General features: G+C 40.1%; 1 long non-coding RNA gene across 1 annotated transcript; it reads left to right on the forward strand.

The window, feature by feature from the left end:
- Positions 1–4,434: 4,434 nt before the first annotated feature.
- Positions 4,435–46,563, forward strand: LOC148147560 (uncharacterized). Its single transcript, XR_015759668.1, has 4 exons — positions 4,435–4,587; positions 8,593–8,654; positions 10,105–10,218; positions 46,466–46,563. It is a non-coding gene; the product is annotated as an uncharacterized LOC148147560 (long non-coding RNA).
- Positions 46,564–110,791: the final 64,228 nt, after the last annotated feature.

The raw sequence follows: 110,791 nt of genomic DNA on the forward strand, positions 1-110,791 counted from the left end.
TTACTTTTTGCCTGTCTACATTTTATAATGGCGAGCATGAGTGATTGTCCTGAGTGATGTTCGCCTCCAGGTACTGGCTGAGCTCCACTAGGGTCATCCAAGGAATACCAAAATGTAAACATTGGCAAGATGTTTTGTCTGGTTGCCAGGATTGGATGCTGACATAGTAGCAATGGTAGGGCAGTGTCCAGAGTGCCGACATGGACAGGAATTAGCACTAGCAACTCCCTGCCTTTGTGGAAATGGCTGGATAAACCCTGGTCTCTATTACATGTTGACAATGCCAGTCCTTTCATGGGCTCAATGTTCTTGGGCATTGAGGATTCCCACTCAAAGTTGATGGACGTACATAGAATTCATTCAGAAAACTCAGTGGTGATGATGAAAAGCTGTGAGCATCATTGGCAATACGTGGATTCCTGGAACTATCGGTCACAATGGAACATCATTTACCAGCAGAGATTTTGAGTGCTTCCTAAAGTCGAGAGCAACTACAGAGTTAACTCTAGTTGCTGATGGGGAGAAGGCTTCAACCAGGTTAAACCTGATATTCCTGACCCGGGGTTGGGGGGGCACTCAGCAGCAGGAACAGAAGTGCTGGTCTCTTCTAAGAAAGAGAGACTTTTTACTTCAAGGAATGATGCCTGGTATCAAAACCACAAAAATAGCTCTGCATAGATAAGAGACTCAGTTGACACGTGGCCAGGTCCCATGACATACAAAGCTCGGGTAGGTGAGGAGACAGTCCAGAACAAATATGTGGTTCATCTGAAAGTTGCTACCTCACAAATGGGGCAGGAGCAAAACATACCTTGTCCCTCAGAACAGACAGAAAGCTGTCAGAAACCGTGAGTTCTCCTCCACCAGTTAGCACCGAAGAAACCTCAGAGTCCGGGATGGATGGCACCTTGACATCAGATTTTCTACTGCCTATAGAAGAGGAATGATTTCTCCCAAGGTGCTCTGAGTGTAAGAGATGGGCTACAATCTGGTACATACCTCCTCACTCCGAGTCAGAGTCGGAGGAACCGGACCTGGGGTGAAAACTTCCCAGGAGAATCTACAAGAAGAAGAAGAGGGCTGCATCCCTGTACTTGGTATGGTAGGAATGTAGTAATTGTAATGAGGGCCAGGTGAATGTTATTGAGTAAAATACCCTTGATTGGGGCTGTTAACCTGGGGTAATTAGGCAGCCCCGGCTGATGGATTAAAAACAGGAGATTCAGAGTTTCCTCACTTTAGGGACTGGCTATGAGTTAGCTGGTCAGAGTCCATGCACTGTGCATGTGTAAATACAGGGTGATGGGATGCTGGACTCTGTGCAGTTATTTCAGAAACTTACCTTCATTATCTAGTCTACCTCCATAAGACTGCACAGTGGAGTTTACTCTTAATTGTAGCTCAAAGGAAACTTTGTAAGGGCATGAAATACTAGTCTGGCCAATTACACCCACAGTCCAGGAAAGAATAACAAAAACTTAAATGGACAACTTACTTTGTCCGTAAAGCTGGGAAAAGTAACTTGTACATACAGAATATTGAATAATCCATTTTAAATTATAAAAAGATTTCTTATTTTTTTTTTGCAAATTCCAATTTCAAACTAATGTTGCCAAACTAATGTAAAACCAAGACAAATGTCTGTATTTGCAAAGAGTACTCAGTAATTTATTCTTAGAAATACTGCTTGAGTTATTCAGTTGCTATTGCCATGAATGCAGAATGATAAAAGTGTGCTTTAAATTATATGGACATGGCACTTTAACTTTGTTGCACAGTTAAAATATTTTAAACCTGCACTTTAGTCTGTCATATACCATAACTTAGCAAAATGATTATAAATCAGACAGAGCTAACAAACATTGCATTAGTCGAAATTCTCAGATTCAGATTTAATAATATTAACAGCATGATGAAATTGGAAATCTATGCCAGAATTAAATCTATCAAAATGCATTTGTATTCAAGATTTTCTAAATTGCAATAATTTTTTAACACCAATATAAACCTTTGCACTAGCCTGTCTTTTGAATGAGGGAACAAAAAAAATGCTGTTTCTGAAGGTTCAGGTGAATGTATGGGATTCCATGGAATGATGCAAAAAAGAGCTGGTGCTCTTCTGGTATCTAACCAACATGTCGCTGCAATCTACATCACAGCAACAATAATTTGTATTAAACAGAACCTTTAATATTATGAAATGTCCCAGACTGTTTCTAAGGTAAAATTTGACACCAAGCAACATAAGCAGATGTTAGTGCAGATACTCAAAACTTTGATCAAAAATATATGTCTTAAAGTCATCCATTAAAGGAGAAAAGAAAGCGAAAAAGATAGAAAGATTTAGGCAAGTAATTCCAGACGTTCAGCCACAAGCATATGGAGGGACAGGTAGTGTTGAGGAAGCTGAGAGGCTGCAGAAGGACTTGGACAGGCTAGGAGAGTAGACAAACAAACAGCAGATGGAATACAATGTGGAAATTGTGAGCTTATGCACCTTGATAGGAGGAATAGAGGGATAAACTATTTTCTGCAGGTGGTAACATCAAGATCATAGCCATTGTCTCCCTGGTGGCACTGGCCAGTACACAAAAGCTGGCATCCTGTTATTAGTTATACCTTTCAGGAGGCAGGACTTCTGTCAAGGGGGTCTCTGATCCCAGGGAAAGACCTGCTATCAGCCTAACAAGTGCCTGAGAGACACATGCTTTGCCCCGAAAATGGGTGGCCCCAAGGTTCTCTCTGGTTGTCCAGCCAGCAGCCATGAACTCCATCAAATTCAGCCCAAAGTTCCAACATAGGTAGAAGACAGAGGGTGGTGGTGGAGGGTTGTTTTTCAGACTGGAGGCCTGTGACCAGTGGAGTGCCACAAGGATCGGTGCTGGGCCCTCTACTTTTTGTCATTTACATAAATGATTTGGATGCGAGCATAAGAGGTACAGTTAGTAAGTTTGCAGATGACACCAAAATTGGAGGTGTAGTGGACAGCGAAGAGGGTTACCTCAGATGACAACAGGATCTGGACCAGATGGGCCAATGGGCTGAAAAGTGGCAGACGGAGTTTAATTCAGATAAATACGAGGTGCTGCATTTTGGGAAAGCAAATTTTAGCAGGACTTATACACTTAATGGTAAGGTCCTAGGGAATGTTGCTGAACAAAGAGACCTTGGAGTGCAGGTTCATAGCTCCTTGAAAGTGGAGTCGCAGGTAGATAGTATAGTGAAGAAGGCATTTGGTATGCTTTCCTTTATTGGTCAGAGTATTGAGTACAGGTGTTGGGAGGTCATGTTGTGGCTGTACAGGAAATTTTCACGTAGAGGGTGGTATGTGTATGGAATGAGCTGCCAGAGGATGTGGTGGAGGCTGGTACAATTGCAACATTGTAAGAGGCATTTAGATGGGTATATGAATAGGAAGGGTTTGGAAGGATATGGGCCGGGTGCTGGCAGGTTGGACTAGATTGGGTTGGGATATCTGGTCGGCATGGACGGGTTGGACCCAAGGGTCTGTTTCTGTGCTGTACATCTCTATGACTCTATACAAAATCATTATTTTGATTACCCAGTAGTTCAGTTGTTTATTGCCTGTATTGTCTAACCTTAGAAACATTATCCAATTTGTGCACAATCATTTGTTCTCAGATAGTGTCCTCAGTAGTCTTGGGTGAGGGAAGGGAAAACAATAGACAGAATTCCCACACCTAGTTTCTATAGTAATCTCAGTGAAACTGCAATGTAAACATTGGATGAGGACATTATAATAGCTTGTTCTGTGACTCTCACTTCAGTAAACCTCAGCCAATATTCACCATCAGGATTCAGACATGATTAATTGCTACTTGGACAAGATATTAAGGGGTGATTGAAGCCCATACCTTATCTCAGTGTAGCATTGGTACTATCAGGAATAGAAGAGAGAAGGAAAGCAGTGTAGAAGTGTATATACAAATTCAAAAATCAACATAGAATATGACTGTTATACATCAACAAGCCTGGTAGGAATCCTACCAGCTATTTACCATAAATGCTTAATGAAGCCCTAACCAGGAAAACTGGACGGCATTGAGACATTAGACAGAACTCTAATGTCCTGTATCAGAAAAATACAGAGAAATCCAGGCCATAAGGCTGAATTGAACAATTACTCAGAACACACCAATTAAAATGTTACAAGGATATCCTGCCATGTCCCTGACCTCTCGTGCAAACTTTCATCATGATATTGCCAGATACTCATTAAGCAATTGCGGGATCATGAACTCTTAAATTGTTCAAATTTACAAATATTTTTTTCAGCACAAACTGTCTTTTTTCAGTAAGACAGATACAGCTGCTTGAAGTAAACATTGTTTATTACCAGCACATGATAAATTCAATCCCATTGTGGAGACAAACCAGGAGCTCAATCCTTTGTGGAATTGTCACATATTATATTCTGTGCATGGGTCGCAATTAGACAAATACAATCAAGAACTGGAATCTGTTCCTGGTTGCAAACTGGTGGAATTCATGAACCACACCGTCAGCATTGGCAGTGACGTGACAACTGGAATTCTGAGGTGCAGTACTGCCAATATACTTTGAGAGGTAAGTTGTAAATGCCAAGTGGATGCAGCATGCTCATTTTCAGTATGGAAGGTACTAGTCAGCTGGGATGCCAGCAGAAAGCTGTAGGCAAGGGGCAAGGGGGTTTGGCAGTTCATTTGAGGGGGAAATGTATTTGTGAACTGAGAATAACTGCAAATTCCAAGATGAAGGTATTTTTTCAAATTTGTCTTTGCTGTGTCTGATGTGACAACAGAGGAACAAAGCATGCCTGTCTCAAAACCAGCTATGTGTCCCTAAAAATTGCAATTATACTTCTGAAAGAGGCCGACTGCTCGTTTTAATTCTGGTCGCACATTTATAGGAAGGATATTATCAAGTTGGAGAGGGTTCAAAAGAGATTTACCAGGATGTCGCTGGGTATGGAAGGTTTGAGTTATAAAGATAGGCCCGATAGCTTTTCTAGTTGAGTGCAGGAGATTGTTAGGCAACCAGTTAGAATTTATAAAATAACAAGAGGTACAGATGGAGTTAATGGTAGCTGGCTTTTTCCCAGAATGGAGGGATTTCAAGACTATGAGGCTCATTTTTAAATGGGAGGAGAGAGATTTAAAAAAGACATGAGAGGCAAACGTTTCTACAGATGTAGAATGTAGAATGAACTTCCTGAGGAAGTGGTGGATGTGGGTACTAATTAAAAGACATTTGGATAGGTCCATGAATAGGAAAGGCTGGAGAGATATGGGCCAAGTGCAGGCAGTTGAGACTGGTTTAGTTTGGGATTATGTTTAGCATGGACCGGTTGGACTGAAGGGCCATTTCTGTGCTGTACAACTCTATTGGATGATCAGCATGTGCAAGCCTGATAAGGCCACCATCCTGATACCTAAGTCATTATATTTCCTATTAATGTCAACTTTCTAAAGTGAACATTGGCCTTACATTGGTTTATTGACCAGCACAGTACTGTTTCTACAATACAGATTTACATCAGTTCCCTGAATTCAGGTAGCACCAGCTGCCACTATCTGCTTGGTCTTGTATACATGACTGTTCAGGGAACAACCGACCTCATGTCTGCCCCAAGGGAATTGATGTAAGACTGTGTATCTCCATTAGAGGTGATGCTACGCAAACAAATTTCTGCTTTAAAGAGCCCAAATTTTTCTTATGACTTAAAAAAATTACAAAAATATAAATTAGTTGCAGGAAATATGCCTGCTTTGCTATTTGATAACTCCTGAAGAAGGGCTTATGCCCGAAACGTCGATTCTCCTGCTCCTCGGATGCTGCCTGACCTGCTGCACTTTTCCAGCATCACACTTTTCGACTCTGGTCTCCAGCATCTGCAGTCCTCACTTTCTCCTGTTTGATAACTCCTGCCTACCCCCAAACCCTTTGATTCCAGTGCAGATCAAAACTCTACCCCTGTCTTAAATGCCCTCATACCTTAAAAATATCCAGTGACTCTGTTTATTGTTCTCTGGAGAAGAGAGATGAACAGACTCATAACCCTTTCAGAGAAAATCGAATTCTCCTTACCGTTATCATAAAATGAAAATCTCTAATTTTTAAACTTTTTTCCTGAATCCCCCTACTAAAGAGAAATATGAAAAGCTTTAATGAACTTGGACTGAAAGAAGACTGAAAGATAATCTCCAGTTTATTTTTCTAAGAGTGTCAATTTATTCAATTCATGCATTACGTTCAGGACTGGCTATTCAAGTTATTATGTTATAATTTAACTTTACGTAGTGACTTAAAATCCACATTGAATATAATTCTATATTTTATAAATCTTAAGCACAAATGTCCTGAGTGCAGCTTAGCAACTACATTCGCATGAACTGTATTTTTCCGATGTATTCGTAAGGTTAAAGGTTTTTATTTGGTCTTCTGACATAATTTCATTTTTTAGTTTTATCAGACATGATAGCACATCACTTGTTTGCACTTAGATTTAAATATGACTTTAACAACGCAGATTCTATTGCCATTGAAATATATTGAGTCTAACTATAATCATATCCTTTTTAAAAGCAGTATTAAAATTCAAGCAATATAATATGGACTCAATAGTTTACTGGTTGTATTTGAACTAGAAATCAAATCAATCACAATAATTCTGTTGGGAAACTGAATTAAACAAATCACAACTTTAAGATTATTAATTGTCATTTTTTTTTTAGATTACTTACAGTGTTGAAACTTCGGTCCAACAAGTCCACACCGACCCGCAACCCACCCATTCCCCTACATTTACCCCTTTTACCTAACACTACGGGCAATTTAGCATGGCCAATTCACCTGACCTGCACATCTTTGGACTGTGGGAGGAAACCGGAGCACCCGGAGGAAACCCACGCAGACACGGGGAGAATGTGCAAACTCCACACAGTCAGTCGCCTGAGTCGGGAATTGAACCCAGGTCTCTGGCGCTGTGAGGCAGCAAGTGCTAACCACTGTGCCACCATGCCGCCCACGCGGGAGAAATTTCCAAACTTGTAACCTTGCTTTGTTTAGAAGTATCTTTTTCTTATGCTCCTGATAGATTTGGTTCTATTTTTGAGACTCTTGCTATTGGAAACAATTTGTCTTTGTCTGCTCTATGTCTTCCCTTAATACCTTAGAAACCAGTAACAAATCAACTCTCAACAATTTAAATACGAGAGGAATACAACCCTAGTTATTGTAATGTCGCCTCATAATTTAACCCTTGATGTCCAAATCTCATTCTGATGAATCTAGGGGCTGTGCTTCCTCTAAGATCAATGCATCCTTTATAAATATGGTGCTTAGAACTTTTCATAAAATTCTAGGTGTGGCATAACATCTAAACCTTATGTTGTAGTTTTTTTGATGTAAAGGCTAACATTGCACTAACATTTATCTACATTCTATACCTATTCATGGTGCTTTATTGATCTATGTACCTAAATCCACAAGTCTATATGGACCATCATTGTTTCCAGCTTTTAACCATTTGGAAAGCATGCTGTTCTGTCCTTTGTAACTCCAACATGAATAACCTTACATTTTCCTCCTTTGAAATCCATTTGCCAAAGTTTTGTCCATTTAGGTTATCTGTCAATGTTGCTTTATAATTGTATGATCCCATTTACAGTAATTACAATACCTGTATTGTTCCTGAAGGGCTTTTGCCTGAAACATTGATTTTCCTGCTCCTTGGATGCTGATGACCTGCTGTGCTTTTCCAGCGTCACTCAAATCTTGACTCTGATGTCCAGCATATGCAGCACCCATTTTCACATAATTACAATGTCCCCTATTCTTTATGTCACTGTAAAATTTTAATATGTGCCTTTTTAATCCATTATGTAAGGTCTTAATAAATAGTGAGTAATTCGGGCCTTAATGTTAATCTTTGAGGAACACCACCAGTCACATCAAGAGGAGGAATAGTCTGGTGCTTTTATTGCTAGTCTATTAATCCAGAAACTCAGCTAAAGATGTGAGGACCCAGGTTCAAATTTTGGCATGACACATTGTTGGAATTTGGTAGCAATGCATAATTAAATAAGGAATTAAGAATTTCCTGATAACCATGAAACTGTCGCCAATTGTTGGGAAAAAAAGACCCGTCGGCCTTACAAGTATTATTCAGGGAAGCAGATCTGCCATCCTCACCTGGTCTGGCTTACCTGTGAGTCCACAGCCATGTCGCTGATTCTCAACTGCCCCCTGAAATGGCATTGTAAGTCACTCAGTTCAAGGACAGCTAGGAATGGGCAATAAATGCTGGCCAGTCAGCGATGCCCATAACCCATGAGTCAATAATTTTTCAAAAATCCTGTAAGTTAGTGTATTTTCTAATCAACCTTTTCCGAGATGTTGTTAGACATGTCTGGAGCAGGTGGAATGTGAAGCCAGGTCTTCTGGTTTAGAGGTAGTGAAATTACCACTGCGCCACAAAAGCTTTCATCCTGTAATTTAAAGTATCTGCCCATTATGCCCTAGTTCTTCAACTAATTTCTTAATTAGTTCAATAACTTGCTTTAATTCCATTATTTCTCTCCATGATCACAGGTGTCACAAATCCCCTGTAGAAGACATCGCATTGGGTCACGTCCACAGAAAGTCAGTTGTTGGTGAGATGATTGTTAAGTGTCATTCCTTTTCTGCTGAGGACATAATCCAGGCCATTAAGGGGATCAGCAGACAGACTATCTAGAATTGAAGAATGCCTTAAGCCAGAGCTGAGAGGCAAACAAATATCACATTCGTACTTTCTGAAATTGTTTTCATGTCAATTCATTCTTGTGAGAGGGATGTTGCAACCAAATAGTAGTGTGTCATGACCATACAGTTCTGATATTGTAGATTTCTCAAAAAATGCTAAAAGAAAATTTTTACTTTAAAATCTTTAACTTGAAGAAAAACTTGTACAATTACATTTCAAAAGTTCTTTCAAGATGGAAGCTATAGTAGAAAACCATTTATTCCATTGGAAAATCAATCTATTAAACAGTGTACTTACAGTATAAATCACAAAGATGGGGGTGGGAGGGGAGACATTTTAAATTTGATTAACTTTTTGACAACATAAAGAATACTTCTAAAGGCATAAAAATACAAAGCTTCTGAGAGAATAGGAGATTTGAAGGACAACTTCTTTGTCCAGTCGAACAGTGGCTCATTTGAAATTAACATAGCAGCAATTTTGTTTTGGTTGTGATAAGACAGTTTGTGAGACACTATTCTGAGTAGAAATCCAAGAACAACTTTGCGAGAAACATTATCAGGGAGAAGGTGTGCTCAACAGGGAGATGAAGGAAGGCAAACCAGTTAGTTTGCTGCACTGAGCCAGATTACTGTAACATATGGTAAAGTAAGATGGCAAAGAACCTTCATTCAACCCAGAGCTTAGTTTGCTCATGTTTATTTAAGGGAGAAACTTTTAACTATTTAACTATTTGACTAATAAGCTATCATTGTTGCTGAATTCTAACTTCATGTTTTCAATCCCCTCACATAAAAAAAGTGAAAATTTCAAACAAACTTGACGTGCAGTGAAAATAAACTAATCATCTTCATAAGTATCTTTTATTCTAATTATGTTTAACATTTATTATCAAGTAATAAATTTATCAGTTTCGCTTGAATAATGAGTTACACAAATTTGCAGTTCATGGGCCATTCTATTGGCATGCTTGGTGTGAGTGTGGCAGCTGTGTCAGACTACTTTACAGGAAGTGTCATTGACTTGATGCTTGTTGAGTTCAAAGTGCTGGTGAATATACTCAGTATTGATCTAAGTTCTAAACCATAAACTTTTAATAAAAAAACATGAGTCTGAAATATTCAATCAGGCAATTCCAGCTAAATTTTCAACACAAACACAATATCCTAGTGTGCAGATGCCACAAACAAAATCCAAATTAATCAATGTAATGATGCATGTAAATTACTGGGATTCTCTTTGATGACTAACTTATTATGACTGTATTTTACCAATTTTGTCTCTGGTCACCTAATCATAATGTGAAATGTAATTGTTGAAATGTACTCTGCTATTATCTTTTATTTATTCATTCACAGGATGAGGCTGTCACTGGCTAGACTATCATTTATTGCCCATCACAAATTGCTCAGAGGGCAGTTAAGAGTCAACCATAGTGTTGGGGGTCTGGAGTCACATGAAGGACAGATCAGGTAAGGATGGAAGTTTCCTTCCCTAAAGGACATCAGTGAAGCAGATGGGCTTTTCCAACAATCAACAATGGATTCATGGTCATTATTGGACTCTTAATTCCAAATTTTTATTGAATTTCCACCATTTGCCATGATGGGCTTCAAACCTGAGTCCACAGAACATTAGCTGGGTTTGTGGATTAACAGTCCAGTGATAATATCTCTAGGCCACTGACTCCTTTCTTTACTGTTACATGATATCTAATGTAATTATAATTACTAAAATGATCATTTTGGAATTATAATTATATACTGGCAAGAAAGTTAAAATTAAGCTACTTATTAGCTTTTGAAGTTTAGGTTTCATTGCTGCTTTATTGCTACAGATACTAATTGGAGTGGAAATCTCAACATTTCATAGAATCACAAATTTATCCATCACAGTAAGTTTCATTGCTCTAATTCAGCTATTCAGTTAGTCTCATTCCCTTATTGCTTTTCATAAAACAATATGTCTTTAATGGTCATATTTAGATGCATTACTTTAAGACAATTATTTCCACTCCTTGGCATGGTATCTGTGCTTCAAGTGAAAAACAACATAGAGAATGGATCAACCTGATTACATTTTCTCATCACATTGCAGTAAATCTCATCTTGTTTTGCTAATAATGTGTTAAGCAGTACAAAGGTTAATAAATTCTACATCCATGCACCATCAGAACAATGACAGTGTCAATGATAAGATTTTCTCTTGCTTTTTCAAGTCCAACCAATTTCCTGCCGTAGACTAGTTTACCATTTTAAAGGTTAGATTTGACAGAAATGTCATAGCAGCAACTGAAATGCTATGGTTACTTGAGTTACCTCACAAAAGCTCTTTGAGTAGAGGAAAAATAAATCAATGTGGACCATTGTACAAGTTCATTCGGAAGCTCAGGTGTCACACAAATTGCTCTTGAAAATTCTATTTTCCAGCACAGATAATTGTTTTACTTGAGAAAAGTGCAATCAAACTGTTTATTTCCCATATTTGTCTATCCACTGGGATAGTTAGATATGGTAACAATGAACTGATTCAGTTGACAAAGCATTGTCTATAATCTGTCTAATAGGCAGCTGCATGTACTCTTTTATAACTTTACTGTATAACCTTGTTGGTATGGAGGTGATTTTTCTAAATTAGTTCTCAGTAAAGTTAAAAATCACACAATACCAGGTTATAGTCCAACAGGTTTAATTGGAAGCACACGCTCCGAAAGCTAGTGTGCTTCCAATTAAACCTGTTGGACTATAACCTGGTGTTGTGTGATTTTTAACTTTGTACACCCCAGTCCAACACCGGCATCTCCAAATCATGAGTTCTCAGTAAAGTCTTTGTTACAGCAAGTATTTCAATGGTGATACAGTAACAATGATTCAACATCAATATCTGTCTTTAGACATATTGCTGATAATGTCAAAATGCTGCTACCTCATCATGCTGGTCTCCCAGTAGTGGAAGAGTGGGCTGCTCTGGTGTTATTATTCTGCACAGTTAAGAAACTAGATCATGGTTTGCTTACAACTGATACGCTTTAATACAATTCCATGCCTCCCTTTCTACTCTGAACAGCTGATGGAGTGTTTTTACTTGGCAAACAGTCCAGAACCAAACAGTTTGCCTCTCATAGCGATCTCTTTTTCATGACATTCCCCATGTTAGATGGGATTACCACAATGGTGGTCATTTACTTTCATATCAACTAGTATGTTTACATTTGGCAAGTGATTTAAAGCTAGATGCCTTTCCTTCTGTTAACCTACATTTATCCCAGCTGAGAACCATTACACACCCAGTGTCTGGGTTTTCCTGTAGTTTAGAAACCTTGACATGGAGATTCTTCTAGTTCAGATGCAGGAATGCTCACGCGGGCTCTCTCAATCTCACCCATATCAACAGAACAAATTAACCACAATTTTGGGAACAATCATTTAATATTTGGTGGGATGGTCAAGTAGGCAACTTTTATTTCTCAATTAACAATATATAATTAACATATTTACTTAATTGATATTTATGTGGCTATGTTATGTACAAAATTGCCAAAAATGCATTTTCTTCCTTAGTGATCATACCACTGAAGTACTTCATTAGTCATAAAGTTCTTTGGAAGATAATGAGATTATATTTACAGACTCAAAGTTCAAGTTGTTTTATCTTTTGATTCACAATCTTTGTTACTTTTGGATATAGTACAAAAATATTCATCAATTTTTAAAATTTATTATATGCTCATTAAAATTAAATTGCCTTTTAGTAACTGATTTTTATAGTAAAACCATAAAATATCTATGTAGCTAATGAAATTAAGATTTAATTATTCTAACAACATAGGAAATTAATTCTTGATGAGGGGTCATTGTTGTTTAATCTTTCTTTCTCCATAGCAATCAGTGTTCCTGTGTTCAGCTCATACATATCATGAGCATTACCAAGGAGCAAACGTTTGGCACTAACTGACATTTATCATGCCATTAAGTATCATTTGTTAGTTTTACAGTGTCTAAATCAGCTTTACAGCTTATCTTTTTACATTCTATTCTTTGACACTCTTGGAACAAATTTGTACAGTGATCTCAAGAATGTGTTCCCAGCATGCTTCCAGTCCAAAAAACAACCCTCCATCACCACTGTCTCCTGCCATTAAGCTAATTTTTTTATTATCCAATTGGTAAGCTCACCCTGAATTCTATGTTGTCTAACTTTACTAGCTAGCCTACAATGCAGAACCTTGTCAATGGCTTGACTGTACAAAAATCCAAGTAACCAACGTCTACCACTCTGCCCTCATCAATCGTTTTTGTTACTTCCTCAAAAAAACTCAATCAAGTTTATGAGATGATTTCCCTTGCACAAAACTATGCTGACTATCCTTAATCATTCCTTGCCTCTCCAAATGCATATAAATCCTATCTCCCAACCATTTACCCACCACCCAAGTCAGGCTCACAATTCTACAGAACACAGGCTTTTCCATACATCCCTTTTTAAACGAAGTCTCAATAGTCACTGTCCAGTCATCTGGCACCTCCCCCATATTTATAGATTATGCAAATATTTCTGAAAGGGGCCCTGCAATTTTCTCCCTAACTTCCCACAACAACCTGGGATATACTAGATCAGGTCCTAGAGATTTATCCATCTTTATATTTTCTAAGACTTCCTCTTTTGTAATGAGCACTGTAAAACATAAATATTTATTTATTTATTTGTATTTACTCCCTCCTATAGTCTACCATATCCGTCGATGCCATTCTGTAAACCTTAAATACATTTTGAGTTTACTTAGATCTTGAAAATTGTCCATATTACAGAGGAGGTGGGGCTGGATGTCTTAAAATACATAAACATGGATAAATCCCTGGGACCCGATCAGGTGTACCCTAGAACTCTATTGGAAGCTAGGGAAGTGTTTGCTAGGCCCCTTGCTGAGATATTCATATCATCAATAGCCACAGATAAGGTTCTGAAAAACTGGAAGTTGGCTAATGTGATGCCACTATTTAAGAAAGGTGGTAAGCAAAAGCCAGGGAACTACTGACCAGTGTGCATGACATCGTTGATGGACAACTTGTTGGCGAGAAACCCAGGGGACTGGATTGACATGTATTTAGAAAGGTAAGGACTGAGTAGGTGTAGTAAACATGGCTTTGTGTGTGCGAAACCATATCTCACTAACTTAATTGAGTTTTTTGAAGAAGTAACAAAGAGGATTGATGAGAGCAGAGTGGTGGATATGATCTATACGGAACTCAGAAAGGCATTTGACAAGGTTCCTCATAGTAGACTGGTTAACAAGGTTAGATCACATGGAATACGAGGAGAGTTAACAATTTTGATACAGAACTGGCTCGAAGATAGAAGACAGCGGATGGTGGTAGAGAGCTGCTTTACAGACTGGAGGACTGTGACCAGCAGTCTGCCGCATGGATAGGTGCTGGGTCCACTGCTTTTAATCATTTGTATAAATGATTGGATGTGATCATAGGAGGTATGGTTAGTATGTTTGCAAATGACACCAAAATTGGATGTGTAATGGACAGCAAAGAAGTTTATTTCAGGAGAGGCAGATGGAGTTTAATTTAGATAAATGTGTGGTGTTTTATTTTGGAAATACAAATCAGGGCAGGACTTAAACACTTAATAGTAAGGTGCTGGGGAGTCTTGCTGAGCAAAGAGATCTTAGAGTTCATAGTTCCTTGAAAGCGGAGAGACAGGTAGATAGGATAGGATAGTGAAGGCGGCATTTGACATGATTGTCCTTATTGGTCAGAGCATTGAGTATAGGAGTTGGGAGGTCATGTTGCAGCTGTAAAGACATTGCTTAGACCACTTTTTGTATACAGCTTGCCATTCTAGTCTCCCTCCTATAGGAAGGATGTTCTGAAACCTGAAAGGGTTCAGAAATGATTTACAAAGACCTGGCCATAGTTGGAGGGTTTGAGCTATAGGGAGAGGTTGAATTGGCTGGGGCTGTTTTCCTTGGAGTGTCAGAGGCTGAGGGATGACCTTATAGAAGTTTATAAAATCATGAAGGGCATGGATATGGTAAACAGACAAGGTCTTTTTCCCAGGGTGGAGTAGAGGGCATAGGTTTAAGGTGAGACGGGAAATGTTCAAGAAGAGAGTGGGGCGAGTATGGAATTAGCTGCCAGAAGAAGTGATGGAGGCTTATATTTAAAAGGCATCTGGATGGCTATATGAATAGGAAGTGTTTAGAGGGATATGGGCAAGTATCTGTTCAGCATGGATGAGTTAGACTGAAGGGTCTGTTCCTGTGCAGCATATATTCCGACTTGATGTTTCTATGTCACTTTCCTTCTCTTCACTAGTATGAATGCTTCTGTTTTGCCCCAGCTTTGACTCCCCCATTTATTCTGGCACTGATCCTCCTATGAACCTTATAGATCCTCCCTTGAATCCTCCTGAAATGTCATAAGACACCTAGAACTGTATTCACCACAGAGCTCTTTGATACACAGTCATGACTGTCCAACCTGTGGACACTGTGTTTGCAGCTGCTCAACTGGCAATATTTGATCCTCCCAATTGCTAATGCTGGCCCTAGAGGACTGGCCACTTTCTGCTCTGGAGAAAGTGAGGACTGCAAATGCTGGAGATCAGGTCCACATTCCTGATGAAGAGCTTATGCTCGAGACATCAACTCTCCTGCTCTTCGGATGCCACTTTCTGTTCCATAGACTGTTATTACAGATCCCCTGAATGTGAGTGTCCTAAGCAGACAACTGAGTATGGCTAAGTTTCTGATCTGAGTGCAGACTGTGAGTGTGCTGACATTACTAGAAGTGCCTGACTAACATTGAGTGGACCGAGTTCCAGCCCCACCGTTGGAAATCAAGCAGTTCTCATAGTTATTCCTAAGAGAGCTATCTTCTCCAGATGGAAAATGGATCAGAAGAAGAGTGGGACGACCCAGTGAAAACCTCATTAACAGCTCGGCTAGAGAACAGGATGATGTCTTCACAGCTTTAATGGGATCAATATATTCCACACCAACAGTCTGTTCATCCTCTTGTCTCATGAGACATCTCAGTTGTCATGGTTTTATACTTAATGTATCCTATCTAAATTGCTGCTTCTTAACAAATTCAATAAACTATAATAAAATAGCTTCCAAATTGTTCATTTCTTGTATCAGGTAAATGTGATCATGAATCCATCCAAAATCAACATCATCCAATTTCTGATATAACCATTTAGTGAACACACGTGCAGTGTATTTTCTACACAGGCCGCTGGCACATTTTGTCGGTGTTGCATTGAAAGGTTTCAGTGTGCCATACATCACCATGTCCTTTCCTATCTAGATTGCTAGTGACAAGTATGACAAGCAGCCAGACTGTGTGTGTTTGCACTAAACAGCACCAGGAAGTAGCAGTAGTGAGAACCTGTGCCTCCTTCTCAAGTGCCAACATGCTAACAAGCATGGGATGGCAAGCTAATAAAAGGCATGGATGATGTGAGCATACAGGTAGGCACTAAACAAGTGAGTGCTTAAAAAATAAGCAAGCAGCCCTGAGATGCACTTTGTCCAATCTGCCTTTCAAAGTGTGAAAAATATTCCTGCTGCAGCCTTTCAATGATAATTAGTGGTGTACCCTGTAATCCATGTCTGTGTTTCCAGAGCCAGGGGATGGGTGGGAATTTCTTAAAACTTGAGAAGTCAATGTTAAGTCCTCTGGACTGTAGACTATCCAGGCAGAAGATGAGAAGTTGCTCCTACAATGTATGATCTGATTCACTGTGGCAATAGAGGAGGACGAGGATGGACATATTGAAGGTGGAGTGTGAGAGGGAATTGAAATGAGCTGTGATGGGAGGTCAGGATGGCCATTTTGGGCCTAACGAAGATGCTCGGTGAAATGGACACTATGTCCACGTTGGGTTTCACCGATGTCGAGAAGACCACATCAGAAGCACTGGATGCAGTCGACCAGGTTGGAGGAGATGCAGATGAACCTCTGTCTCACCTGGAAAGACTGGATGGAAGTGAGGGAAGTGGTTTATAGGCAGGTGTTGTATCTTTACAGCTTACAGGGGAAGGTACTGAGGGGTTGGAGAAGTTGGTGGGGAGTGTGGCGTGAACCAGGGAGTGGCAAAGAGAATGGTCCTTGTGTAAGGCAGAGAAGGATGAGGGGGTGGGGGGAGGATGTTTACATAAAGTTTGGCTCTCCCTTCAGATGACAGTTGTCTCTCTCCTGATTTTCAAAAATCATTTCCTTAAATTCTACCGATGATGTAACAAATCCTCATAAATGAGTATAAACATGTTGACTGAGCGGGAAGGATTTTAATAAAGCCACAAGTTGTCAAGGTCATCATCAAATACAAATGAAAGACCAACATTTGACACAGCTCAATACAGCCCCTTCACTCACTTCCCAATATTCATTATTAAGTGTAATAGATATTTTACATTCATCATTCAATTTACTTTCACACACTTAGAACTGATCTCAAAGTATGACACCATCAACAATAGAGTCATAGAGTCATACAGCACAGAAACAGACACTTTAATTCAACTCATCCTTGTTTCCCAAACTAAATGAGTCCCATTTGCTTTTGTTTGGCCCATTTCCTTTGCCATTCATGTATCAGTCCAAATGTCTTTAAAATGTTGTAATTATACCTGCCTCTACTACTTGCTCTGGCAATTAATTCCATATAAGCAGCATCCTCTGTGTGAAATAGTTGCCCCTCGAGTCCCTTTCAAATCTTTCCTGTCTCATCTTAAACCAATGCCTTCTAGTATTGGACTCCCCTACCCTAGGGAAAAGATGTTGGCTATTCACCCAATCTATGCATCTCATGCTTTTATAAACCTTTATAAGGTCACCTCTGAACCTCCTATCTTCAGGGAAAGAAGTCCCAACGTAACCAGCCCCTCCTTATAGCTCAAATCTCCAGTTCCAGTACCATGTTTGTAAACATTTTCTTTCAGTTTAATAACATGTTTCCTATAGCAGGGCAGCTCCAAAAGGTCTCTCCAATGTCCTGTACAGCTGCAACATGACATACTCAGTACTCATTTTGCATCTGAAACTTTGAAATGCCAAGCCTGTCAAAGTGCATACCTCAATTTTCAGTCTTGATATTGGATAATTAAACAGGACAACCTGTGAACAACGTTTGACCATTGGAGGAGGGAGCTCAGTTTCAAAGCAGGAAATTATACTTTAATATTTTTGACCTGTTTCATAGTTAACCAGGAATCAATGTTCATAATCACAAGAAATGTGATACTGTAAGCTCAGATGAAATCTATTTTTACACTGGTTATTTTTCCATGAATGGATCAAACAAATCAACTTCAATGTCTGATCCTGCAATAACCATATCCCTGACATTGCATGCCAGCTCAAAACCAGGCATTCCACACAACTTTACACAGACTACCTAACACAACTTTAGGCTAGTGTGTAGAATTAAAATGGAATGTGCAGCAAAAACAATGATTTTTACAAGGTCTCAATAATGTGTTTTGTGTCAATCTGACATATTCAAGAATTCGTCATTGCATTTGTTCAGCTTATTATAGCAGGAACATCTGTCTGTGTCACAGGAAACTAAAAAATAAAGGTGTGGCTGAAACAACATAGAAGCCTTCACTCATGCATGACTCATCTTTCCTAAACACACACATACACACACCACACACATACCACACACACACAAAAAATCATCAACTCTTTAAATGCCATTATCAGTCATCAGAAACATAAAAACATAATTGGTTTTGGGGACCAGCATAATTGAAAGTAATGCTCCAGGTGATCACAAAACAATGGGAGGTTTATGTAAGATCATTTTAGAAATAAGCTGATTTTTGGACAGAACTATTGAAATTTAGTCGAGGTGAGAATTGCTGACCAACATTGTTGTATAGGTTTATGGTTCTGATGTGATTAATGTTCAAGACATATTGCTTCAACCAATTCTACTAATGTCATACACAGGCTGTGTGTAGAGATGGGCAGTTCTACAAAACAGAGAGAGACATAAAGTCATACAGGCATACAGCATAAAAACACTCCCTTTGGCCCAACTTGTCCATGCTGACCAAGTTTTTCAACTAAACGAGTCTTACTTGCTTGTGTTTGGCCCTTTCCTATTCGTGTATTTGTCCAAATGGCTTTTAAATGTTGTAAGTGTACTTGCATCTATCACTTCCTCAGGTAATTCATTCCACAGACAAACCACCTTCTGTGTGATAAATTTTCCCTTCAGGTCCCTTTTAAATCTTTCTACTCTCACCTTAAAAAAATGGCCTCTAGTTTTAAATTCCCTTACCATCGAGAAAAGACTTTTGTTGTTCACCTCATGTATGCCCCTCATGTCCTAATTAGAGACAATTAGGTGCTCCCAATGTGGTCTTCTCTACATCGGGAAGACCGAATGTAAACTAAGGGAACACTTTGCTGAATATCTCAGTTGGGCCTGCAGGGGCCAACCTGATTTCCCAGTTATCACTCACTTTCCTTCCTCTTCCCATTCCCTTTCTGACCTGACCATCCTTGGCTTCCCCTATTGCCACAACGAATCCAACCACAAATAGGAGGAAAAACATCTCATCTTCTGCCTGGGCAGCTTACAGCCCAGGGGACTCAACACTGAGTTCTCCAATATCAATAACCTCCTCGCCCACCCCAACTCCTTCCTAGCCCATCCCCATTCCTGCCAGCCACCTAGCAGATACATTCCTCTTGTCAACCAATCAGGTTATGCCCTCTACCTGTCTTCACCTATCTGCACCTCACCACTCTGTCCATCTCACCCCCTTTACCTGCAGCTCCCCCTACACCTACCCTCAGTTCAGAAGAAGGGTTACACTCGAAATGTCAACTTCTCCACCTCCTGATGCTGTCTGGCTTGCTGTGTTCTTCCAGCCTCCTGTGTATCTACTTCATGTCTTAATTGCTATCATGCAATAAAGTTTCTTGTTATCTAAGATCAGTTACTCTTCTGTACATCTTTCAGAATGTTGATTCCTAATCACTACATATGACCAAGATGAAAATAGACAAAGGAAGATTCATGGAAGTGAACTATCTCAAACAACCCTTACCCAATACTACATAGTGGTAGAGGTGGCAAATGCCACAAGGTGCCAGCAATCGTCATTTGGGAAAATACCACATCCCACCTCACAGGTTAGGTTTGAGTTTTAGTTATTTGCACATCGCTACTATCTTAGGCCGTAAATAGCCCATCAAACACCATTCTCTACTGTATCTCTATATTCCTTCTCTCCTACATTATTTTCTCTTGCCCTCTACATTTTTCAATTTCCTTTCAATCATAGAATCAGATGGGTAGCTCTTTTGGGAAGCATACAAATGGGTTGGGATGGTCTCCTTCCTTTCTTTCTCTCTGCATCACATTTCTTATCTTTTCCTCCACCTTTTCTTCACCATACTCTCCTCTATGTCATGCTTCCTCCTCTCCTTCTCAACTCTTCTGCACCTGTCTTCACACCTTCCTTTATTTGATTCAATATCCTCCCTCTATTCTCAAATCTAGCTCTGTCCGGAGTCATACTTTAACACTATGCAGATTAATCCACATTTAAAAGTCTGGACATGCGCAGCTAGAAATGTGAGATTATGGGTGCAATTTTCCTCTCCTTAATATGGCAGGAATAATAGAGTGAGGTGACAAGATAGGGCAAGAGTGAAAAAAATCAGATTCTCAATGTTAAGAAAAACTCATGCAAATTTCCCCTCAAGCCTTAACTGGGCACTATGGAAACTCACTAGCTTATTTTGGTGCATTTGCACATTGTTAATAGCCCCAACTTGCCTTATTTGTATCACATTTCCAATTTTCCTCTCCTACATCAAGAAACTACACCAACGAGTAAGTCTGTTATGTAGGTGCTTCCTTTGGAACCAGGAATTGTACACCAAGTAAAGAAATCGTAACTCTGAATAGGAATACTCATTGATGATGTTCACACCTTCAAAGCTGGTTCTCGACTATCTCCAAGCTCCACCCCTCCAGGTCACTTGACCAGCTCTTTTAAAGAAATAGTACCCCCAACTACATACATAACAAAACCAGAGTATCTGGTCGCTGCAGATTGCCGAATACCTGTCTTAGATACCATGCAACTGCTTCGTCTGCACAATGTCCCTTTATGCTCAATGTCCAGCATCCCTCTCAACATTTCATTCATATAACTTGGAAGCAGCAAAGCACAGGCTTATTATATTATCCCACTTACTCTCAGACCAAATCAGACACCACTTTAGCCCTACAACAGATTAATTTGAAGCTGATAGACATCTATGGCTTGCATGTTTCTTGGTGCGTAGCAGACAGCAAAGCATTCATCTTTGCAAATTCTTTTTCATGGACGCAGGCATCTTTTGACTCTCAGCTTGTCTTTAGTGGTGCTCACTGACTTTAGCATTGAGTTACAGACTACCAGCCTCTGTGCGTGATATTATTTAATTAGCTTACAAGGTCCTAAGTGGTCAGTTACACGCTGCCAACCTCTATTGTTTAGTTTGCTTTTTAGCTAAGAGGGAAAATCAGCCAGTCGTGTCAGTGGGCAATACTGAACAGTAAATGCATCAGTTTTACAGTAGATGGGTGGCACTGTATCATCATGTCAATGTCACAGGTGTATCAGGAGCTGTACCAGAAAATGCCATCTGTGCAAGTCAAAGGGCAAGAGTCCTTAATGGGGTCAAGATGACTATAGTTAACTAGGGATACTGCTACAGTCAGGCCAGCATTTTGCACTATTCTGGTGATTGGCCACTGTCAGTCAAGCACTTGGTCCTACGTCAGTCTGGGAATTCATATCTTTGCAATCCAGCAATTGTGCTACAGTCAGTTTGACAGATCAAGTGCAAGTAATCCAGGGTTTTCAGGCAAGTCAGTCGGAGTGCTGTTGAGACATCAAACCATGGTATGGGCTGTGCTTAGTCATATCAGGTTGTTGTGCTAAGTCATGGATGATGGGGAGTGGACAATGGTCAGTCATGGGAGCTGGTCAGAAGTCCATAGAGATCCTGCAGAAGTGGTTACCTCAAGTTTGGGGATAGACTTCACTGTTGTGGGAATGGTGACAGTGATAGGGTAATTGTAGTTAGCAGGTTTGGACCAATGTAATGGCTATGCTGCATCTCAAGAGGATTTGTGAAGATTGATTGGCATGGAAACCCATTGATTTACAACTCCGGAAGCTACTACTATGTATGGACTGCAGAGATCCATGCAGCAGCAGTAAAAATAACACGAAATGTATGATGGCAACTCATAGTTAATGGGAGGAGCTGGGAACTCTCAAAGTGGGAATTCAGCGGGTTATGGTAACTCTAGCCTCGACATGAGGAGGATATCATCAACAAGATTAGATTAGATTACTTACAGTGTGGAAACAGGCCCTTTGGCCCAACAAATCCACACCGTCCCGCCGAAGCGCAACCCACCCATACCCCTACATTTACCCCTTACCTAACACGACGGGCAATCTAGCATGGCCAATTCACCTGACCTGCGTATCTTTGGACTGTGGGAGGAAACCGGAGCACCCGGAGGAAACCCACGCAGACACGGGGCGAATGTGCAAACTCCACACAGTCAGTCGCCTGAGGCGGAAATTGAACCCGGGTCTCTGGCGCTGTGAGGCAGCAGTGCTAACCACTGTGCCACCATGCCGGGCATGGGAATTTCCACTATCATAACTTTGGGAGTAAAAAGGACATTCTCATGGCCTCAATCTGACAGAAGGAGGCTGAAGGGTTATAGAGGCCACAGAGACAGCAGCTCAAAAGGAAGCATGATGAATGATGGGAAATTGTTGCACTTACAATCAGGAAATTGACTATGAGGGCCATTAAAAAGACCATGGGAGAACTGTGCATTGAGAACCTGGGAGGCCCAAGGAAACCCTATAGCTACCCAATTCCTGGATGACTGCACTGAATTCTGTTGTGTTTAAATTAACTTTAATTCAGCTACTTATTAAAAAATCTCACAGACAATAAAATACTGAAACAATAATTTAAACTTTATTGCATGTATCCACCAAAAAAGACTCCTAAAGTAAGCAAGTTAAGCTTCACAACTCAATTGGCTATTGCCGACTTCAGAATGAAATGTAACTAAAATTCTAACCAACAGTATCTGTGTCTGGATATCCAGGATCCTGCTAAAGAATCCTGGAGTAGAATTCTTATAATATTTTCTGTCCTTCAATTTTATGGTGTGACATTATTGATGATCCTTTAAATTCTTTTATCCATAATATTACACATTTATAGCTTGCCTTCTTATCAGAAGTAGCTTTCCTGTGCTTCGTTACTTTTGGCATTGTCTGTCTGTTTGAAAACACAACTTTTCTGCAATTATCTCCTTAAGTTCTTTTGTAGTGCAATCATTTGTCCTTGAAGCATAAGGCAGCCAGTTATCAAGCAGTTGCTAAAACAGTTTTGTTGATATAGTTTTGATTCTTTCTTTTCCCAAGCATAGCTAATTGCTTTCGATTCTTCTATAATAGTTTGTTCTTGTCTCCTAATAGCGTATTACAGACAGAGTTATTGCTGATTCTTCCTATCCATGAACAGTTATTAAAATTCTGAAGTTTACACTATTGCAGTTTGGGCTTTGTCGAAATTTTAATGATTCCGTTGCTAATTCGATAAACAGCCCCTGTTTAGAGTAAAGGATTCATAGACCCAGCTATTTTTGTAGTTTTTGACCATTTGTGATGCTGAATAAATGTCTCATTATCTATGGAATTGCACATATCACATCTTTGGAGGATCCCACTTTAAATTATCTTCACAAAACCAGCACTACATGACTGTTCTGGGAAAAAAACTGTGAGGCAGTGTAGTAAGATCACAGGGTGCTGACATTAGGTACCTCTTAAGGTATCTGTTAGCATATGACACCTGAATGATGTGTACATAGAATATGGAACATAGATGATTACAGCACGGTACAGGCCCTTTGGCCCTCGATTTTGCGCCGACCTGTGGAACCAATCTGAAGCTTATCTATCCGACACTATACCATTTTCATCCATATGCTTATCCAATGACCATTTAAATGCCCTCAAAGTTGGCAAATCTATTACTGCTGCAGATAGTGTGTTCCATGCTCTTACTGCTCTCTGAGTAAAGAAACTACTTTTGACATCTGTCTTATATCTATCCCCCCTCAATTTAAACCTATGTCCCGTCATGCTAGCCAACACCATCCGAGGAAAAAGGCTCTCACTGTCCACCCTATTTAACCCTCTGATTATCTTATATGTCTCAATTAAGTCACCTCTCAACCTTCTTCTCTCATGAAAGCATCCTCATGTCCCTCAGCCTTTCCTCATAAGACCTTCCCTCCATACCAAGCAACATCCTAGTAAATCTCCTCTGAACCCTTTCCAAAGTTTCCACATCCTTCATATAATGTGGTGAGCAGCACTATACTCCAAGTGTGGCTGCACCAGAGTTTTGTACAGCTGCAACATGACCTCGTGGCTCCGAAACTCAATCCCTCTACCAATAAAAGCTAACACATTGTATGCTTTCTTAACAACCCTATCAACCTGCGTGGCAATTTTCAGGAATCTATGTACATGGACACTGAGGTGTCTCTGCTCAACTACACTACCAAGAATCTTACCATTAGCCCAGTAATCTATATTTCTGTTGCTCCTTCCAAAGTGAATTACCTCACACTTTTCTGCATTGATATTAGGATAATTGTGGTTCCTCTGTATTTCCAGTCAATATTTGGCAAGTTAAAGTTCCCCGTAACAACCCTGCTACTCTTGCTCCAATCCAGAATCATCTTTGCTATCCTTTCCTCTAGATCTCTGGAACTATTTGGAGGCCTGTAGAAAACCCCCAACAGTGTGACTCTCTTTTCCTCTTTCTAACCTCAGCCCATACTTCCTCAGTAGACAAGTCCTTAAACATCCTTTCTGCCACTGTAATATTGTCCTTGACTAACAATGCCACACATCCTCCTCTTTTACCATCTTCTCTATTCTTACTGAAACATCTAAATCCCAGAACCTGCAACAACCATCCCTGTCCCTGCTCTATCCATGTCTTCGAAATGACTACGACATCGAAATCCTAGGTACCAACCCATGCTGCAAGTTGACCCACCTAATTCTGGATGCTTCTGGTGTTGAAGTAGATACACCGAGAACCACATTCCTGCTTGCCGATGAACTCTTGCAATCTTCAAACCTCATTTCTGACCTCGTTACTCTTAACCTCCGGGACACTGGAACTACAATTTAGGATCCCATCACCTGATGAATTAGTTTAAACCCTCCCAAAGAGTATTAGCAAATTCCAGCCCCCCAGAATATTGGTACCCCTCTGGTTCAGGTGTGCTGCAGTTCTTCATGATAGCCATCAGGTTGACTGGAATTCTGAAGAATCTCCTTTTGACTTTTGGATCATCAGTAACCCTTGAATGCTTCAGAATGTGCATGAATGGTGCCTTGAAATGCTTTAGCATCCTCTGTGATAACAGTGAACCTGCCAGAGGTAATGATTTGCAGTTTTTCTCTGCAGACCAATCAGCTATAAGAGACAGTGAATATGTGAACTGTCCATTTAACATTTCCCAGCCTTGAATGTCAGTGTGCTCTCTTGTATAGCTGATACAAATAATACTCTTTCCCTGCAGAGATGTGTGGAATCATCACTAATTCTGTAATCTCACTCACTAAGTAGATTTTACTATGGAATGACATGTGTAGGCCAAGACTTAGCACATCTCTTGCAGATTGTGTTCAGCCTCAGTATTGTCCATACATTGGCTGAGGTCATCAATTTCACTATTCAAGGATTCCTGAAGCTATCTATAGTCAAGGAATTGGTAGCTTGTAAAAAATGAGCAATGCTTGGCAATTACAATGCTTGTTCATCCTTGGGATGTCTGAAGAGGCTATTCATTCTCTCATGAGTATGTCTTTACCAAATCTGACAGTAAAAATTATACAACAGCAGACATTATAACAGTGCATATAAAACTATATTAATAAAAGTGAATGGTAATTTACAGTGATGTAGCACCTGTTGTAAACTTAAGTGCCTTCAATGTATTTTCTTCTTTCTCTCATGCTCCATGTCGAGGAACAACGCATTTTCCCCACCTGGGATGGAGGGAACCTTCTCTTTGGTTGGTCCTGTTGCCTTGGAAGACTTGGATAGTTGGCAAAGGCATCTTTGGACCTAGTAGGCTCAGGTCTGCTGACAATCTCTTGGCCAGATGCAGATTTGAAGATGTGGTTTGTGGCCCCGCAGAGGTGTCATGACCACAGGGGATGCCTAGTATGGAGGGGGAATCTTTTGACAGAAAAGTTCAAAAGCTTTCCCAATGTCCTTGTAGAACCCATGGTTTTCTTCATAGTGGAGAGTAAATAAATAGCCACAGGGTATTGACAGAGCAGTGGGGTTGCAGAGGGAAGATGAGAGGTGAAAAGGAGCACCGGCATTGGGAGGAGATATGTGGTGTATAAAGGGATCTGTGAAAATTGTGGGAAGATGGGGGATATGAGAGAGAAAGGGTGATATGAGGGAGATTGGTGAAATATGAGGGAGAATGGTGGGATATGAGGGTGAATGTTAGCATTTGAGGGAGGATAATGGGATGTAGAGTCATAGAGTCATAGAGTTGTACAGCACTGAAATACACCCTTCGGCCCAACTCGTCCATGCTGATCAGATATCCCAACCCAATCTAGCCCCACCTGCCAGCACCTGGGCCATATCCCTCAAAACCCTTCCTATTCATATACCCATCCAGTTGTCTTTTAAATTGTACTAGCATCCACCACTTCCTCTGGCTGCTCATTCCATACACGTATCGCCATCTGTGTGAAAAAGTTGCCCCTTAGGTCTCTTTTATATCTTTCCCCTTTCACCCAAACCTATGCCCTTAACTTCTGGACGCTCCCACCCCTGGGAAAAAGCTTTGTCTATTTATCCTATCTCTGCCCCTCATGATTTTATAAACCTCTATAAGGTCACCCATCAGCCTCTGATGCTCTAATGAAAATAGCCCCAGCCTGTTCAGCCTCTTCCTATAGCTTAAATCCTCCAAACCTGGCAACATCCTTGAAAATATTTTCTGAACCCTTTCAAGTTTCACAACATCTTTAGAGTTTATATGGATATAGAGGATGTCAGGAGTATGGGACAATGGAGGAAATGAAGGGCCATGGGAGCATGGAAGGGGAATTATAATACATTAAGTGATAGAGGGGGATATGGGGGAGCATGAAGAATGGGGTTATGGACAGGATATTGGGCTGGATGGGAGAGTGGCAGGGATAAGGGCTATGGTGTATGACACTCATTTACATGTCCCAGCTAATGGAGGCACAAATTGTAGACTGTCCAGTTCAGCATCCAGTTCACCAGTCCAGCCTGCCTTTGATACCTGCTTGGGCAGGTGCTGCCAGGTTGGAAGCTAGATTCCAATAGGATCTACCCAAATTGGGATTCCTGCCTCAAAGATAAAAACCCACTCTGAAGGATCTCCACTTTTCATGCAATCAGAGATCCAGGCCACCCAGAAGTTGCAATAGTTCACACAAACATTTCATTAGTTTTGAAACTCCCTTTTTTCTTCACTTTCTACTGAGAAATAATTATTTGTATAAATTTGAATGTAAAAGTCTAACAAAGTTCATCATTTGAACAGCATTTTTGAGGGTTTAATGGACTAATCACAAAAAAACCTTTTTATTTTGCCTTGTCCACCAATGCCTAGTCTACCAACTCTGAATAGACTGATCTTAAGTAACTGAAAATAACTGCAAAATCTATCCAAAATCTTTTAGTAGTAGCAGTGGTGTGAATTGACTAAGTGTGTCTTTGTTATCTTAAGCTTTGGTTTAAGAGCCTCTGTGAAGGCCCACAAACAGAGAGGATCATTAGAAACTTGTCAGAGATTATTCAATTGTGGGGGATGTGACTCCTCCTGAGGCAGGGTCACTCTCTACTGCAATATTTGTTAAGCAAATACAGATTGATTGTTTCTTGTCTGCTGAATGGAAGTTACACTTGTATTCCTTGATGCATTAGTCTGATTTGCCCAAATACTAAATGGTGAAAAAGTGCCACCAAGTGAGAACTCCTACCCAAAGTTTATCTTTTCAGTCCATAACAATCAAACTCTTATGTTGCAAATTCATCATTAGAATCTTACATTGTAATAGCCAGAACCACATATGATTGTTTAATATTTCTCCTCTTACGTAGTGGTTTATGAATCACAATGTCATTTGCAATTTAAAAAGTATTTGAAGTAATTTCTCCTTTTATGCCTCTTTCATTTTTCATTATTCCTGTCTTCATATTATCAAGGTACCTTCCCTGCTCTCTCTGTAGATCCTTTTTCAGAACTCATTATGTTGGTTTAAGAATGTGCTTGCTTGGCTGGAAAATTAGTTTCTTTTCAATCACAGAACAGCCTATTGAATTTTGCCTCTTTTAAATTCTGTGAAACATAGAGTGGAGTAAGCAGCCAATAGTTCAAATGTTTGTTAAGTTTTTCTTTAGGAAGCATTTAGGGACTTAAGAAATACAGGATATCATTTAGAATTTTATTTTATTTACCTTTTGCAATTTTCTGTTTTCCACCCAGTTCCTATTATCACTTTTAATGGGACACATCAGTCTGGGATCTTAATCACAGATTTGAATCAAAGTACATCATAAAAGGGTAAAGAGTGGTTTGGGAAGTGGCTAACAAAATATAATTAATTTTTTTTGAAAAGAACTACTAAAGGACCTTTTGAGAATTACATTTTAATGATTCATTTCCCAAAGTGTACAACATTTCCCTTGATTAAATAGTTACTGTCTGCTTCCTGACACAGCTCATTGTTCTTATTCCACCTTTGGGATAAGTTTCTAAATAACATTACGTTCTTAAGCTGTCTATCTGAACAGTAACTGTGGCCTACATGCTAAACATTTTCCCTTTATTTGGTTCCATTTTAGGTAATCTCTGAATAAAGCTAATTGACTGAGTCATGTAACATAAGCCAGGCATAATTGCTAAATGTAGCCACAATTGCAGTTTTCAATGAAAAACTTCTGACCTTTGGAATGTAATGATGACATTTTGTTGTGAAATGCTCGTTTTGTTTTAGTTGGATACGCATTAGAAAAGAGCACCTATTCCTGTTCACACACATGGTGATGATGTATTGAGATTAAAACCAATTGGTTTCTGTTTCATTTTGTTACATTAGGTACCAATTATGTTTTACATTCACTCAATCTAATTTCAGAGGAACAGCCTAAATTAAAATGAAAACATAAAAACTGAAAGGAGAACGTCTTGTCATCTGAGATTTCATTAAAACTTTCAGTTCGTAAAAGCTCCAATGTCTAGAATTACCAAAAACGTATCAAGACAACATTATGGGCAAATACTGCCAGTTATGCCTGACTCATGTTCCATGACTAAATGTTGAGATTAACATTGTGGATATCTGAGAAAGAAATAGTAGTTACTGTGAATACTCAACAGGTCCAGGAGCATCTGTGTAAAGAGAAACAAGGGTGGCAACATATGAAGGTGAGAGGTCATGGCCACTGGTTGCAGGGTCAGGAAAAACCCTTGTGTAGCCTCGTTTTAGGATTTTGCCTCATATTGTTTCACTCAGGCATTTGATGGGTTAGTGGCAGTTCTTGTCCTATGATCAAAGACACTGAGGTTGTACACATTCCTGATGAAGGGCTGATGCCCGAAATATTGACCTCCTGCTCCTCGGATGCTGCCTGCCCTGCTGTGCTTTTCCAGCGCCACAAATTTCAACATTGACTCTCCAGCATCTGCAGTCCTCACTTTCTCTCAGACTCTCCTGCTGATAACTGTCATCCAAGATGGACACTGTCTCTGGAACGCACCATAGAGATTGCTTTTGAATGATTTAGGCAGTGAAATTGTGTTATTTTGGAGACAACTAATTTACTCTATAGTTTTATGGGAGATAGAACATAGAAAAGTACGGCACAGAATAGGCCCTTTGGCCCACGATGTTGTGCCGAGGTTTAATCCTAATCTAAAGTATAGTAACTTAACCTACGCACCCCTCAACTCACTGCTATCCATGTGCATGACCACCAGTCACTTAAATGTCCCCAATGACTCTGCTTCCACCACCTCAGCTGGCAACGCATTCCATGCATTCACAACTCTCTGCGTAAAGAACCTACTTCTGAAGTCTCATTTATACCTTCCTCCTAGTATCTTCAAACTCTGACTCCTCGTACCAGTCAATCCTGACTCCTCGTACCAGTCTCTGGCTATTGACTCTATTTATTCCACTCATTATTTTGTACACCTCAAACAGGTCTCCTCTCTACCTCCATCTCTCCAGAGAGAAAGGTCCGAGCTTATTCAATCTTTCTTCATAAGGCAAGACCTCCAGTCTAGGCAGCATCCTGGTACACCTTCTTTGCACCCTCTCCAAAGCCTCTGTATCTTTCCAATAGTAGGGTGACCAGAGCTGGACACAATATTCCAAGTGTGCTCTCACCAGGGACTTGCAGAGCTGCAGCAAAACCTTGCAGCTCTTAAATGCGATCCCCCTGTTAATGAAAGCCAAAACACCATATGCTTTCTTAACAACCCTATCCACTTGGGTGGCAACTTTGAGGGATCTGTGTACTTGCACACCCAGATCCCTTTAGTCCTCCACGCTACCAGGAATCCTGTCTTTAATCCTATATTCAACATTCGAGTTCGACTTTCCAAAATGCATCACTTTGTCTTTATCCAGGTTGAACTCCATCTGCCATTTCTCAGCCCAGCCCAGATGCATTGTTATCATTGAAAGCCCATTGACCTTGCTGAATGGCAGAAAGGGATCATAAGAAATATCCTTGGTTATTGAGCAGTCAGCCTTGGTGTGTCATCAAAGCCTGAAGGTGATGGGCACTGATGACTGTTTAGTGATTAAAAAAAACCTGGGTGCACAATGGATTCTGGGTAGTTACCAAGCTGAACCTCTTGCGGGGGTCACATACAAATGACACTTTCAGAAAATGGTAACACTCACCATTGTGCTCTTTTTCGCTGTTCACATGGAGAGCCTGCAGAGTCACATGTTTGCAATAGGTGATTCCCTGAGCTACTGTCAATTCTACTATGCTGGCAAATCCCTTCATCTGGTCTTTCCTTCTTCAGAAGATAGGGATGAGGTTACACTGTCCTCATATACACTGATAGATCTGTACATGAACAATTTTGAGATGTTGCTGTTATTTCCTGGAAGAATCTACTGGCAACGAATGTGAGGACAACAGTGACCCTCCTGTCTACTAAGATGATTGTTCTCATTGTGCTTTGAGCCACTGATTCAACATCAAGGAGGTGACACAATGCCATGGTAACTATCTTAGTGAATACACTGCTTCTGGCCCATGACTAAAAAGGAGCTGTGCTCCTAGACCATCTTCTATCTGCCCCTTTTCATGAAGAGCCCTCCTTCTTTTCTCTTTACACAGAACTTCTCCTCTCTGCTAATTCCTCTCATGAACTGGCCATGGTGCAGAATAAGAGATACTTCAAAGAATTAATTCCATATCTGTGACCTTTTCTCCTTTGGGTATAGCAAATATCACAAAATAGCGATAGCAACTCACATCAGAACATCCATAAAGATTTACCTTTGTAACAATAAGTCAAAAAAACCCATCTGCAACTTGTTAAACAGTCCTTTAGTTATCATCAAAACAGGGCTAATCTTGCTTCACAATGCTTGTTGTTTCAGATGAAGGTGAGGCTTGCATGCGCATTGACCAAATGTAGGGTCCTAGCGTTGCATCAGCATGTTCAGGTAAGTTGTACCGTCGTGACTGTGATTCACTGCCCTCTCTGCAGTAACATCAACAGTATACCACACACTTGAAAATTGGTGGTAGGCATGCAAAAAGGGGCTATGCAACACAACATCAGGCTTGGACTTTATGTTGAAAATATATAGTTTATAGCAATTTACAGCAAGTGTAAGACTTCTACCTAACTATTGAAATCACTTATGATGTTTTATGTCAATAGAGATTCAAGCACTAATGTAGAAATGGGTTTAGGTTAGCAACACAAGATAGGCAGTATCGCATCTGCTGCCTGTTATACAACCTGCAGTCAATGGAATTAAATATCAGGTAGCATGTGTAAGTCCCTTTGATTCTTATCCATTTTGTGCTACCATGACAGTTTATTGGCAAGCAAATATCATGCAGTTTCCATTTTAAAATCATGAAATCACTCCTAACATTTCTTTCTTCCAATATAAATATTTATGTCCATGTATATAATGAAAACTGCCTATGTAAACTTGTCACCATATAATGGTCTTTGGTTAGTAGGTTTTTTTTTACATTAATAGGGAAGGGTGTGATTACAACCACGTATAATTGATATTGACAGCTTTCATTATAAATGTAGCTACGGGAAGTTACAACGGCAGAACTGACAGGAAATTAGTGCAGATGTAGGATTTTCAAGATCTTACTATAACAATTACCAGTCAGCTTCTTGTCGTAGTGCACTCTTTTTCATTCTTACCTTTATAAGCTGTCTTCATGTTATTATTTCTCTTTGTGGCAGTACTTCTTTGGCTTTGGCACTTTTGCTCATCCCTCTCCTTTCTACATTTTCTTCTTTTACTTCTTTCTTTTTCTCTTGTTCTTGGTGTTATGGAATAGCTGTATTTGGGTTTGATTTTGTGCTTCAAGTGTGGTCTCTGTGGTTTTCTGCTCAGCACTTTTCCAGTCATATATGGTTCTAGAAGCCTGCCACTGTTAGCTTATTCCCAAAACCCTTCACCTTCCTTCTACCCCTAATTCTCACTACTATCCCATTCCCTTTGAAAAAACAATTCACCTTTGCCCTCCTTTCTCTTTATCAGTATTGTTATCCAGTTAACCCTTAATCAACCATTCTATCTGATTCTACTCTCAATTTACCCCAAGGACATTTGGTACCCTCTAATCAATTTCCTCCTCACCGTCCACCCCAAAATTCTTCTATTTTCCCCAAAATACTTTTATATACTTGAAAAGGAATCAGCATTTAAAAAAAAAATCAAATTAAAATAAAGAGGTTGTTTTTCTTGCTTTGTCTGCCTCTCTCTCAATTTCTCTTTCTGTCTGAAGTGCATTAGAAATTATGTTATTACAGCTGTAATCCATTGAAATATGCTGTCATGAGAATATGTGTGCAATAGTTAGTTGTCTTCAGAATTTAACTGATTACTTTTTGAAAAAAAAAGCAAGATTAAAATAATGTATAAAATTTATATATAGAATATTTTAAAGGCGGAAATCGGCTGTTTCCTGTTAGGCAAGGGTATCAAAGGTTATATCAGAGTGATAGATGGGAACGTGGAATTTGGAGCACAAACAGACCAACCATAATCTTACTGAATGGCAGCAATAGGCTTGAAGGCCAAATGGTCCACTTTTGCTTCAATTCATCCATTCAAATGTAAAGCAAGACAAGTTTTGTTTTCATTTTTGATTCTCCCCCTTACCAGTCTCGTTTTCTCTTATCTCTAGAATATTTTGGGACCTTCTAAACATTTTTAAAACATAAAACGAAGGCTACAATAGATGCCGTAATCAGAATGAAGTTTTTTTAAAGTCAATGGCAGAATATATTTCAGTTTAATAATGCTTACAACATTTGCAAGGTAGAGGCTTTCATCAAGTAATTTTGAAAAACTCTTGACAACTCATAGCAACTGAAACTAGCAATGCAAAGACGCTGATATTCAGTGCAGCAAATTGAACAGAACTGGTGGATTTGAAAAACTCTGCACATAATCAGAATGAGGCAGTCACATTCACTTAAAATGTCACAGTGTTAGCGAAAAACATCATATCCAAACCCAAAAGTTTGGGCTTGGGCTTTAAGCTTTATTGTGAAGAAAAAGGCAATTTGTACAATATCATGCTAATGCAAAATATGTATGATGTCTTTAAAAATTGGATAAACCCCTTAACTAGACAATATCTTCAATTCCTGTAGAAAAGCATCAGGGAGCAGTAAAGGAGAGCGTTTGTAAATCCTACCGACAGATTTGGCAACCTAATGGTCAGATAGCACTATCATAATCATTTTCTGGTGACATTTTTTCCAAAACAACAGATTTTGTTATTGGGAGAAAGTGAAGACTGCAGATGCCAGAGATCAGAGTTGAGACTGTGGTGCTGGAAAAGCACAGCAGGTCAGGCAGCATCCAAAAAGCAGGAGAATCGATGTTTTGGGCATAAGCCCTCTTCATGTATGAGGCTTGTGGGCCAGGGGGCTGAGAGATAAATGGGATGGGGCAGAGCGGAGGGGAAGGTAGCTGGGAATGTGATAGGTAGATGAAAGTGGAGGGGGGCGGGGTGAAATTGATAGGTTGGAGAGGAGGGTGGAGTGGATAGGTGGGAAGGAAAACGGACAGGTCAAGAGGGCAGTGCCAAGTTGGAGGCTTTGGACTGTGATAAGGTGGGGGGAAGGGAAATGCAGAAACTGGTGAAATCTACGTTGATCCCATGTGGTTGCAGAAGATGAGGCATTCTTCTTCCAGGCATCAGGTGATTAGGATTTGGCGATGGAGGAGGCCCAGGACCTGCATGTCCTTGGTGGAGTGGGAGGGGGAGTTGAAGTATTCAGCAATGGGGCAGTGGGATTGGTTGTTGCTGATGTCCCAGAGATGTTCTCTGAAATGATCCACAAGTTGGCATGTTGTCTCCCCAATGTAGCAAAGACCACATTGAGTGCAATGGATACAGTAGATGACGTGTGTGGAAAAATAGATAAATTTCTATAAAATGTAGAAGGATCCTTTGGGGCCCTGGGCGGTGGTGAGGGGGAGGTGTGGATACAGGATGAGCCCTATTATAAGAGTAGACTTTACTCTGGTTCATTTGAAATTTTCAAGACTGATTTTTAAACTGGGTTTCAAGGGATAAAATCAAAAATGTGTCAATGGGGTTGAAGTTTAGATAAGCCACTGAATAAAACAGATTGAATTGCCTACTCCTGTATCTGCATATGGGAATTTGAGCATGAAAGTTTAAGAACTTTGACTGTAATACAATTATGGATATGTTGGGATAAAGATGAATTGTTTGTGCCAGTGTTGGACTGGAATGTACCAAGTTAAAAATCACACAACACCAGGTTATAGTCCAACAGGTTTATTCGGAAGCACTAGCTTTCGGATGCTGCTTCTTCAACCACCAGATGAAGGAGCAGCGTTCTGAAAGCTAGTGCTTCCGAATAAACCTGTTGGACTATCACCTGGTGTTGTGTGATTTTTAACTTTGGAATAAGAATGTTTCCTTTTACACTGAATGTTTTTCAGTATTTGAATCTTCATCATCTCTTAAATGTTTTTAGAATTTAACTTGTTCAAACTTTGCAAGACATTATTTTTCAATGATAGCACAATTGCAGAGTTCTGATTGGCAAAGGTACAGGATAGTAGGCTTCTACATGATGAATAAAATACTGGGATTTCTCTCTTTCTCTCTTTCCTGTTGAGATGGGAGCCTTTCTGATTAATCCTTCTCAGGCAATTCCTCAGGATTGAGGATTTCCTGCTATCCGACTTGCACAAATGGTTCTGAAATAGATTCATGCAACACAAAAAAGGCTTCTCAACCCATTGGGTCTGCACCAACATAACTATCACCAAAAGTGCTAATCCCAATTTACCGCACATGTCCCATTTCCTTGAATGTTATGATAGTTGAACTGCTCATCCAAATGTTTTTTTAAAGATTGTAAGGTTTCCGGCCTCCACTACCCTCCTAGGCAGTGCATTCCAGAATCCCACTACCTGCTGAATGAAAATGTTTTCTCTCAAATCCCCTCTGAATCTACTGGCTCTTACCCTGAAACTATGCCTGCTTGTGATGGCACTGACATGGCACTTAGCAACCTGTAATTTCCTGTTTGATCCCTACCAACCTTCTTGAAAAGTGGAACCACATTAGCCGTCCTCTGGTACATCCCCATAGCCAGACAGGAATTAAATGTTTGTGTCAAAGCCCTTGCATTTTCTTGCCTCACCTCCCACAACAGCCTGGACTGTAATTCATCTGGGCCATGGAATTTTAAGCCCGACAGAGCCTCCAATACCATTCCAATTTGTATGTCAAACTATGCAAGCTCCTCACAGTCCCTTTTCCTGAATTCCATACCCATATATTTCTTTTCCAGTGTGAAGACTGAAGAGAAGTATTCACTTAACACCTTTTCAAAATCCTGTGTCTTCACACACAGCCTGCCCCCTTTGGTATCTAATGGGCCTTACTCTTTCCCTAGTTAACCATTTCTCTTTAATGTATTTATAAGGTATCTTAGGATTCTCCTTAATCCTGTTCAGAAGTCTTATCTCATGCCCCCTTCTTACTCTTCTAATTATTTTCTTAAATTCCCTCCTGCACTACCTGTGTTTCTTCATGGCCGGAGCTGAATTGCTCCCTTTGGATTTGCTATAAGTCTTTCTCTTCTTCCTCATCCAATCCTGAACTGTCCTATACACCTAGGGTTCTCTGAACTTATTACTACTATATTTCAGTCTGAAGGGTACATGTTGGACATGTGCTCTCCACAATTCATTTTTGAATGCTCCCTATTGCTCCACTGTAGACTTACCCACAAGGAGCTGTTCCCAGTCAACTGTGACCAGATCCTGTTTTATTTTAATAAAAGCTGCTTTCCACCAATCCAAAGTAGATAAGCAGGAGGCTGCAAGAACACAGCAAGCCAGGCAGTATCAGGAGCTGGAGAAGATTGGAGAATGTTTTGGGTATAAACCTCATTCGTGAAGAAGGGTTATATCCGAAACTAATTTCTCCACTTCCTGATACTGCCTGGCTTGCTGTGTTCTTCCAGCCCTTGCTTGTCTACTTTGGATCCCAGAATCTGCAGTTTTTTTTGTCTCTTTCCTCCAATCCAAAGTCAACGTTTGCAGGCCCTTTTCTTTGTCCAGAACAAATTTGAACTGTATGGTGTTGTGGTTGTTATCGCTAAAATGTTTTCCATTGCTGCATAGAACACTTGTCCAACTTTTATCTCCAGTATGAGATCCAGCAATATGCCATCCCTTGTCGGGCCTTCTACATATTGATACAAAAATATCCCCTGGATACATTGCAAGAAATCCGCCCCTTGTAAACCCTTAACACGATGATTATCCCATATGATATTGAAAAATTTGAAATCCCCGAGTATAATTACCTGATCATTATACTTACACATCTCTGTGAATTGTTGACATATTTGATCCTCTATTTCCTGCTGACTCTTTGGGGCTGATAATACACTCCCAGTAAAGTGGCTTCCCCCTTAACATTCCTAAGTTCTACTCACAAAGCCTTGTTTGAGGAACATCTCTCCTTATTGCAATAATTGACTCCTTAATTAGGAGTGCTACACCACCACCATTTTTACACCCTCTTCTGTTTCGAGTAAAGATCCTATAACCTGGAATTTTGAGTTACCAGTTCCCTCAATCTTGTGATGACAACAACACCATATTTTCATTTGTCAATCCACACCATTAAATCATCAATCTTATGTATTATACTCCTAGCATTAAAGACCATCCAGCCTTTCCTTAATCTCTTGACACTCTATATAGCTGAACTCACTGTGACTTGGTTCCTTTTCTGTAGCATGGTGTGTCTGTGTTTCATTAATACTCTGTGTTGAAATAGCTGATACTTTGAATGATCTGCAAACTCTGCATTGGTCAGGTAGATGCTAAGTGATGTTAGAAGGGTTGTGCAGAAGGTGTTTTGGAGATTGTATGCTTAACTGTCCTCCTTAAATTTGCTTCTGACAATTCACCGCCATCTAGTTCTGGACTCCCCCCCACCCCAAAGAAAAGGCCTTACACAGAGATGTGTAAATATAATGATCAGGTAATTATACTCGGGGATTTCAAATTTTCCCAATATCATGTGGGATAATCATAGTGTTAAGGGTTTACAAGGGGCGGATTTCTTGCAATGTATCCAAGGGATGCTTATTTATCCTATCCATGCTGCTCATGATTTTATAAAATTCTCTAAGGTCACCCCTCAGACTCCGATGCTCCAGGAAAAACAGACGTGGCTTATTCAGCCTTTCCCTATAACTCAAATCCTCCAACTCTGGCAACATTCTTGTAAATCTTTTCTGAACTCTTTCAAGTTTTCCAACATCCTTCCAATAGAAAGGAGACTAGAATTGTATGCAATATTCCAAAAGTGGCCTGACCAATGTCCAATACAGTCGCAACATGAACGCCTAACTCCTATATTCAATGCTCTGACCAATAAAGAAAAGCATACCAAACGCCTTGTTCACTATCCTATCTAACTGCAAGTCTACTTTCAAGGAGCTATGAACCTGCACTCCAAGGTTGCTTTGTTCAGCAACACTCTCCAGGACCTTACCATTAAGTGTATAAGTCCTGCTCTTATTTATTTTTCCAAAATGCTGCACCTCGCATTTATCTAAATTAAACTCCATCTGCCACTCTTTAGTCCATTGGCCCATCTGATCAAGATCCTGTTGTACTCCCATTCTTTAATGTTCATTACACCTCCAATTTTGGTGTCATTTGAAACTTACTAACTATACCACCTATGTTCACATCCAATCATTTATATAAATGACGAAAAGTAGTGGACACAGCACTAATCCTTGTGCACTTCACTGGTCACAGGCCTCCAGTCTGAAAAACAACCCTCCACCACCACCCCCTGTCTTCTACCTTTGAGCCAGTTCTGTATCCAAATGGCTAGTTCTCCCTGTATTCCACATGATCTAACCTTGCTTAGCAGTCTCCCATGAGGAACCTTGTTGAACGCCTTATTGAAGTCCATATAGATCACGTCTACCGCATTGCTTTCATCAATCCTGTTTGTTGCTTCTTCAAAAAACTCAATCAAATATGTGAGACATGATTTCCCACACACAAAGCCATGTTCACTATCCCCAATCAGTCCTTGCCTTTCCAAATACATGTAAATCCTGTCCCTCAAGTTTCCCTCCAACAACTTGCCCACCACCGATGTCAGGCTCACTGGTCTATAGTTCCCTGGCTTTTCCTTACCATCTTTCTTAAACAGTGGCACCACATTAGACAACCTCCAGTCTTCTGGCACCTCACCTGTGACTATCAATGATACAAATATCTCAGCAAGGGGCCAATCAATCACTTCTCTAGCTTCCCACAGAGTTCTAGGGTACATCTGATCAGGTACTGGGGATTTATCCACTTTCATGCATTTCAAGGCATCCAGCACATCCTCCTATATAATATGGACATTTTTCAAGATGTCATCATCTATTTCCCCACATTCTATATCTTCCATGTCCTTCTCCACAGTACACATTGATGCAAAGTACTCATTTAGTATCTCCCCATCTCCTGTAGCTCCACACATTGGCTGCCTTGCTGATCTTGGAAGGGCCCCATTCTATCCCTAGTTACCCTCTTGTCCTTAATGTATTTATAAAACTCCTTTGGATTCTCCTTAACCCTACTTGACAAAGTTATCTCATGTCCCCTTTTTGCCCTCCTGATTTCCCTTTTAAGTATACTCCTACTACCTTTATAGTCTTTTAAGGATTCAATTGATCTCTCCTGTCTCTACCTGACATATGCTTCCTTCTTTTTCTTAAAACCTCAATTTCTTTAGTTATCCAGCATTCCCTATACCTATCAGCCTTTCCTTTCATCCTAACAGGAATATACTGCCTCTGGACTCTCGCTATGTCATTTTTGAAGGTTTCCCATTTTCCAGCCATCCCTTTATCTACAAACATCTGCTCCAAATCAGTTTTTGAAAGTTCTTGCCTAATACCATCAAAGTTAGCCTTCCTCCAATTTAGAACTTTAGCTTTTAGATCTGGTCTATCCTTTTCCATCACTATTTTAAAACTAATAGAATTATGGTCACTAGCCCCAACGTGTTCCCCCACTGACACCTAAGTCACTTGCCCTGCCTTATTTCCCAAGTTTAGGTTAAGTTTTACACCTTCTCTAGTAGGTACATCCATATACTGATTCAGAAAACTTTCTTGCACACAAATTCTTCTCCATCTAAATCCTTAATACTATGCCAGTCCCGGTCTATGCAAGTCTCTGTCAGTAGGTGGCTCAGGAAATGATATCATAGAACATAGAACATACAACAAAGAACAATACAGCGCAGAACAGGCCCTTCAGCCGTCAATGTTGCGCTGACCCATGAACTATTCTCAGCTTGTCCCCCTACACTATCCCATCATCATCCATGTGCTTATCTAAGGATTGTTTAAATCTCCCTAATGTGGCTGAGTTGACTACATTAGCAGATAGGGCATTCCACGCCCGTACCACTCTCTACATAAAGAATCTGCCTCTGACATCTGTCTTAAATCTATCACCTCTCAATTTGTAGTTATGCCCCCTCGTACACGCTGACGTCATCATCCTAGGAAAAAGACTTTGACTGTCTACCCTATCTAATCCTCTGGTCATCTTCTATGCCTCTATCAAATCCCCTCTTAGCTTTCTTCTTGCCAATGAGAACAGGTTCAAGTCTCAGCCTTTCCTCATAAGACCTTCCCTCCAGACCAGGCAACATCCTAGTAAATCGCCTCTGCACCTTTTCCAATGCTTCCACACCCTTCCCGAAATGTGGGGACCAGAACTGTACACGATATTCCAAGTGTGGCCACACCAGCGTTTTGTATAGTTGCAGCATGATATTGTCGCTCCGGAACTCAATCCCTCAATACAAATGAAACCTAACACACCAAATGCATTCTTAACAGCACTATCCACTTGGATGGCAACTTTCAAGGATCTATGCACATGGACTCCAAGATCCCTCTGCGCATCCACACTACCAAGAATCTTTCCATTGATCCAGTACTCTGCCTTCCTGTTATGCTTCCCAAAGTGCATCACCTCACACTTAGCTGCATTGAACTTCATTTGCCACCCCTCCACCTAATTCTGCAGTTTATCCAAGTCCCCCTGCAATTTGTAACATTCTTCCATACTGTCCACTACTCCACCGACTTTAGTGTCGTCTGCAAATTTACTTATCCATCCACCTTACATCCAAGTCATTTCTAAAAATGACAAACAGCAGTGATCCCAGAACAGATCCTTGTGGTACACCACTAGTAACCGGACTCCAGGCTGAATATTTTACATCAACCACCACTCGCTGCCTTCTTTCCAAAAGCCAGTTTCTAATCCAAACTGCTAAATCATCCTCAATTCCATGCCTCTGCATTTTCTCCAACAGCCTACCATGTGGAATCTTATCAAAGGCTTTACTGAAGTCCATGTATACCACGTCAACCTTCTCAAAAAACTCAATGATGTTTGTGAGACACGACCTGCCCTTGACGAAACCATGTTGACTATCTGAAATCAAATTGTTTGCTAGATGATTATAAATCTTATCTCTTATAATCCTTTCCAAAATCTTTCCTACAACGGAAGTAAGGCTCACTGGTCTATAATTACCTGGATCATCTCAACTGCCCTTCTTGAATAAGGGCACAACATTTGCAATCTTCCAGTCCTCTGGTACCAAACCTGTAGACAATGACAACTCAAATATCAAAGCCAAAGGCTCTGCTATCTCTTCCCTAGCTTCCCAGAGAATCCTTGGATAAATCCTATCCGGCCCAGGGGACTTGTCTACTTTCACTCCTTCTAGAATTGATAACACCTGTTCATAACTAACCTCGATCCTTTCTAGTCTAAAATCTTGTACCTCATTTTCTCCTCTACAATATTCTCCTTTTCCTGAGTGAAAACTGATGAGAAATATTCATTTAGCACCTCTCCAATCTCCACTCAACTTCCCACTTCTGTCTTTGATTGGCCCTATTCCTACCCTAATCATCCTTTTATTCCTCATATACCAATAGAAAATCTTAGGGCTCTCCTTTATTCTATTTGCTAAAGACTGCTTGTGTGTGTGGTGTGGAAGTGTTTGAGATAAAGTTGGGGAGTATTCCTGCTCCCTGCCGGCCTCCATTAGATTATATATGCTTTTTGAAGGGTCTTAACAGCAATATAACTGCAAGAATATATGAGGAAGTTTGGTTGTGTGGACTAGCGATCATGGGTCCAGAAGTGGATATTCTAAATTGACACACAGCAGGAGGTGCACTTTACACCTCCCCTACATGGCAACAATGAAGGGTGTTGGCACCATTGGATGATTTGAACTCTGCTCATGACCCCATTGGTTAAAGGCCATAGAAAGTTCTGGAAGGTCTGGGGTGAGAGGGAAAAAGACACACCTGGAAGCCACCCTCTCAGCGAAGACTCACAGCAGAACTCATGGCAGAAGACCATGTGGCAATCCAAGAAGACCCAGGAAAAGATCTGTCCTGACATGCAAGACTGATCCAGTCCTGTGTCAGAGAAGGAGGAGATTCTAACAGCCTAACTCAAGCACATGAATCGCTATGAGTAATATCTTTTCTGAGATGGATAGAGCCAACAGAGGGTAGGAGTTTAAAAATGCTCACATGGTGTTTTTAGTAGGAATATTTTGTTAATAAAATTGAGTTGAACCACAAACTGAATTTTATGTCCCTTTGCCTGCCTTACCAACAAGTGAGCTTGGGTGAATTGTTTTAACTATATAAACTGGTCAAAGTATCCAAAGTATGGACAATATTTGTTTCTTCTTCTCCATGTTTAACATCTGGATAGTGACATTTCTTTGAGAGAAAAAGACATGTTGTTCATCAATTAGTATTTGTCTCCCATATAAATAAAATTGTTTCATTGTAGCATTAACCTGTCCTTCCATATGGTCTAGAAAAGTGGTAAACCATTTTACATTCAATTTGGTGTCCGCCCCTGTTCAAAATCATAGGAATTGTGTTTTCACAATTTGCTGATTTGCTGATCTGTAAATAAATAACTTTAAGTACCTCTCAACAACCAGGCAATGCAGCAAAATTAATCAGTAAACTACCAGATCCATTTGACAGATTAGCAAATCAACAAATGTGGTAAACTATTTTACATTCAATTCCAGTACTGTTCAAAATCTTAGGAATTGTGTTTTCCACATTTGCCAATTTGCTGATTTGTCAAATGGATCTGATAACTTGAAATTCTCTGATGGAAAGATCAACACTGGTTAATTTTGCTGCATTGTCTGATTGTTGAGAGGCATTTGAAATTGTTGATTATTTTCTTGCTTTGGAAGATGGTTGTTAAAATTTTGATCTCCTTGTCCTGTATTTATTCTGTTACCTTGTTATATTATTTACTGAAAATTGTTGAAACTTCATGTTGTTAAGTTTGTTGCTGTAGAACTAAATCAGAAGTTGTTTAAGTTTCTACTGTTCTAAATTAAGTTTTTAATAATGATCATCTTCTTTTACCAGTGTGTTGTTCTCAAACAGGTGAATGAAGCTATTGCTTTTTTCAAGATCTTGAAAGATATCTAAAAAATCTGTATATGGAAATTTTCTCAAGATGGTGTCAATCAATAAGATTCAGTAACTTTTTGACTGTATCTAAGATGGCTGCTGTGATGTTGTTCTGCTTTTTTTATGTTTGAGGGTACTTTGCCCCAAATTCAATATATGTAATCTGATTCACATTTCCTTTTTGTCTCAGTAATTACTTTTAACAATTAAAATTGAGAAAACATCGTAATTACTGATAAAACTTGTATCTCTTGCTCAAAGTGTTGAAATAATAAAGATTTAACTAACATTACTCTTTGGGCTCTGAAATTTTGAATTCCTAGAAATAATTAATATTCCTAATTTTGATTTAACCCTTTTTCTGAAGAATTTACTTAACTTGCTTTTTGTTATATTTATCATTGATTAAATCTTCTAAAACTGCTCAAGCACTTGGGTCACTCAGTGGTTAGTCCTACTGCCTCATAGCGCCAGGAACCCTGTGTTTGATTCCAGCCTCAGGCAATTGTCTGTATGGAGTTTGCACATTCTCCCCGTGTCTGCGTGAGTTTCCTCCCACAATCCAGAGATGTGCAGGTTAAGTGAATTGGCTGTGCTAAATTGCCCATAGTTTTCAGGTATGTGTAGGTTAGGTGCCCTAGTCAGGGATAAATACTGGGTAGGGGAATGGGTCTGGGTGGGTTACTCTTCAGAGGGTTGGCATGGACTTGTTGGGCCGAAGGGTCTGTTTCCACACTGCAAGGATTCTATGATTCTAAGCATCATCTCTGCTTCCCAGACTAAATTTTCAGATTCTTTTTCTCTCAGGGATCAAATCTGCTTGTATGTCCAGCAATCAGATTCTATTTACAGATTCTCAGTTTGGATAGTGGACATTTTAACTGCCCTTACTACTTTTTTCATTTTCTCTTAAAAATTGTTTCCTCTATTACCAGTTGTAAAAGGTGTTTATTGGCTTACAGTTGATGTTTCTCTCTCAGTGATTTTTATTCAGCGATTTTTCTTTTCCTGCAATTGTTCAGTTCTATTGCTTTTCTGATAGCTAGCTGATGTTAAATTGTCCAATGATTTTTGAAAAAGTGACTTTTTGGAATCTACTCTTCTCTGTGATTTCAGATTTATTTATTGATCTTCAATGCTGCCACAACTTTTCAGGCATTAGATCCCATTGCTGTCACCAGCTTTTGTCCTTTGGTTTTATGGAGAAAATGAGGTCTGCAGATGCTGGAGATCAGAGCTGAAAATGTGTTGCTGGAAAAGCGCAGCAGGTCAGGCAGCATCCAGGGAACAGGAGAATCGACGTTTCGGGCATAAGCCCTTCTTCAGGAAGGAAAAAGGCTTATGCCCGAAATGTCGATTCTCCTGTTCCCTGGATGCTGCCTGACCTGCTGCGCTTTTCCAGCAACACATTTTCAGCTCCTTTGGTTTTATGCCTACCATAAAGACTTTAGGTTGAAGACAGACTGGTCAAAGAGAAGACAAGTGTAAGAACTGTCTGCTGGCTCAGCCTTCTTGAAAATACTGTTTTATCATATATTAAGACTAAATACATGGCAATCTGACATATACTAGACTCTAGTCTTATTATTACAATATCGAAAAACTTTTCCATAACTATCATTAATCTCATTGATCTACCCGATATGCTTCTCTGTACATGTTACTCTTTTCCTATCACATACACTAACTCAGTCACATTTTGCTATTTATACCCAGTGAGGAGCAGCTCCATGACAATGACACAACTTTTCTCTAGGGTCCTCAAGCTCTTAAACTTTAAGGAATAAAGCCCATGAATATTCTTTCATGCAGAACTGTTCAGAAAAACTGCTACTTTTAATTATATATGGCATTTGAGATAAACGCTTTTTAAATATGCTTTATTCAGACATTGAGGAGCCTAGGTGCTGCTATGACAGAAATAGAGTTTCCACAGACAGTGGATTGATGGAAATACCACAGGGAGCAATAGAAAGGAGTTTGAGGAATCAAAGGGACAGATCTAAATATAGTACAGAGAGTTGGATGGACATAATTAGAAAATTGCATGGGGAGTTGGAATGATAGCCCCAAGAGTGGGGCTGTTGTGGTCAAAAAAACTACTAATGCAGAATTAAGTCATTCAGTTCCTGTAGCCTGTTTCACTATTGTATATATCATTAGGTCTTTAACTTGCTTTTGTTATACACCCATGAAACCTATTTCAAACAAAAATCTACTTCTGGCTTGACAATTTCAACTGACCCAGCATTGTTAACAACTGGGAATGAATTACATCTTGCCTCTGCTCTTTGTTAAATGAAACACTTCCCAATTTTGCTCCTAAGTGGTCTAGAAATGTTTTTAAGATTACTACTCGGTTTTGGAATCCTGAACCAAAGAAAATAATGGCATTCTCTGAAATTCTAATAGAATCTTGAACTGAAGCTAATATTAGAGGAGTTCACCTGTATCTGGAATGCTTTTGACATTTGATTTTGTGTTACCACACATACACCGATACACACATACACATACACACATCCTTTCACCATGATCATGTCAAAAAAAAAAGCAATTAAATATATTTTAAAAAGAATTCTTCTCTCTTTTGAGGAATGACTAGCAGCAGATTTAGTGGCCAGATGGCTAAGGGCCCATTGGGAATAAAAGCATAATTTCCTCTGCAGTTTAATAACTAAACTTTCTACTGTACTGACATGAAAACATGCACGAATTATCTGTTTCATGAGGATTTACTCCATATCTACTGGAATTATTGTGATAGTTTGGTGATGACTAACTAGCAAAGTTACATCACATGGGATTCAGGGTTGGCTTGCCAATTGGATACATAATTGATTTAATGGTAGGAGACAGAGAGTGGTGGTGGAGAGTTGCTTTTCGGCCTGGAGGTGTTCCACAGGGATCGATTCTGGGTCCTCTTTTTTTTGACATTTATTTAAATGATTTGGATGAGAATTGAGAAGGCAAGGTTAGTAAGTTTGTGGACAACATCAAAATTGGTAGTATAGTAGACAGTGAAGAACGTTTTCTAAAATTAAAAAGGGATCTTAATCAAATGGGTCAATGGGTTGAAAAATGGCAGATGCAGTTCAATCTGACTAAAAGTGAGGTATTGAATTTTAGTACAACAGTTCTGAGCAAAAGTCACCAGATCCGAAACATTAACTTTGATTTCTCTTCACAGATTCGACCATACCTGCTGTTTCTTCTGCAACTTCTGTTTTTGTTTCTGATTTACAGCATCTGCAGTTCTTTTGAGTTTTATGAGGAATCTTGAGAACTTGTGGAAGTAATGCCAGTATAAAAGCAACACTCCAGACTAAAGCTTTCATCTCAGAGCTGGTGAGAGGCACAGAAATCACATTGTAGGCAAGTAAAAGAGTTAAAATACTACTTTTACATTACTACCTTTCACCCGATGTGGCCAGGAGCCCACATGGAGGCCACTAAATGGCTTAGTACTGTATTATTCCATAGGGTGGATTAACAGCAGCAGGACATAGCAAATCATTAACAGAAATCGCTGGAGAAATTCAACAGATCTGGCAGCATCCATGGAGAGAAAACAGAGGCAATGGCTTGAGTCCAGTGATACTTTGACAGAACTAACTCAGAATGTTAACTTTGCTTTCTCTTTTCACAGATGCTGTCAGACCTGCTGAGTTTCTTTAATAGCTGTTATTGTTTCAGACTTGCAGCTTCTGCAGTTCTTTATTTTATCTTATTGTTTGCCAAATCATTCACTTCCAAGTCATGGTCCTACCAATTGGCCCGTAACATCTAGCTTAATGCGTCAACAATTTTTCAACCCAAAGACAATTCCACAATGGAACATGCAGCCAAAGGATATAGATAAACTTTGATCACTTGAAATCTGTATGACCCAACTCTAAGATTATTTAAAATTTTTCATCACTAGAATTATCATCTTAGTAGGTTATGACTGATTTATCTAGAACATCTATATAAATGTTGGTGGAATATTGATATTAGTCTGTGATGAAGTCAGTTGCATAAAAATTCATGACCATGGACTCATCGATTCTTTGCCACTAGCCCTTCTTTGTGGCTGTGGTTGTGGCTGCTAAGGGTGCGAGAATTCAGTGAAAAATTCCTCACAGAAATTCACTTATCTCATATGTTGTTCCTTACAGAGGTTCAAGTCGGAGAATTGCTCCATGATTAGCTTGCACAGTTACAGCCTCTAATAAGAACCCTTTTTGCTTCTCTTCCAGTTATTTTTCTGCTCAGATTGATTTCTAATCACTCCCAATGCATGCTGTATTCAAAGGGAATTCTTTACTTGTACACCATGTTTGAGAGAAACTTATATGGGCCAAAGTCTTGAACTCAATGAAATGGCTTCAGCACTTTCCACTCCACTTCATACAGACATTTGCAATTTGCAACGGTTATAGAAACCACCTGCGCCTGCAGAATCAGAGGGTTGGGTTTTGCTTTTGCAGATGTGTGGGCATGCAAGAAGGCTGACAAAACAACTTCCCACTACCATGTCGTTTTGCAGAAAGTTGGTCTGTGTGAATTGAACCTAATCGATCCACTTCATTGTCCAAATAAATATTTCTTTCTTCCTCAGCTGGTATTTTGCCATCACTTGGGGCCCTTCATTCAGTGGAAAGATTTTCATGTAAACTCTCTTTATCTCTTAGCAGGCTATGGGAAAAGTTGCCCTTTGGGTTTCTTGATGATTCCCCCTTAAGTGACAATGATGTTACCTGCCTTGCTTCCTCAGCCAACTAATGACACACCCACATCTGCTGGTGCACTTCCTCAAGTGGATACCAGTCCTGCTGGTGCTTCTGAGACAACTGAGATGTTGGCCATCTGATTGGGCTGGCAGACCTTAGGATCAGTTGCCATCCTAAATAGCGACAATCTCAGAAACAGTAATTTAATTTGCACTCCTCTGTCCTGCTGTCCTCTGAACTGGGCCCACACAGCGCTCCACTCCCTGATTTACAGCCCTGGCAACAAGCCTATATAACATTCAGTGCATAATATCAGCTAGAAGAAATCAATCATCAAATAACCTGCAGGTAATTGAGGAGCCTTTTAACAGTATCATTGTCTGGGTTGTGGTAGCTATGTGGACGTTGTCCTGGATGCTTCTGATCACATGCATATTAATGCATAGCTAAGGGAGTATGCTGTAGGATTAAAGAGTGAGGAATGCACAGAGCAATGGCCTGTGCTAACCATGTGACAGTGGGATGACTACTATCTGAAAGTAATCTGAATACACTCAATATGTTTCCAAGCAAATACGCCAATGTTCTTAGACTGTAGAACTTGCACATTTTAAGGAAGGCAATATTGCCCATACCCATATGCATGGATTTACACACAGTATCAAATACCAAAATTGAAAATAAAAAATTGAAGAAGAAATTTTGTCTTCATGAGAAGAAGTATCACTCATGTCTGATTGAATCAGTTCTAACTTTCCCTGGCATTTTTGGTGAGAAAACAGTGATTAAATACAACACATTTACATTAGAATAGATTTTGTTGTGAAATCCAATCAGTGACGTGCTGTTATACAGCACAACCTATTGAGAACAGTATAATTCAGAATGTAGTTTGGATTTCTGTTCTCTGCCATACACGTGTAGACTCTGGAGACACTGAGCAACTAACTCCACAATAAGATGGCGGCTTTCACCATTACTGTCAGTCTAATGCTGGGTATTAACACCTGTCTAACGCAGTTGCTACTATATAGGACAAACATCTAAATTTGCTTGAAGAAGGAAAGATCTTTACCTTGAAATGATAGGTAGTAGCAGGACTAGAAGATGATCAGGAATTGCTTGTTTTATATTTGTCACTAGGGATTAAAATTACTTGCGTGGCTCTCTTTCATGAACAAAAGAAAGAGTAAATGTTTTGCCAAGTTGCGAATAACAAGATCTACACATTAAGTAAATTTTCCGCAGACAGGTTAAAGATACTGCTTCATCAATATATCAACAGTGTTCACTGCTCTACCTCACATGTTTCAAATAATGGAAAAAGGGACTAGCAAATGTTGTTTCATATAAAATCAGAATTCTTGGCTCCATTGCACCTGGCACCAGTACAAATCCCTCATTTCATTAAATGCCACACATGGTATTTATCATTCTCACACTTGATGTAACAAAATTTCAATTGCAATACAGCTCCAAGCTATTCACTTGAGATCATCACACCCACTCAGTTTGTGCCTACCTGGACAGGGAGGAAATAATTTATGTGGAGAAGTACCAGTTTATAATTGCCAGCTTTGTCTCAGCATGAAGGCTGAGTTTTGAGCAAACAGATGTACATAATCTACCTGACCTTTCAGTGATGTACTGTCAGAGTTCTGCTTTATTAGAACTGCTTTATTTGATCTTTTGGAACTTCTGTTCAGATGTTTGCAAAGGTTCTTAAGGAGTGACAGTGCTGCTGTCATCGACATTCCCCTATGAAATGGCATTCCTAAAATCAGACGACTGGACCCACTCATTTATTTATCATTTCTTGGATCTTGCGGAAATAAAAATTGGCTGCTGCAATTGTCTCCATAACAACAATGATCACATTTCAAAAATAATTCTTAGTTTGTAAAGAAGTTGGGATGCCCTAAGGACCTGAGAAAGTCTTATAGAAAGTTGTTCTTTGTTAAAATCAGGCAAAATTCCAATTTTGCATTAAAGCAACGCATTTGACTTAGGGGTCATTGGGAGAATAATGTTTCGTGGGGTACATCGAATCAGCCACTATTCTATTACATATTTCTGCAAGTCCTCATTTGTAGTGAAGAACTCAGAGTGTTCTGCACAAAAGGCCTCATAAAGGATTAAACATTTAACAGATTAAAAGCTTTTATCGATGAATGACAATACTTTATAGAAAACCTAGTCTGAAGGAAATGCTGGACAGGCCATACATTACCTTGCCACAGTGAATTCTTTCACAGCTCTGTGCATGAGACTGTAACAGGGAAGAGGTTATGACTACTTCCATTATTTGCAATGAGGGTAAGAAGATAATGAAAATATCTAACTTTAATTGAAACACAGAACTGACAAAAAGTACTGGATATATCTGAACACAAATCAAAACATGCAATTTTTATGACAATGGGAGAGAAATTGGACTTGCGACCAAACAAGCAGCAAGTTGATCAAATGATTGCTCCATGCTGGTCTGAATCCTGAGTCAAATTTGTCATTAGGCCTATTTGAATAATAGGAATGAGTTGTTTGTGACAAATAGGCACTCTTACCCAGCTAGGCGAAAGTGAGTACTGCAGATACTGGAGATTAGAGTCAAGAGTATGGTGCTGGAAAAACACAGAAGGCCAGACAGCACCTGAGGAGCAGGAAAATCGATGTTTCGGGTAAAAGCCCTTCATCAGGAATGAGGCTGGAAGCCTCGGGAGTGGAGAGATAAATGGGAGGGGGGTGGAGCTGGGGGGAAGGTAGCTGAGAGTGCAATTGGTAGATGGAGGTGGGGGTGAAGGTGATGGGTCGCAGGGGTGGGTGGAGTGGATAGGTGGGATGGAACAAAGACAGATGGGACAGGTCATGAGGATGGTGCTGAGCTGAAAGGTTGGATCTGGGGTAAGGTTGGGCTAGGGTAAATGAGGATACTGGTGAAATCCAAATTGATGGCATGGGATTGGAGGGTCCCGAGATGGAAGATGAGGTGTTCTTCTTCCAGGTGTCAGGTGGTGAGGGAGCGGCGATGGAGGAGGCCCAGGACATGCATGTCCTTGACAGAGTGGGAAGGGGAGTTGAAGTGTTTGGCCATGAGGCGGTGGGGTTGATTGGTGTGGGTCTCCCGGAGATGTTCTCTGAGGCGCTTTGTGAGGAGACTTCCTATCACTTTTAGCCCCACCTCCATCCACCTATTACACTTCCAGCTACCTTCCCCCCAACCCCAACTCCTCGCATTTATCTCTCCACTCTCGAGGCTCCCAGCCTCCTTCCTGATGAAAGGCTTTAAACGTCAATTTTCCTGCTCCTCAGATGCTACCTGACCTGCTGTGCTTTTCCAGCACCACTCTCTTGGCTCTTACTCAGCTAATCAATTGGACTGACTTGAAAACCACAGGACTCTATAGGTAGGTTCTGAGGCATGGAAAGTTATGAAAGAGATTAGGGCTCGGGTTGCTTGATGCCACATTCAGTCAAATGCAACGTTAATATCAAGGGCTGTCACTCTCACCTCACCTCAACTTTTTTATCCATGTTCAAACCAAGACTGTATTGATGTCAGGAGCTGAGTGGCCCTGCCGGAAACCAAACTGGGCATTGCTGAGCAGGTTATTGCTGAACAGGTAATGCTTGATAGCATTGTTGATGACACCTTTCATCACTTTATTGATATTTGAGCGTAGACCAATGGGATAGTAATTGGTCAGGTTGGACTTGTCCTGCTTTTTACGTTACACACTTGGGCATTTATCTGCCCGACTGTGGAAAACTGTACATAACAAGGAGGACAAATCCAACCTGTCCAGTTACCACTCCATCAGTATACTCCTGATCATCAGTAAAGTGCACTTGTCACATAAACACAATGGTTACAATTGCAGGACAGAGACTATGAATACTGTGGCAAGTAATTCACCTCATAATTCCCCAAACCATATCCATCACCTATAAGGCACAAGTCAGGAAGGAGATGGTATACTTCTCACTTGCCTGGGCAGCTGCAGCCCCAACAACACTCAAGAAGCTTGACACAATTTTGGACAAAGCAGCCTGCTTGATTGGCACCACATCCACAAACATCCACTCTTTTCAGCACTGGTGCTCAGTAGCAGCATTGTGTACTATCTACAAGATGCATTGCAGAAATTCTCTAAAGAATCTTAGACAGGACCTTCCAAACCCATGATCACTTCCAAGTAGAAAGACAAGGGCAGCAGATACACCACCAAATGCAAGTTCCTCTCCAAGCCACTCACCATCTTGACTTGGAAATATCTTGCCGGTCCTTCACTGTCGGTGGTTCCAAGTCCTGGAATTCCCTCTCTAATATTATAGATGAGGATGAGCATCTCTCCATGACTATCCCTACACCTCCACTTCTCACCTTTAAACAACTGCCAAACATTAAACAAACTATTGCCCACAGCAAACTGCCCAGCCTGCAGGACAACACTCGCTGTCTTCTTTCAGCCAGTCAATTCTGTATCCAGACAGACAGGTTTCCTTGTATTTCATACCTCTTAACTTTCCAAATGAGTCTACCATGGGGAACCTTAAAATGCCTTACTGACATCCATGTAAACGATATCCACTGCTCGATCTTCATCAACAAGTCTCGTCATATCCTCAAAGAACTCCTGAAAGGCTTGTGAGGCATGACCTGCCCCTTACAAAGTCATGCTGACTATGTTTAATCAAACTATGTTTTTCCAAATAATCATAAATCCTATCTCTCAGCATCCTTTCCAGTACTTTGCTTACCACAGACTGGTCTGTAATTTCCAGGCATTTCCCTATTCTCTTTCTTGAACAAAGGAATAACATTTGCCTCCCTCCAATCTGGTACTATTCCCATCGATATGAGGATGCAGAGGTCATCGTCAGAGATGCAGCAATCTCATTCTTCACTCCCTGTAGTATATGTCTGGAATATATCTGGTCTGGCCCTGGGGACTTATCTATCTTGATGCTTCCCGGAATTTCCATCACATCCGCTTTCTTAATATCAATCTGTTCAAGTCTATTAACCTGGTCCATGGTGTTCTCACATTCAACAAGGTCCCTCTCTCTAGTGAATACTGAAGCAAAAAAACTCATTTAGTGCCTCCCCTATTTCTTCAGACTCCAGGCATAAGTTCCCTCCACTATCCCTGATTGGCCCTACCATCTCTCTGATCATTTTCTTATTTCTCATGTAAGTGTAGTACGCCTTTGGGTTTTCGTTAATCCTTCCCACCAAGGCTTTTTTGTAACCCCTCCCAGCTCTCCTCAGTCCATTTTTGAGCTCTTTCCTAGCTACCCTGCAATCCTCTAAAGCTGTGCTAGATTCTTGCTTCCTAAACCTTAAGTAAGTTTCCTTCTTCCTCTTGACAAGAAGCTCCTCTGCTCTTGTCATCCAAGGCTCCTTCACCTTACCATTCCTTGTCTGTCTCAGTGGAACAAAGTTATCCAACACGCGCAACAAGTGCTCCTTAAAAAAACCTTCACATTTCTGTTGTGTATTTCCCATAGAATAATTGTTCCCAATTTATACGCTACAGCTCCTGCCTCCCCTCCCCCAATTAAATACCTTCCCATACTATCTGTTCCTATCCCTCTCCATGGCAATGGTAAAGGGGAAGCTGTTGTGATCAATTTCACTGAAATGTTCTCCCACCGAGAGTACTGACACCTGGCCTAGCTCGTTGCCTAGTACCAAATCCTATATGGCATCCCCTCAGTCAGCCTATCTACATATTGAGTCAGGAATCCTATTGGACACACCTGACAAAATTGGCTCCATCCAGACCATCTGCATGAAGACAGTTCCAATCAATATTGGGGAAGTTGAAGTCACCCATGACAACAACTGTGTTACATCTGCACCTTTCCAAGATTTGCCATCCAATCTGTTCTTCCATTTCTCTACTGTTGTTGGGGGGTCTACAGAAAACACCCAATAAAGTGACTGCTTCTTTCCTGTAACTCAGTTCTACCTATACTGACTCAATAGACACTCCCTCCTCAACAAACTTCTTTTCTGCAGCTGTGATGCACTCTCTAATTAACAATGCTACTCCCCCTCTTCTTTTACTCCCTTCCATGTTCTTTTTAGAATATCTAAACCTCAGTGCATTTAGCAACCAGTCCTGCCCCTATGAAATCCATGTCCCTGTTATGGCCACAACCTCATAGTTCCAAGTACTGATCCATGCTCTAAGTTCACCAATCTCATTCCTGACACTCCTTGAATTGAAAAAGACACACTTTAACCCATCCCTTTGCCCTATCAACTGTGTATCCTCCTGACAGACTCTCTGCATTCTATTTCTACCTTATCAACTACTACCTTCACATCTGATCTGTAGGTCTGGTTCTCATCCCCCTGCCAAACTAGTTTAAACCCTCCCAAAGTGCTCCAGCAAATCTCCCATCCAGGTCATTGGTGCCCCTCCAGTTTAAGTGTAACCTGTCCTTCATGTACAGATCCCACCTTCCCCAGAAAGTACCCCAATGTTCTACGTATCTGAAGCCTTCCCTCCTGCACCAGCCCAGTAGTCACGTGTCTAGCTGCACTCGCTCCCTGTTCCTCATCTCACTAGCATGTGGCGCCAGTAGTAATCCTGAGATTACTACTCTGCTCGTCCTGCTTTTTAGCTTCCAACCTAACTCACTGAAATCACTTTTTAGATCCTCATTCATTTTCCCAGCTATGGATGTAGGTTTGCTCGCTAAACCGAAAGGTTCATTTTCAAACGTTTCATCACCAAGGTAACATATTCAGTGAACCTCTGGATGAAGCAATGTTGATATTTCCTGCCTTCTATTTATATGATTGGGTTTCCTTGGGATGGTGATGTCATTTCATATAGTGATGTCATTTCATATAGTGATGTTATTTCCTGTTCTTTTTCTCAGGGGTGGTAGATGGGGTCTAAGTCAATGTGTTTGTTGATTGAGTTCCAGTTGGAATGCCATACTTCTAGGAATTCTTGTGTGTGCCTCTGTTTGGCTTGTCCTAGGATGGATATGCTTTCCCATTCGAAGTGGTGCCCTTCCTTACCTGTATGGAAGGGTACTAGTGAGAGAGGATCATGTCATTTTGTGGCTAGTTGATGTTCAGGTATCCTTGTATCCAGAGCCTCAACCTGATCTACAAATCTTCTTAAAACTCGTTTTCCTAGCCATGTCATTGGTGCCAATGTGTACCATGATGCTGGTTGCTCCCCCTCCCCCTTCAGAATCTTGTAGACCCGATCAGAGACATCCTGGACCCTGTCACCTGGGACACAACATACCTTCCGGGAGTCCCATTTGCGATCACGGAATCTCCTGTCCATTTCTCTAACTATTAAAGCTCAGTGTCAGAGACCTGGCCACTATGGCTTTCCCCTGGTAGGTTGCCCCCCCCCCACAGCCAACAGTATCCAAATGGTATACTTTTTATTGAGTGGAATGTCCACAGGGGATCCCTGTACTGTCTGCCTGTTCTCTTTCCATCCATGACTGGAACCCAACTACCTTTTTCCTGTACCTGAGGTGAGACTATTTCCCTGTAACTCCTCTCTATTACCTGCTCTGTTTCCCGAATTATATGAAGTTTATCCGGTTCCAGCTCCAGTTCCCTAACACAGTTTCTGAGGAGCTGGAGTTGGGTGCACTTCCTGTAGATGACACTAATGGTGACCCTTACCTCCCACATCCAGCAGGAGGAGCATGCAACTGCCCTAACACCCATTCCCACTGTTCTGAATTCCAAAAGTGATTATTGAAAAGACTTACCGAATCGGTGGCTATAAAGTTTTTTCTTTGGTTAGAGGAGGGGGATTGGTGCGAGACACTACCTAAGTTGTGTTTCGGTTAAAACAATTGCCCAAAAAAATTGCTCAATTGCTCAGTAGTCCGTGTCTGGTCCTGTTCAGTGTGCACTCCATCTATTCATGAGACAAGTTGTTAAAGAATTAATTTACCTTCCCGGCAGCCCCTGGTTCTCATTCTCACCTTTTCTTAAAATAAAACCTTAAGTTATCTCGGGAATGTGACCTGAAAGAAGTTCTGGGATTTACATATTAATGAATCAAAACCTGCAGCCCATTCTAAAAGATGAAAGACTTAAATGCAATCTAGGTTTGTTCAATATATTGCATCAGTGTTTGACACTATGATATTTTGCTATCAACTCTGTGTCCTACTCCTCTAGCTACCTGATGAAGGAGCAGCACTCTGAAAGCTAGTGCTTCCAAACAAATCTGTTGGACTATAACCTGGTGTCATGTGATTTTTAACTTAGTCCACCCGTGTCTAACACTGGCACCTCCACATCATGGTTCAAGAAGGCAGCTCACCAGCATTTCTTCATGGGCAACAAGGGATGGGCAATAAATGCTGGCCAGCCACCGATGCCCACATCCTATGAATAAATATAAAAGTTAAAGAGGTGGGTGGAACTAATGGCCTGAGTCTTTAGCAGGCTGTGGCATTGAGAAATGTTGTGACCAGTTTTTCCAAATGATCTTCAATGATGCTTTTGAGGTCAATTTGTTCAGAAACTCAAGGCCTGGCAACACAAATTCCTCCCATTTTTACCTGAACTTTTAATTAGAACCCTACAAGATGCAAGACCCAATCATCATGATGCAACAGTCTGCATGATATAGACAGACATGCTGCAAATGGCTTCACATGGAGCTTGAGCATTAACAGTGCAGTGAGGTTTCACCTCACCTCTATCCATGATTTCAACATCCTATCCATTTGTTTATTTGCACATTGATTTGCTATTGAATAAACTAGACAAGACCAACAAGCAAAATATTTTGGTGTATTTAAAGCCGTGTCATAAGCAAACTCCAGACTGGAGAGGCCCCCCACCTCCCCCCACCTGATCTGAGCACACTAGATCTCTTCGAGCTCTCAGAGCTGGTTACTGGCCCTGATATACTATCAGGTGAGAAACCCTGTATGCAACTACTTTCACAACTTCAAAAATGGCTCTGTGGCAGCTCCCTAGTTTACATCTGAAAGTTGAGTATAATCTTCCCACTACTACACTTTTCCTTTCCATGCTTTTTCCATCTATTGCCCTGGAATGTAGTAACTGTTTTCTTCGGAAAGGTTGGCAGGCTTGTATTTGTTGTACTTTGGAAATCAGGAGACGACTTGATTGAAACAGAATGTCCTGAGGGATCTCAACAGGGTGGATATGAGGAGCATGCTTCCTATTATGGGAGAATTTAGACCCAGAGGTCAGTGATCCTTCTAATTTTCTTTCAGGCTGTACAGTCTCCAAGCTCTGTGTATTGCAGCAACTTCCAGAAGCAGAAGTCAATGCTGTGATTGGCATGCTGATGTGATTGCCATGCTCAGAACCACGTAGCCTGGAGGGAACATTGTTAGGAGTCACTGGTTAAAAATAAGGGGTCATCCTTTTAAGAGTGAGATAAGGTGAATTTTTTTCTCGCAGTGTCTTGAGTCTTGGAACACTTTTCCTCAAAAGGTAATGGAACAGAGTTCATGAATATTTTTAAAGTAAAAGTTGATAGATTCTTGAAAAGCAAGGCAGTAAACATGATCAGAAGTAGGTGGGAATGGAGAGTAATCAAATCAGCCATGAACGAATTAAATGTAGGTGCAGGCACAAGGAGCTGTGACCTTTTCTTAGCTCATGATTTGTATGTTTATAAAGTAAATAGGTTAACAGCAAGCAGAAGAAGTGCATTATATGCTTTTAAATGTATAACGACAAACACTGAATACTTAAGTGCTAATTTGATTTTGTGTGTAATAAAAGACGTACTGGCCATGCTGGCTGGATTGGTAACTGAAGTACAGATAACTGGACAAAAATAATCGAAAAACATAAATCTGGGGTTTGATATAAACAAAATCAGAATTTACTAGAGAAACTCAGCAGGTCTGACAATATCTATAAAGAGAAAATAGAAAGTCTCGTGACCCTTCTTCATAACTGAAGAATATAAGAAAAGAACATTCAAGGTTAGTGGGAATGAGAATACAAAAAAATGTTTTAAGTTGCAAGTTCTAATGGCTGAATGGGTGGAGGGAGCAGGTTCAATAGTTACTTCTAAAATGACCATTACCTGATTAACAGTATTCTGGAAGCAATTGAGAAAAAACAAAGATGGAATGAAAATAACTTTATGTCTGAGCCAGCAAGACTGGATGAATCACTTGACTTCTTCATTGTAAAATTCTTGAGAGCCTCAAAATCAGCTTGCATTTAGTGAATACTTCTTAGACAAATCATCAAGTTGTTACACGTCGATAAATCATTGGTCAGACAACACTGTTTTCAGTTTTGGATACCTTATTAAAACCCTGAGACAAGTGCAAAGGAAACTTAATAGAGTGATACCAGGTACGAGGCATTTTAGATATAAGGGAAGACTAGAGAAATTGGGCACAGAAGATTAAAAGGTGACCTTATTGAGGCATTCAAAATTGTGAACAATTTTGACAGGGTAAAGAAGGACATTTTGTTGCCACTCTTTAGTAACTAGGGCATCACAATTTCAAGGTTGTCAGCAAGAAAGCTTGGAGTGAGATGAGGTCAAAAGTCTTTAATCAGAGAACTGCTAGCATTTGGAATGCATTTCCTGGGAGTATGTATGGAAGTGGATTCCATATGAAGTTTCAGGAGAGACCTGGATATATATTTGAAAGAGATAAATTTAAAGGGTTACGGAGATCAGGCTAGAGAATGGGACTAACTGGGTAGCTCTCTTTAAAGCCAATACAGACAGAATGGGTTGAATGACCGCCTTCTGTACTATAAAATTCTATGATTCTAAGACTTTTAGGTTTCAGAGATTTTATGTACCTGCATAATTAAAAACTAACACAGCACAATATAGCACATTGTCACAATTTTCACTTTAGCCTACAATCAAATTTCTATTCACTTGATTCCAAGATGTACTGGTGCTCCACATATAAAATCTGTATTTATGTAAACATTCACTGTGTTTGTACAAACCTTTCTTCAGCAAATACTTTGTGAAGTACTCATTGTTCTTTCCTGAATTTATAATAATTTTTGTGAAGTCTTGCTTTTGTTTTGCCCATCTATTACTTCAACTGCATCCCTTTCTTTTAATCAATCATAAAGCAATAGCACTTACTGTGCTATGCCTCACTTTTCAAAATTGCCAAATGGAATCAAATGATATATTTCAAACTGACTGCATCCATTTGCTAGTTCCAAATCAGATTAACCATAAAGTCATTTTGAGTTGCAGGGGTAATTTCAGTCGTTGTTACACTATGGAAACTACATATCAGAAAATATTTCTGTTACCCCTGAGTGCCACATCTCTTTTCTTTCCACCTTAATTCAAATTGAGGAATTTTGTTTGGATTATCAATCATTTTGCAAGTAAATTACAAAGGTTTTGCCTTTGGTAATTGAACAAATTTGTAATAGAAGGGGCCAATAGCATCACTAACTTACACAGAATATCTTAATTTAACTGGTTAAGCATTTCATCAAGATAGTTTTGCTTAGAAATCTCATTAAAGTACTTGCTATCTATCCATAGTGAACACAAGAATAAATATCTAATAAAAGTATCTCACAATTGTTGCGATTTTATATCCTGACCAATATTTATCCAATAAGAATTTATTTTATTCATTCATGGGATAGAGGCCTCACTGGCTAGGCCAGCATTTAATGCCCTTCCCTAATTAACAAGAGGGCAGTTTAAGGGACAACCACATTGCCATGGGTCCTGAGTCACATGTAGGCCACATCAGGTATGGATGATAGTTTCCATCCATAAAGGTCATTAGTGAACCAGATAGATTTTTACAACAATCATCAATGACTTCATAGTGACATTAGACCCTTAATTCCAGATTCTTTTTATTGAATTCAAATTCCACCATCTGCCATGGTGAGATTCAAACCTGCGTCCCCAGGATATTACCTGAGTCTCTGGAGTAATAGTTCTGCAATAGTACCACTAAGCCATCACCTCCTCGCAAATGTCACAAACAAAAAGATGATGTTGCTATATCACATTGCTGTCTGTGGGAGAATGCACATCACAACATGTGTGAGAGTTGTAATGCACATAATAAGAAGTCTTTAGTTACAAACCGCAGGTTGTAATGAGATGGCTATTAAAGGTTGACCACCGAAATGGACTGAAAGGGCACTGAATGTACAGTTTAGAAAAGTGTGGATTTTAGAGATTCATTTGAGGTCCTATATAAACTCAAGGAATATATTGAGCGCAAACAGTTTTTGTTGATTGGGAAAAAATTAGGTTATCGGATGCCATGAAGCCTAATGCTCTAAATTCCTTCAAATGATAGCTGCACCAAATTCATGCTAGGACAAAAATTAGGCACTATAACATGAGTTAGAGCTAGCAATATCTCCTCGACTAGATTGAAGATTAAGGGGACAGAGAGGAATTTTCTCAATTTTTACTTCTGATTGGTTTTCATATGTTTTACAGTCAATTTGAGAAGATAGCATGGCTTTGTGCTGGGGTGAAATGGATGGTAGGGATATTGTCTATGTGTTTTGATACACCTTCCATTGCTGAATTGTGGGACAAGGTGGACCAGTTGGACTTTTCCTGTCTGTCATACCTGTATGTTCATTTTGGAAGCGTTATTTTCAATGCAGGAGATGTTAGGTCTACTGATGGGAGTTATTCATGATGTTGGACGTTAGAGAAGTTCTACTGCTGACATGGGAAATTTACAAAGCATAAGCAAAAAAAAACTTTAGATGCATGAGCTAAATTGTATTTGGGACAGACTTGAAGGAAGTCTTTCCATTTGATAAAATGGATAAAAAAAAGGGTGGGAGGGGTTGGAGCACGAGGCATCTGCCATCAGTGAGAAAGGAAGAGATTGGTCTATTGCCCAGAGTTCAATGTGGCATTTAAGTAACAAAATAAGTGCATTTTCTCAACACTACTGACGTTTTAACAACAACATATCAGCTTTTTGTCATATGAGGAGACTGCACTTTGTGACTGATGGAAAAGTACCATAGGTGCCAGTAGCCACCCTACAGCAACATCTCTCAATTGTCCTCACTAACAATGTCCCTTACCATCAGCTCAGGAAGGATGAATTGGCTACCCTGTTTTTAATCTACCTAGTTGGTCACAACAATGTTTTAAGTTATTTTAAACACAAGACTATACCTTTTCCCAATTAAAATGTAATGAACTGTTTCCATCAAAAACAATAAATTGTCAATTACAAAGCTTCTTTCAGTGAAGGAAGGAAACATTTTATTTCCTGATATCCCACAGGAAAATAATGAGGTGTAATGTCAAGCATATGCCTTCTGTGAAATCATGAAAGCCATCACGTGTACAAAGGTAAAAGCTGATGGTGTACATTATAAAGGAAGGTAAAGAAATGTAGTTTGGAGTCCTAATGCTGCCCTTGAAGTGTGGGTCTTAACCTGCGATCACAATTGGTTAGTTGCTGACTTGGACCATCAACAGCAGTGAATGTTGTATTATTGCACAGATCACAGAAAAGCAATAAGACATTAAGACAGCCAGGTGGCATTACAATATGTGACACTCCAATATAAAAGGTCTTATCTACAATATAGAAAATCTTACTCTCTGTATAACCAGTCAGTATTCAGTCAGCAGTTAGCAAGCAGACAGACAACCTGCTAGTTAGTCACTCAATCAACAGTTTATGTAGTATTTACTGTAATCCAGATAAGGATAAAGCCCAGAATGTATAAAGTTATGACATATTGCATTAGTTTAGCGAGTCAGTTGTCAATAAATTTCAAGATATCGGACTCAATACAAAGTCTTTATGAAATGTGTCGTATGGGCTAACATATCTACAACAATGAACCACATCAATGAATATTATTATCCTTTCAGTTCCCACGTCCTGATATTTCTTTCTATTCAGTGTTGTCAGTCTGTTGTTCTTGAGAGAGTCTAATTTGTTTATGTTCAGTGCTACATCCTAAGTTTCATCTTTTTTTAACCAAAACAACTCCTTAATGCACAAATTTGTTTGTGTATTATGTTTGCAGAAATGGCTGACCTGGGATTTTCCTGGCTATTATGTTCTTCATCAGGGTCTCTGCCAACCTGATAAAGTTTAGCTGATGGGTTTGATACTATAACTTCAAAAGTGACTTTGATGGAAGAGGTTTGAAGAGATTATAACTGCATTGGGAGGGCTCTTTGATAGAAAGTGAGGTCTGCAGATGCTGGAGATCAGAGCTGAAAATGTGTTGCTGGAACAGCGCAGCAGGTCAGGCAGCATCCAGGGAACAGCCCTTCCTGAAGAAGGGCTTATGCCCGAAACGTCGATTCTCCTGTTCCCTGGATGCTGCCTGACCTGCTGTGCTGTTCCAGCAACACATTTTCAGCAGGGCTCTTTGATAATATTGGTTGCCCTCCTGAGGCAGCGAGAAGTATAGATGGAGTCAATAGATGAAAGGCTAAAAGGGTGGTGCTGTAAAAACACAGTAGATCAGGCAGCATCCGAGGATCAGAAGAGTAAACGTTTCAGGCATTCCTGATAAAGAGCTTATGCCCAAAACATTGACTCTCCTACTCCTCTGATGGTGCATGACCTGCAGCGCTTTTCCAGCACTACCCTTTATGACTCTGACTCTCCAGCAACTGCAGTCCTCACTTTCTCCTCAATGATTAGCTTGCATGATGAACTGGGCTGTGTTCACAACTCTCTGCAGTTTATTTGTAATGGTACTGTCATATTCATTTAGGGGCCGCTGAAAAGGGACCAGTCCAGAAATTCCAAGCAGTCCGATTGAAGCTCCCATGTTGCCTCAGACTAGCACTGTACTACTTTCTATACTGGGTCCTCACGTTTCAAGTTCTGCTTGTGGGCTGGAAGGAGGAACACAGGTTGTGATTTGATTTTCCAAAATCAGTGTGGGGTACGGAGTGGAAAGTAGCTTTTTCAAAAAAAAACTATGTTAATATTCAACCTGAGTCTTTCAGCTGTGACTGGAAAGATATTAATGTTCTTTAAGTGAATATTAGATGAAATGCAGCTGAAAACACACATTTTATGAATCCAGTTAACATTGTTAAACATTCAAGTAGACCACTGACTGCCTGTAGTAGATTCATTCAGCCTTTATTTAAGACAATTTGGTGGAGTGACCTTATGTTTGATAAATTCTATCCTGACTATAAATACGTATAAGAATAAATTCCCCTTTCTGTTTATCGGGCTAGCCATAGAAGAAATTCTCAACAAATAAATGGTCATAATTAAATTTGACTTTTCTGTTATTTACATCAATTTCCTATTATGGGAATGGATATAACATTTTAGACTGATAATTTATGCCCTTTGTATTTGCTAATTTGCCATAATAGTATAACTGTATTATAAGGTTCTTTAAGAACCTTAACAGTCTTTTCCTTTTTTCCTTGAGTATTTCCTCTGATACCCGATTGGTTCCTGGCTTCTCTGTTTCCAACTCATCATCAAAGATAGCACTTAGCCTCATGTCACCCATTATCAATCACTATTTACTGGAAAAATCAGGAGGTGTCACAATTGGTTCTTTTATTCAGACTGAATTCTCAAAGGCTGCCTGGCTGTCTGCTGACTACACCACTTTTTCTTTAGCAAATTTGTTAAAAGTACAGCTATTAAACTGAAATTACACACAAACGTCTAGTAAAACACACACACATGCATAAAAACCTCCTGGTTTCTTGTTTAACTTTTGGAACTTGGAGTTCCATTTGACCCTTCATTTTGTTGTGCTTAGCAACACTTGTCCTTGGCTACACTGCAATCAATCATGGGGGCAGACTGTTGGCAATGTCTCTCCCATAGCATGTGCTAGCATTTTATGGAGCAAATACGCTGAACATGTTTCAACCAAATGGCATATCTCCAAATCTAATGGGAGAACCCATTCAAGTCATTCAGAGACAATGTCATCAGTCAGGGGGCTCTTTGTCTAGGGAGTGGGCCACAGTTAGTTCTGCAGGTTCAGTGCAACCATTCCACTGATTCATCAGTTGGTGAGCTGCAGAGAGATCAGTTTGGGGACCAGTCACTTATTATTTGGGATATCCATCCAAATCACTCAGTCACAGTCAGTCCTGGGAGGCATAGAGATCTTACAGCATGAAAACTACCTTCAGCCCATCAAATCTATACCAGTCATCTATTCTAATTCCAACTTTCCAGCATTTGGCTGGAACCTTTTGTACAGTGTTGCTTCACATTTCATCGGAAATTGTTCTTAAATGTCTTGAGAGCCTCCACTTTACCTTACTTTCACTCAGTCAGTTCCAGATACTGACAGCCTTCTGGGTGCAATTTTTTTCTGAAATTCCTTCTAAATCTCCTGCTCTTTACTTTAGAACAGTGTTCTCTGGTTGTTGACCTCTCTACTAAGAGGAAACTTTTCTCCTAATCTACGTTGTCTGTGCCCCTCAGAACTTTTACATGTCAATCAATTACAGTTTTGGCCTTCTCTGCTCCAAGAGAAACAAACCCCACCTATCTAGTCTCTCTTCATAACTGAATCACTCCAGCCCAGACAACACCCTGTTGAATCTCTTCTGCACGTTCTCAAGTGCAATAACATCCTTCCTATTGTATGACAATCAGAACATAGTATTCCACCTGTGGGCTAACTAACATTATGTACAGCTGTATCATAATCTCTTTGCTGTTATATTCAATGCTTGACCAATAAAGGCACTTGCTTTCTTAACTACCTTATCTACCTGTCCTGTTACCTTCAAAGATCTGTGGACTACACCCAGGTGCCCTCTGATTCTATGTACTGCCTAGGACCAGAACATTCAACATTTACTCCTTTGCCTTGTTATTGCTTCAAAAAATTAATCTTCTCACACTTTTTAGTATTAAACTCCATTTGCCACTGTTCAGCCAATCTGATTTGCCTGTCTTGCTATTTACTACATTTTCATGTAATCTGCAAATGTACTGTTGTACCTCCTATGTTCATTTGTTGGTCATTAATGCACGCATCAAATGGGCCCAGCACCAAACCCTGTGATATGCCAGTGTACACAGGCTTTCTGTCACTAAACCAATAGTGGCTCTGATTTGTCAAACTGCCTGCAGTCCCTGGGTTCTTAGTTTTGTAACCAGTCTGCCATGCAAGACTTTGACAAAAGCTTTACAGAATTCCATGCAGACTACATCAAATGCATTACCCTCATTTAATGAAATCAGTGAAAATCAAATATATTATTAGGGGTTACAGGTCTGAGAAGGAAGTTAAACAAGTATATTGTGGGGAAAGACGAAGAAGAGGAAGAAGAACTATAGAAGAATCTCTACAATGTGGAAGCAGGCCATTTGGCCCCACAAGTCCACACTGACCCTCCACAAAGTAACCTTCTCAGACCCATTCACCCACTCTATTACTCTATACTTACTCCTGACACATACACCTAACCTACATATGCCTGAACAACTGTGGGCAATTTAACATGGCCAATTCACCTAACTTGCACATCTTTGGATTGTGGGATGAAACTGGAGCACCCAAAGGAAACCCATGCAGATGCAGGGAGAACATGCAAACTCCATAGAGATAGTTGCCCAAGGCTGGAATCAAACCTCGGTCCCTGGCACTGTGAGGTAGCTGTGCTAACCCAGGCTGCCCAAGTTGAGGGGACACACAAATTGTAACTCAACACTTAAGGGTGGGACTCATAATGCATTGGAGGATTTAGACTACTGGTGGGGTGGGGTGGGGGGGGGGAATGGAGTGAATTCATCAATGGTCACAACTACCCTGGTCCAGATCCTGTTGTAATCTGAGGTAACCTTCTTCACTGTCCACGACGCCTCCAATTTTGGTGTCATCTGCAAACTTACGAACTGTACCTCTTATGCTCGCATCCAAATCATTTATGTAAATGACAAAAAGTAGAGGACCAGCACCGATCCTTGTGGCACTCCACTGATCGCAGACGTCCAGTCTGAAAAACAATCCTCCACCACCACTCTCTGTCTTCTACCTTTGAACCATTTCTGTATCCAAATGGCTAGTTCTCCCTGTATTCCGTGAGATCTAACCTTGCTAATCAGTCTCCCATGGGGAACCTTGTCGAACGCATTACTGAAATCTATATAGATCACATCTACCGCTCTGCCCTCATCAATCCTCTTTGTTACTTCTTCAAAAAACTCAATCAAAGCCATGTTGACTATCCCTAATCAGTCCTTGCCTTTCCAAATACATGTACATCCTGTCCCTCAGGATTCCCTCCAACAACTTGCCCACCACCGACATCAGGCTCACTTGTCTATAGTTCCTTGGCTTGTCCTTACCACCTTTCTTAAACAGTGGTAACACGTAGTCAACCTCCAGTCTTCTGGCACCTCACCTGTGACTATCGATGATACAAATATCCCAAGAGGCCCAGCAATCACTTCTCTCGCTTCCCACGGAGTTCTAGGACACACCTGATCAGATCTGGGGGATTTATCCACCTTTGTGCATTTCAAGACATCCAGCACATCGTCCTCTGTAATATGGACATTTTGCAAGGTGTCACCATCAGTTTTCCTACAGTCTATATCTTCCATATCCTTTTCCACAGTAAATACTGATGCAAAATGCTCATTTAGTATCTCCCCCATTTTCTACAGCTCCACACTAAGACCTCCTTGCTGATCTTTGAGTGGCCCTATTCTCTCCCTAGTTACCCTTCTGTCCTTAATATATTTGTAAAAACCCTTTGGATTCTCCTTAATTCTATTTGCCAAATCTATCTTATGTCCCCTTTTTGCCCTCCTGATTTCCCTTTAAAGTATACTCCTACTACCTTTCTACTCTTCTAAGGATTCACTCGATCTATCCTGTCTATACCTTATATATGCTTCCTTCTTTTTCTTAACCAAACCCTTAATTTCTTTAGTCCTCCAGCATTCCCTATATCTACCAGCCTTCCCTTTCACCCTGACAGCAATATACTTTCTCTGGATTCTCGTTATCTCATTTCTGAAGGCATCCCATTTTCCAGCCATCCCTTTACCTGCGAATATCTTTCGAAATCAGCTTTCGAAAGTTCTTGCCTAATACCATCAAAATTGGTCTTTCTCCAACTGAGAACTTCAACTTTTAGATCTGGTCTATCCTTTTCAATCACTATTTTAAATCTAATATAATTATGGTCGCTGGCCCCAAAGTGCTCCCCCACTGACACCTCAGCCACCTGCCCTGCCTTATTTCCCAAGAGTAGGTCAAGCTTTGCATCTTCTCACATAGATACACCCACATACTGAATCAGAAAATTGTCTTGTACACACTTAACAAATTCCTCTCCATCTATACCTTTAACACTATGGCAGCCCCAGTCTATGTTTGGAAAGTTAAAATCCCCTACCATAACCACCCTATTATTCTTACAGATAGCTGAGATCTCTTTACAAGTTTGTTTCTCAATTTCCCTCTGACTATTAGGGGGTCTATAATACAATCCCAATAAGGTGATCATCCCTTTCTTATTTCTCAGGTCCACCCAAATAACTTCACTGGATGTACTTCCGGGAATATCCTCCCTCAGTACAGCTGTAATGCTATCCCTTATCAAAAATGCCACTCCCCCTCCTCTCTTGCCTCCCTTTCTATCCTTCCTGTAGCTATTGTACCCTGGAACATTAAGTTGCCAGTCCTGCCCATCCCTGAGGCATGTTTCTGTAATTGCTATGATATCCCAGTCCCATGTTCCTATTTGTCCTTCCCATCTTATTCCTATATAAGTCCTCATATTGCAGCAATGACCCTTTCAACTGGGTTCTTTGCTTCAGAGACAGATAGTTCACTAACCTGTCCCGATCCATAAGGACGTCCTCATTGTTTAATGTATTTTGGGACACATCAAACTCCCCAACATCTGGATTTGATTCCTCACTCTGCAGAGCAGTAACTAACAACTTTTTCTCCATTTCTTTCTATAGATTATAATAAGGTTCCAACATATTCACATGACATACCCAATACAGTTCTTTTTTCTATCCAGCATCTTTACTTTTTCTCAATTTTATACGGACCACTAAACCTAAATTTGAAAGGATCTCCTATGACTAGTAACAATACTAATACATCATCCCTATGGGAAAATGTCCCAATTTCAGAGTTTTTACCTGCTACCTGCTTCATTCTATGCTCTGCCCTGTTTGGGTGCTGTTTAGCTAACTCCCAATCCAATTTAATCTTTCACTCACTCCGATACATAACCCAAGTGTGAGATCTCCAACTTCGGTCCTGCCAATTTATCTTTAATTAATTTTAAAGGCCCTCTCACTTCATACCCAAATATTTAACTCAAAGGGAGTGAACTGAGTAGATTCATTTGGGGCACCTCTGATAGCACACAATACAAATGGTGTATCTTTATCCGAGGAGAAAGTGAGGACTGCAGATGCTGGAGATCAGAGTTGAAAATGTGTTGCTGGGAAAGCGCAGCAGGTCAGGCAGCATCCAGGGAACAGGAGAATCGACGTTTCGGGCATAAGCCCTTCTTCAGGAATCTTTATCCGAATCAATCAGGTAATCCTGACAGTATGCTTTTAACGTGGTCTTCAGGGCCTGATGCCACCTTTCCAAAGCTCCCTGGGATTCAGGATGGTTTGTACTTGATTTAAAGTGCTGCATGCTGAAGCTCTCCATGACTTCGTTAAGTAGTCTAACAGTAAAATTAGACCCTTGGTCCAACTGAATCCCTCCGGGGAGCCCATACCATGTGAAGAAAGCTACTAACTCCTCTACTACCCTTTTTGCCTTAATACACTAATGTAATTGCCTCTGGAAATCTAGGAGACACACCCATTATGGTTAGCAAATACTGGTTCCTACTTTTAGTTCTCGGGAGGGGACCTACACAATCAACTTTAACCCGTGTGCAAGGTTCTTCAAATGTGGAAGTTGACAGAAAAAGTGCTGGTTTTATTACTGCTGTGGCTCACCTATCATTTACCATGTATGACATGTCTGGCAAAAGTTAACCACATTGTTGTGCATTCCAGGCCAATAGAAATGCTGTTGTAACTTGGCCTGAGTCTTTCCAGGTGACCTCCTCCAGGTAATTCATGTGCTATCTGTAACACTTCCTGTCTGAATGCTATTGGTAACACAATCTGGTGCATTTCTGCCCATTTCTCTTCTGCACTAACCTGCCGTGGTCTCCATTTTCATCTTAGGATTCTGTCTTCTAGATCATAACTTTCAGGAATATTCTCTGACTCCTTTTCTGAGTATGTTTCAACATGTATGTATCTTCTATTGCCTCATCTTTCTGTTGTAAGTCCCTTAGCCTTTCAGGACTGAACACTTCTACCTGACCCTCTGCCTGTTCAAGTTTTCCTGCACAACTACGTCAAACAGGGTGTCCGCTAACTGAACCTCAACTCTTTCATCTTTCTCTTTAATCTTTGCTTTGTGCTGTGACTTATGCATTTTAACAATTGGTGTCATGTTGGCCCAGATAATATCAGTAAGGTATTGATGGTGTTAACTCCCTGTGATGCTGTCTGTGCCACAATGGTCAGACTGATTCTAATCTAAAAACAGATTTTCAGAATCTTACATAGATTCATGCAGTTTTTGAGCAATGCTCCTGGTACCAATGCATAAGCACTTAAAATAGCCTGTTTGACATCTTAATAATCTCTTGCCCCATCATCTGACAGCGCTGCAAATACTTCACTAGTTCAGCTTAGTCTGAACTAGCTTTACCTACAAGTCCTCTGACTACTCCATCTGCCTAGCTAATTTCTCAAATGAAGGAAAGGAGGCTTCGACATCTTTCTCATCAAACTGTGGCAGTGTTTGAACATATTTGTATATAGCACTACCTTCTTTCTTCATCTACATCCTGTTAACTTGACTTTCCTGACTAAGTTGCAACTTCTGAAGTTCAAATTCTCTCTCCTTTTCTCTTTGCTTTGTCGCTTTTTCTCTCTCCCTTTCTTCTCTCTCTCTCTTTGCTCAGCTAAGAACCTTCTTTCTCTTTATTTTTCCTCTCTCTCTTTCTTCTCTCTCTCTCTTTCTCTCTCCCTTTCTTTTTCCTCACTCTCTTTGTTTATCTTCTGACTTCATTTTCCTCAATTGTAATTTAGGTTTTTCTAACTCTATTGACACACCTAAGTGCTTTACTTTCGTCCCAATTCTAAATTATTTGCTAATTCTAAAAGTATGGTCTTTTTCTGTCCTTCTAAACTATCTTTGCAAATTTGAGAATCATCTTCAAACCCCAGAACATCTCTAGCAATTTTAATGGCCATTTCTCTCACTTTTAATATAAGCCACAAGTAAATGAGATTAAACAAATTGTTTCTCTACATTTTATTAAAAGATCTCAGACACGAATAGGCAAGTGTTTAAATCTGCTGGGATCTCTCGTACCCCAATCTATTCAAGTCTGTCCAAATCTCAGACTGGAGCTGACTAACCCTGTCCAAATCACAGACCTGAGCCCCCAAACATGGCAGTGAATCCTTCTGCTAGTTAAACCAAACATCCAGGAAAGCTCACCTTGCCTTGTAGTCTGTTGAAGTATGAGTGACAGAAACCTCCCAAATTCCACTATTTAAAGAAAATAAACAACTTATTCTTTAACTCTAAAACTGAACATTAAACAACAGCTATTTACAACTCAAAGTCTCTTTTCTCTTAAAGGTTTATTATCTACCTCCCACTCGATAACAATATTGTTCCAATAAAAGCCCCTATTAAAATTACATCAACTTAGTTTTCAAAATCCGACAGTGGCGATAGTCTCCGGTGTCCTCCTTCTTCTGGCTGGAGATATCCCTGGAAAATCATCGGTCTTTTGCTGCAAAGATGTTTCATATAAAAAAGGTACCTTTGATAGAGAGTGTTTTGAATGGCAGTTTCTCTCCAGATGGCAGTTACTCTCTCTATGGCAGCCAATCTCTGGCTAACATTCAAAATGCTGGCTTCTTTATACCCCAAGCATCTGATCGTCTCATTGGCTCAACGTTGGCAAAACAGTAAAATTGAAATTCAGTTGGGTTTTAGTATCCTGGGGCATAATTTAAACTGATTAGTTAAATTCAGACGGTGGTCAAAACAACTGAGGTATCTATTTACAGTCAAATGTTGCATATTTTCAATTTTCCAGTACATTCTGAGACTGCTAGTCAGTCACATGAATGTTGTCTGCAATCTCTCAGTGCAAAGCAGCTTTCATTCTCTCTTAAAGGTGCAGTACTCTCCTTCAATTTCATAACACATGAAATGGATGAAGTGATTTTCTTTCTGACTGAGTGCACAAGCTCTGATTAGAGGCCTTCCATGGGGAATTGTATTAATCAAGCACTTACATAGTACAGGTTGAAGACATTTGTAAACACAGAGCCCTACACATCAGTTTCATGCAGTATCCAAGTCTGTGGCATTCAAATTCTGGCCACTAGCAATCTCAATCATGTCATTACAGATCAATCATGGTTATACCTGTGAGGCAGATGATCTTAAGTCAGGATCTCATAGGTTGTATGTGGGCTGATGTCTTCTAACTTTGAACTGTAAGCATTCACAGACAAGTTCTTCTATGCAACACTCTTTTCTTTGGTGCTGTCAGGGTCGGGTGGAGGACAAGATATCAGTAATAGTACAGACTTAGAATCTTCTATATATTCTGGATGGTATGGTTTGCGCTGCATTTGTTGGGTAACACTACCTGTATCAAAGGTCCATGTAGAGGCAATCTATTTCCCTGCCTGTCAGTGTCCTGCTGTATCGCAGAATATACTATACCATGGTTTGTGTACAATGTGATTACTGACTGCTCACATTACTAAGACAGTATTCTGTTAATGTTTTATAAATAGATTCATTGGAAGCGTGACCACTGAATCCAGCAACAGCAGAGGTCATCATCGCTGTGATCAAGACCCAGTAAAATGGAAGAGAAATGGATGCACTCATAAGATCAATACCAGCAGCAAATGCAAGTGAACTTCAGCCTCCACACGATGTTGCATCTCAAGATAGATGTGCAGAAGATCCAGAGTCTATTGTTCTCAATGCTATATCTTCCAGTTGACCTTGGTATCGTGTTGCCACAGACTGAGGATGACCCTTATATCGTCACAGAGCTCTGCCAACAGCTAGAGTAGGAACTGTGACCCTACAGGATGGGTAGCCATCCTATTCTGGAGGCCATCACAGTTACACTATTATACAATAGGCTGCTTCCAAGAAACCAGAAGGATGTATCTCTCAATCCTTGATCCCCTTGACACTGAGAGGAATGTGCAGCAGGTCAACATCACTGAAGCATATGGGAGAGTAGACCTGCATCAGAAGGGCAGGGGCAGCAGAGAGTGACTGGTAGCAGAGAGCTCCATCAACCTGTTTCTGCCTGTCACAGCCAAAGTGTGACATTATAGAAATTAGGTAGGTGATTAGAGACAATTTCTTCCGTGCTTCTTTTGAATGGAAAAGTTGTTTAAATCAGGAGCTGTTATTACAGATGAATACTGGTTTGGAAGTTCACTTTTTGAATATTTAACATCGAAGTTATAAGTTAATTGTATTTCTAATAGAGATGGTTGAGCAATGCATTACAAATATGATATATGGGAGGCGGTGTAATTCATGAGGCAGACAGAATATTAATTTTAAAAATAGCAGGAGGGAGTCTGGAAACTGCATGACTGACTGTGATATTTTACACTCTCTAGCGTCTCTCCAGTTAATGATTTGTTGCATGTTCTGTGAAGCAAATCCGAGTTTGTAATAAAACATTAAATACTCCTGGAAGATAGAAAATTGTTTGCATTCACTGATGACTTCAAATTTGATATACAGTGGTGTCTGTGAAGATATACAGTGGTGTCTTCCGCCTAGGAACCCTCCAACCACAAGGGATGAACTCAGATTTCTCCAGTTTCCTAATTTCCCCTCCCTCCACCTTGTCTCAGTCCCAACCCTCGAACTCAGCACCACCTTCCTAACCTGCAATCTTCTTCCTGACCTCTCTGCCCCCACCCCCACTCCGGCCTATCACCCTCACCTTATCACCCTCACCTTAACCTCCTAACACCTATCGCATTTCCAATGCCCCTCCCCCAAGTCCCTCCTCCCTACCTTTTATCTTAGCCTGCTTGGCACACTTTCCTCATTCCTGAAGAAGGGCTCATGCCCGAAATGTCGATTCTCCTGCTCCTTGGATGTTGCCTGACCTGCTGTGCTTTTCCAGCAACACATTTTCAGCTCTGTCTGTGAAGAACTCAACATCCAAAGACTACTTGAAAGCATGGCATCCAAACATTTGAAACTATTTAATTGAATTGGCAAAATACAATTCTTTCATTTTCTTGTCAATTTATCCCTTAGTTATGTCTGTTTGTGTGTGAGTGGGGTGTATGGTCATAGAAGATTGTGTTTAAATTATAGATATTGATTTAATTACCTTGTTGTTTAACTTTGATCTGTTAAAGTTACAGTTAAAAGTAATTAGTCTTTGTTCAAGTTAGAAACTTGGGGTCTAAGATCTGTTATTTAATACTTTATTAAGAGCATTTGGGAAATGTTGAGTGTCATTGAATATTATAATTTCACAATGTTGTGAATCCAGTGACAATAAGGCTGATTTGTTTGGCTTGCTATCTCTGGTCATAACAACAGTGACCACATCTGAAACAAGTATGGGTTGCTTGAAAAACTCCAGCTCAGAGTACATGGGGTTGATTTATCAAGATGAGCTCGACAAGTTAAATTATACAAGATTGTAGGAGTTTGGCAGGGTAGACATTGAAAAGATGTTTGCACTAGTAGAGGAATATTGAACTGGGGACATGGTTACAGAATAAGGGGTCACTCATTTACAGTAGCGCATCGACATACGAGTGACCCCGTTCATGAATAAATCGGTTTACGAACAGGATTGTATGTAAAATTTTGCTTCAACGTACGTACGAAATTCAAGGTACAAACGAAGGTACGAATACGAAAAGCCGGTGATCGACCACGTGGTTTCATTGTTCTGCTTTGCTATGCGCTTGTTGAACGCAAAAGTTCTCGGGCCCCGCGTGATCTCATTCAGTTCGTCTTTGGTACGTGTGCTGTGAACAGCATTCGATGCTACGTCCAAGCATTCTTATGCTATCCGAAAAATTCAATTCTAAGAAATGAAATACTTAACAGCAATCTAAGGTTTGTTCAATATATCATTTCAGTTGCATGATACTGTAATCTTTTGCTGTAAAATCTGTGACTTATGGCCCTGTTCCACAGCTACGTGATGAAGGAGCATGGTCCAACAGCTAGTGCTTCCAAACAAATCTGTTGGATTATAACCTGATGCTGTATGATTTTTAACCTCGAATATTATAACAGAGAAGGAAACTATTTTGTTCCTCCTGCTTATGATGGTGCAATTCCTAGCATAGGGATGGTCAGTCATTCTAAGGACAATCAATCCTAATGGTTTAGATACTGAAATAAAAATAATATTGAGACCAGCATTGCTCAATATGCTTACAATGCAAACTAGCAGCAACTTCTGGCATCTACATACATGCATTTCGTGACGAAATCAGGACGTTGCTGCCCAAACTGCCCAGCTCTTCCACAAGTATTCTGATACTAATATCTCACAGATAGGCTTGCTATTGAAAGTCATGAAAAGGTGTGAAGTTATGTGTTTTATGAAAAATGCATAGGCTAAATTCACCAGAACTGGTTTGGTGTGGCCTTTGAGAGTTAATACATTTTTAAGAGTGTGATCAGTTCTAATTATTTCATAAGAAAAATTTGTAGCCCTGTTAGTTAACTTATATAAATATGCATTAATATTCATGATGACCAGAAAGATGGAAGATTACTGGGGAAATGCAGGAGAGAAGAGTTCAGGTGAAAGTCAGACCAGCTATGATCTTACTGAGCGCAAGAGTAGGCGGAGTGTGCATCAAAGCAAACATTGGCTGTGCCTGGAGCACCATCAACTCGGTGAAAGGCACTCTTTGTCCATCCAAAACTTGTTCTTGTGGAGCAAGGAATTGACCTTGACTCAGTGTTGCAGACTGGCACATTTCAAGGTCCAGTACTATGTACTGAGGAATGCACTAAAGCTTGGAGTAACTGCTGCCAAGGAACAGTGGGGGAAGACCACTGTCTAGGCTCATTCTGCCAAACAAACTCAGGGGTCTGTTCAGTTATCGAATCCTCTGATGCCCCTAATATATGTAAATATAATCTTGTATAAGCAAGAAATGCCTTTAGTTTGTTTGCTGGTTAGAGTCAAACTCGAGTATTTGTTTGTTTTTTCATATGCTAGTGTACCTGGATATGACATTGTATGTGTCGTGATTATGTTAAAAACAAATATAATGTAGGTCAAGAACTGCCCCTCAAACTGCTTTAGTGACTATGTATCTATATAAAGATATTTTTGGGAATAAAGTACATTTTTGAAGTAAAATAAAAGAAAAAGGTCAAAGGGCTGAGTGGTCTGCAGTTGTTCTTTGTTCATATGTTTTCAGTTTTAATTATTGTTAGAAGTTAACCTGTGAGTTAACTAACATTTTATTTTGTATCTTGTATATATGTTTCAATTCTTCTTTGCTCTTTCATTGTCTCTCTTAATTTTGCTTTCTGTGCATGAAATATCCTATTGTTCTTGGTTTGATTCTGTGTTGCTAAGCAACAATTTTTCAGTCTGACTGGCTGGGGAGACACAGCACAGCCAGCTAGCCCTGTTCACACAGGTACCAGGACCCCTGGGCACCATTTCAGTTCAGGAATAACCACAAATCACAAAAAAAGCTCTTGAAATTTCTATAGACTAACAAAAATAGCAGCACCAATCCTTTCAGAATATACAAACAGAAGAACATAAAAATTAGGAGCAGTAATAGGCTACTTGGCCCCTCAGCCTATTCTACCAGGGAATGTGATTATGACTGAGTTGGTTACTCCACATTCCTGTCTTCTCCAGATAACTTTTCAAATTCCTGTTTATCAAGTTTCTATCTAGCTCTGCTTTAAAGATATTCAAAGACTCTGTTTCCACTACCTTTTAAACAAGAGAGTTTCAAAGAAAAAGAATCATTATTTATACAACAAAGAAATAGCAAACCATGACACAAGCCAGAAACCTGGATATGACATTGTATGTGTTGTGATTATGTTAAAAACAAATAAATTGTAGGTCAAGAACTGCCCTTCAAAACAAATGACAATATAACCTTATTTCTAGTGTGTATGGAAATCACTTGTGCAACATGCTTAACATTTTTAACATAAAATGAGGTCTGTTGCAGTATTCAACTGCTTTTGAAGATTGGACAAAAATCTTATATAAACAAAAATACATCTAGTTAGATTTGGATCTCAAAGCAAAGATGTAAATGGTATGGGAGCTAGAATTTAATGCTGGGATCAATCAACAGTATTACAGCTGAAACAGTATGAGGAATATGTTAGTTATGATGCAAAGGATAAAACAATGCTTTGTGTATATATACAAGAAAGAACTTTTCAACTGTATTGAGAATTATTGTGACTTATTTTTTAATTGATTGGAAAGCCGGTACCTTTTAAGAATCTGCTAAGGCTACCTTTTAAGATTGATTTGCACTGATTGGATGGCAGGAAATTTGTTTCATGTGTGAATGCATATATATCTTAAAAAATAAAAAAAGGGGCAAAAGATAATCTCAAACTATTGGCCGAGAGATCACAACGAGTGACGACCACTTGACCATTCAAAATAAGGCAGGTAACATGTACATTGTGCAAGGTTAGGAAAGTAACTACAGCAACATAATTACAAATGGCAGTGCTGGAATTTACAATCTGCCCACTTTGAATGGAAATGTTTATGCCCTCATCAAGAAGGTATTAGGTGTCTGCTATATTGGAGGTGTGCACACATGGTGTGAATGCTTTCTTGATTTCAAACAGTACCTGAAGTACTAAACCGTCATCACTGAGGACTCCAATTTTGTGGCCAAGGCATTTTTCCAAAGAAAAAGAATAGTAAGGAAAAGCACCAATGTGCTATTAGATCACTGCTCCACATGAGGCAGGTTGTCTGACTAGCAAAACATATTGGAGCAGCCAGTTTATTTGGATAAAATGAACACAATATGTTCATCACCAATGCTTGTTTCAGCTAATGGCCTGCAATCACATTTACTACAATTTCACATTAATTACAAATAAATGACTCATTCTTGAAAATTGAGTTCCAGGAGTCCTTGCCATGAGGAATGATCTCAATACAATTTACATTTCCTGCATAAACTCACTGACCTGACTGAATTTCTGACATTTGTTAAGTGAAACTTGGAAACAAAATATAATATAGCAAGGTCAAAATATTGATTATCTTTCATTCTTGTAACTTTGCATTTAAACTCTGCTTCTAAAAGGTGGAGAACTGAAAAAAGAAAATGTTTGTGATCTTACGCTGGAAGGCCATAGAATACAATAGTTAATAAAAGTTAAATACTGCAGATGATGGAAATCTAAAGAAAAAGCAGAAAATGGTGGAGATACTCAAATAGATCTGGCAGCATATGAGCAAAAGGAATTACCAGTTAATGCTTTGACTCCAATATTACTCTTCTTCAGAAGTGAAAAGGGTTTGAAAATGGTGAGTTTTATGTTGTTGGCAGAGGGGGAGGGGAAACAAGAGGAACAGATTGTGAGGCTGCCCCGTGCAAAAGCCAACAGTGCTGCTAATGGTGGTGAAGGCATGACAGAGATATAAAGTTGATGTAGTTATAAATATGAACAGAAGAAAATGGCTCTACTCTGCTGAGAGTAAAACCAACCAGACAGAAATAAGACATGGGGGTAGAGGTGGTACAGGGCAAAAGAAAATGGAGAACCGAGGTCATACTGTGAAGTTGTGGAATTCAATATCAAGCTTCAGTGGTTATTAGATTAGATTACTTACAGTGTGGAAACAGGCCCTTCGGCCCAACAAGTCCACACCGCCCCGCCGAAGCGCAACCCACCCAGACCCATTCACCTACATTTAACCCTTCACCTAACACTACGGGCAATTTAGCATGGCCAATTCACCTGATTTGCACATCCTTGGACTGTGGGAGGAAACCGGAGCACCCGGAGGAAACCCACGCAGACATGGGGAGAACGTGCAAACGCCACACAGTCAGTCGCCTGAGGCGGGAATTGAACCCGGGTCTCTGGCACTGTTATTAGCAAGCCATATCATATATGAATGGGCCATTTTCAGGTTGGCAAACTAAATTGTACCACAGCAATCAATTGTACCACAGGTCCTTAATAATAAAAGATTTACATTCATGAATTTGATGAAGAGACCAACTGTATTTTCAGCAAATTTCATGATGTAAATGTGTGAAAATGTGACGGTGTCCACTTTTACATGAAGAATAGAAAAACAGAGTATAAAGTAATTGGTTAGAGACTGTAAAATGCTTTAGGTGAAAGGGATTTCAATCTTTTTTAAATCTATATCTTGAAAAACATTAGCCTGCAAGTACAGCAAAAAGCCAGGAAAATAACTGAAATGTTGGCCTCGACTGCAAAGGGGATACTGCATAAAATAGAAGAGTCTTGTTAAAATTGCACAGTTTATTGGTGAGACCACATTTGTAGCACTGTGCACAAGTTTGGTCTCCTTACTTAAAGAGGGATTAGATTCCCTGCAGTGTGGAAACAGGCCCTTTGGCCCAACAAGTCCACACCAACCTTCTGAAGAGCAACCCACCCAGACCCATTCCCCTACACTAATGAACCTAGTGGCAAATTTAGCATGGCCAATTCACCTGACCTGCACATCTTTGGACTGTGGGAGGAAACCCATGCAGACACAGGGAGAATGTGCAAACTCCACACAGCCTGAGGTAGGAATTGAACCCATGTCTCTGGTGCTGTGAGGCAGAGGTGCTAACCACTGTGCCACCCTGTGGTGCTCTTATTGAAAATGGAACATACTGAGGTGATTTGACAGAATTGTTGCTAAGAGGATACTTCCTGTCATGGGGGAATCTGGAACTATGCTCACGGTCTAAAAATAATAGACATTTCATTTAAGGCAAAGATTAGAAGGAATTTATTCTCTTGGATGGTCATTAGTCTTTTAAATTTTCCCAATTTTTAATTTTTCCAAGAAAGAAGTGTGGTTGTATCATTGAGTAGATTCAAGGCTGATTTAGACAAATACTTTATTTGCAAGGGAGTCGAGGCTTATAGAAGTAAACAGAAAAATGAAGTAAAAGTCACGACCAACTCATCCTTGCTTTTATTGTATAACAGAGTAGCGTCAATGGGCTGAAAGGCCAGCCCCCGCCTAATATTCACAATGACTAGTCAAAGTAGTTGATTTATTGTGGCATGGATCATAACAGGGAACAACATCATATGCTAAAGTTTGAAGCGTGGTTTCTGCTGTTTATTAATGGAATAGAAGATGAAATTCAGTAAATTAAAAGGCCAATGATTTTCCATTAAGTTATAACCTAAATAAAATTGTACAAAACTAATTGGAGATAAAGCTAAATTTAGAAATGTTTCTAAATGTTACAAATGTAAAATGAAGATGCAAATTTTGAGAGAAAATAAATATATGCAATTAGAAATGTTAGGAAAGGCCTAAATTAAATTTTGAACAGGGGGAAAATTGGGTCAATAAACTATCTGGAGCATGAATAGAGCTGTTTGCACTTAACTGAAAGAAATTCATACAGTTAGTAGTCATCAATCAGAACTCTGAAAATAGACAACCCATGAACAACATCCTGCACATTTTGGAAAACAAGATTTAACAGAAATGTACAACTAGCAACAAATTTTAATGCACATATTTCAAACTTCTATGATTCATTTTGTAAACAGAGAGAAAATAAATCTTATTAACATGTGAGTATCATCAGTCTAAAGACACAACATAATTTCTCATTACTATAATGGAGAGTGAATGGCAGTTTTAGGGATGTGAATTGAAAGAAAGGCTAAACAAGAAATTCAAGCTTTTAGAAGCCAGGTTCATTTTCAGAATTGTCAGGTTCTATGATTCTATGATTTGGAGATGCTGGTGTTGGACTGGGGTGTACAAAGTTAAAAATCACACATCACAAGATTATAGTCCAACAGGTTTAATTGGAAGCACTAGCTTTTTAGTGCTGCTCCTTCATCAGGTAGTTGATGAAGGAGCGGTGCTCCGAAAGCTAGTGCTTCCAATTAAACTTGTTGGACTATAACCTGGCGTTGTGTGATTTTTAATTTCAGAATTAGTATTTCATAATTATTTAGACATTTGTCTCCTAACTCTGTTTCTTCTCTTGAAGAGTCTGTTTTTTTGTTTTTTAAAGTCTGTTCAAATAGCCTACTTCTGCTTCTAATTTGTATGTTCAAATGAATGCATGAATGACTGCCAACCGAGTAGCAATACAATTCTGCTTTCTAACAGTATAAGATTGATGAAGGACATTGCTTCATTAAATGCCATAGGCATGAAAAAAATACAGATCCAATCTTTGGAATTAGGTTAAGCTTCAGTCCTAATTTTGCCAGCATGATCTCCAATACTATTGGAAACAGAGAATGGAAACTTTTCAGAACAGGTGGTACATCTGAGGGAATAGGATGGAATTTTCAATATTTACTCTGTGGTGAAATACTTTGACATCTACCAAATTAAGAATCTATTGGGATCTGCAGTAGGTTTTGCTACAACTCCTTGACTGAGTCATGACATCAATATCCCATTTGATACTTTCTAAGGAGGGGAGCAAGAGTCCAATTTTTCAAATTATCAAGGCAAAAATGGAAATGGCTGAGAAAATCGGTAGCAGAAAGGTAATGCCTCCTATTTGGGCACAGCAGACCAAGAGGATCCAAAATCTCAGGAAATTGAGAAAAGACTGGCAATAACAATTTCAGGAACCAAACTCAATACTCTTCCGAACAACAGCTTTCGGTTTCACTTGTTCCACTTTCTTTAGGAATATCCTCACAACCCCATCTGAATAGCCACACACTTATTCAAGTTTATCCTTATTGCCATTGTATACCCATTCCTCACTCTCACCATCCAAAAATGCTGTTCTCCTCTCAACACAAAATATTTCTAACATTGATTAAAATCAACTTTCCCTCCCTGCAGGATGAGGGAGCACACACACAATTTCAGGAGAAACTGGGTGAGCAAGTATGGGTTTGGATAGGAGTGGAAGTGGCTTCCAGTGGCAAGCATCATGTGGCCATGGCAATTCCAATGGAAGGAAATCGGCAAATATCAACAATGAGCTGCCATGAAAGCCTACACTTCTTGAGGTACTCATGCTCATAACTCTCAGGAGATTTGACCTTCTGCCTTTAGATTCTATGTTGAGGCTCTCAACTGCTTCAAGTTGGATCTCAAAGCCCAGTGGTTTGATGTGTGATTGAAGAGAAGGGGAAATGACTTCCATGAAGTTGGAAATCACCTGTCATGCATCAAAAACAATCTTTAAGCAGTAATGCAGTGAGAGCAACCCCTTACTTGGCCATGACTGCACTTCTTCATTTTCACTAATCTAAGACTTTCCATCTTTTCAATTCCACTGATAAATTATTTCTTGCTGCATGTAGACTTTGTCAAGTTGCTAACACTAGGAGAAGCAGGAAAGTTGACTCTTAAAGCAGGATTAAAGAGACACTGACTTTCCAATTTGCATATCCTATTTATCTTCCTGACAGCTCCACGGGAATCTCCACTCAGAGGAAACCCAGAAGAGATTATGATGATGTTGGGATCCTGACTTAAATTGTCCTTTTGTTTCTTGGAAGCACCCAAATTCCTCTTGTCTTGCTTGGGAAAATCTCCCAATTGTCTTCATGCTGAGCAGCAACTTTTCCATGCACTATTCTTTCATAATGTCAATTAGGTGCAGTAGACCCAAAGATATCTGTTGTAAGTACTCTTCCACTTATGTTCTCTCAGCTCCCAACCTGCCATCTCATTTTGCTGCACTCTGAGATAGCCCACAGTTACTATTGAAGCCATGCTCCTAAACACAAACTACGTGTCACTGTCAGTAATGCTTTAGAAACTCTAATACTAGGAAGCAAAACACTGGTCCTTGTCAGATACAGTTAAATCATTCTATAAAACTTAGAGTAATATTTTACTCAAATTATTTTTTCATTAAGGCCAGGGGAAAATATATCATCTCATTTGATACGGTGGAGTAGTGTATACAACACAGGTAAACACACAATTGTTTGGGTATGTATATCTGTCCTGTCCTACAACTGCCTGAGATCTCTGTGCTCCTGTATGTCTCTCTTTTCATTCTTGATTTCTTTACTCCTTTATTAGCTTCTATGCCTTCAGTTGCTGAAGTCTTTTACTATAGAGTTTCCTTCCTAAACATTTCCAGTATACTTTTCTCCTTTAAGACATCCTCCTTAAAACCTGTTCATTTCACCAAGCCTTTAAGCACCTAATACTTCCTGACAAAATTTTGCCTTATAAAAAAACTGAAAGAACTGCAGATGCTGAAAATCAGAAATTGCTGGAAAAACTCAGCAGGACTGGTAGCATCAGTTCTAAAGAATGGTCAGTGGGCCTATAACGTTAATTCTGATTTCTCTTCAAGGATACTAGATTAGAGTGGTGCTGGAAAAGCACAGCAGTTCAGGCAGCATCTGAGGACCAGTAAAATCCTGATGAAGGGCTTTTGCCTGAAACGTCGATTTTACTGCTCCTCATGTGCTTTCTGAACTGCTGTGCTTTTCCAGCACCACTCTAATCTAGACTCTGGTTTTCAGCATCTGCAGCCATTGTTTTTACCCTCTTCAAGAATACTGCCAGACCTGCTTAGTTTTTCCAGCGATTTCTGGTTTTGTTTCAAATTTCAACTTGTTGCACTCCTGCAAAACGTAATGAGCCATTTCATGACTAATATTGTCAAAAACACTATAATTGTTTTTAATTAACTTGAAAAATATCCAGCATTAGCAACATATTTCATCATGAGTGGATCTAAACACCAAATATAATAACTTTACTCATTATTCGTACTAAATCAACATTACTCATTAGTCAGTGACATTTCTCATTATATGTCTTTTTATTTCTGGACAAATAAGCTAGCTTTGAAGTTCTCCTGAAATTAATAGCACAGCAGTGAATTGTTACAGAATTAATCAAATTTGTAAAAGACTTTGACAAGCATGAATATTATTGCTATAGGTAAGTATTTAATTTCCATAATAATTTAAGAGTTTGATTGAGAAGTTGATCAAACCTAATAAGATTTTTTTCTGAATAAATATCACAATTCATTGAAACCATCCTCTGAAATCCTGACAACTTTTTTTCGGAGATGCTAGAAAAATCCCTTTCAAATCCTCCGTAGCTTTCATACACTGATGTTGAAAGCACCAGAAAGAAGCAATGGCTGGACACATCAAACATGTGCAAGGAAGTTATCACCATGCCTCAAAATACATAACAGGAATTCTTGCCACATTTGGCAGATTGGTTTCATTCCTGATGAAGGGCTTTTGCCCGAAACGTCGATTTCGAAGCTCCTTGGATGCTGCCTGAACTGCTGTGCTCTTCCAGCACCACTAATCTAGAATCTGGTTTCCAGCATCTGCAGTCATTGTTTTTACCTCTTTACAAGTGAACTGATTACAATGTGGTAATAATTAGATGTTTTGTTGCTAAGTGTACAGCAGCACCCTTAAATGTTTTAATACAGATTTCTGTCATTTTAATTAAATCTTGTATGCATAGAACGGGGATATGGGCCAATTATGTAACATATTATTGCAAGTAGATAGACAGGTACCTGCATCTACCACATCCTCTGGCAACTTGTTACCACCCTCTGTGTGAAAAATTTGTCCTTCAGGTCCCTTTTAAATGTTCCCCCTTCACCTTTAACCCATGCCTTCTAGTTTTGGACTCCTCTACCCTGGAGGAAAGAGCTTCGCTATTCATCTTATCTGTGCCCCTCATGATTTCATATAGGTCACCTCTCAGCCTCCTATGCTCTGCGTAAAAACATCCCATACTATCCAGCCTCTCTTTATAACTCAAACATTCCAGTCTCTGTAACACCTTTGTAAATCATTTTTGCACACTTTCCAGTTTAATAACATCCTTCTTAAAGCAGTGCAACTGGAATTATATGCAGTGTTCTAAATATGGTCCTATTAATATCTTGTACAGCCGTATGATGACATCCCAAGTCCTGTACTCAATGCTCTGACTGATGAAGGAAAATGTGCCAAATGCCTTCTTCACTACCATGTCTACCTTTGGTGTCACTTTCAAGGAACTATGTACCTGCACCCTGAAGTCTCTGTTAAACCATACTTCATAGGGCCCTACCATTAATTGTGTAAGTCCTATCCTAATGTGTCTTAGCAAAATGTAATAACTTGCATTTATTAAATTTAAGTTCCATCTGCCATTCCTTGGCCCACTGGCCCAGTGATCAAGACAATGTTGTACTCTTAGACAACCTTCTTCACTGTCTATTATATCACGACTTTGGTGTCATCTCTAAGCTTATTAACCATGCCTTTTATATTCTAAACCAAATAGTTTATATAAAGTGCGGACAATCATTCTGAAGAGGGATCACTGGACCTGAAATGTTAACTCTGATTTCTCTCCACAGAAGCTGCCAGACCTACCAAGATTTTTCAATAATTTCTGTTTTTGTACAACAGTGGACCCAGCACCAATCCTTGCGGCACACTGCTGACCATAGGCCTCCATTCTGAACAACAGTCTCTGCCACCACACTCTGTCTCCTACTGTCAAGCCAACTTTTTACGCAGTTGGCTAGCTGTCCCTGAATGCTATGTGATCTTCCCCCATGGAATCTTGTCTAAGGCCTTGCTGAAGCCCATGTAAACAATGGCTCCTGCTTGTCCTCATCTATCTTCTTGGTCATCTTTGTGCGATACAATTTCCCACACACAAAGCCATGCTGACTATCCCTAATCAGTTCTTGCCTTTCTAAATGCATTGGATCCTATCTCTCAGAATCTCTTCCAACAGCTTATCCATCACTGACTTTAGGCTCATCAGGCTGTCTTTTCCTTGCAGTCTTTCTTAAATAATGGCACAACATTAGCCATCCTCCAGTCTTCCAGCATCTCACCCATGGCTATCAATGATACAAATATATCTGCTAGGGGCCCTGCAATTTCTTCCTTGGCTTCACACAATGTTCAGTGGGAATAGCTAAAATTGTGGCTACAGTTTCAGCTACCATAGCCACAATGTGGCTTTGTTGAATCTTGGCCTGACTCCACAGTCAATGTGTGCCTGGTTAACTTGAGACATTTTATATCGAATACAAACCAGGCTGCTTCTCAAAACAAGCTGCCAAGAGTAGAATAAAAATAAAAATAAAGGGTTGCTGAGAAAATACATGAAGCAGGGAGATTTTTTTTGTCTTCTAGGTGTGCTTAAAATTGTTCTTAAATATCTTGTTGTTTTCATAGGAAGAGGTTTGCTATGGCACAGAAGGAGGCTGTTAGATCCATTGTGTCCACACTGGTTCTCAGTCAATCCCACTCTGTCTCAGTCTTTTCCCCATAGCTCGGCAATTATTTTCTCTTGACATCATTATTCAATTCTCTTTGAAACCTTAATAAAATCTGTCTCCACCACTGTCACAAGCAGTATATTCCAGATCCTAACCACTCATTGAGTAAAACTTTTCCTTTTGTCCCTGTTGATCCTTTTGACTATCACCTCAAATCGATCTCCTCTAGCTCTTGATCCTTCTACCAAACGAAACAGACTTTCCTGATTATTATGAAGCAGATGAAACCCCCAAAAATATATTAAGAAGATAGTCTGGACCCTAAAATTTTCTTACTTTAAAGGTAAGTATGAGGCATTGCGTTCCAGATGCAACTGAATTGATCAAACTACTCAACGGTATGTAAAACACACTCTATTTTTGTACTATAGTTAAAATACAGGCAAAATAAAAATAAACAGAAGAATTGGCTGAACTGTAACTCTATCAAAATTTGATTTGAATTATTATTATCACATATATCTAAGTACAGTGAAAAGTTTTGTTTTGTGTGCAATGAATAATTCAAAGTTATGGTTGCAGAGAATATTCACAAAAAGCAAGATGAATAACATTAGGTTTGAAATTTGAGAGGCCCATTCAAAAGTATAATAACAGCAAGGAAGAACTGTTCTTGAACCTCTTGGTACAAGTGTTTAAGCTTTTGTATCTTCTGTCTGATGGAAGAGATTGGAAGAGATTATAACCAGGGTGAGAGGAGTCTTTGATGATGTTGGCTGCCTTCCGTGGCAAGAAATGTAGACTGAGTCAATGAATGGAAGGTTGGTTTGTGTGATGGCCTGGGCTTCGTTCACAACTTTCAGTAGTTTCTCACAGTCTTAGACTGAGCAATTGCAGTACTAAGCCATGATGCATCCAGATAGAATGCTTTCTATTGTGCATCTGTAAAAGTTGGTGAGGGTCTTTATGGACATGACAAATTTCCTTGGTCTCTTGAGGAAGGAAGGTATTTTGTGCCTCTAGACTGTCGCATCAACGTGGGTGGTCCAGGACAGATTGTTGGTGATTATCACTTTTAGGAACGTGACGTCTCGACCATCTCCACCTCAGCTCCATTGATGTAGAGAGGGGTATGCCCTCCTCCTTGCTTCCTGAAGTCAATAATCAATTATTTAGCTTTGCTGACATTGAGGGAGAGATTGTTATCTTCGCACCATGTCACCAAGCACTCTATCTCTTTCCTGTATTCTGTCTTTTCGTTGTTTGATATCCGGCCCACAAAGGTGGTATCATCAGAGAACTTGTTAATGGAGTTCAGATGAAATTTGGCAACACAGTCATGAGTGTTAAGGGAGTACATGCTTAACAAAGTGTTGTGTTCCAGAGAAAATAATAGATATATTAACTACTACCAACTAACTATTTCAGTATGATAACACCCCATAAGCTCACTCTTGGCAAAGGCAAATTCAGTAAAATAGATTGTCTCACATGCAATTCTAGCAGCCGGTAAAGAACCCCAGCTTTTAGCTGTAACTGAGAGAGGAAAAAAAGCTTCCACATCTTGCCTCAAGACCTCAGCAACTACTGAAAGCTAAAACTAAATGTTCCAGTTCTGCCGGAGCTTGACCCCAACCATTCAGGCTGCTTCCATCCTTCCAATTTTAATAAAACTCCTCAAGGCCTATCAAGCTGTTTATTAGCTTTGAGCAGATTGCTTGGCACCTCTGTCTTATCCTTTCTTCATAAAAAAAACACCAGGACTAAACACACCTCTTCAAGCCAATTGTGACACCTATCTGCTCTGTCCAAACTGTAATGATTCTGTTAAATCTCTTAATCTTGAGATTTCCAAGAAGCAAAGCCCCCAACTTCTCCAATCTATCGAAATTTCTCTCCTCCAGCCAAAATAACTGAAGATCTACAGATGCTGGAAATCAGAAACAAAAACAGAAATTGCTGTGAAAATTCAACAGTATCTATTGAGAGAAAGAAGAGTTAATGTTTCAGGTCCAATGACCTTTCTTCAGAACTGATTGTAGCTAAGAAAAGATTGAAATATACGCTAAATAAAGGGTGGGGAGGGAGGAGTAGTTGTGAGGAATAAATGGATGGAGATCGTGCCCAGATAGAGAATAATTGGACAAGGAAAGGAATGGTAAAGGTCAACCAGAGAGAAGCAATAGCTGCGAATTTGGATCATTTGACCATTTGGAGCTGACAATAGGTTGGTTGTGGTAGCCACATATATGAAGACAAGGCCTGATATGTGGGATTTGGGGTAAGGATATGAGAGAAGGTGCTCAGGCCCTAAAATTATTGAACTTGATATTGAATCCTAAAGGCTGCTGACTCCCCAGTTGGAAAATTAAATACTGTTCTTCCAATATGTACTGAGTTTCACTACAGAACTACAGTAAGCCTGAAACAGAGATGGTGATGGTTTGAAATAGCAGGGAACAAGAAGTTCAGGGTCACTTTTGCGGACAGATTGTAGGTGTTCTGCAAAGAGGTCACCCAGTCGTGTATTGTCCCCACAATGCAGAGGAGACCACATCAAGATCTGTGAATACAGGAGAATAGATTGAGTAAAGTGCAGATAAATTATCATTTCACCTGTAAGATGTGTCTGGCCTTGGATAGTGAGGAGGGAGAAGGTAAATAGCACACAGGCTCATGAGAAAGAAGAGCAAAATTATGCCATTCAGCCTATCAAGTCTGTCCGCCATTCAATCATGACTGATATGGTCCTCACGCCCATTTCCCTGCCTTCTCTCCATAACCCTTCAACCCATTATCAGTGAAAAGTCTGTCTAACTCCTCCTTAAATCTACTCACTGTCCCAGCATCCACTGAACTTTGGGGTAGTGAATTCCACAGATTCACAACCCTTTGGGAGAAGTAGTTTGTCCTCAACTCAAGACTTTGACCTCTCATCCTGGAATGTCCCACAAGAGGAAGCATCTGCTCTACATCTATTTGATCCATACCTTTTATCAACTTCTAATTTCCAGAGAGTATAGGCCTAAACTGTTCAATCTCTCTTCATACGACAAATCCCTCATTTCTGGGATCAGTCTGGTGAACCACCTCTGAACTGCTTCCAATGCCACTACATCTTTCCTCATATAAGGGGACTGAAACTGTGCGCAATACTCCAGGTGCGGTCTCACCAATGCCTCATATAGTTGCAACAACACTTCTTTACCTTTATATTCTATTCCTTTAGCTATAAAAGCCAACATTATATTTATTTTCTTTATTATCTGCTGTACCTGCATGCTAGTTTTCTGTGACTCATGATTGAGGACATCCAGATCCCTCTGTACTAGAGCACCCTGAAGTCTCTCCTCATTTAGTTAATAGGTCACCTTCCCATTTTACCAACCAAAATGCATTACCTCACATTTATCCATGTTAAATTTCATCTACCACATTTTGGTCCACTCTCCTAACCTATCTATATCCACTTGTAAGGTTCTTATTTCTTCATTGCTATTTAACATCCCATTTATTTTTGTGTTATCCGTACACTTGGCTATACAACGTTCTATCCCTGTACTGAAGTCACTACTGTAGATTGTAAGTAGCTGGGGTCCAAGGACTGAATCCTGTGGCACCCCACTAGTTACATCATGCCATCCACAAAAAAGCCCCATTTATCCCAATTTTCTGCCTTCTGTCCATCAGCCAGACTTCTACCCAAGCAAATAAATTGGCCCTGATCACATATGATCTAACCTTGTGAATAAATCTTTTGTGCAGCAACTTATCAAATCCCTTCAAGAAGTCCAGATATATTACATCTTCGGGGATCCCCATTATCCACTTTGCTTGTTACATCTTTGAAGAACTCTAGAAAAGTAGTCAAACATGAATTTCCATTCATAAAACCATGATAGATAGTGTTTTGAATTTCCAAAAGTCTTGATATTTCTTCCTTGATAACTGATTCTAACACTTTCCCAACAACAAATGTTAAACTAATTGGTCTGTAATTTTCCACATATTGCCTCCCGCCCTTTTTGAATAAGGGTGTTACATTAGCATCTTTCCAATCCACTGGAACCTTTTCCATGTCCAGGGAATTTTGGAATATTGTAACCAATAGATCCACTATCTCCACTGACACTTCCTTTAATAAACTTGGATGCAGGCATCAGGCCTGGGGGACCTGTCTGCCCTCAATTTGAATAGTTTGCTGAGTATCTTTTCCCTATCGATGTTAGTTGTTCAAAGTTCTACCCCTTCTCTTGCCCATTCCAATAGGAATGGTACTATTGCCCCCCACCATGAAAACTGGGACAAAGTATTGATTTAACGTCTCTGCCATTTCAGCGTTCCCTACTATTAGCTTTTTGGTTTCATCTTCCAAGAGACCAACATTCACCTTAGCGTCTCTTTTCCCTTTTATATACCTATAGAAGTTTTTGCTGTCCTTTTTGATATTTTGTGCTACATTTCTTTCATAATTTACCTTAGCTATTTTTATTAAATTTTTTGGTATCCCTTCCTTTATGTATGAAAGTTTCCCAATCCTCCAGCCTGCCATGACCTTTGCCATATGATATACCTTAGTTTTTGACTGTATATTGTACTTGACCTCCTTGTTTAGTGGTGGATGTTTTTTCTTACCCCCCTTATCATCTTTCTTCATCATTGGGATATATCTTAGTTGGGTTACATATTCCATTAATGTATGTGAAGTTTCTGTGGGGATGTGGGGAGATGTTGGGAGTTTAGAAGAAATGATGGACTTGGGTGTCCAAGAGGGAACATCCCTGCAAAAGATTAAGAAGGAAGGAGAAGGGAATATATATTTAATGGTAGCATTCAGCATTGCAACTCCAGCAAAACTCTAGAATTGGTATAAATCACCACAAATCGTTAGTTACACAATTTCTTTAGGGTTACTGCATGTTATATTGAGAGGTTTGGAAGTCACTGTGAAGCATGATGCTGAAATTTCCACAGGTGATGGGATAGACTCCTGATGAAACCAAAAAATGTTATGTTCATTCATTCCTTCAATAAAGAGCAGGAAAATATTAAAACATAAGTGAGGATTCTACACTTAAAAGTTGCAGGTTTTGAAAACTCTAGAGTAAAATACTTACATATTTGAGGCTTAAGTGTGGATGTATCCTTTGCATAAAGCAAGCCAGCCAAATTTGATTACTGCACACAGATGTGCAGGTGGATATTACGAGGTTCTGTGGAATTCAACTCTATTTGAGGAAGTATAAGTTAGGGACAAATTTTCTGGAAGCATTGTCTTAATGTTTAAATTAATAAAGTGGAGTCACAGGTAGAGAAAATTATGTATGCCCTTCAAAAATAATTAACCCAATGGAGCCTGCTAACTCTGGGTCAACTTTCAACATTGAGTTATTTCCCCTCACTCCAAAAGTTTTTTATGTTCTTGTGGAAAAGAAAACTGTGGTGGAGGCTGGGGAATATTGAAATACATGAGATTACCTTCAAAAAGTTCTCATACTGCTTAGAGTTTGTGACAATATAGCTCAAACTGGTGCAAAAATTGGTTCTTAGTTGACACGTCTTTGTTTTTGAAGCATTCTGGTGGTGGCCTCCAACTTTTACTGATTGTCAATAATCCATTTTTATGCCTTTATTTTGCAATTGGGTTCACAGTTGGTGAAATTAATAATTTTTTTTCCACATATTGAATGTTCTGCCATTGCTTAAGATACATGATAATAATCTGGCATTGTGACTCTATGTCCACTCTTACAAGGCTCCTTGCACTATAAGTCATGGTGGCTCAGTGGTTAGCACTGCTGCCTCACAACACCAGGGATCTGGGTTTGATTCCAACCTTGGTGACTGTCTGTGTCGGGTTTGCACATCTCCCTGTGTCAGTGTGGGTTTCCTCCCAGTGTCCAAAGATGTGCAGGTTAAGCTCATCTAAATTGCCCATAGTATTGAGGGATGTATAGGTTAGGTAAATTAAGAAATGTCAAATAGTAGGGGAATGGGTCTGTTTGCAGGGTCAATGTCGACTTGTTTGGTCAAATGGCCTGTTTCCACACTGTAGGGATTCTGTGATAATAATGCACCAAAAAACATGTAATTCAAGTTCTCTGCTTTTCCTCTTTTCTTTTGGTTAATCTCTTCTTATATTTGATTATTTACATTTACCTTTCCTTGCTGACTCTATCTGGTTCTTTAATTTTCCTCTCAGCACTTTCAATGACATATCTGACTCTCTGAAAGATGCACTAAACACCAAATGGATATGCCTCAAATCATTTTGGTTCAAATTGACCTTATTTCCATGTAGCTTATATAGCTTAACTGAAAGCATATCAAGCAATGCTTGTAATTCTATAGAAAATGCGTAACCATGTATGTTTTCAAGTGCTCTCAGCCAAAGGGCAGAATTTAATCAGAATTTAAACAGGGAAGCTGCTGCTTCTTTGAAAATCCAGGTCAATCAGAACAGAACAAAAAAAACATATTTCACCCTTCCAATCTGGCAAGCTGCAAGGGTCTCCTTGAATCGAAACTGAATAATGGATTATCAATTTCACCAAAGGCTGCCAATTCCAGCTCAGCTGTTAACATGAAATTGTTTTCCCTCAATCCATAAAAGTAGTGCTTTGTGCTCTACAAAACATGTAAAGCCAAATTCTAATGTACATCTGTAAACTCATCTGGTGTTCTCAGCTGAGGAGCAACTAGAATTTGGAGGTATATATTCAGAACAGATTTAGTACAAGGAGCTAAGGCCTAAAGTCTAGTTTGGAGATATCTCTGTAATCTGTGGATGCAAATATGATAGGATTATTTCATGCTTTACTTTTTAATGGTATTGTGATTTGGTTTTCTTCACAAAATTGGACAATAATCTTCACGTCATAATTTCTTCATATTTAAGAAAATGTCTCAGTTTTTTCATGTGATTTCCTTTGGGCTTATTCATTGGTTTACTGATGTAATCAAATACCTATGTGTTCCTAAAAATACTACAACTGAACTTAATCATGAAAAAAATTTGGTTCTTTTTCCTTGACCTATTTTCCATTTGCAAAAATCAGTTCTCTTTACATTGGATACAAGGTCAGATAAGTAGGACATCAACTGAGATACAATGCTAACAATATCAGAGGGAAGATTATAATGTTTCATAATGTTACCATTTCTCTTTTACTCAATTCTAATGACTAATTTTAGCTTATTCAGAAATATGGACAAGGCAGTTCAAATATATTTCTATAAACAAGTAATTTTGTGAGAGTCTCAGGTAGTCATTTTGTTTCTATTTTGGGAACTGTTGTGGTATTATGGGTGAAACATCATTTTGGTTCAGCAATTCTTGTAATTTTAAAGTATTCTGTGGTTGCTTCTCTTAAATATGATTAGTGAATTGTTTTTCTACTGTCCTGAAAGAGACATGAACCTTTATTTAAAAAAAGTGGTGAAGCAGTGACCATAAACATTGGGCTGGATTTTCTGAACAATGTTGGCAATAGTAAGAAGATTGGGAAAATACGTTGAGAATGAAAAAATGAGATTGTGTTGTAAGGAAAAAAGATCTGATGAGGCGAGATAAGCTATGAATGCCATGGGAATGTATGTAAATAGGCCTCTGGCCACTCACCAACAAGATTCCCATCTTACTGTTCAAAACTTAGTTGCAGAACTCAGACAGCTTTCAGGATGTTAACCCAGTGAATGCAAAGGAGCATTGGCATATTTCCAAGTCAGGAGGGTGAGTAGCTTGGAAGGGAACCTGCAGATGGCTGTGTTCCACACAGCTGTTGCACTTGTCCTTCTGGATGGTGGTGATAGTGGGTTTGGAAGATGCTGTCTAAGGGACTATTGAGCTTCACAAATGTTCTTTTTGAATGCCTTGTTCTATTAATGAGATTTAAATGAATTCAGATAGGCTTCTTACCTCTTGCTAGCAACATACTTGACCTGTCACTTGAACAGTGCAGAACTTAAAGACTGAAGTTTACTGCAATGGTGGATTTGTTTTGCTCTTTGCCCAATTGAGTTCACCTGTCTACCATTCTTTTTTGCCATATTGGGAACTGAAAAATCCAACCTATAAGTTTTCAAAGTTCTCCTAATCTCCTAAGAATATTTTGTTAAATTTATTTCCTATCAATTGTTACACAACATCAGTCTGCAATCGCTTTACAGTGAGACTTTACAGTTGACTGTGTCAGTTTCAAGTTTGCATCAAACAATATTTATTTGGATTTTAGGTTTAACAAGGTTACTTAAAAATCCCTTTCTCTCTGTGCCAAGACTATCTGCTGTAAAATCCTATTAGGTTTTCTTAAAGAATATGGTTGACCCTTCATTCAAAAGGTCAGAGATAAAAGCATAAAATGTTGAAGAACAATCAATAGACCATGCAACATCTGTGGGAAAACCTTTGGTCATTGCATTTTCTGTCATTATTTCTGATGTCTGCAGTATTTGCCATCAATATTTCTAAATGTATTTTATCCAGCATCATCTTGATCAGTGTATAAAGAAGTTAAGAACACAAGAAATAGGAATAGGAATAGGAATAAACCATACTGCCCATTGAGCTTATTCCATAAAATATAATTCAGTGATCATGGCTGATCTTCACCTGCAACTCTACTTTCTCCTTCCATTTCATTTTGAAACATTTTTTACCCTTGTAATTACATTTCAATTATATGTCAACTGTTGTAAGATCAGATCCATATTTATGAATGAACATTAACAGGGTTTACTAGACATAATTATACATAAGAGATGGTAAGAGAGGACATATTGGTAGAGCCCGAGAACACTCAGACTCCAGTTCCATATGATTTAACATCACCATGATATTTTTTTTATGTACATGTTTAATAGTTATTCTAAAAGTAAAAATATAATTAACACTGTACAACTGTGATCAGGTACAGTTGGTCATCAGGGCTTAGGTTAAGTTCCTGCTGTCTAATACAATCATACAAACTAGGAAAAGGAGCTGGTTACTGGCCCCCTTGAGCCTGCCCCACAATTAATGTATATTTAAGCTCTCTTATGGCAAGTTATGATAAAAATAAAACATGCTTCAAATCCAATGTGCACATTTCAAAATGCTGAACTTTCTCGATCAGAATTACAATTACAATTCCCATTTTATTTACAACCATTGGAGCAGGTTGGTTTTCTATGACTAATAATGATTCTAACAAAGAGGCTACATTGCTAGATCAATCCACCAGGTGATTATAAAATCACATTAAAATCATAACATGCTTCTCCAGCTGCTTGCTTTCAAAGTAGTGCTTTCTTTTGAATCAGGTGGGGCTGGATTTTCATGAGGAATGGGAAAATGCAAGTTTTGCAGCTTCAAAAAATGTGAATTCATCACTGACCCCTCACCACCATTCTGTTTTCTCTGAAATACATGGAAAAGGATTGTGACCCATGCCACAGTGCAGGATGAATGGGGGAATTATGTGATTTCAGAAATGAGTTAATTTAAACTTGGCCTTTGTTCCCAAGGACAACAGTCAACTCTAAACATCATTGTTAAGCCCTCCAAACATCCCCATTTACTACTAAACAGACTTCATACCCTCTGATACTACCCATAATCCTTCATGACCACTCATACTCCCTATGCTACACCACGGTCCCTCATATTTTCCTTGACTCTGTAGGGTCCTTGGACTCCCTGCACCCAATCCATAGTCCCTCATATTCTCCAAGTCTGCTCCATGATTCCTTATATGCTTTACGCCCACTCCACGGCCCCTCATACCTCCCAAGCCCAGTCCATGTTCCCCATTATCACTTATCTACTATTGGTAGATCTCACGTTGGGCCCGATTTTATTTTAGGGGAAACTTCCTGGTTTGTTCCCCTTGGACAGAAGGACCATGAATTTGGTGGCAATTGGCAGTTGTCAAAAAGTTTGCCTTAATTATCTGGGACCATAACACATTTGTTTTGTTAAAATTTAGGCGCTTTAATCCTTCCCATCACCCTGCTCATTCTATGTCAACTCTTACCAACCCATGCCTTTCAATCAAATACAATGAATCATCATACACTAAATAGTTTCAGACACTTATTACAGTCTTCACTATATTAAAAAAAACCACTCAACTCTAAAAGCTTAGTAAACACCTTAAAATCCTCTCAAGTATCTAATCCCTGATAAAGATGATATTTACATTATAGCCTCATATCAAAGACAGCGAATCCTTAATTAACCTCTTGAAGTTATCATAAAACAGTGGACCTACCAACCCTATCTACCACTGTAATAGTGACAAGTTGTGATAGTAATTAAACAGTAATAATTATTAAACAGCTTGACAGTCACACAGACCTCTTGCACCTTTTGTAAGGCACACACTGCAGAATATAACCCTCACTCCAATGAAAATAGGGGCTTTTTAATCAATCAATGAGTTCATGTGGTTCAGGTGGATTTAGGTATTTCCCATGTGCCAATTACAACATCACCCTGTTTCCCTACCAATAAAAGTAAGATCTGCTGGAAATGGGAGTGAGAATTCCAGAATCAGGTGCCTAGCAACTTTTTGAATGTGCCTTGGTGTCTCCATGACTCTGTGAAAATCTAGGCCAATGCCACCAAATATGTTTATTTTGCTCGATCCATGAATTATGCATTATGGAAAATAACCTGCTCCAAAAATGTTTTCAGGATTAAAATAATTCTTTGTCCGTCTTTCCTAAGCATTGGTGTTCAGCATATGTACCTCAAACAGTGTAAAGGATCTTTTAAACTCACTGTGAACTGCTCTCTAAATCTATTCCTCCTTTAGATGGCTTATGCATGCGATTGGTCACTCAAAACTTTTCATGTTGAAATTAATTTTAATTCATGGTTCTCCACTAAATCTTGAACATAAAAGTGGCTGCACTATTCTGATTGAGTGAATCCAAAGTGATTACGCAGACTGTTTAAATGTATATTGATATGAGGTATGCTGTCAGAGTACCAGAACAGAGGTGTATATTTAAATGATGAATTACAAATCCAGAAAGCAATACATGTTTGGGTGATTTATGGTGACTAAGATTGAAGCTATTTATTGTTGTACTTGCATGATTCCCTTCTTGGCTGTCTCTTAAACAAAAGCTGCTCTAATGCTGCTTTGTTTTCTATCTGTAAAGGAAATCTGCAGTCTTGCAGCTCAATGGATGACAGGTAGGATTTCCTCTGAGACTAAGCAGAAGTGTTTTTGATTCAATGTTTTGGTTCCAATTCCATCCATCTCACCCAATTCTCCTTTCCAACCCCTTCCCCTAGTGCAGTACTGAAATCTCAGCTCGGATCATAATTGAAAATGTTGTTTGCAAATGGTGGTAGATATTTGAAAAACACAAAATTATTTAAAAGGAATTGATTATAAATTAAAATAGCTAACGTTCCTGCTTTAAATGGTTTAAATATGCAAATATTTGTTGAAAAGGGATCGGTAATATACCCATAGTCTCTTACTGAATTCGCTGATTGATTTTTTATTATTCAGATAATGGGAAGAAACACTCACAAATTGCTTCTATAATTAGAAACAGGAACATGTTAAAATACCTAACAAGTCAGACAGCATCTGTGGAGATCGAAACAGAGTTAATTTTAACTCTGTTGAACACAAGACTTGACAGTAGAACTAAGTCACTTGGCCTCTGAAACCTGCACCAAAGTTCACTAATGATCATGACTAATCTGATCATTTCACATTCCCACTTAGCCAAGATGATAAACAAGAAGTTTTAGGTTAAGCACCTATTTACCTCTGCTTTAAAAATATTCAAAGACTGCTTCCACTGCCTTCTGTAAAAGACAGAGAAAAACAAAAATCTCCTCTATCTTAATTGACCATCTTCTTAATTTTAGCCACTGAACTCTGGCTGTAGATTGTCTTATAAGAGGGAACATCCTTTCCCTGTGCATTCTGTCAAGACCCTTCACAATGTTATATGTTTCAGTCAAATCTGCTTTCAATCTTCTAAGCTCCAGCAAATACAAGCCTCGCTGTTTACCTTCCCTTATAAGATAATTCACCCATTCTCAGTATTACTCTCGTAAACCTCTGAACATCTTCCAAAATGCACTTACATCCTTCCTTAAATAAGAAGACTAATACTGTGCACAAAACTCCAATTGTGCACTCACCAACACTTTGAATAACTGAACCATAAACCCCCTGCAATTGTAATCAATTTCCCTTGAAATAAACAAAAGAGCTGAATTAACCTTTTTAAATTACTTGATATAGCTGCATATCAGTCTTTTATGATTCATGCACCAGGATCCCAGATCCCTCTGCACCTCAGAGTTCCTCGTCATTTAGATATTATGATTTTGTTTTGGTATTCCATTTGTCTCAATGGCAGTTTCAAACTTTCCCACGTTTGTGTCTTTTACCTGATCTTTGCCCATTCATCCCCTTCTAGTTCTGTTTGTTCACTCCACAACTTACTTCACTGCTCAACTTCTTGTCATCCACTTTTGATCCCTTCATCTAAGTCATTTCTATAAAATGCATAAGGTTGAGGCTCAGCACCAATTCATGTGTCACACCATTCTTTACATCTTGCCAATCAGAAAACTACTCATTTATGACTATTTTGTGTTTCCTGTTAGCTAGCCAACCTTCTATCCAAGCCAACATGTTGTCCACTCCACTACAGCCTTCATTTTCCACAATAATCTTTGATGTGGTACCATACCAAAGTCGTCTATATGTCCACATACAGTACCTCCACCAGCTTCCCTTCATCTACAGCCAATATTCTTTCCTCATACTTCAATAAATTGGTTGAACATGATTTACCTTTTATAAACATTATCACCTTTCCAGATTACCATGAACTTTTTTATGTACCTTTTATGACTATCACCTGATGAAGGAGCATCGCTCCGAAAGCTAGTGTGCTTCCAATTAAACCTGTTGGACTATAACCTGGAGTTGTGTGATTTTTAACTTTATGTACCTTGCTATGGACCAGGCAAGACTCCCTCAAAACATTTCAAGAATGCAGCCCAGACACTAACTTTCCTATTTATTTTAAGCAGGTGAACAGTGGATATTCCAGGAGTGATGGAGTTGGCCCAACCACTTGGTTTTAAAGAAAACAGATTTATTTATACATGAACAAAAGAGAACAGAATATAGAATAATATAACTTATCTGAAAACCCAACTGACTCTATCTCAACTTAATGCTGTTCCAAATACAGGCAACATCCCCATAAACATCCCCTTGGCAAAGAAAGGTAAAATCGAACAGTTCTTAAATATCTTGGGTGTTCCCCACCCCACTCCACTTTTCAGGCAGTAAATTCCAGATATCCACAATTCTTAACTTATAGCACAAAAATTCTTAAACCCAACCAAGCACATGTGAGAACATTCACTTCCACTGATCCAGTCCACCAGAGTTGATGCTGACTTGTTTAACCTTGTTCTTGTGTAGTTATTTTCTAATCAATATGTTTAGTAATGCTATGGCACACCTCTGGAGGAAGTAGGACTTGAACCCCAGGCCTCCTTGACTCAGAAATGTGGACACTACCATTGCATCACAAGAGCTCTTTCCCTTCCTTGTTATTTTTCAAAAGGAAATGCACAGCATGTGCTCACAGTTTAGGACATAATCTGCAGGGAATAGTTGTTATTAAGGACAGAATGGTCAGCAGTCATTATCTTTGTTGCCAAAAGGGAATGCAGTCTCATCTGTTCGGAAGTTTCTTTCACACTTTATGTTTTACATTCCATTAGTCTGTCTCTCTTTCTCTCTAGATATCCACAGTCAATTTGAGTACATCAGTGCTTATTTATGAAACAAGTTACAAGTTAAAACTGCCCACAATACTGTAACAGTGTCTACAGCACCACTCTTGCCCAATCTAGTGACAGAAGTGTGCACTGGTGGTAGGACTCTCTGACATTCATACCACAGTTGCCACTTTAAACCACAGTTCTGTACCACTTCAAATGTTGCCAGCCTTGCCTGAAGTAGCTACCTGGTTCAGTGCAATGCCATAAGAGTATTAATGCCTTTCTGCACTCCTCAATGGTAATTGCCACCATCCTCTCTCTGCTGGCTCACATCACTCTCACTCATCTTTCTCCCAGCAATGCTCATGGTCTACACTTTCACTATTTGACTTCAGCATTTTTCCTCAATGTTTCTCACTCACTCCATTCCCTCAAATTAATGACCCTGCATTATCTCCGTGCTTCCTACTTACTCATTCAGGATACTTCACTACCTTGCCTGAAGTCCCCCAAGTGACCACAATTTCCTTTGACTGCACTATGGACTACTCAAATTAAAATATTAGGCAAGACTATTTCAATGAGCAACACTCAATGTATTTGTCAGAAAAGTTGCTGGCACGTGCTGTCGGTGTGACAATGATGTAGCATAGTACCATATAACATTATGTCTACCTCCTTGACTGATCTTTGCTGGCAACCATGACAAGTTGTCTCATTGTGTGTCTATATATAGAGGCCAGTCCAGGAAGAACTATTATAAGCTTGTAAATTCTGAAGGAAGCAACAATGCTGTCAAAGGCAAGGCAAGGTAGAATGTTGTGACCAACTAAGCAAGTTCAAAGTGAATGAAAGTTAACAAAGCAAGTTAACAGCTCAAAAATGCACTCTGTTTTCACACATGTGATAGATACCTGCCCTTGCGCACAAAGCAGTCTGGCAGCAACATTGCAATTTAAGGTGTCAGTAAGTTCTAAAGTGCAGAATTGAAATGCTGAACAATATTAGACATTTGTCTGAGATGATTAGATTCCCTACAGCCCTTTGGCCCAACAAGTCCACACCAACCCTCCGAAGAGTAACCCACCCAGACCCATTCCCCTACTCATGCACCTATCACTATGGGCAATTTAGCATGGCCAATTCACCTGACCTGCACATCTTTGGACTGTGGGATGAAACTGGAGCACCCAGAGGAAACCCACATGGAGGAAACCCTGAGATGTTGGGGAATGCTTTCCAAGATAGATGCCTGGAGAAGATACAGCAATCTGCAGCCACCAGATAACTGTTCAGACTTCCAAGTTGGGAACTGTCAATATCTACTTTCTCACCAGTATCTGGGAAAATAGCAACTGCAGGTAAACAAGGTGAGATTAGATAACAATGAAATTATAATACTTGCAAATAGACCCCTCACTGTCAACTTACGTCTTCGATGTTAAAACCTTAAATAGAATATTCAATCCACATTTTCCCATTCTCTCAGAGAGAAACTAGACAGCAGCAATTCCCAACATGAAAATCAGAGTGGTTTCAGGTCATGCTATCTCAATTTAGTGGGCAGTTCCTAATATCTCTAGTTATACTTCATGGACAGTGAGAGTTCTATACTCCCTGACCATGGAAATTGGTATTGGACATGCTCCAGCCTCACCACAATAGCACAGCACTTAGAATAGAGTTTTCTGGAGTCTTACAGTTGTACAGTACGGAAACAGACCTTTTGGTCCAACATGTCCATGCCTACCAGTGATCCTAAATTCATCTAGTCCCATTTGACAGCATTTGACCCACATCCCTTTAAACTGTTCCTATTCATATACCCATCAGATGCTTTTTAAATGTTGTAATTGTACCAGCCTCCACCACTTCCTCTGGCAGCTCCTTCCATGCATCCACAATGTTTCCTCTGCGTGAAAACATTGCCCCTTAGGTCCCTTGTAAATTCTTCCCCTCTCACTCTAAACCTATGCCCTCTACTTCTGGACTCCACCATCCCAGGTCTACTTCAATACTTGGGCATCAATTTCTTGCAACGTCCTGCCAGACCACTTGTGCAGGGACAGATATTTGTCTCATGTTTGGACCAGGATGCTGCTTAGGACTCCTCATCTGGTCTCTTAACACTCACTCTGAATTTCTTTGGCAGGTTACAGCATCCTGCTTTCCCTTTTGCACTTGCCCTTCAGTCAGAGCTTAAAGGCTAACAGTCCTTCTGTTTTGTATTGCTGTTTAGCACAGATACAAAGCCAGACACTTGTTGTGGTTGACAACATTCATCAGTCAAAGGAGTGGACAATTTCACACCTGCAGCACATCCCAGCAAGCACACTGCATGTGCTTCAGTGAAATGCCCTGTCTAAAAGTCTACTCAGTGCAAAGGTTTGCACAAAGTCAGTCAGCAGCTTGGATCTTTCAGTACGTCCATGGCTCTCCATCCTGGGGACTCACCCATGGTGAAGTGCAACCAGTCCAGGAATTAGCAGTACGGCAGTTAAAGTGCACAAAGGTCAGTCAAGGTTTTAGTCAGTCATCAGTGGGAGCTGACTGTCCAAGTTTGTTAGGAGGTGGGCCATTGTCAGTCCAGGGGTCTGCCCACTGAAAGCCAAAGTTGGAGTCAATAGGGTTTCCTCCCACAATCCAAAGATGTGCAGGTTAGATGGATTGGCCATGCTAAATTGTCTGTAATGTCAGGTGCATTAGTCATGGGAATGTAGAGAAATATGGGAATGGGTCAGGGTGGGTTACTCTTCGGAGGGTCGGCGTGGACTTGCTGGGCCAGTGTTTCCACTCTCTTGACTCTGATCTCCAGCATCTGCAGTCCTCACTTTCTCCCTCCTGGAGTTTGAAGGCCCAGACACCTCCTGAGAGGACATTTCTGGGGCACTGTATGCAATTCGTCTACCAGCTAGCTGTCTACTGGGACCACCCCTGTACCCTTGAGAAGAAAAGGCACCTGCAGTAGAATCAAGGTGATGTGTTCCCTGCTCCCCACCACCTCCCCCTACCACCACCCAAGGAATTAGGATCCCATGTGGGTATAGTATATTCATAAAGAGGCAAACTACAGAGAAATGCATTGGATCACTCACCAGAGCTCATGAAGAGAAACCCTTCATGAATTGCGCCAAAATGGACTTCTTACAATTTTTGGCAAAAATTCAGCTCTCTGTATGTGAAATCCTGAGAAACAAGCATTGTATATGATTGTTGTATTAAAAACTCCTGCTAGAATCAAAGAACTTATTTCATGAATGTTGCAGAGATATATTTTCAAGATTGCTGATAATAGCAAGTGATGGAATTGCAGTTGTCGTCAGCCACATTGATAATTATAATATATGGAAACATGATCAACAATTTAGTTTACTTCTTACATTCAGATTGTCTTTATCCTGGTGCTTACATGCACTACAAATAGCCAGTGCGCAAAACCTAATTTCATCAACATGTGAGTGGGAGACTGGTTGTTTCAGCCTGGGGTACACATTGGGTGTTTTTACAGTGAGTGCCAAAATTTGATGTCAATTATTAGATGCTGTCAGAAAAATTATTTAAATATAAACAGAGGATATGCTGTGGGACCTCACCGGATTCTAGCTTGTGCTCTATGTTAATAGAAATAATAAAGAATGTTCAATAATAAGGAACAATGTTATCATTGATAGTGTTCAACTCCTGCAGTGCTGGATTTTCAGCCTTGAGGCAGATCTCAGGAGTCGGGAAAATTTTGCAGCCTGATCCATTTACCTAAGGAGAAAAGTGCCCTCAAAACAGGATTTTTGTGCTGGGGCAACAATGGGTGTTAGGAGAAAGTGAGGACCAGATGCTGGAGATCAGGTTGAGGAGTGTGGTGCTGGAAAAGCGCAGCCGGTCAGGCAGCAACCGAGAAGCAGGAGAATCAATGTTTCAGGCACCAGCCCTTCAACAATGGATGTTAACTGGACTGGGGCCTGTCACCCCTGAAGGAAATCAGAAATAATTCCAAAAGCTGTAATGTTCAAGCTGGTTATTTAAAAGTTCATCCCAGCCCCAGCTAAGTAATTCAAACGTAAACTAAGGCATAATTCTCTCTGCATGTCATGCTGGAAGAGGACTCAATAAGTTGAAGACTGCAACCCTTACTTCATTAGAGCTCATGCCAAAATAAGGAATGGCACCTTGAGCATGTGCTTTAAAAGGTATATTTTAGCTTTCTGACACAACCAGTGACTCACTTGCTCCTTATCAATACTTCATATCTTTTATGTTTACTCTGCCAGTTGTAGAGATTCAGTCCCCAAACAGCAAAGCGCAACATAAGTTAATTGTCTCCACATGTGATAACAATGGCAGCAGCCAGGCCTGAAATCCAACAAATGCTCTCCCTCTCTTGTGCTGGTATTATTTTAATCTACTGAAATTTTCCAATCTCTCTAGGTCCTTCTTTTGCTTGCTCTTTTTACTTCTCCTGATTGTCTCCAAACTATCACTGGTGCTGACTGTCACTTTTCATTGTTCCTCATTCAAGTAGGGAAGGAGAAAACCAACAGGTAACTACAGGCCAGTAAGCGTTACTAAACTCAAGAACTTTTCTGATGACTGTTATTAAGATTATTTTAGTACTTCACTTGGCATTATCAGAACTATTATCAGAACTAGTCAATGTGTTGTGAAAAATATGTTAGAGCATTTTAAAGATTTATTTAATAATAGATAGAACATAAGATCATGAGTAGACCATTCAGCTCCTCGAACCTACCTGCCATTAAAAGCAATTATGGCTGATCAAACACTTCATTGTTACCCACACTACTCCCATAATCCTTCATGCCATTTTTCATCAAATATTTATATTATGCTAATTGAAATATACTCAAAAGACTGAGCTTTCACAGCCCTTTGGGTTACAGACTTCTGAAGATTCACAAGTCCCTGAAGAAATTTCTCCTCATCTCAGTCCTAAATGGCATCCCACTTATTTTTAAATTGTGCCTTCTCACAGAGGGTGAAGAGCTGCTTATGGAGGACCCCCAACACCCCCAGCCCGCAATGTGCTCAGGTCTGTACAAGCTCGATTTGTCCTGTTATGGGCTGTTTTCCTGTATTGACAGAAAGGCCGGGGGTGCCAGTGGAGAACAAGTGAAGTAGCAGTGGTTGCCATAGCTACCAGTGCTAGTGTATGTATGGAAAAAGTGGTGAGGCATCAAAGGGAATGAGGAGGCAGTGTGGAGGTCAGGCAGCTTCAGTGTTGTGGGGTGGAAACAAGGGAAAGCGAGGGAAGATGTTGCATGCAATAGTGAGAGTGGCAGAGCATGAGCCTTGGTAGAGATGGAGGCATTGATAGAATTAGAACAAGTGTGAGCTAGCAGAATGCAGAGTGTGACACATACCCTTGGCCAAGTAGAGAAGGTAACTTAATCTTGTGGTATTGTCAGTTATTCTTCCAAATCCAGGAATTGGCACGGCTCTGGGTGACAACCAGGGGCCAAACTGGTAGGGTCTTGTGATGCGACCCTTCTTTGCACACAGTGTTGACCACAAACTCCAGATCCAAGTTGGAGAGCTGCAGTGCCATTTTCCCCCTCTCCTGCATGTTCCAACTCTATCCTTCGATGAGCAGGACTGTTTTGGAATATCAGTATTTATCCAGGAACATAATGGCCTTTTAAGGATGCCACAGTCACAAAGGGTGTCACAGTTTTAGTGTAGCCATGATGTGGAGGAGGCGGTGTTGGATTGGGGTGGACAAAGTTAAAAATCACGCAAACTATAGCTTGGTGTAGTCTTATTGTAGTTATCCACTTAGTGGCAGGCTGCTCTGAGATCCTGCACAATAAGTTAGGGGGCGGAAATCGAACTTGATGGACATCTCAGGGCAGAGTAGGTAATTAATGCAGTGAAGTTGGTAAGAAATGTATAGAGCTGAAAATGTGTTGCTGGAAAAGCGCAGCAGGTCAGGCAGCATCCAAGGAGCAGGAGAATCGACGTTTCGGGCATGAGCCCTTCTTCAGGAATGAGGAAAGTTTGTCCAGCAGGCTAAGATAAAAGGTAGGGAGGAGGGACTTGGTGGAGGGGCGTTGGAAATGCGATAGGTGGAAGGAGGTCAAGGTGAGGGTGATAGGCCGGAGTGGGGGTGGGGGCGGAGAGGTCATGAAGAAGATTGCAGGTTAGGAAGGCGGTGCTGAATTCGAGGGATTTGACTGAGACAAGGTGGGGTGAGGGAAAATGAGGAAACTGGAGAAATCTGAGTTCATCCCTTGGAGGGTTCCTAGGCGGAAGATGAGGCGCTCTTCCTCCAACCGTCGTGTTGCTACGGTCTGGCGATGGAGGAGTCCAAGGACCTGCATGTCCTTGGTGGAGTGGGAGGGGGAGTTAAAGTGTTCAGCCACGGGGTGGTTGGGTTGGTTGGTCCGGGCGTCCCAGAGGTGTTCTCTGAAACGTTCCACAAGTAGGCGGCCTTATAGAGGAGGCTACATCGGGTGCAGTGGATGCAGTAAATGATGTGTGTGGAGATGCAGGTGAATTTGTGGCGGATATGGAAGGATCCCTTGGGGCCTTGGAGGGAAGTAAGGGGGGAGGTGTGGGCGCAAGCTTTGCATTTCTTGCAGTTGCAGGGGAAGGTGCCGGGAGTGGAGGTTGGGTTGGTGGGGGGTGTGGACCTGACGAGGGAGTCACAGAGGGAGTGGTCTTTTCGGAACGCTGATAGGGGAGGGGAGGGAAATATATCCTTGGTGGTGGGGTCCATTTGGAGGTGGCGGAAATGATGACGGATGATACAATGTATATGGAGATTGGTGGGGTGGTAGGTGAGGACCAGTGGGGTTCTGTCCTGGTGGCGATTGGAGGGGCGGGGCTCAAGGGCGGAGGAGCGGGAAGTGGAGGAGATGCGGTGGAGGGCATCGTCGATCACGTCGGGGGGGGGAAATTGCGGTCTTTGAAGAAGGAGGCCATCTGGGTTGTACGGTATTAGAACTGGCCCTCCTGGGAGCAGATGCGGCGGAGACGAAGGAATTGGGAATATGGGATGGCGTTTTTACAGGGGGCAGGGTGGGAGGAGGTGTAGTCTAGGTAGCCGTGGGAGTCGGTGCAGGGAATGTAGGTAGCGGCGCATGGCTGCAAGCGTGGAGCGAAGGATCCGGAGGGAGGTCTGTTGCTGGAGGCTTCGGATTTGTTGTACGCAGGGAATGTAGGTAGCGGCGCATGGCTGCTGCAGGGAATGTAGGTAGCGCAGTATAGAGTACTTGCTGGGCAATGAAAACCCCACCAAAAAAATGGCATCACGCAGATTTAGCCAGAAGGGCACATGATTCTTCCCAGTGTTTCAACTGAGCGTACAGTGGAAGGCCAATCCACCACTTGATGCAATGCTGAGGAAATAACATGACAGCAGGAAAATGATAGGTCCTTGCTATCCTATGGATATTACCACAAACTTTCAGCATCATAACCTCTAGCTTCACTCTCAGGCCCAAATATGTGTAAAGTCATACATGATTCATGCCATATTCGGAATGGAAGACCCACCTCCAAATCCCCCATCCACAGCTTTTATCGAGGAACACAAGGGCAGGGCCTTTTTCACACATACACAATTCTTTGAAGTAGCTGCATGTTTAAACATCTGGCTATCTTTAAACAAGTGCAATTTGAATTTCTCAAACGTCAATCTTGGGTTTTAGACATTTTCAGGAAGTATTTGGTGATGCAAACTGCTCATTTGAAGTGGTAAGATATCCTTTTGGATGCTGCCCAGTGCCCTTTAGGAGAGATCAAGTACCTCCTTTGAAATTATTAAGGGAATACATGATTATGAAAAATAAAAGATAACGTATATGGAGCTATTAATTTGTGAAGTTATTTAAATCATTTGTTTTTTAATTTTGAAAGAGCAAAAGACAGCCTGCTGTTGAAAAAAATAATTATTTGTCATTTCAATTAAAGTTGTTGACATAAGCCTGTGTGCTATGATTAGTGGAATTTCTGCCTGACTGCTCCTACACACATCATTATCACAATGCAGGGCCTGTAGCATCACAATTTGATTCAAAGCTTCAAGTGACCATAAAGAGTTTTATTATCTTTGACACAATCTATAAATATGTATATACATATTTTAAGGGAGTAAATATTTGAAAGAAATGTTTATTTTTACAAGAAGTTTAAAATCTTAAAGCAAATATAAGGGATTAAGTACTTGAAGGTACTTAACTATATTGAGTGAACTTTTTCAGTTAGTGTAATTTTTAATTATGGTGGAATGAAATTGTTACATAAACTTTATTTTTTCATTCCTGCATGGATCCTGAGGTCTGCCCATGGTAGATACTATGGAAAATATGAGTATATGAGTATGAATTATGATTAAGTTATATGGTAACAGTGGTTTTGAAATCTCCCCTACATGTTGGGGTGTTGTGCAATAGTGAGGTCCATTTTGCATGCCTGAGTTCACCTTGTGTAACTGCTGCAGGAGCATGGCGGAATATGGCACGGCCCATCATGTGATAGATGATGAAGCAATGTATACAGAGAATGTTGAAAGATAACCGTGGAATAACGTGATAGGCTGAATGTAAACCAGAAGACAATTGTAGCAAAATGTGATTGGTTAAGGGGATATAATGTATGCTTAATGCGATTGGCTATGCTAATGTAATGGGGATAGGGTGCGGCTATTAGAAAAACATCAAAAGAGAGTAACTCTGGGGCGATCAGCGAGTACTTCTCTGGTTGTCACAGCTTTTGTTTGCAAATAAAGGCTTCACATCTCGAGGAATCTTCTGCATCTCCTGGTCATTCTCAAAAGGCGCGGTCCTCCACAACCAAATTGGCATAGTCGGCGGGATCAGATAGAGACCTACATGAAGGAGATGGCAGCCCGAGGGTACTTCCTGGTTCATTCGGGACCCTCCCGAGCCTGACAGAATAAAGGTTGGCCAGTCACATAAAGAGGTAAGCATTTTGCTGTTAATTTGGTTTGAATTCTGTTGAGTGAGGTAGGTCCTCGGGGACACTGAAGTGCAGAAAAGCTGCTGATCCAAAGAGCCAAAGAGCCCGGTAATAAATTGAAGTTTGAGGAGACTAGAGGATTGATCAAGAAAACTACACAGTGGGGTGGGTAAGAATAGAAAATAGAAATTGCCTGAAATAAAATTCTACGTGGTGTTGGTAAGTCCCTGTGGTTATCGCCTTGCAGGTAACGCAGGTCTTAACAGACAGAGCAGGAAATGTCCTTGTAAATATTGACTTGGGAGAACTGAGAGACTGAACGGATGAGATAAGAGAGAAATCCTGTGGATACCGCCCATGGAGAAGTATGGGTCTGCTTGGGCTGAACGAATAAAATGAGATTATCTTTATTAATTAATTGAAACCAAGAAAGTTTAGGTGCCGACAGATTGATAAGAGACAAATAAAAGTTGTGACACTAGAGGGAGAAACAGCAGAGGAATGTAGTAACAATTGATGAGGTGCCATCCAGACTGGTGAGACGACGAGGAGTGAACTGTGAGGACGGAGACAATAGGTTAACCGGACTGGTATATATATCACGATGAATAAAGGAACCGCAGTTGAAATATTGAGTAAGAAGTTCCCAGTATCAAAAATGACCTCATTAGAATTGCCGAAAAATTGGAAAAAAAGAACAAAGAAATTATTAGCCAAATGGCCAAAAGAAGGTACTTTTGATATTAACATATGCAATGAAATGGAAGGATTAATTAAAAATTACAAATCAAAAGATAAATCTAAAAAGAGAAACCAGAAGAGGGAACAGGAAGCAGAAATACTAAAACTTTTCAGGCAGGTGGGAGAAAACCTGAGAAAAGCATACCAGGCACCAGTAGTGACCAGGCAAGCTGCCAAAGAGCAAGATAAGCAGCCTGTGGAAACAGAAGGTCGGGAAGAGAAGCCTCCCTTATATCCAGACTTGAAGGTATTAGACAAACCCTCTCCCTACCCAGACCAAAGGAAACCCAAAGCAGTGTCCCTTAATAAAGGGAACAGTAGAAATAGAAGGAGAAATTGAATGGGTTGAGGATGAAGATGAGAAAAATAAAATGAACCAGAGGAGGGAGGAAGTGAAGGGATTGATCCAGGAAAGAAAGGATGATACAGAAAGAAATGGAAAAAACGAAATTGCAAAGAACGGAACTGGAGGAGGAACTTAGATTACTGCAGGCAGTACGAGAACAGAAAGAGTATGAGAAATTTCGAAAGTATAGAAGGGATATTGAACGGGGTCAGAAGGAGAATGACCCATGGAAGGAGCAAAGGGAAGTAGAAAAGTGGACAAGGAGAAGAGCCCGAATGGGACCAGTGGGGGAACGAATGGGAGAAGTTGGAGGTGGAATCAAGGTCAGGATCTGAAGGGGACTCACTATATGGAAGGGATAGTACGGAAAAGGAATCCCCATACATCGAAAAAAATGATGTCATTGCTCATAAAAAGGAGGGAGGTGGGGGGAACAGCCACAGAATGTTCCTTGGGGAATCAAGGATCTGAAGGGGCTGAGCAATTCATTGCCCGGTATACATGAGGATGCAGGGAAATGGATTAGAGCCTTTGAAGATGAAATCACGAGACAATTGTTAGCCATGGGAGATTTGAAGGCACTGCTGGTAAAGGTAACGGGGCTCCCAAAGTTGGTTTGAAGAAAGTGGTGGACAATCCAATGATTGATGGTGCTGGCTTTAACCAAGTAAGGCAGAGGGTATGACGGGCCCTCTAAAACTATTACTCACCTAAAATTGATCCCAAAGCTCTAAGAGGGGATCCACTGGGAGATACTAAAAACCTAGCTGCCCATCTAAAAAACCAACTAAAAAAATGGAGACTTTAAACGGAACAAGACAGAGAAGGCAACGAGCTGTTGACCACAATGATCTGGCCATTTTTGATGCGGTGCCCTTCAAGTCAAGTCAAGTCAAGGCTTCAAGAGGTGGTGGGTCTAATGTCAATTGCCCACCAAGAATTTAGAGACCATGTAGTCCATGAAAGACAGAAAGAAATTGAACAACCAACAGGAGGAGGTGCAAAGAAAGCTGGCACAAATGCAGTTTGAGTAACTTAAAAAGAGAGAGAAAAACAAAAAGATGCCAGTGACAACTGATTTGATAGTCACCACTGAAATTAACAAAATGCCAACCCAGGGAGGACCGTTATGCTGCCTAGCAAAGGCTGGAAAACCCCATGCCAATAATAAACCTCTTTTGAGGGGAGAGGGAGCATTTCCACAGATGTTGTACCAAGGGCAAAATAAAATTAAACAACAGTCAAAACTGAACTGGGGCCACCAGGGAAGGGGACAAAGAGATGGAGGTCAAAAGGGTTTAATGAGGAATCAGACACAGAAAGGGCCAGAAGCAGTATGTTGGGGATGTAACCAACTAGGCCACATTAGACGGGACTCTCCAAATAAATTTTGGTCTGTCCCGTTCCAGCAGGAGCCAATGCACAAAGAATATCTGGCCTTTCTGACCCAAGCCCCAACGGGTCCAATGGGGCCTGTGAACCCTTACAGGATGTGCTAGGGGTGCCCAGAGAACTCGGGTGGGAAAGGACAATACACAATGGTGACATGGGAGGCTGAACAG

The sequence above is a fragment of the Chiloscyllium plagiosum genome, unplaced genomic scaffold (assembly GCF_037043375.1).
Source record: "Chiloscyllium plagiosum isolate Xiang-an unplaced genomic scaffold, Cpla_swu_hap1 HiC_scaffold_16, whole genome shotgun sequence".
In the NCBI taxonomy this organism is placed as follows: domain Eukaryota; kingdom Metazoa; phylum Chordata; class Chondrichthyes; order Orectolobiformes; family Hemiscylliidae; genus Chiloscyllium; species Chiloscyllium plagiosum.